At 48.2% G+C, this 104,210-nt stretch overlaps 2 protein-coding genes and 1 long non-coding RNA gene across 10 annotated transcripts; 1 reads left to right on the forward strand and 2 right to left on the reverse strand.

The window, feature by feature from the left end:
* Positions 1–13,489: 13,489 nt before the first annotated feature.
* On the reverse strand, positions 13,490–14,906 carry LOC122460824. The gene is made up of 2 exons (XR_006282349.1): positions 14,643–14,906; positions 13,490–14,105 (listed from the first exon to the last, which is right to left on the reverse strand). It is a non-coding gene; the product is annotated as an uncharacterized LOC122460824 (long non-coding RNA).
* An 8,039-nt stretch (positions 14,907–22,945) lies between these two features.
* DHRS7 (dehydrogenase/reductase 7) lies at positions 22,946–85,242 on the forward strand. Of its 2 annotated transcripts, XM_038404365.1 has the most exons (8): positions 23,089–23,219; positions 40,195–40,231; positions 41,004–41,156; positions 46,796–46,902; positions 48,049–48,288; positions 81,195–81,317; positions 84,117–84,332; positions 85,000–85,242. In XM_038404365.1, the coding sequence occupies exons 2-8, from the start codon at positions 40,204–40,206 to the stop codon at positions 85,036–85,038; spliced, it is 906 nt and encodes a 301-aa protein (XP_038260293.1). In that variant the 5' UTR covers positions 23,089–23,219; positions 40,195–40,203; the 3' UTR covers positions 85,039–85,242. The 2 variants fall into 2 exon arrangements, with proteins under 2 accessions (XP_038260292.1, XP_038260293.1); XM_038404364.1 differs by lacking the exon at positions 40,195–40,231 and having other exon boundaries at positions 22,946–23,219.
* Positions 82,205–103,999, reverse strand: PCNX4 (pecanex 4). Of its 7 annotated transcripts, XM_043517891.1 has the most exons (13): positions 103,527–103,767; positions 102,776–102,895; positions 96,936–97,662; positions 96,038–96,217; positions 95,425–95,942; positions 93,997–94,097; positions 93,727–93,849; positions 93,109–93,472; positions 89,739–89,842; positions 88,067–89,118; positions 87,542–87,728; positions 86,732–86,999; positions 82,205–84,936 (listed from the first exon to the last, which is right to left on the reverse strand). In XM_043517891.1, the coding sequence occupies exons 3-12, from the start codon at positions 97,622–97,624 to the stop codon at positions 86,748–86,750; spliced, it is 3,570 nt and encodes a 1,189-aa protein (XP_043373826.1). In that variant the 5' UTR covers positions 97,625–97,662; positions 102,776–102,895; positions 103,527–103,767; the 3' UTR covers positions 82,205–84,936; positions 86,732–86,747. The 7 variants fall into 7 exon arrangements, with proteins under 7 accessions (XP_043373826.1, XP_038260281.1, XP_038260280.1 ...); XM_038404353.2 differs by lacking the exon at positions 103,527–103,767 and adding an exon at positions 103,862–103,999 and having other exon boundaries at positions 82,205–86,999; XM_038404352.2 differs by having other exon boundaries at positions 82,205–86,999.
* Positions 104,000–104,210: the final 211 nt, after the last annotated feature.

Genomic DNA, 104,210 nt, shown 5'->3' on the forward strand with positions numbered 1-104,210 from the left:
CCAGCAATGCACTATGTTGGAGAGCCCTCTTTCTGCTTCGATGGTTTTCTGAGTTTAAGTGGCACTGAACAATTGCCCATCATGCGTGATCCAACGAAACATTGCCACTTGTACAAAACAGTTTGTCACCTGGCATGTAGAATTCGACTTCCAAATTCTTTCACACTATCTGCTACAGCAATGATTGTAGAGGTTTTTTATTTATTTTGGACACTCATTTTAAAATAATTTCACTTGTTTCACTCTGACAGTAGAGAGAGTGGGAACTGACCTAGCAAAAGAGCTAAGTCACAAGAGCAGGCAGCCACTGCCCCAAAAGAGACCACAATCTGCTATGCCAAGCATGGCCAGGAGGAGGCGCTGATCTGATCCCCTTCACACCTCCTGGCTGTAGGCTGTGAACTTTGGACAATAGTTGGGTGGTAGGAAGTGGCCTAGGGAGGGCAGCCTTTAGGCACCCCTGGTGTCAGACCTTTGATAGCCCTTACAGGGCCATCGAATGCAGCCTAGTGGAGTGGGAGGGCCTGGGCTCCCCTAACAACCCCCTACCCTGCATGTTGAAAGGCCTAAACCCTGACCACTAGGAAACACACACCATGAGAGCAAACCATCACAAGAGCTCCTAATTTAGATTTTTGCCTTTTTTTTTACTCTGTTAGAGTCTCAACAATAAACAGATTTTCCTTTCCCATTAAAAATACAATTAACATTAAAAATGAATTATTCAAAAGTGAAATGCATGGACAGAGTGATTGCATTATGCTTAAGGCTATGATTTTGGCACAGAAATTTTAATGAATGTTATGGCAGAGGTGTGGGGAAAATAGTCGTGGAAATGTCACCAAATAATGCATCTTTCACTACATCAACATACACAAGAGCATAGCAGGGATGCTGAAAGGCGAGGCCCAGAGAGAGGGTTGGAGAGCAAGCCCATCCTGCACTCACCTGCAGCTGTGACTCCTGTCCAGCAGGGCGGGACCTTGCTCCCTGCTCCCAGCATTGTGACCTGGTGCATGGGTAGGGCCCTGCCAAATTCACGGCCATGAAAAAATACATCACAGACCATGAAATCTGGTCTCCCCCAGTGAAATCAGGTCTTTTGTGTGCTTTTACCCTATAGTATACAGATTTCATGGGGGAAGACGAGCATTTCTCAAATTGGGGGTTGCAAGGTTATTTTAGGGGAGGTTGCAGTATTGCCATCCTTACTTCTGTGCTGCCTTCAGAGCCGGGTGGCCAGAGAGTGGCGGCTATTGTCCAGGTGAGAAGGCAGCACCCTGCCAGCATCAGTGCAGAAGTAAGGGTGGCACTATGATACCATGCACCCTTTCTTCTGCGTTGCTGCTGGTGGTGGCTTTGCTGTCAGAGCTGGGCTCCCAGCCAGCAGCCACCGCTCTCCAGCTGCCAAGCTCTGAAGGCAGCACCACTGCCAGCAGCCATGCAGAAGTAAGGGTAGCAGTAATGCAAAACCCCTACAATAACCTTGTGAACACCCCACAATTCCTTTTTGGGTCAGGACCCCTACAGTTACAAGACCGTGACATTTCAGATTTAAATAGCTGAAATCACGAAATTTACAATTTTTAAAATCCTATGACTGTGAAATTAACCAAAATGGACGGTGAATTTGGCAGGGCCCTACACATGGGGTTGCAGTGCCTTTCAGATTTGGCTCATCTGCCCCTCTGTAGATGGAGACAGAGGATCAGACAGGCCAAATCTGAGTGTCACTGTAACCCCAGGCGCCAGGTTGTAACACCAGTCAGTTTGGGGCTGTCAAAGGTGCTTTCACAGCCATTTCTGAGATTTTATGTATGTTATTCAAATTAATGATTGCTGTGACTTCTGTGACAAAATCGTAGCCTTAATGAACCCCAATATCCCTTCTGGATACTGTACAATAGTTCGATAATAAAATAAACATATGGAAACAACAATCTAATAAAAACCACCACGCATTTATTTCTCTTATTTTGATTGGAACAGAAGCCAACTTAGCTCTGTTTATTTATAGTCTTTTTGTGCATTAGTATCATTAGTGAAACTCCAGGAGTAATATGTGTTATCTTGTTAGATTATTCCTAGAGCTTCATTAATTTGTTTTCTGCTGTTAGAGTCAGCAGGGGGAGCTCACCAGACTTCACAGTGAATAGTGGACAAGTGTTGGGACTGCACATATACGATATTGGTAGCTATTTGTCATTTTGTTTTCACAGCCTTGTAATTCATCCTCCTTTTGCCTCCCATTGCTCTTGACAACCACACCTTTGTGTTCTTTGTGTAGTCATCAAAAATGTGCTTACTAGATCACTGCTCTCCAAAGTGCTGTCTGTATCACCCACTGCACTGAGGGCACCAGAACTGTCACTTTACTGATGTTCAGCCTGATTTAGTTTGCCTTCCGGCTTTAATTCTTTTACTATTTTTTTCAGCGTTATGAGTCATCGTTCCTTCAGGAAGTGAAAATTAGTTTCATAAGGGTGAACTAAGGCAAGGCACCATGAGGGGGAAAAGATGGAAAAAATCTTTTAAAATCAATTTTAACCCTCAAATTATTAATATGTATTCCCAATCTCTAACACCATCTTCATTCAGTTTATCTGGGATTTAAATATATGTAAGGGGACTGTTGGCACCTTACCAAAACTTAATGGGGGTTGTTGGTTGGCCAGCTCCCAGTACCAAAATAAAGGGGAAGGGTTGATGGGGAATCAGGACCCTGGGACAGACAGTCCCTCATGGGCAATGGAGAGAGGCCAACGTTCCAGGTCAGCCTGATGGACAGGGTGGGCAGGCTAATGAGGGAGTCAGGAGGCCAAGGCATGGGAGCGGGGTTTCCCATCCTCCATGTGAGCTGGTGCTCCTTGGGCCTGAGTGGGGCTGAGCTAAGGAGAGGCCAACAGGAGCCTGGGCTGAAATGGGGAGCAGAGCCTTGTCAGCCAGAGCCAGAGAGAACCAGAGAAGCAGCCCAGGGAGCAGAACTGTGCTAGGAGAAGAGCTGCAGCAGCCGTGCAGGAGCTGGGGCAGTCCGGAGCCAAGTGTTATGAGCAGCTGGGAAGAGCGAGGGGGACCCTGGGCAGAGGGCCCAGCACAGGGAGATGCCTCTAGACTTGGTGGGGGGATCATAACCATGACAGGGCCGATACTTGGAAGAAGGGTCCTGCCACCTAGAGGAGCCTGAGGGCATGTGTCCACCGGCAGAGAAAGTCCGACCCGCTGCATCCATTCAGCACAGCCAGGTCCTGTGAATGAGGCTGGGGACACATGAGGGGCAGACTGTGAACTTCCCTTACATTCCAGAGACTAGTTACATGTTTTTCTTTAACCTTTTCAATTTTTTTCCTTATTTTTTTTAATTAGTTGCTGTTTAATATATTGTATTTGCTTTGAACTGTATGTAATGATCAGTGGGTCAGGGAAGCATCCAAAGCAGAGAGAGCACTCCGGAGTGGGGACACCTGAGCCCCAGCCCTAAGTGACCACAACAAGGTTGGGGGTCGAGAACCCCAGGAATCCTGGGCCCAGCCTTGTCAGGGTTATGAGGACTCTGAGAGTGGAAGGAGGGTGGTCAGGCAGGCTTCTGGGTAAAGGGAGTGGGAGTGAATGAGTGGGAGTGGGGACTCAGATCTCTTTGCTAGCCCATTTCACCAGGATAGTGTATAAGCCGGTAAAGTTCCCCACAATAGCAGGACCATTCTTCCTCTTACATATAAGTCAAATTTGGGGCCTTTATTCCTTCCTATTTAAGGTATTTCATCTTGCTTTGCTACTCTGTTAAACAACTCTTCCGTGAGCAGCTGGAGCTTCTTAAACTGTAAAGTATGTGGGCCTTGTCTCCATCTAAAGGCAGATCCACATACAGGGTTTAGGAGCCCCTTAAGGAATTTAGCTTTAGCTCAAGTCACGCTTTTTAGCTCTGAAGGTTCTGGCTTCAAACCCCACTGATGACTCAAGCAGGATTTCTGTTTCTGTATCTTGATATAAATGTCACCCTTTATTGTAATGTTACCTTACCTTGTAATGTATACCAATGACTGGTATTTGTTAGTCTCTAAGGTGCCACAAGTACTCCTTTTCTTTTTGCGAATACAGACTAACACGGCTGCTACTCTGAAAAATGACTGGCAGTAATGAAAGAAAAAATATTGGCAAAATTATTCTCCATATTTGATCTAGGTTTTTATTTGGGGTAGAACATATCCAAATCTGTTAACTTTCATCACCTTTGTTTCCTGACATAGCTTAGATCTATCACATTTTTTTTATTTCTCACACAATTCAGCATCTGACTATACTTGCCACAAAAAATTATTTTCAGATTTTAACTTCAAATTTCAGCTACATGTTTAAAATTAGTTATAAAAATATTCTTTTCCCACTATTAGTGCTGCAAACAATAGATTGTGCTTTCTTCACTTCTCGTAAAAAAAATCAAGACAGATTTTGAGTGGCTTTAATATTGTGATCAGTTTGTGTATCTCAATCAGGAAGAGTAAAAAAAAATCCTTCTGCTTGAACAGAAACATTGGGTCTGAATAGTAAGAGAAACATCTTGAATAATTCTACGGTCAAAAGAACTTGTATCTCAAGAAGGTAAAAGATTTGAATGGTGAATTTGCTCATTGAAGAAATCATAGAATCGTAAGACCGGAAGGGTCCTCGAGAGATCATCTACTCCAGTCCCCTGCATTCATGGCAGAACTATATGACCTCTTGATGAAGGAAGGTCCCTTCCAGTCCTATGATTTCCTCAAAGAGCACAAATGTGGATACACGCCAAAGTGCCAGGAGGTTCTATTCCCATGAAATGAATCCTTTGGAAAAGATGAGGGACACATTAGCTGACAGATTCACAGAAGGACTAGGGAGATCAAGAAGGAGGGGGGGACGACCTCTGGCTGCATGCAAAGGACAAGCTAGCCACTAAAAGGGCAGCTGAGGAAGGCCCATCTGTCCAAAGTGAAGGAGAGCAGTGGCTGACTTAGCAGGAGACCCAGACTCATGACCAAAATTATCTATGGCACCTTAGAGACTAACAAATTTATTAGCCATATAGAGTGGAAATCTGTCAACTTCATGAAAAAACTCGTACAGATACAGACAGACATCATCTTCCTCTCCAAATGCAAACAGATGGACATCATACCGAAAGGACTGAAGGTAAAAAATCCACTACAATCTACATACCACACAGACTATGCTGACAGCTTGTATGCTCTAATAAATTTGTTAGTCTCTAAGGTGCCACAAGTACTCCTTTTCTTTTTGCGAATACAGACTAACACGGCTGCTACTCTGAAAATTATCTATGAGATCGGTGGTCTGGACACCTTAGTGATAATAATGAGCAGCCAGAGATAATGTAAATTAACAAACAATATATAGAATAGTAAGACTGAAAGGGACCATCTAGTCCAGTCCCCTGCACTCATGGCAGGACTCAGTATTATCCAGATCAGCGTTTCTCAAATTGGAGTCTGTGAGGGTACTCCAGGAGGGTCTGCCGGCCCACTGATCAACTCCTCCCCCTCCCTCCCTCAATTTCTCCTCCTCCCTCCCAGTGCTTCCTGCATGCCAGGGAACAACTGTTCAGCGGCGTGCAGGAGGCGCTGGGAGGGAAGGGGAGGCGTGGGGAAGGGGCGCGCTAGGGGGAGGGGGCAAAATCATGTCTGGGGCCACCGGCCCCACTGATCAACTCCTCATCCTCCCTCCCAGTGCCTCCTGCACACCCATGGAACAGCTGTTCCCTCGCATGAAGGAGGCACTGGGACGGAGGGGGAGTAGTTGAGGGAGAGATGGGGAAGAGTCGATCAGCAGGGCCGGCGGACCCCCTGGAGTATCCTCGGTTCCCCAGTGTGCAGGAGGCACTGGGAGGGAGGGGAAGGAGCTGGGATGGGGTGCACTCGGGGGGAGGGGGCAGATAGAGGCAGGGAAGAGGAGGGGCAAGGGTGGGGTGAGAAGAGGTGAGGTGGGGTCTTGGGGAGAAGGGGTGGAGTGGGGATATGGCCTGGGGCTGAGTGGGAGGCTTAGGGGTCTGCGAAAAATTTTAAATCAAAATGGGGGTCCTCGGGTTGCTAAAGTTTGAGAACCACTGAGCTACACAATCCCTGACAGGTGTTTGTATAACCTGTTCTTAAAAATCTCCAATGATGGAGATTCCACAACCTCCCTAGGCAATTTATTCCAGTGCTTAGCCACCCTGACTGGAAGTTTTTCCTAATGTCCAACCTAAACCTCCCTTGCTGCAATTTAAGCCCATTGCTTCTTATCCATCCTCAGAGGTTAAGAAGAACAATTCTTCTCCCTCCTCCTTGAAACAACGTTTTATGCACTTGAAAACTGTTATCACGTCCCCTCTCAGTCTTCTCTTTTCCAGACTAAACAACCCCCCTTTTTTTTTTTGCCAATTGGCCTTCATTTGAAAGGCCTCAGTGACCAAAAACCTCAAATTGGTGATTTTTTGGGATACAAATCACTTTCTTGTGGTGAAATTTGGATGATTTTACTTAGAGCTCTGTTCCTCTCCAGTCACTGTCTCTTTGCTGCCACCTGGTGGTCTTTAAAATGAGCAGCCACCAAAACACATGTGCAGGGAACAAATCCACCCCTCTAGCCGGCAGATGCGCACATGCCACTGTGAACAGAGTCTCACTGGCTGCAACAAAGCAGGGCTTCCTATTGGCCCCGGGATGTATTCAGTTGGGTAAGGACGCAGCCAACAGGGAGGTGGGGTATAAACCGGCAGCAGCCTATGGGCAAGTGACTGACAGCTGCTTATAAGGTTGGTGTTGCCAATCTCTCTGATTTCTTTTGAAATGGCAGAATCAGAATTTTTGAATTGAGGTGTCATTCTGTGATTTTTGGACTACTTTTTGCATATTATTGGTGAAAATGCGAGCTTGGTGGTTGGTAGCACTGGAGCAGAGTCAGTCTGGAAAGACCCATCTGAAAGCAAGATGGAGTGAATTATGCCTCATTGTCTGAAGGAGCAGCCTGTTTTGTCTCTCTCTGTTTTGGGTTTCTTCTGTGTTATCCTTCTGAATTCTAAGAAATAAATTAGTATTATATTGCAACCTTTCAGCAGGAGTATTTATGTTTTTATTTAATTTCTCTGCATACATACTGTGGACATTAGAACAGTAATGGGTATTCCAGTACTCCTGGAGAGCTGATGAAAGACCCCTCCAGCTTCATCTCTTGGCTTGCATCTTCCTGAACCATGTTTAATCTGCATGAACTGCAAGCAATTCTGAAATAGGCTAAGACATTTGCACATACCTGTCCTTCAGCCTGCAGAAGATTTGTGCACACCCACTCACATGCTGAAAATCTCATGCATGCCTAAAATTCATAACATCAAGTTCTCTAGTTTATGAAAATAGAAACTAGTATTTAGCTGTCTAGCCAAATTGTAGTCCTACACAGAATTATGCAACATAAATATTAGCTGTCATAATCTGTGGGCAGGGTGTCACTGTGGAGAGCCTTTTCCAGTCCCTCGAGTGAACCCTTTTCAGTGGCAGGCCAGTGCCTCTACTTCTTTGAGGTGAGATCCTGCAACCCAAACACTTTCTGACTGGGTCTCCGGGTTACTCCAGTTTGTCAACTGCATTTTTTCAGGTTTCAGAGTGTTTGGCATTGGCAATTTTCCTGCAGGAGCCTCTGACAACACCGGTTTGCAGTGAGACAGAAACAACTTCTTCAAAACAAAGCATAGTTTATTTTGCTCCAGAGGCACACAGCACTTACAGAAGTGGATTTTAACATAAAGATTCCTACAGAGAAAAAGTGGGTGTGCCAATATCTTTCATTGGACCAAGTTCTGTTGGTAAGAGAGACAAGCTATCAAGCTTATAAGAGCTCTTCCTCAAGTCGGCTCTTCTTCAGCTCTGTGTAGCTCAAAAGCTTTTCTCTCTCATCAACAGAAGTTGGTCTTGTAAGACATTACCTCACCCACCTTGTCTCTCTAATATCCTAGGACCAACAAAAACTGCATACAAAGATTGCTACATGCATATTCCCTTACTGAAGCTTAACACCACTCAAGCAGGTCTGACTTATTTCCTGTTTCTGACTTGAGAGAAAACAGTCTGCACTGCTTTTAATCTCCTCCCTCCATCTCTCTGTGCCTCAGTCAGACTGTCAGCTTTTTTTTTTTTTGAGACCTGAAGAAGAGCCCTGTGTAGCTCAAAAGCTTGTCTCTTTCACCAAGAGAAGTTGGTCCAATAAAAGTTATTACCTCACCAGCCTTCTCACATCCTGGCCAGCCTCTCTAATAACTTCCCTCTCCCTTTCTGCTGCAGGCACTTTTCTAACTGATCAGCATCTTTCAATCCTTTAGTATCCCAGCCTTAGCAAAATGAAACTTATTACCTTTGCTAGTACCAGCAAGTAGAATCTCCACATAATGGCCTCTGACAGGATGCTATTAGTAGCACCCTGACCACTGATATTGATGCAACAGAAAGAAAGCTACAGGCTCAGTCAGCTATGAGCAATTAAATACTTTCTATTGGGGGTTTATGAGCACCTGGGTGGTAATCAGTGGGCTAACAATGTACTTGGGAGGATATAAATGGAAGGAACAGGAAGCTAGGGGAAGCTGAGAGGGGAATAGAGAAGCTGCCTCTTGCTGTAAGCCTGCACAATACCGTAATACTTCATACGGAAAGACTAAATACACACTTGGTGAAAGGGTCACAACCTGCTGTGTGTTTGTGACTGTGAGATCAGGTGAAAGGGACAAGTAGTGAAGTACCCTGGGTAGCAACAGAGGCACCTTGTGACATGCCCCATTGTTTTCTTAGCTGCTTTGAAGATATGTACTGAAGCTACCTTATCTCTGTCATTTACCTTTCCTGCTGGGTTCTTTAAGAACTCCTTTACAAAAAAGAACAGCTTCCTTTGACTTAACTCTATGCATTCAGGCAGACAACAATACTAAATCCAACAAAGAAACTAAATCTCATACAATATTCATATGAAACAATACAGACATGTTCCCAATTCATCAAATGGCACACTACAAGAAGATGAACTGCACAGATGCTTAACTGGCAGGGCTGGCCTTAGCAATTTTTTGTCCAGCCTGCAAAATGTTTCACCAACAGCAACCTACTCTCTACCCCCTCTTCAAACACTATGGATTCCTGTCTTACCCTTCCCTCAACCCCACCTCCAAAATATTCTTACTTGCCCACAGTGATGCACCTCAGGGACTACTCCCAGGCCTGTCTGAAAATAAGGTCACTGTACCCTCTATGTAGACTTCTAGTCCACACACCTTTGCCCAGCCCTGCCTTTTACACCCATGTAAATCCATTCAGAGTCTAAGACACAGAACCCAGTTGTATGTAGCACTGCTGGGGAATTCATGTCCCCTGAACATTTTTTTCTCTACAGAATATGGATTCTGCTGGAGAGGCACTGCACTCCACTTTTGCCCACCAGGGGCTGCTGTGGCACCAGAAGAGAGGGCAGCCAGCTGGCCGACAGGCTTTGTTCCTCACGGTAGGACCATGTGAGGAGGCACAGAATGGACAGAGTGGGGCATATGGGGATGCTGGAGGGGTCAGAGACTGGGGTTCAGAAGAGCTAGTGTGGGAATGGGATAGACTGGGGTGTGGGCTCAGGGGCTAGTGGGGTGACAGCATTGAGTCAGAGGCTGAATCAGAGGGAGGGCGCAGGGCAACATAGGAATAGAGGAGTGGGGGTGCAGGACCACATGGAGATCCGAGGGGCTGCAGGGGGACATGGGCCAGGGGCAGATGTGCCTGACTGAATGGGAGAGGCTAGAGTTCTGCCAGGGTCTGTATGGGGGAGGCTCCCTAACAATCCCTCCACCCCGTGCCAAAACCCCTCCCACCTGTTCCATATGTCTCACACCCACACCCAACAGCCCTCCAGGTTCACTCCCAGGCTTCTTCCCAGAAATTACATCCATTTCTCTCAACTCTCCATTACCCCTGACTCCCCCAAGCCTTTGCACTAATTCTGAGGAAACATGTTTCTGTATTGTACTTTAAATGAATTATTACTCAAAGTTCTATATTAATATGGCTAGTAAGGAATCTGTTTGTCAAAAAAACATTTCCTGAATCTTTTTTTGTCTCCATTGTTGTAGATGTAACTGTTTTCTTCCATTAGGATGCCATCTGATGTACTGAGATACCACTGAGCCCGTCTGTTATGCCAGCCTGGGCACCCTTTTTATCTATCTTGCTGAGGCAGGTTATTAAACCTCCTCCAGCACACACACAGGCAGGGTCACACCCAACTGCAGAACAAAACAGACATTGAGATCAGTTCTGGGAAGGCTCAGCTTCAGGGATTTGCCCCAGCACTCAGGTGTCCGAGTCTTCGAGTGCAGACCCAAAGGTATATTATTAAGTCCATCTCCTCCCTCAACACAGAGGAAGGTATGTATAGCCTCTTACCCCCCCACTCATTATAAATTGTACAAATGGGGTTATATTATAAACAAGAAATAAGTTTATTAACTAATTTTAAGTGAATATAAGAGATAACAGACAGAACAAAGCAGATTACTGAGCAAATAAAACAAAATACGCAAGCTAAGCTCAATATAATTAAGAAACGGGTTACAAAATGTAATTTCTTACCCTAAATGTTATTTTAGGCAGGTTGCAAAGTTTGTGTGGTTCAGAGTTCCAGTTATATTTCTTTTCAGACTGGACCCCTGTCTCAGTCCGGACTCCCCCGTTGCCTTCCCTTCACGTGTCTTTAGTAGCCTTTCTTCTTGGGCAGACAGGCCATGGAGAGGAGTCCTGCTTGCCTTCCTCCCCACTCATAAATAAGATTTACATAAGGCAGGAATCCTTTGTTTCCCAAACTTGACCCCCCTTCCCTTTTAGTGGAAAGTTACAAGTTCCAGATAACGTTTAGTATCAAGTGACAAGACCACCTCACCTAGTAGTGTCACAGTTATGTCCCCAGATGCCTCCCAGGAGGGGGAGAGATTAGTATCTTCATGGTCTTGTTGTTCCTGCCTAATGGCCTATCAAATCTGATGGCCTGTCATCTGGTGGATGTCTTCTAATACACACCCAGTTGTAATTGTTACATAGTCCATATTCCTAACTTTACAGAAATGATACATACATACAAATTGGATAATCACATTCAGTAAATTATAACCTTTCCAATGATATCTTATAAGACCTATCTTGCATAAAGTACCTCTGTTATGTCATATCCATAATATAAGCATATTTCCATAAAGAATATGGTGTGTAATGTCACAATAGACATTTGCTGATAGGCATTTTGAAATAAAATTGCCAAAATAATTGAAACCGAACATAAGAATGGCCATATTGAGTCAGACCAAAGGTCCATCTAGCCTAACATCATGTCTTCTGACAGTGGTCAATGCCACATGCTCCAGAGGGAATGAAGAGAACAGGTAACCATCAAGTGACCCGTCCCCTGTCGTTCATTCCCAGCCTCTGGTAAACAGAGGCTAGGGACACCATCCCTGCCCATCCTGGCTAATAGTCATTGATGGACCTATCCTCCATGAATTTATCGAGTTCCTTCTTCAACCCTGTTATATAGTCTTGGCCTTCACAACATCCTCTGGCAAAGAGTTCCACAGACTGACTGTGTGTTGTGTGAAGAAATACTTCCTTTTGTTTGTTTTAAACCTGCTGCCTATTAATTTAATTTGGTGACCCCTAGTTCTTGTGTTACGAGAAGGAGTAAACAACACTTCCTTCTTTACTTTCTCCATACCAGTCATCTTTTTTCCAAGCTGAAAAGTCCCAGTCTTATTAATCTCTCCTCATATGGCACCCATTCCATACCCCTAATAATTTTTGTTGCCCTTTTCTGTACCTTTTCCAATTCCAATATATATTTTTTGAGATGGGGCAACCACATCTGCATGCAATAGTCAAGATGTGAGTGTACCATGGATTTATATAGAGGCAATATGATATTTTCTGTCTTATCTATTCCTTTCTTAATAATTCCCAACATTCTGTTTGCTTTTTTGACTGCCACTGCACACTGAGTGGATGTTTTCAGAGAACTATCCACAATGATTCCAAGATCTCTTTTTTGAGTTGTAACAGCTAATTTAGACCCCATCATTTGATATGTATAGTTGGGATTATGTTTTCCAATGTGCATTACTTTCCATTTATCAATATTGAATTTCATCTGCCATTTTGTTGCCTAGTCACCAAGTTTTGAGAGATACTTTTGTAGCTCTTTGCAGTCTGCCTGGGACTTAACTATCTTGAGTAGTTTTGTATCATCTGCAAATTTTGCCACCTCACTGTTTACCACTTTTTCCAGATCATTTATGAATATATTGAATAGGACTGGTCCCAGTACAGGCCCCAGATGGACACCACTATTCACCTCTCTCCATTCTGAGAACTGACTGAACTTTATTCCTACTCTTTTGTTTCCTATGTTTTAACCAGCTACTGATCCATGAGAGGACATTACTTTGCTTAAGAGCTTTTGTTGAGGGACCCTGTCAAAGACTTTTGAAAAATCTAAGTACACTATATCCACTGGATCCCCCTTGTCCACATGCTTGTTGATCCCCTCAAAAAATTCTAACAGATTAGTGAGGCATGATTTCCCTTTCCAAAAACCATGTTAATTCTTCCCCAACAAATTTATGTTCATCTATGTGTGTGACAATTTTGTTCTTTACTATAGTTTCAACCAGTTTGACTGGTACCGAAGTCTGGCTTACCAGCCTGTAATTGCCAGGATCACCTCTGGAGATCTTTTTAAAAATTGGCATCACATTAGCTATCCTCCTGTCATTTGGTACAGAAACTGATTAAAATTATAGGTTACAGACTACATTTAAAAAGAAAAGGAGTACTTGTGGCACCTTAGAGACTAACAAATTTATTAGAGCATAAGCTTTCGTGAGCTACAGCTCACTTCATCGGATGCAGTGAGCTGTAGCTCACGAAAGCTTATGCTCTAATAAATTTGTTAGTCTCTAAGGTGCCACAAGTACTCCTTTTCTTTTTGCGAATACAGACTAACACGGCTGCTACTCTGAAAGACTACATTTAGTAGTTCTGCAATTTCACATTTGAGTTCCTTCAGAACTCTTGGGTGAATATCATCTGGTCCTGGTGACTTTTATCACTGTTTAGTTTATCAATTTGTTCCAAAACCTCTAATGACACCTCAATCTGGGACAGTTCCTCAGATTTGTCACCTAAAAAGAATGGCTCAGGTTTGGGAATCTCCCTCACATTCTCAGCGATGAAGACAAATGCAAAGAATTAATTTAGTTTCTCAGCAATAGTCTTATCATCCTTGAGTGCTCCTTTAGCATCTCGATCATCCAGTTGTTACCCAGGGTTCTTTTAACCCAAAGTTCTTGGTAACGTTTACTCTGTGTGAAGTGGTGTCAGGAAATAAATCAGGGGAGACACGGTCATCTGACCGATAGATGGCTGGCATAAACAGGACAACACAAGAGTGCTTTCACTTAAAGCTAAACTTTACTTAATCTCAAGCACTTACACACGTCTGCAGCAGGTTAGTAAAACACCTCCGACCCTCGATAATTACTGAAGCTGAGCGTGGCTTTCAGGTGGCACTGTAACAGGCTTCTACTGGCCAGGTTTCCATCTGCAGGGGGGGACCAAGATGCGTCCAGAGGGAGCGTCCCTGAAGAGCCCCTCCTGAGAAGTCCAATTACCTCAAACTTTTCCCCCTTATTTATACATTAGTAATACAATGACATATCCCTTAAAGAAAACTTGCTAAGCAAGCAGGGTTAAAAGGTCAAACATCTTATGAAAATCAATTAGCCAGAGATTTTTTTTTTCAGAGTGTCCATGCCTTTGGGCCCTGACAAACATTCCCGGGGGCACTATAAACAGACTTCTTGTTTTTCTAAAATACATGCATCAGCAATTTCAACACTCTTAGCAGGAAGGGCGTGGGGTCAAGCTGTCCTGTCTGTGGCACCCAAGACTCCCTCCCCCCCTATCTTGGTTACACTGAGGCCTTTGCATGACCAATTTACGACCTGCTGACTTGGCAACTTTTAGCAATAAGCAAGAATGGTTCAGTATAGCCTGCTAACTTGACTACTGTTAGCAACAAAAAGAAAAGGAGTACTTGTGGCACCTTAGAGACTAACAAATTTCAAAAACAGACTCCAACGAGAGACTGCTGAATTGGAATTTGCAAACTGGATACAATTACCTTAGGCTTGAATAGAGACTGGGAATGGATGAGTCATTACACAAAGTAAAACTATTTCCCCATGTTATTTCTCCTCCCACCCCACCCCCCACTGTTCCTCAAATGTTCTTGTTAACTGCTGGAAATAGCCTACCTTGCTTGTCACCATGAAAGGTTTTCTTTCTTCCCCCCCTTCTCACCCGCTGCTGGTGATGGCTCATCTTAAGTGATCACTCTCCTTACAGTGTGTATGATAAAACCCATTGTTTCATGTTCTCTGTGTGTATATCAATCTCCCCTCTGTATTTTCCACCAAATGCATCCGATGAAGTGAGCTGTAGCTCACGAAAGCTTATGCTCAAATAAATTTCTTAGTGTCTAAGGTGCCACAAGTACTCCTTTTCTTTTTGCGAATACAGACTAACACGCTGTTACTCTGAAACCTGTTAGCAACAAGTGATAGTGGTTTAGGCACTTTACCGGTTTGCCAAAATCTCCCCAAAAACAGTGGCCCCACTGGTTGTTTACCAGACTTACTGCTTCTGATATTCTTAAACAATTTAACTGTTACTTTCTGAGTCTTTAGCTAGCTGTTCTTCAAATTCTTTTTTGGCCTTACTAATTATATTTTTACACTTCAGTTGCCAGAGTTTATGCTCCTTTTTATTTTCCTCACTAGGATTTAACTTCCACTTTTTAAAGGATGCCTTTTTGCCTCTCACTGCTTCTTTTACTTTGTTGTTTAGCCACGGTGGTACTTTTTTGGTTCTCTTACTAGGTTTTTTTAATTTGGGGTATACATTTAAGTTGAGCCTCCATTCTGGTGTCTTTTAAAAGTTTCTATGCAGCTTGCACGGGTTTCACTTTTGGCATGGTAATTTCTGTTTAATTGCCTCATTTCTGTGTAGTCCCCCTTCTGAAATTAAATGCTACAGTGCTGGGTGGCTGTGGTGTTTTTCCCGCCACAGGGGAATTGTATTATGGTGTGATTATATTGTTTTGACAAATAAAATATGCAGAATTTTAAAATGTTGTGTGGATAATTTTTTATATTTTGGCACAGAATTCCCCCAGGAGTAACGTAGCGAACTTGCAGACAGTTCAACTGAACTGCAGGCTACTGAGTGGGAGCCAGTATTTTCTCCTCAAAGCCCATGTGCTACAGATGCTTTCTTTGTTTCATTACTACCCCCAACACCTTGACAAATTCTGGTGCAAGGGTCAGTCTGTTTCTCCCAAACCATCTGCTTTTTTCCCATTTCATCTCTTATGCAAGCTACCATAAAACCACCTTTTCTCTTACTATTTTTTTATTTGTATTCTGATAGTACCTAGGAGGCCTGATCATTGTCCTAGACCTTATATACAGAACAAAGAGAAAGTGCCTAACCTGGTGAGTTTACACTCTAAGGCCATGTCTGCATTATCAAGTTTTGTTGACAAAAATGAATCTGACACTCAAAAGTCAACATAATAAAAATCAGAATCACATGTTCACACTTGCTCCCTCTGTTGGCAGAGTGCATCCATAGTGGGGGCACTATCATTGACAGCATGAGCAATGCACTGTGGGTACCTATCCCACAGTCCAGCTCGACACCTTCTGTTGCTAGGTTTTGTGAGAAAGTGGAGTGGATTGCGGCACATCCTGGGATTGGGCTCAATGTTCCAGCACTCCATGGGTTTCCAGCTTTCTTTTGCAGCATTTTTGCAATGGACCTTCTTTGCTGTGCAACCCGGCATCTTTGTGAGAAGGGATGGATCCCGCATTGCTCTCCTATGCTCTGTTAACTGTCATGAAGATGAATGCTCAAATAAATTTGTTAGTCTCTAAGGTGCCACAAGTACTCCTTTTCTTTTTGCGAATACAGACTAACACGGCTGCTACTCTGAAACCTGTCATGAAGACATCGCAGATGGCAGTGCAGTTAATCGTGAAGTTCCTTACTGAAGAAGACTTGCAGGCACCCAACATTCTGTGTGATATGGATAGGAGCAACTTTAGATTACTTTTGGCATTCACAGAACAGGTGCGTAGGGTAGACCATTGCTTTTGGGCTCGGGAAACAAGCACTGAATGGTGGGATTGTATCGTCATGCAGGTGTGGGATGAAGAGCAGTGGCTACAGAACTTTCGGATGCAGAAAGCCACCTTCCTGGAACTATGTGCAGAGCTCACTGCCCCAGCACTAAGGGCAGCTCTCATTCTGATGTCCTTGCGCCGATTGGTAGAGAAGCGTGTGGCAATCACTGTGTGGAAGCTGGCGACTCCAGATTGCTACCGGTTGATCGCTAATCAATTTGGAGTAGGGAAGTAGACTGTTGGGGCTGCGTTAATCCAAGTGTGCAAGGCAATTAATCACATCCTGCTACGAAGGACCATGAGTCTGGGAAATGTGCATGAAATAGTGGACGGCTTTGCAGAAATGGGTTTCCCTAAATGTGGAGGGGTGATAGATGGCACACACATTCCAATTTTGGCACCAGACCATCTTGCGATAGAGTACATCAATAGGAAGGGGTACTTCTCCATGGTGTTGCAGGTTCTTGTGGGTCACCGTGGGCGTTTCACTGACATCAATGCGGGATGGTCCGGGAGGATGCACGATGCATGCATCTTCAGGAACACTGGTTGTATAGAAAGCTACAACCGGGGACTTTCTTTCCAAACCGGAAGCTTATAGTGGGGATGTTGAAATGCCCATAGTGATCCTGGGATACCCGGCGTACACCTTACAGCCGTGGCTCATGAAACCTTACACGGGAAACCTGGATAGCAATAAGGAGTGGTTCAACAAGAGGCTGAGCAGGTGCTGGATGACAGTGGAATGTGCCTTTGGCAGATTAAAGGTGTGTGTTGGCAATGCCTTTATGGCAGTTTAGACCTTAATGAAGATAATATTCCCATGGTCATAGCCGCATGCTGTATGTTGCATAAGCTCTGTGAAGCTAAGGATGAAAGGTTTGCTCAGGGCTGGGGTGCTGAGGCAGACCAGTTAGCAGCTCAAAATCAACAGCCAGATACCAGGGCTATGAGAGGTGCCCCGAGGGGGGCAATTTGAATCAAAGAGGCTTTGAGGCAACACTTTGAAAATGAGAACCAATAATGTATATGTCTGCGATTGGTGCTTCAATGTTACATTATATGTAGTTTTCCTAGGAAGCAATGGTGACATTTGGGGCCTTATATTCCAGTAAGCAAATGATTAAAATGCCTGTGCATGTATTGGTAGTGCTTGCAATCTCAATTTGTAGAGAACAAATACAGATCAGTTACCATTTGAAAACTTTGCTTTTATTGCACAGGAAATAGCACACACAGACATACAAAGACGGTTGATGGGAAAGGAGGAACCAAGGAAGGACAGACTTTCACATATATGTGTAGATCCATCTATCATTGTGCAAGTTGTATGAGGGAGTGGAGTGAATGGGAAACCGAGAAGTCTCGGTGCGAAAGGAATGTGCGGACAGAGTTGCGGGGGCGGGTCGGGGGGGGGCCATGGGGAAGAGTTCTGAATGTGCTGCAGGGGAGGGTGAGCACGGATCTGCTCAGTCTGCAGCATTATTAAGGACTTTAGCATCTGTGTTTGCTCCTCCATTACTTTAATCATCTGCTCAGTTGCATCCTTAAACTCCTGATTCTCTTTTATGTCTTGCCGTTTGGCTTCCCAGCACTCCTTGCGTTCCCTTTTCTCTGCATTGGAGCACTGCAGTACCTCCCAGAACATGTCTTCTTTGCTGCATCTTGGGCACTTTCTTATCTGGCTGAGATGCTCGGCTGGGGTGCATGGGGTGTTCCTGAAGGCCACATCTGGTGAAGCACAGGGGACAATGCTCAGAAGCAGGATTGTTTAAATTCACACACAGCATTGAAATTTCAGTTAAACAAACATTTTGCAACATTGCAATCACCCTCACTGACCCTAGCCAGGCACACATCTCTGTGAACACCAAAAGCATGGTGAGTGTTGGGGGGGGGGGAAGGCCCGCCTCATGGGGAAAAGAGCATACTCTCTTTGCAAGGGTTGTGGTGCAGCATACTAGGAAAAAATTCTAAAATTCTCCCACACTTTTCCACAGGTGGGGATCATTCTAGCAGATATCTCACTGCTATGGGTAAACAGGGAAATGAGGGTACATCTACTCCATGCTTGTGGCTTCCACCCTGTTCCCTATGCTGTTCACATGTTGCAGCTTTGGTCCCTGCACAAGTGATTGCCGAATGGCACGGGAAAGTTTCCTACAATGGGGGAAGGAACAAAGCTGCTTTGCCACAGAACCTTTTGCAGAGGATTGCAGAGTACCACCAGGAAACTTTCCTGGAGATCTCTCTGGAGGATTCCCATGAGATCTTGGCTTGCATCAACACCCTGTTCTGCCATACCGATTAGCTACACAGCGAAATGTGCAGCTCACAGAAACACAGCCAGCCTTCCACATTTCTATACCCTGAACCCATCTCTGCACTACACAAACCACAGCCACTTACCAGGCATCTCCTCTCTTGCTTCTTGCTCACCTGAGAGCAACTGCTGAGACTGGCTAGACACCTCTGGAGTGGAGAACAGCTCCTGGCTGCCTGCCCCACTGGGTGACCCCACAGGGAGCTGCACATTGTCATCTAATGCCACCTCTTCCTCAATAACTTTGTCCTCCGGATTAGGTCCTCTTTCCACTGCCTCCTGATCCGCTGAAGTATCCACTGGGCTCTTGGCAGTGGAGGTGGGGTCGCCACTGAGGATAGCGTCCAGCTCCTTATAGAACTGGCAGGTTTTAGGTGAAGCATCGGATTGACGGTTTGCTTCCCTCGCCTTATGGTACGCCTATCTCAGCTCCTTTATCTTCTCTCTGCACTGCAGTGTGTCCCGATCATAGCCCTTTTCACACAAGCTTTGAGAAATGTGCCCACAGGTATCCCAATTCCTTTGGCTCAAATGCAGCTGTGACTACACAGCCTCTTCTCCCCATATACTCCCCATATCAGATCCACAGCTCAACAATGGTCCAAGTGGGAGAGCGTTTGGTGTGATAACCTGCCATGGTTACCTGGGAAGATGCGATAAGACCTCTCCACAAAGAGCCAGAAGGAAATGGAATTTCAAAAATCCCCAGGACTTCTAAGGGGGAGGAGTGGATGGTTGTTTATCTGGCTGCAGGACAGTGGAGTTCAAACTGCTGACTAGAGCGGTCAGCATGGGCCTTGTGAGACCCATACTGGAGGCCAATTAAAGCGATGAACTCAAGCAATTTAGAGGAAAAAGATGTACGTCTCTCGTCGGGGTGGTTGTATTTTGTCACCAAAACCGGACATTTTCCCCAACAAAAGTCACATCGCAGTGTATACGCATTCACTGTTTGGTTGACAAAAGGCAATTTTTGTTGACAAAATTTGGTAGTGTAGACAAGGCATAAATATAAGATGAGAGAGAACGGGTGGCTACAACAAAAGTTATGGGGAGGTAAGAATGAGATAATTATGGTATGAAAAGTGTGGTAATCTTCCTTCAACTCCATCCCAAGACCCACTTATATTGTGATGTCCACAAGAAATTAGTCCACTAATAATGATTAGCTCAATGGCCAAGAGAGGATAGTGGCTATTTACACAAAGAGTAAAAAATATTGACGTTATTCCTCTGTTTTCCCATTTTGACCCAAGTGGTTAGCCAATTTTTGGAGCCCAGTGGGTTGTTTTGATTAGGAGCAGAAACTGATGTTGGAATCAGATATTTCTTTGGCCAGGTGCAATCCTATTTATTTACGAAGAGTGTACAAAGTCCTGTTTCCCTGAGCACCACAGGAATCAAACAGGAAATAATTTATTTGCTCACAATTCTAAACTTCTTTCAGCCAGTACTCAGTGCTAAAAGCTCTCTAACCTTTTTCTCAGGGCCATGATCCCAGTGGATGTTCTGATTCCTTGGCTTTCTGCTCCTGGTCTTTCTACTTCTCTGGTGTTTTTCCTGCTTCTTTCTTTCCCACAGACACAGGTACCTCCACCAAACAATATCCAGTGACACCCCCCCTCCCCTATGTGCCTTGCATGTACTTCTGTTTTGGGTGATGATCTGCATCTGTGTTTTGACAGGAGGCTGCTATTGTTTCAGCTTTCTGGTTCCACACTGCAGCTTAATTTTGTCCAACAAAATCGTTACTCCAAATGAAGGGTGGCTGTTACACTCACCAGATCTGGAAACGGAGGCACAGAAAGATTAAAGCTAGAATTTTCAAATAAGATAAGGCATCTAAATCGATATTCAGGCATCCATATAAAAGTGATTTGATTTCTAGAAGTTCTGGAGTCAATTGGATCTGTGGGTGCTCAGCACTCCTGGACTTGGGAGCTTAACATTAGGCATCTGAGTCTGAAAATGTTGACCTATGTGACTTGTTGAGGGTAGGGAATCAGTGTCATTGATGAAATTAGTCCCTTGCTTAGTCCACACTGTCTCTCGTTCTCTTGAGGTGCCCCTCATCATCATATATCACAATGGCTGCTCGGCAGAAAAGCTGGCCCAGGGAGCTTGTGATGGCAGTGCTGTTATCAGTGGTAGTCCAGATGGAACTGCTCCTTACTGCTGCCAACCAAGCTGGGTTCTTCCCCAGCATCAAAGGACCCATGGTTGTGTTTTTCCTGGATCCTAAAGGCCAGCCTTAGGTGTCTGTAATAGGACTGTGAATAACCTGTGATCTTCAGGAAAACATATTGCCAACTTTCCAACCCTAGTGATCAGTGTGCAGTTGCAAGGCTATTTTACTTTTTAAAAGACAAAAAATGGAAGCTGGTATGCTCCTTTACACTTCCAGGTGTAAAACAGGAGCAGGGGCAAGAAGGAGGAGGAAGGCAGCCCCATGCTTTGTGGGCTTACAAAAGCTGTTTCTGTTTATGGAACAAGTAAACAATATAAATCAATTCCCCCTTCTCCCACAATAGAAATGACCCATCCCACTTACCACTATGGCAAGCCTTCAAGGCCGAGGAAAGTTAACACCAGGGACAGGGCTAGTGTGTACTGATCCTAGTTCTAATCCTGTAGCATACGGCTGACCTCTCACCCACTATTTATCAGCTGGCTCAGCCTTGAGCTGGTTGGCAGGCCAACTTGTTGGCCAGAAGCTGAGCCCGCAGCGAGGCTGCAGTGTGAGATAATTCCGAGGCTGGGGTTACTGTGGAAAGGTCTCAGAGGAGAGGTTTCAGAGTAGCAGCTGTGTTAGTCTGTATTCGCAAAAAGAAAAGGAGGACTTGTGGCACTTTAGAGACTAACAAATTTATTAGAGCATAAGCTTTCATGAGCTACAGCTCACTTCATCGGATGCATTTGGTGGATCTCCGCTCTGTTTTTTCCACCAAATGCATCTGATGAAGTGAGCTGTAGCTCACAAAAGTTTATGCTCTAATAAATTTGTTAGTCTCTAAGGTGCCACAAATACTCCTTTTCTTTTCTCAGAGGAGAGTTACTGGGGGGTGGAAGCGCAGATACTGGAATTAGGATAAGGTGAGGGACTAGGTCACAAGCAAGGGAAGGGAGGAGGGGAGAGGAGGAGTCAAGGGGGAGGTGGGGAAGCTTTGGAGTGGGGGAGGGGAGTCAGTGGGGAGCAGGGGTCGGGGGGGCAGAGGGGAGCCCCCACGGGGGAGTCTGTGGGGAGTGGGAGCAGCTCCCATGGGGGGGAGAGGATCAGTGGGGAGCAGGGGTCATGGGGCAGAAGGGAGCTCCCATGAGGGGGGTCAGTGGGGAGCTCCCGCAAGGTGAGTCTGTAGGGAGGGGGGCAGCTCCCGCGGGGTAGGGAGAGGGGGTCAGTGGGGAGATCCCGCGGTGGAAGGAGGGGAGCGGGGGCAGCTCCCGCGGGGCGGGGAGAGGGGATCAGTGGGGAGCTCCTGTGGGGGAAGGAGGGGAGTGGGAGCAGCTCCCGCAGGGCGGGGAGAGGGGGTCACTGGGGAGCTCCCGTGGGGGGGAGTCTGTGGGGGAGGTCAGTGGGGAGCTCCCGCGGGGGAAGGAGGGGAGTGGGAGCAGCTCCCACGGGGCGGGGAGAGGAGGTCACTGGGGAGCTCCCGTGGGGGGAGTCTGTCGGGAGGGGGGGTCAGTGGGGAGCTCCCGTGGGGGCAGGAGGGGAGCGGGGGTCACTGGGGAGCTCCCGTGGGGGGAGTCTGTCGGGAGGGGGGGTCTGTGGGGAGCTCCCGTGGGGGCAGGAGGGGAGCGGGGGCAGCTCCCGCGGGGCGGGGAGAGGGGGCCACTGGGGAGCTCCCGTGGGGGGAGTCTGTCGGGAGGGGGGTCACTGGGGAGCTCCCGTGGGGGGAGTCTGTGGGGGAGGTCAGTGGGGAGCTCCTGCGGGGGAAGGAGGGGAGTGGGGGCAGCTCCCACGGGGCGGGGAGAGGAGGTCACTGAGGAGCTCCCGTGGGGGGAGTCTGTCGGGAGGGGGGGTCACTGGGGAGCTCCCGTGGGGGGAGTCTGTCGGGAGGGGGGGTCACTGGGGAGCTCCCGTGGGGGGAGTCTGTCGGGAGGGGGGGTCAGTGGGGAGCTCCCGCGGGGGGAGTCTGTCGGGAGGGGGGGTCAGTGGGGAGCTCCCGCGGGGGCAGGAGGGGAGCGGGGGCAGCTCCCGCGGCGGTGAGTGGAGGGCACAGCCGGGGGTTCGGGTCTCCGGGACGCTTCGGAGGCGGTGCCCCAGCTCCCAGCTCCCCGCCCCTTGTCGCTGGGGTGGGCTCCCCCCGGCCTACCCCGCCGCGTCCCCGGCTGCCCGCCAGGCCCGCGGCGGCCACTCCCCGGCGGGGGCGGGCTTTGTGCCGCGGCGGGACTGGAGCAGGGGCGGGGGTCGCTCGCCCGGGGTGGGGCTGCCCTGGGCCCTTCATAAATCCCCCGGGCTGCGCGGGCCCCGCCAGTGCGCTCCGGCCATGGAGTGGGCCGTGCTCCTCCTGCTGCTGCTGGCGCTCTGCGCGCTGCTCTCCCTGCTGGGCCGCTGGCTGCTCGGCTTGGACGCCGACCTCACCCTGCTGTGGGCCGAGTGGCGGGGCAAGAGGCCAGGTAACCCCCCGGTAGTGCGGTGCCCGGGGGCGAGCCCTGCCCCATCCAGAGCTGGGCGCAGGAGCCGGGGGGGGGGGGGTAAAGCCTGGTGGGGGTAGCGCCAGCCTGTGCCTCACTGGGGCTTTTGTGCCGCGGGGACGCTCATTTGACTCCGATTTAGCTAAAGGGGTGGATCAATTAAGCTACGATAAACCCCCTTGTGGACCCTAGTATTCACCATCCACGTGGCCGGAGTCCACTAAACGGAGTCGCTGCCACTTTGCTGCTGAAGAGAGTGTTCACACCCGGGTTTATGCAGTTTAACTAATCCACTTTGGCCACACACGTTATAGTTAATGTGGATTGTTTTCCTCCGTGCCCCAGTGTAGACAAGCTCTGGGGTAGACTCAAGCGAGTGTGTGGGGCTGGGGGGGATAGTTGCAGGGCTGTGGTCATGGTGTAGAAGCCAGAGGAGGGGTCCTGGTGTAATGGGGGTGAGGAAAAACCGTGGAGTAAGAGTGGGATAGTCGCAGGAAAGTGTAGGTGGGGGTGGGATATTTAGGAGTCTTTGCCACATCCCTGTGCATACTACCTCTTGAAAGAAACTGTAGGCTGGAAATAACCTGCCTCTGACCAGATAATGCTGATGTTTGTGCCCTGCACAGCTGTGGGAAAAAACGGGGAAGAGATCTTTTGAAAACATTTCTGTATTCCTTATTAGTGCCAACCAACGACTAGGTGCTTCACAAATGTGCAGGGAACGAAAAAAGTCACCCTCGTACCTTTAGAAAAAGGCCAGCTATTTAAACATTTTGACATTAGGGCAGAAAAGATAATCCGCAAGACTTGTCCATCTCCCTAGCATCTGAGTTCTCATCGGTGGACATGTGAAGATCTAATGGAGATGGTTATGGAAACTTCTGTAAGAGGTTTCAATCTAGTTTTTAGTCTGTTTTAAATACATGCCCACCAATATAGTGCTAATAATTCTCTTTCTAGATTTATTCTAGTATGATGTCTAATTTGTTCACATTGTTACTTTTATAGCATCACAAGCTTGCTAGGTATTCTACAGAACAAATAAGACTGCACTATTTAGAAAGAACAGAATGAATAAAGTAACAAATAAAATGAGGGGATGTGGGTGAGATAGGACAAGGATTGCAACAGTTTACAAGCAAGTGTTACTGCTTCCTCTGTCTCCTCCTGCTCCTGAATTTGCAAGCTGCTTAGACCTTCTGTAAGTTTCCTTCTCCGTGTGTCAGGCTAGCTTCCCCTCTTCAAATCTGACTGTCTTACTTTGTCAATTAAATTCAGCCCAGGCGCTAAGTTTCCACTCTCATAAAAACTGTTAATTAAAAAGCCAATAAGGAAATTGTGTGTTTTCAAACTCTCTGTATAATGTCCTTCCAAGAGTTTTCCCTTTTCTTTTCTTTATTGCCTTTCAGCACATCCTGACATCAGAAGGATTTCACAATTTATGCCTTTTGATTTTAAGTTCAGTAGGATAGATAACAAGTCTCTTACACGGTACAGTGCCATGTGCATCAATGTTAAAAAGTTCAGTGTTAAATAACAGTTATAACTATCTGATGGATCTTTCTAACATAGTTTTCTTGACTTTACATTTTGTTTCAGTGCTGTCAGGTTGTTTTATAGCTGTTCATCAGTCCCTCTCCCACTTGATCATTCTTTTTTTCTTTTGGTCCTGTTTTGGTTCCCATATTTTTTAGTAGCTATATGTAACCTGTCTTCAGGTGAAGATGCAGCCAACATATTCTCAGTTCTTTGATTGGACATAAGCCAGCAAAACTGGCCTTGTAGAAAGCAATGTTGATACTTCAGAAATGGATGCCTTGTGGTTTATTATTGCTAAGGCTCACAAGATATTAGGCATTGTATAAACATAAAGGAGGTATGGTCCCTGACTCAAAGAGTTGACAATCTATGGCTTGATACTGCAGGCTGCTTTGTGTGGTCAAACCCTATGCCTATGGGACTTCACATGGACACAGGATCCAGCTGCTCCAAGTGGTTTGTAGGATTCGGGCCAAAGAGTAAGGGTATAAGATGCAAATAGAAAGGTCAAAATGATGATCTGGCCATAGACATACAGGCAGCTTTGTGGAATCTGCTCATGACTTCCGTTTCACTGAGATGACTATTAAAATCCTGTTTTGAGGATAAAGGGAGGCCCTATTTAAGCACTGCCAAGAAATCTATTTGACTTCTTGAGGTCCCTTCCTCCTATTCTACTCAGTGCAGCATTCTGAAAGTTGATTATAACATCTTAATTAGAATGCTGACCAAAAGATTAGCACCTGTAATATAAAAAGGAAGGTGGTCTTATGGTTAAGACCCTGGACTGGAAATTATAAGACCAGGGCATTTCTTCCCAGTTCTGCAACAGACTGAGTGATTACTTTGGGGGTGTTAGTAATAACTGGTTCTTAACTGTGAGCCTTTGAAAATCAGGTTTTGCTCAAGTGCAGTATATTATGCCAGGTTTCAGAGTAACAGCCGTGTTAGTCTGTATTCGCAAAAAGAAAAGGAGTACTTGTGGCACCTTAGAGACTAACAAATTTATTTGAGCATAAGCTTTTGAGCTACAGCATAACTCTTTCACTAAGGTGATAATGGTTTTCAACTTGGGGTCTGCAGACCCCTAGTGGTCCACAGACTATGTCTAAGATTGCCAAAGGGATCTGCACATCCATTTGAACTTTTTTTTTTCATTTGCAGACCCCTAAAAAGGTTGAAAACCACTGGTGTATAGCTAAGGAAGGCTGTGCTTAAGCTGTAGACTGAAACATTAAGGGTATGTTTACGCTGCATTTAAACATGCTGCAATAGTTTAAAAGAAAACAAAAACAGTGGCTCTGAGATTCAATGCCTGGGTCAGCTGACTTTGGCCTGGGCTCTGGAGCTAAAAATAGCAGTGTAGACACTCAGGCAGAAGCCCAGATCCCACATTTGGGGAAGATCTCGGAGCCTGGGCTTCAGCCTAAGCATCTACCTGCAATTTTATAGCCCTGCTGTTTCAGCCCCTTGAGCCCCCAAGTCTGCTGCGGGCTCGCTGTGGTTATGCTGCAGGTCTCTTGTTGCAGTTTAGACATACCTAGTATGTGCAGTTTGGCAGAGGCAAGATCTCCATAGGATTCCTTGGCCTGAGTCCTTTGCTCAACCCTCTTGTGATGCCAGAGGATTAAAGGAGGACGACTCCAGCATGCCTTTTAAGATGTGTGTGGGAGCCGTTCTCTGAAGCATGTTAGGAACTGCATTGCTCCTTAAAAGTTTGCAAGTTGGCCTGCCTCCTGTGGAATTCCCTACTGTGTATAGGACAGGCTGTTCCAAAGATGTTGAGCCAAATAGCTGCAGGTTGTGAAATTTAAACATGCTTTTGCTCAGCAATCAGAGCTTCAAATGCTGTCTCCCTGCATAGGTTTTTATGGTGATGGTTGGCTGATCGTCTCTGGGTGCCTTGCAAGAAGGACCAAGGCAAGGCCAGGTCCAACCAGCTGAGGTTCTTCCGCCTCCCTAAGTGGTCGCTAGGTTGTGTGTGTGCGTGCGCACATAGGCACACACATGCCTCTCTTTACCCACTTCAATCTCTTTAATGGTTGGTTGCAGATATTGGGGGAAGGCTAGGCTAAAGAGATAAGTCTTGCATGCCTTTTAGAAGATGGTGAGGTTTGTGGTCATTCATGCTTCTTCCAGAAGTGTGTTCCATAGTCTTGCGCGAGGTGATGGGAAAGTGTTATCCCTGCTTTAAGAGTATGACCCTTGAGAGTGACTGTTACACTCCTGAGAAGTGTAACAGTCAGAGGATTGAGACATCTCCCTCAGTGAGAGATGGTCATTTGAGGCCCTTCAAGTTACTTACAATGATAATCTCTATTTTCAGAGTAGCAGCTGTGTTAGTCTGTATCCGTAAAAAGGAAAGGAGTACTTGTGGCACCTTAGAGACTAACAAATTTATTAGAGCATAAGTTTTCATGAGGTATGCATCTGATGAAGTGAGCTGTAGCTCACGAATGCTTATGCTCTAATAAATTTGTTAGTCTCTAAGGTGCACAAGTACTCCTAATCTCTATTTTGAAATTATTGCATGGGGAGCCAGTGTACTGAGTGAAACAACTGTAAGCCCTTTGTGCACCTCATTTTGCTCAAGAAGCAGGCTGAGTTTTGGACTTTTTTTTTTTTAAAAGGTTTGTGCACTCATTCCCAAGCATGGGGTGTTGCCATAATCCATTCTAAAAGTCACATAGATGGGGCTCACGCTGGTCTAGCCCTTAGCTGAAAATAGATACTGCAACTTTCTTGCCAGTCACAGAAGGCTTCAGCACAGACTAAAATTCCCAGGGTTCGAGGAAGGCATGTACTGCCACAGCTTCACTGGTTTGGTACCCAAGTTAGCTAGATTTAAAGCTAGCTTGGGTATGTCTACTTGAACTGCAGTTACACTGCACAATTGTAGTATAGACATTATCAGCATCTGAGCTGAGTGAGAGATAGAGAGCTGTGTGTTGTCTTACGTGGCAACAATATGCAGACCATGCTGTCTTCTACCATTGGCTTAATTAGGCAGGAATGATAGCACTGGCTGTAAATAAGGTTTCCCAACACTTCCCATTGTAAGACCCTGTTTTCAGCTGTTTATAACTATCTGGGCTGAAATTTTCCATGCTGGACGTCAGCCTCAGGCTGAATTGTTTTGCAAAACTTGGGACACAACTCTTCAGCCATTTCAGACAACCAAGCTATGGAAAAATACAGTGCTTTGCACATGTTGAAGTCTGGTTCCTTTTGAAGTACCTCCATACTTTGGAGCAGGGACTGGAAATTGGTGTGACAGAAGGATGCGTCTTTTGTGGTCCCCATGCTAAATTTGGGCACAGTTTCTAAGTTTAAAAAAAAGCCCACATTTTGCATATACTCAATAGAGACTTCAGACATTTTAGTGCTAAATTTGAAGACCATTCCATCTTTACTGGGCATGCACCAGCATGGGGCTGAGTAGGACTTGCCCTGCAATTGCAGCTCTGGGGTATTGTCAACCAGGCACCTGAATGGAGAGCAGTAGAAAGCAAAACATTCCTTTTTAGAAGGAAATGTCCCCCCTCTGATCATCTTGACTGGCGAGTCAGAGGCTATGTCTTAAAGAAAAAAAAAATTGATAAGTGTGGGATAACTAATGCATGGTAGCGCTCTTGCTGTAAAAACATAGTGGAGACAAGACACTTTAGTTCTACCATGAGACAAATTATAGATGAGGTCCATCACAGGGGGATAGATTGGCAAGATCAGCACTATACCCATCTACCTTGTAAACCCAAGGGCCTTGTCTTCATCTAGAATTTTGAGCAACAAGGATAATATGTTATCTCAATGTAAAAACAAACAAATCTTGGCTTTACTATCTGAGACACTGAGAAGAGTCTCCCAGCAAATCAAGTCCCCTTCTAGTTAGAGCCCTCAAATGCCTTTGATTATATCTGGTTTATCAGACCAGAACACTCCTCACATAAGTCTTTACTAGTTGTTCTGGTTTATTACCATACTAGATAACCCTCCAGTCTCCAACTGCATAGTGGCTTGTGTGAAAGTCATCACTGTCTCATATGCATTGTCCTTGTTAAACTGGCTTGAGGAGTTTCTTCTTCTTCTTCTAAGGCATATCCACTCTGGTAAATTTTTCACCCCATCTATAGATCTTATCAGCCAGAGAGGCAGTAACTGTGAAACCAATTTCTCTGTCATAGAGGCAGGATGCATTTCCTCCCCCCCCCCCCATTTTTAATTCCTCTTATAGGAATTCCTGATCATTGTGAAATAAAAGCTATTGACAGATCTTTTTCAAACATTAGAATAACAATGAAAAGGAGTACTTGTGGCACCTTAGAGACTAACAAATTTATTTGAGCATAAGCTTTAGTGAGCTACAGCTCAGTGAGCTGTAGCTCACGAAAGCTTACGCTCAAATTTAAGGTGCCACAAGTACTCCTTTTCTTTTTGCAAATACAGACTAACATGGCTGCTACTCTGAAACCTGTAAGAATAACAATGGTGTCTATAGACCATAAATAAGATCAACATTCCATGCTAAAGGCTTTCTGAACTGCTAAACTCTCACATTTTGGACAAACTATTTCCATTCCACTTGCCTATTACGGGTCAAATTGTCAGCTGTTGTTAATGAAGTAAACACTAGTTGAGTATTTGTCTTGATGTTGGAAAAACAAAAGGAAAACTTTAGCATATGCTAGATTGATGCAACATAAAAACCCTGATAGTGTCCAAAAATCTGTCAGTGAATGAAAGCAGAGTGATATAAAGTTGTACATTCTTATCTTTTTAATATACAGTATATGAAGCTATGAATAGGTAGGACCCTACCAGATTCACAGTCCGTTATGGTCAATTTCACAGCCATAGGATTTGAAAATTGGTAAATTTCACGTTTTCAGATGTTTAAATCTGAAACTTCATGGTGTTGTAACTGTGGGTGTCCCACCCAACCCAAAAGGGGATTGTGTGTGTGGGGGAGGAGGGGTTGCAAACCTGTTGTGAGGGTGGCAATTCCAATAAACTCCCCCTTCTGTGATGTCTTCAGAGGTGGACTCCAAAGGCAGTACTTCCTGCAGCCTCGGAAGGTTCATGGTGTGTGTGTGTGTGGGGGGAGATCTGATCTCCCCTGTGCTGCTGGGAGTGCCCCAGCCCAGGTCCCCTAGCTGCTAGTCCTTGCCAGCTGGGGAGGGACAAGACTTGCTCTTCCTCTGCATGGCTGCTCTTGGGTACCTCTCCCAGCTGCAGATAGCTCCACATGCCCCCCACCTCACTTCTTGAGCCCATAGCTCTGCAGCCGCAGGGGAAGGGGTCACTGTACAGGATGCGTCCCCCCCCAGATGCAATTATTAGCTTTTATCAATAAAATAAAGGTCATGTGAACTTGACAGGATTTATTGATTGACACTTTACAGCAGCATATCACACTGAGACCTCAACTCACTGATTGATAGATATGGACATTGGGGAGGTTTTGTAGTGTAGTGATCTCAATTGATTGCCTACCAGAAGACACCTGGATTACTGTAAAATGAGTGCCCAAAGTAAATCAGGGGGTCCTGATGTAATGGTGGTGAGGAAAAGCCATGGAGTAAGAGTGGGATAGTCACAGGAAAGTGTAGGTTGGGGTGGGATATTTAGGAGTCTCTGCAGATTGTGTGAAAGAACTTGGAAGCCAAATTCTACATGCCAATGGTGACAAACTATTTTGTACAAGCTGCAATGTTTCATTTTATCACACGTCGGGCAACAGTTCAGCACCACTTAGACTCAGAAACCCATAAAAGACGGCTGCAGATAGTGCGTTGCTGGTAAACAAAAAGTTTAAAAAACAAACAATTTCTTCTCTTTTTTTAGAAGATGACAGAGTGCTCTGATACCCGTCAAAAAGGCTCAAACGTTTCAACAACCTGAAGCAGGGTTCCTAAAAGCAGTGTGCATTTCTAGCCCTGCAAAAATGCACCTGTTGAAGGTGGATTTAACCTCGCTTACTGTAATTCTTGATTTTGATAAGAATTGTAGGCTGGAGATGACCGCTTACAAAAATACTGCGAAAGAAGTGGACTGTGGTTTGCCTGTGCTGCAGTTTTGGATATCAGTGGAAGGCTGAATCCTGCATCTTGCAAGGCTTGCTCAGCGCTGTCTGACAAATCCAACAAACTCCGTGGATGCAGAGACAGCCGTGTCTACCCATGGAAAGGTGTTTTCAGCACAGAGACAGGGAATGAAGGAAAGACAGTTGCTGGATGCTCCATGCTGACATTCAATTAATGATGACCTTTGAAACACACCCACACACACCCACGCACATGTTTTTGTTAACTTAAGACTGTGGCTCTGAAGTTTGAGGTTACCAATTGAGATCACTACCCTACAAAACCATTTCAGATGCCGTATCTACCAATCAGAAAGTTGAGCCCTGAGTGTGATTTGCTGCGTAAAGTGTCAATCAAAAATTCTGGCAAGTGCCTCATCTAGCTAGCTTTTTTAAATAAGCTAATAATTGCATCTGGAATCAGGGGCAGTTTCCTGTACAATGTTTTCTCTCCAGAGAAGAGAAAGGGGGGGGACAGGAAGTGAGTGGGGAGGAGGGGTGTGGAGAGATGCCTAAGAACAGCCCTGCAGGGAAAGAGCAAGTCCTGTCAGGCCCCAGTTCTGCCTGGACTACCAGCTAGAAGCCCCATGCTGGGGCACTCCCAGCAGCACAGGAAAGATCAGACCCAACTGCACAAGCCTTCTCCAGCTGCAAGAACCTCTGGGGCTGCTGCCCAGTCCCAGAGCATCCTACAGCAGGGGGAGGCACCCAAAGGTGGGTCTCAGCAGCTGTGCAGAGTATGGACAAGTCCTGTCCCTCCTCAGTCCAGCCAGAACTAGGAGCCCCTTGGCTGGGGCACTCCTAGCACCGCGGGGGAGATGGGATTTCACGGGGAAGGGGTTATTTCACAGTCCGTGACACATTTTTCACTGCAGTGAAATTGTTAGGGCCATACAAATACAGGTGGAAGTCAGCTATAACAGGATTTAAAAGAACTGGATAAATTCATGGAGGCTAAGTGCATTAATGGCTATTAGCCAGGATGGGTAAGGAATGGTGTCCCTAGCCTCTGTTTGTCAGAGGGTGGAGATGAATGGCAGGAGAGAGATCACTGATCATTACCTGTTAGTCACTCTCTTTGGGGCACCTGGCATTGGCCACTGTCGGCAGACAGGATACTGGCCTGGATGGACCTTTGGTCTGACCCAGTATGGCTGTTCTTATGTTCAGTTCAAAAGTCTTTCCATGTGTGTTCCATCTATGTGATGGAAGCATGCCTGTCATCGCCATCATAAACATCTGTTAGTTATCTGCTGCCTGTGTTATCCAGGATTTTTAGAACCCAAAGCAGTGGTAATTTAACTGTTTTACTCCAGGCGGTGTCAGGAATAAATCAGTGGAAACACAGTGCTTCTGGCTGATTGAAAAATTGATACAAGTAAGTGTGCTCTTTACTCCTGAGGGCATTCTGTGCCTAAAAATTCTGTGCACAATGTATTAAAATTCTGCAAGTTTTATTTGTCAATAAATAAATGCAGAGGCTCCAGCATGACAGTGGGGAACACAGGCCACTGGCTGCACAAAGGTGGAAGATCACCCTGCAGCCCTCCCAGCCCTGGGACACAGACTCAGTGGTGAGGCTGCACCTGATCCTGACACAGCACAGGGCCTGGGCCTGCCCCAAAACACCATGGAGCCCTGCCTCTCTGCGCCAGGCACACCAGGTTTGGGGCAGGCAGGCTCAACCAGGCAGGATCCAAGTGTGGAGGGGCTCAGTGTGGAGGGATCCAGGTGTGGGCTGAGAGGATTCTGTGTGGGACAATCTGGGTGCAGGCAGCTCAGTGCAGGGCTCTAGGTATGGGGATCTGGATGCACAGAGGCTTGTTGTGTGTGGGGGGGTTCAAAGTGCAGGGGAAATTGGACTGTGCAGGTGCTTCCAGGTGAAGGTGGTTGGGGCTCAGCAGAGGGGTCTTGGTGGTGGGGAAGTGGGGCTTGGTGGGGTGGGGGTCTATGTGCAGCTGGTTGGGGATGTGGATGTGGGGGCTCAGGGTGGTGGTCTGGGTGTAGGGGTGGGGGGTCAGGAGATGGGTTCTGGGTGCAGGGGGGCTCCAGATGCAGTGGTTGAGGTTCAATGGGGTGGGGTTTGGGTATGGAGGGCTAGAGGGGTTCTGGATGTACTGGGTGAGGCTTGGCAGGGGTGTCTGGGTATGGGAGGTCCAGATGTACAGGGTTGGGATGGGTGAGCAGGTCCCTGTACAGTGACCCCTCCCCCCACAGCTGGGGAGGATGTGGTGCTTCCTGCAGCTGGGGGAGGTTTCTGGGTGTGGGTCTGAGTCTGACACAGCCCCAGTCTCTTCTTGCGGGGGAAGAGGAAGTCCCATCCGCTCCTGCCTCCAGTCCAGCTGGGACTAGCAGCTGATCCTGGCTCAGGGTAGGAGCCACAGGCTGGGATGTCTCCAGCCCCGCAGTGACACCTCATCTGGCTGCTCCAGGTACCTGGAGCAATGTACCTGCACAGCTAGGGAGTGGTGCATGACTGCTTTTGCAGCTTCCCTTTGCTTTCCTGTCAGTAATTTTTTTTTTTCTACAGGAAAGCAAAGAAGTCTGCAGGGGACATGAATTCTGTACTTGTGCAGTGGTGCAAAATTCCCCCCAGGAGTAGCTCTTATCTAAAACTACTATTTATTAGATTTAGGCACACACAGACAGAAAAAAATAGGTTTAGAACACCCCAAATTACCTAGAATCTGAGATGTTATCAAATAATTAGCAGCAGGTCAACGATAGCCAGTCACTTTCCCGCCACGGAGTATGGTGTCAAAAAGTCTCTCAGGATAGCTTCAGAGAACTACTCCAAAGAATGCTCTATTATCTAGTCTTTTTATAACTAGCTTTTACAAAATACAGAGCTCATACTGGGTCATCACCACTCCTAACTTCACTAAACTACTTACTCCTAACAATCTTAGGCTGTTTTGTTGGTATGTCTACACTGCACTTGCATCAGTAAAATTTTCATTGGTCAGGGGTATAAAAAACCCCACCTCCCTGACTGACAAAAGCTTTACTGATGAAGAGTGCTGGTGTGGATGGTGCTTTGTCAGTGGGAGACACTCTCTTGCCGACAAAGCTACCATCCCCTTGTTGGGGGTGGTCTTATTTTGTTGGCACAAAGAGCAGCTACACTGTGGTCCTTACAGCAGCTCTGCTGTAAGGGCACAGCTCTGCCACTGTAAGGAGTGCAGTATAGACATAGCCTTAGTCATAAGCTTCTATATCAAAGGTGCCCAAACTCAAGATCTCCAACCACTTACTTTTTTTTGTCTCAATTTGTTGACTCTCTTCTCCGCTCCTCTTTCTGATTAGAAGAAACTGCAAGCCTGCAGCCAACATTTGACCTTGCCTCCAGAAGCCCTGCTTATTCAAATGAACCCTTACCTATGTGGTGTTCTGGTTTAGTAATTCATGGTGGCTGAATGCACACAGTATGATTGTAATTAGCTTGATCAAATTCTGGGGTAACTTTACCCCCAATTTCAGGGCAACACCTGTGTCATGCTACCCTATCAGTTATGTTCTTACTGCAAGAAAATGAAATTGTTTAGATGTATCTGCTAGTTGTAGGATGACCTTTATCGGACACGTGTCTAAAAATACTAAACATCACGATTTTATCAATTAAGCAAACATTTATCAAGTTATGTTTAAAAACAAACAAACACAACCAAAACCAAACCTGGACCAAAGATCAGAGGATACAAGTGATGGAAAAACACAAGATAAGCCTGCCAACTCAAACATGGTTAAAACTGTGCACATAGATTTCCACCTCCTGTCCCAGGACAAAATGTATTGAACTTTGTCCATAACGTGTGTGTGCTATACAACACAAATCTAATGGAGATCATCTATGTAAGGGAGGAATAAGAAGAGGTCTCAGATTTTCTTAATATCTCTTTGAGTGTAGTCTTCAGTTTCACTAAAGCTTACTTAAAAGGATCTCCAATTTCTCAGAATTGGACCATGCTTTAGAGGATATAGCAATATTCTGAGGATGCAATCGAAGCCATGCAGTTAGGGTCAAACAACTTTCTGTGCTATAAATGTGACAAGGAGAGCAAGAGCAGTGTATCCTTTGGGTGCGACTCATCTATAGAAAGAAACTAGGAGAGTTTTCCCCAAACCAGAGGAAAAGATAATTATAACTGAGTAGAACTTCTTATAATGCATCAAAGGTATCCTCTTTGACTTAAGCAGAATGCAAATGTGGGAAAGAAGCATTGATGACTACTGCCTTAGCTAAGGATCTCTCAAAGTAAAATGGAATCACTAAGCCTTGTAAGTCTTCATGGGAATATTATCCCAATGGATTAGAAACTGGTGGCCTTCTAAGTGGAAGCTATGGTCAATTTTTCTTAACACAGCAGTTTAGTGGTGCTTTTATAGCAATAAGTGATTTCTAAACTAAATTTTGATCACATTTGAAATCTATAACTGAAACTTACTTAAAATCACCTTCTGGTGGTCACTGTGCTTCTAAAAAGATGTGACCGTGGGGTGTAGGGACTCTCAGAGGAATCACAAGTCCGTGTCAATTCTGCTTTATTACCAAGTAAACAGACCCTTTTTAAACAGCTCATGCTCTGTGGTGTTTTTGGGAGGAGGGATGTGTACTGTACGAAGGGGCTAACATCTGGGCTTAATGTAAAAAAGTCTCTCAATTCTGCCACCCATTCTCATGCTGAGCAATAGCTTCTCTCACTTAATAGCATGGATTTCAATAGTTGCAGATGAAGGTACTACTCAGTCTGGGTACATCTACATAGCCATTGGAGAGTATGATTTCCATCTTAAATAGATAGATGCATGCATGCTAATTATGCTTGAGCTAGTGCCTAAAAATAGCAGTTTGTCCACAGTTTCTCGGGCTAGCCGCCTAAGCAAAGTCCTGCCTGATCCCCTAGATCTGCACTTGCTCAGTCTCAGCTGCAACAGCATAGGCAACGGGTACAGTGCTATTTTTAGGCACTAGCTCCATCAGAACTAGGGCATGTATACTTCTACCTGAGCTGGGAATCATGCTTCCCAACTGCTATGTAGATATACCCTTCGAGTAGGGTTGCAGAATCTGGCCCAAGTGGTGCTGCTGCTTGTAATAAACACAGATTGCAATCTGAGGGGTATATACAATGTATGTAAGAATGGGGAAAGCAGGCTAATAGCTGTAAAACAGTTAATACAAGGTTCCAGGGTATACATGACATCTGGAGTCAGGCTGTAAGTTTTCATTGGCAGATGAGGGGAGTTTGTCTCAGACTGTAGACCAGGGATCGGCAACCTTTGGTACGCAGCCCATCAGGGAAATCCGCTGATGGGCCGAGATGGTTTGTTTACCTGCAGCGTCCACAGGTTTGGCCAAATGCAGCTCCTACTGGCTGCGGTTTGCCGTTCCTGGCCAATGGAAGCTGTGGGAAGCAGCGTGGGCCAAGGGATGTGCTGGCCAGCGCATCCCCCATTGGCCTGGAATAGCGAACCACGGCCTGTGGGAGCTGCGATCAGCCGAACCTGTGGACACTGCAGGTAAACAAACTGTCCTAGCCCACCAGTGGATTTCCCTGCCTGCCTGCCTCCTCCCCCCCCCAAACCTCTGCCCTATCCAACCACCCCCTTACCATGCCGCTCAGAGCAGCATGTCTGGCAGCTGTGCCACCCGGCCGAAGCCAGACGCACTGCCCTGCATGAGCACATAGCCCCGCTGCCCAGAGCACTGCCTGTGCGCTGTGGCTGTGGGGGAGGTGGAACAGCAGGAGAGGGGATGGGGGCTAGCCTCTCAGGCCAGGAGCTCAGGGGCCGGGTAGGACAGTCCCACAGGCCACATGTGGCCCGCGGGCTGTAGTTTGTCCACCTCCATTCTAGAGAATGAATACGGATTGGGAAATGTGCTCTCCTCAGAGTGGATAAATATGGCCAGTTTAAGGTGACTGTTGTACTTGGTCTAAATATGAAGAACAATTCCATCCGACTAACCTACCCTGGGAAGTGTGAACTCTCTCTTAAACTATGGTGGTTTAGATCTCTAAATTTCTCCATCTCCTCCTCCATCCACTGGTGAAATGAAATTGAGGCCTTGTGTTTATACAGGAGCTATAAAACTCCAGGAAAAAATCCAAACTGCATCAGAGGGGAATCTGAATTTCTTAGCTGGCTGACACGTACTGCTATGTGGCACAACCTCTCATGCATGTTGTTTATCAGAGCACAATAGTTAACCATTAACACCATTCTATTGTAATTCTTTATTTTAAAACACTCATTTAAAAATGAACCATTAAAAGTTCTTCTCAACAAAAACACATACTGGAACAAACCAGTTCTGACTGGTCTCCAACAGTATTCTGTTCCAAGCTCTTCACAGAAGAGCAACACCCAAATTGATCCTAATGTACTTGCCAAGATGCAAAACCATTGTGACACTGAGCCAGTGAGGGATAAGCAGCCAACTGGCTAAGTGATCCAAAATCAACCTTTAAGACATTAGAAAAGTATTGAAATGGTAACCGGGGCCATTCCTTGTAGATGGTTATCAAAGCCATGTTAAATAGATGGGAGTTCTGTATTTGTATTTGTGTTTACCTAGACCTGTTACAAGTATAACAATGTGATCTAATAAACTTTCAGCTGCTAAACTTCTGTTTCTGTCTGTAATGTTTCATTACTATATTCTATTGATTCAGAGATTAAAAGGGAATATTAACAATTAGATGAAACTGGTGGTGCAATAATATCATTGTCTTTATTTCTCTTTGAAGTTTGTAGTAAGCTACTATGAATCTTTCAAAGGTTAATGGCCTTATGCTAATCAATGCAACTGGTTATCAATGTATGCCTAGGAAAGAGATTTATTTCAGAGCAACAATGTAATTACCTATTCATCATCCAAGGAATGCCTGCTGTGGTCACTTTCTGCCAAGAGGTTTGTCAGCTGAGCTTCAGCTATAAAAACTTTAGAGCCTCATCCTTTATCTTGGATCTGCTTAAACTTTTTGTCAGGGGACACTCAAGCCACAAGACTGAGGTCTCCAGGTATGTCCTGGATTATCCCTGCAATTTTTCATGGAAGAATTTGAACAAACCGTGTACATGGACTGCCTATTGGACTATAACCTATTGAACTGATTTTGGAAGGACTCTTACAAATCCGTAGCTCACCATCTCTGCTATGAAACTGACCTAAGAACTTTACTCATGTCTGTGTATATATATATATAATGATTTTTAACCACTGTAGCTTTTTCTTTTAATAAATCTTGGTTTAGTTAATAAGAATTGGCTGTAAGCATGTATTTAGGCGAGATCTGAAATATTAGTTGACCTGGAGGATAAAGTGACGGATTTCTTGGGATTGGTAGAACTTGGTGAATAAGGCTTTAAATAACCCTCATTATATAGGCTTGACTGGGTGGGAGCCAAAGGCTGGATTGCTTAAAGGGAACTGTATTTTACCTCCATAGTGACCAGTTAGGTATTACAGAAGCTGTTTTGTTACTGGCTTGGTGAATCTAATTATTAGAACAAACCACCAGTTTGGGGGATCATCTACCCTGTTCACAATTTGCCCTGATTGAGCATTCTCAGTGTGGCCCCTCCAGAGACCATGATCACTTTGATGTAGTCTGGTTAGGATATACATTACCACAGGTCAATTGGGTTTTGGGTCAGAACCACATACTTGTCAAAAGTTAATTATGATATTGAGAGATTAAAGATTAATTACAAGTGAGCCACGTTCATATGATGATCTTTCAGAAAAATCCTTGAAGAGCTGTCCTCACAAAAGGGGCTGTCTTTTAAGGAAAATGTCTCAGATCAAGACCTGAAAAATCTGTTTAAAAGACCGTGACCAGAAAGCAGGGTCTCCATCTTCATCTGTCCCAGATGCAGTGACTGCAATAGAAGCAGTTAGAACACTAGCAGTGAAAAACAAACAGCAGTTAGAGCATGAAGCAAAACTGGCAATCTTCGATTGCAGGAAAAGCAAAAGATCGCTGAAATGGAAAGAGAAGCTGACAGGAGAGCCGAAAAAGCTTACTACCGACATCTAGCAGAGGCTGAAAATGAAAAAGCTGCTCAAAGGAGGCTGGAACAGGCACATCGAAAGCAGGTAGAAGCTGCCACACTTCAGCTCTAAGTCCTGGAAGAGCAAAAGAATCTGCCACAGCCTGGAAATCGATCTCATCTCAATAGCAAAAAATTTGGAGAGGATTTGTCCTGTTTACAAGGATTCTCTCTATCTTTGAATGTCTGTGTGAAGTTCATCCTATTCCAGATGGGCAGAGGATGCCTGTCCTGGTGATTGACTGGAAAAGCCAGGGAAGTATTCAATGAAATGCATATAGATGAAGCTTTGAATTATGTAAAATACAAAGATGCTGTGCAAAAAGGGTTCAAGATTACCCCAGAATCTTACAGATTGAAATTTAGAGAGCTCCAGATGTCTGAAACATGACACGTAGAATACTGGCACAAAATGCATGGTTATTTGAAAAAGTGGGCCACTGGTCGGGGTCTATGGTGATTTTGAACTTTTTTTTAAAAATTTTAATAGCACAAAAACAATTGCTGAAAATCGTGAGTGAATGCAACCATTTGTGACAGAGCCTCCATCTTGTTCAAAAGCTACAAAAATTGTGCATGAATATTTGGAAGCAAGATCCCAGGAGGAGCATAAGCCACAAGGGAAAAATGTGCAATATGCACCCTACTTTAAAAGGGATAAAGAGTTTAAGGGTAAACTTAACCCCACAACATTACTAAAACCACAAGGGAGCCCAGAGTTTAAAACCTCTTACCTTAAAGCGAAGCCAGTTATCTTTCACCAGTGTGGGATGACTGGTCACATAAAGCCAAATTGTCCAGACATTAAAGAGAATATATGGCCTGTACATCCAAATTCTGTATTGGATATTAATGCTGTTATTATAGATCCAGCTGCTAACTGTATAAGCAGTGACACTGCCATCTTGTATGTGAATGCTGTTACTGTAATGTCAGGAGGTAGTCACAAAGATGTGGAATATGGGGTTAATAATAAGGAATTCATGGAGAGCGTAAAAATTAATGGGTAAGAGCTATTTAGTGTGGCACGATACAGCATCTTGCATTACTGGCTGGCAGAGGTGTAACACTTTTGGCCCTAGCTGAGTTTCCTAAACTCTGTCTTTGGCTAAGATTCACCTGGAGTGATTTTGTGGTAGGCATTAGAGATAATCTTCCGGCCAGTGTTCTGATTGACAATGACATTATAACTAGGTTGCATCCATAACTAGGGACTAGATGATTATGACACTTCCATCTTGCCTGTTGTTGGGTAAAGATATGACAACTTTGTTTCAACAGGCTGATATCATGACCAGGGCACAAGGAAAGCATGAAGGTGATTGAACTGTTTTGGGGATCCTTTGCCCTATTCTTTGCTGTTCGCCCTGATTGAGCATTCTCAGTATGGCCCCTTCAGCAACCATGGTCACAACCATAATATAGGGGTGTGTGTGTGTGTGTGTGTGTGTGTGTGTGTATGTATATATATGTGTATATGTATGTGTATATATATGTGTATATGTATGTATATTAATTAAAAAAAATTTTTTTTAACCTCGGCTGAACAGTGGAAATGAATCAGTCCTAAATAGCTGGGGGATGGGAAATCTGACTAGTAGGAGAGAGGAGACTAATGTTCAACAGCAAAGGGAAGAGGGGACAAAAGTGTGTGTCTATGCTGAGAGGACACATGCAATATCTTTGGTGGTTCAACAAATACTTAATTATGCAAGTTTCTTTTTTGGGATGGGTGGAGGAAGGGTACTGTGTGTGGGTGTGTGTGTGTGTCCTCAAGAGGCTAACAAAATCAGAGTTTGGGGTGTGTTGGGATAAGCTATAGGGGAAAATATGTATAAAATAGTATGATTGTATAACTTAGACTGCACTGTAATGAGCAAAAGGATGAAATTTAAGGTTGCATGTGCCCTTAACTGTGGAACTTCTTGATCTTCTGAGCACTTATCCATGTAACCTTAATAGCTGGTTATACACTGACAAGTGACTTTATAATAATGCTATTGTGAGTCTCCATGTTTCTGTATAAACTGTGCAAATTTGAATCGCTGCCAACAGTGATTCATAAACTGCTTTCTTGGTCATTTCAACAGAAAATGAACTGCCTGACAAGGTCGTCTGGGTGACAGGGGCCTCAAGTGGAATTGGAGAAGAGTTAGCTTACCAGCTAGCAAAGATAGGGGCTCTAGTTGTGCTTTCTGCAAGAAGAGAGAATGAATTGGAAAGGGTGAAACAGAAGTGTCTTGGTAAGTAAAAACGTAACTTCCATATTATTGATCTGGCTTTCTTCATGATAGAAGTGTTGTAAAAAAAAAAAAAAAAACTTAATCCATACGACAGAAATACATTCATAATTAAAGGCAGTTATGAACTTAGTTATTATAACCTAGATGCTTTGCTTTGAGTTTTGTGTATTTTTAGAAACTTCCAGTTGAAGGATGCAATGTTACAGGAGCAGTAAATGAAAAATGTTTAGGTGCTTAAGTTGCAGATGCATGCATAGGCACCTAGTGGGATTGTCAAAAGCACTTCTCTGCAATTTTAGGCAACTTAACAGTCTGGGCTTTTTTTCTCTTGAAAATAAGAGGGCGTTTTCAAAAGGAACACAAGGCACTGTGCCAACAAGGTGGGGTCATAGTGTAAAAGTTATGCAATAATTGAGCCGTCCAAGATATGCAGTTAAACTTGCCTTTGTGGCAGTTTGTACTTTTCAGCACCATCTTGTAGCACAGAGATGGGCAAACTATAGCCCGCGGGCCACATCCAGCCCATGGGACTGTCCTGCCCAGGCCCTGAGCTCCTGGCCTGGGAGCTGTCCCTCTCTCCCCCGGAGCCATGCCGCTGCACGGCACAATGCTCTGGGTGGCGGGGCTGCAGAGCTCGGCCTGACCCAGTGCTCTGTGCTGCACGGCACAGCTACCTGTCTTGGTGCAGCCATGCTGCCAGCCATTGGCGCACTAGGCAGCGCAGTAAGGGAGTAGGGAGCGGGTTGGGCAGGGGAGTTTGGGTGGTGGTTGGGAGCTTGGATGGGGTCGGAGCAGTCAGAGGGTGGGGAATGGGGGCAGGGGTCCCAGGTGGGGACAGTCAGGAAGGAGAGGAGGAGTTTGGGGGTGGTCAAAGGACTGAGAGCAGGTCCCTGGGGGGCCATCAGGGAACAGGAGGGGCTATCAGGGGGTGAGAAGCAGGAGGGGTCAGATAGGGGGCAGGGCAATGCCAGGCTGTTTGGGGAGGCACAGCCTCCCCTAACTGCCCCTCCATACAATTTCAGAAACCTGATGCGGCCCTCAGGCCAAAAAGTTTGCCTTCCCCCTGTTTATAGCACCTAAACTTCTTGGTGGCTGTAAGTAGCTCAGACTCCCTGTTACAGATGGGTGTGAGACTATGCTGCTATAGTCCCTGTTGTGTAGACATGGCCTCACTAAACAACAGAAACATTCAGGGGTCAAGTCTGCCTTCAACATGTTTGAACAGGGTAACTGCAAGGTTGCACAGGTGTCCCTGAGGAAATCGTTTACCCTGCAGAATATTTTACTGGTGTTGATGAATGACATGCCAACAGTGGTGACTTCAACCTCAACAAAATGATGTTACTGCATCCTGGTGCACAAGCAGGGACTCTGCATTTGTGGCAAAGGTTAGGTCTAATGAAAAAACACTTATTGGGGCAGGGACAAGGTCCAACCCAGTATTTGCCCAGCATTGTGGAAACAAGGTTCAGTCTAGCCTGCATATATTGGATTGCTATAAATGTAATCATTAACAAATCCTGCTGCAGCCCTCTACTTGCTCTCTAGTATGCCGATGATGGAAGGAGAAAGAGATTAATGTAGTTATGGCCCAGAAACAAAGATGAAAGAGAACTAGTTACCAGGTGGACTCTAATTAAAAACACACAAAAATAGACACTAAGATGTGGGGGAAGGGAATAATTTTGTTGCCTTTGTTGTGTGAAGACTCTCAAACCACTATTTAGGAAGCAAGCTCAGTGCAACTGTGAGAAAGGTCAGTTGTTCAAAACAATAGAAAAGCTGATGCATTCAGCATGAAGACTTGGAATTGATGGCACTTGGCTTTGCTAACATATTCATCAGTCTGAAAGCATCCTAAAGAGCACTCAGTGTAATAAACAGACATATGATGCAATAGTGAAAATATCTTATGCGATGCATTTAAGCCTCCTCAAATCCTTCTTCATAACAAGAAATTAACAAACGCAGGTGTTCTGCTTTACCATAAAGTACAGTTAACAAAAGAAATGGCAGCTTGACAGTGAGGGACTGGGGATTGGTCCAGAAGGAGAGGTGGTGTTTATAGGGTCCATCCCCTGCCCTCTCCCAAAGAGTGTGGGTTCTCTCTGGCTCAAGCTGATGAAACTGCTCAGAATGGCAGGGCAGGCTTAGAAGTTTTGGGATCTGTGATTGGCATGGAACAAACTCTGGCTAGCTTTACACTAAATTTTTCTGATGCTGAAATAGAAGCAGAAAGTTGTCAGTACACCTTTTAAGCTATATATTCTGAGTGCACTTGCTGTGGAAACTGAGACAAACAAAACCACTTTTGAGGATGGAACCATGTATAAGAGGGAAGGCAGTTTGTTACTGATCGTCTATGCCATTTGCTTAGGACTTGATTTGCCAACTAAAACTCTTACAGAAATAGTTGGGGTTTTTGTGTTTACGTGCTTCCTTTCTCTCCTTTTGAAAGGAAAAGAACCTGTCTTCAGAAAATATACTTTCTGAATGGCCTTCCCAGTAAGGCCCATGTGGTTCATTAGTGATAAGATTGTGATAGGATGTCTTAAACCACTGCATGGCCTTCTGATGCTTTTCTTATTCTTGTGGGAAGTACTTAAGATCACTCACATGTTTCCCAGGCAGAGGGCATTAAAAATAGCCACTGAAGTCACACTAACCTTCCCTGGCACTCTGGTTCTTGTCAATTAATTTTACAAGCTTACTGGGATTTGATCTCAAGTGGCCTTAATGTTTGTTTTTGTGTGTGTGTGTGTGTGTGTGTGTGTGTCTCTCTCTCTCTCTCTCTCTGTGTAAAACTTCGAAGTAACGCTTAATACCTGAGGGCTTGCCCACATGTCAAATTAATGTGTGGCAAGCCCAGGTGTGAATCTACTGTACACTAGCTTGCCTTGTGAATGAGGCCTTATTCCCTATGAAACTCATGAGCACGCTCTAGTGGTTACGCTTGTGAATTTTCCACTGTGCCTTTATTTTTCATGACTATAAAACATTTAAAAAAAAATATTAATCTTCAGCTTAAAAAGACAGAATACTAAGGGTATGTCTACACTACAAAATTAGGTCGATTTTTATAGAAGTTGATTTTTGGAAGCAGTTTTATACAGTCGATTGCATTTGTCCCCAGTAAACGCAGTAAGTCGGCGGAGTGCATCCACAGAACTGTGGCTAGCATCGATTTTTGGAGAGGTGCACTGAGGGTAGCTATCCCACAGTCTCCACCGCCCACTGGAATTCTGGGTTGAGCTCCCAATGCCTGATGGGACAAAAACATATCGTGGGTGGCTTTGGGTACATGTCATCAGTCGCCCCTCCCTCCCTCTGTCTGCCATTGCTTTCACAGAGGATCGTTTTGCAGCTTTTTTCCTGGGTTAACCACGCAGCCGCCATAACACTGCAAGTAGGAGCCCACTCAGCTCACTGTCACCACTGCTGTTGTGGGCAAGTCTACTGGGGGGGCTGCTGTGATCCAAGTAGCCAATGCAGGGGCTGCTGTGATCCAAGTAGCCAATGCAATCTCTGGCATTCTGTTATCAAGGGTAGTGACTCTGGGAAATGTGCGGGCCTTTTTAGATTTTTAGGTGCATCATATTCCTGTCCTTTGTTGCTGGTGAAGAAATCTTGCAGCCATATGTTCCACATATAACAGCTCCAGGGCTCCTGCTCTTTTGCCTTGGTTACATAGCAGCAGCTCCTGCATGCCTTCACATCAGTGGTGAATGGCTCCACCACTTCTGCTGCAACTCTGCTATCCTGATCTCCTGCGAGCAGGAGGCTTCTGCCTCAGGCTGCTCTCCCAGCCAGCATCACTGTGCAGTCGCACTTACCCCTTGCTCCCAAGGCTCATGAAGCCTGGACAGTAGTAAGTAGCAGTTCAGCTATAGGCTGAGCAAGTGCAGAATGTGCCTTTGGACGTTTAAAAGCTCGCTGGCGCTGTTGGTCAGACCTCAGTGCAACCAACATTCCCATGGTTATTGCTGCTTGCTATGTGCTCCATAATATCTGTGAGTAAGGGGGAGACGTTTATGGTAGGGTGAGAGGTTCAGACAAATCACCTGGCATCCGATTTTGAGCAGCCAGACACTGATTAGAAGATCACAGCAAGGCGCGCTGTGCATCAGACTTTGAAAACCAGTTTCATGACTGGCCAGGCTACAGTGTGATAGTTGTGTGTTTGTTTCTCCTTGATGCAAACCCAGCCCCTTTGTTGATTTTTAATTCCTTGTAAGCCAACCACCCTCCCTACTTTGAAATAAAGTAACTGTTGTTTTGAAACCATGTATTCTTTCTTAATTTAAAAAAAAAAAAAATTGAGATAACGGACAAGGTATCCGCAGGTGGTTTTGGGTATGTCATCAGTGACCATTCCCTCCCTCCCTCCGTGAAAGCAACAACAATCATTTCTCGCCCTTTTTCCTGGATTGCCCATGCATATGCCATAGCACTGGAAGTGGGAGTCCGCTCCAATCACTGCTGCAGTTGTGAGCATTGTAAACGCCTCGCATTTGCCCTTGGAGATTTTTGGCATATATATTGGCATTAGAGCTTTTGGAATGGAGTTCTGGTAGCACGGATTTGTCTCCCCATACAGCGATCAGATCCAGTTCCTTCTGTTCGGTCCATGCGGGAGCTCTTTTGCAATTCTGGGACTGCATGGTTACCTGTGCTGATGAGCTCGCCACGCTGGCCAAACAGAAAATGAAATTCAAAGCTCCCGGGGCTTTTCCTGTGTACCTGACTAGTGCATCTGAGTTGAAAGCACTGTCCAGAGCAGTCACAATGGAGCACTCTGGGATAGCTCCCAGAGGCCAATGCCGTTGAATTGCATCCACACTACCCCAAATTCGACCCAGCAATGTCTATTTTTAGCGTTAATCCCCCTCGGAAGGAGTACAAAAAAGATTTTAAGAGCCCGTTAAGTTGACACAACTGGCCCCGTCATGTGGACGGGTTCAGGGTTAAATCGACTTAACGCTGCTAAATTCAACCTAAACTCATAGCGTAGACCAGGGCTTAGTGCCTTTTATTTGTTTAACACCCAAATAATGTACGTACACATACAAATTTTAATTTAATCCTTTTTCTGCCTTTAGGAGCTGTTTCTGTAGTCAAATAGTACTAACCATATCCAAGGTTCTCCAGCTTCTGGCTCAGGTATTGTGTAAGTAGGTTGGCCATTACCGCCCCCTTGCTGTCATGGAAAGGACAATACCCTACCTGCTCTCAGGAATGCACACAGCTGAACAGTTTAACCTACAGGCAAAATGCAAAGGATCCTGATACTCTGTGCTTCTGAAGGTCTTGGTTAAAATCCTAATTTAAAAAGCCATATTGCAGTGGTTATAAGGAATGTGTAAATGCCTTGTAGACTAGAGTGTGTCAGTATGTTCAAGATGCACAAACCCATTTCATTTAATAAGAGTACTTTGTGTTGGTACTGTTGTTATGATAGCATTCCATTAGCTGATTCTGTATTTGAGAAAACAATCTGTTCCCTTCCCACTTAATGGAATTTCCTTTTTGGAAGCTGTGTTGGTGGTGAGGCTGTTGGATTTACTTATTTTAAAATATCAGGAATTAAATGTGCCGTTTTGGCTGGAATGCTCCTTTTTAAATACTTTCTTTTACTTTAGAGATCTCCAGCTTGAGCAGTAAAGATATCCTTGTTTTGCCCCTTGATTTGACTGATAGAACCTCCCATGAAGCTGCAACTAAAACCGTTCTTCAGCATTTTGGCAGAGTGAGTTGAATTTTTGGACTGTCCTTCTCTCTTCCTCCCCCACCCCCCCCAGTTTACAACCACCCCCATCCCTCCACCTTTATTCTTTACTGAATTACTGGAAATGAAAACAAAACCAAAGTTGGCTACCCATTTTGCAAGTTTGTGTGTATGCGCATATGTTTGTGTGGATATCAAGTCCTTGATCCTACAATTGTTTGCTTGTGGGCATGCCATTGACATCAGTGGGGTTCTGCACAGGTGCAACAATGAGCAAATAACTTGAGTAAGGAGCTAAGAATCTAATTTGATTGTTCCTGATCTGTGGTTGTATAACATCATTGCTAGATCCATACTGAAAATGGAATAACCATAACTGTGTGTGTATTGGTCTGAAAGTTGAACACAAGAAAGCAAATTCAGAGAGCTTCATGTCGCAGTGTTAGTAATATCTGTTTGTGTTAGCTACCATGCACAACAGAAATGTACATAACTCAAAAGCTGACTGTTCATATCAAGAATATGGGGGGGGAATGAATAAATAAAATATTTTCCTGTGCGTAGGTGTTCTGCTCCAGATGCATGGCTCTGTGGTTGTCCCTTTAACTTCAAACATAATCTGAAATCCAGGCAGTGTAATAAAGTGGGAAGTTTTAGATAGTGCCCATAGTCCCCTTGTCATTTTATGCTTTTACAATTCTGTTTTTGTAGTTGTCTCTCTTCCCCCATTGCTGTCTCCTCCAGTGGAACTCTGGGCAGACCCAAGAGTCAGGACACATGGACCGTCTTGCAGGACCAGGGCCTTCGATCTTACTAGCTATAAGATTATAGGCTTCTTTTATATTAAAATATCCTGCTATGTGGTTTCCATCTACAAGTGTTCCTCTAATGGACCCGGTCTACTGCTCAGCATAATTAAATTGAGCTATTTTTGTCAGTTTTCTTGCTAACCCAGCACCAAAATTAGCCAAACCTCAACTTAGACTTAATTGTTGTGGGTTTCTGCCACTAGAATGACTAAAACATCTCCGGCAGCAGCTAATAGTGACCCAATGCTACAAAAGCTAGACGATATTAGGGAGAGAAGCTGGGCAAGACTCGTGCTTCCTCAGGGAAAAAAAAAATGTTGGTGGTTAAGACTTGTATGTATTTGTTTCTTTTCTGAAGATTGACGTTTTGGTGAACAATGGTGGACGTTCCCAGCGCTCCCTGTTTGTGGATACGAAGGTGGATGTCTATGCTGCCATAATGGAACTTAATTACCTGGGTACAGTCTCCTTAACTAAACATGTCCTGAATCACATGGTCCAAAGGGAGAAAGGGAAGATTGTAACTATGAGCAGTGTAATGGGCATCATGGGAGCCCCTCTCGCCACAGGATATTGTGCCAGCAAGCATGCCCTCCAGGTAAGCTAAATTTCATCTGGCTCGCTAAACTAGCAGTCTTGGAACATAGTGACTTTGTATCTCCGATTTCCTGGGCACAATTGGTGACCAGGAAAAGTGTCTCCTATCCATCCGTCCTTTCCTCTTTGGATAGCAAACAACTCGCTGGTGGGGACTGCAGGGGCCTCAGGTAGGGCTAACAGATTTACAACTGAAATAAGATCACAATTTTTTCCCTGTCTGTCTTCCCAGGGTTTTTAGGTAAAATATAGTATGGTAGTATTGGGATCCAAAAACCATGAGTTAAGCCCCCAAAATCATAGGCACTGACTCTGTGGGTGCTCTGGGGCTCAAGCTCTCATGGAGGATGGGGGGAGGGGGAGAATAAGGGGTGTTCAGCACCCATGAGCCAGAGCTTGAGTGTGGAATGTGAGGAGTTCCATGCTGCTAACAACTTCTGCTCTTGGGACAGGGAGCTTTTTTGTAAACAGAGGCAGGGTGATTAAGATAATGTAATGACAAGCCTTTTGTTAAGGATCCTAAGATGATCCTGAAAGCAGTGCCAGGCACTCTAGTTAAGGAAATAAAGGGTAGGAATAAATGGCCTATTTTCAGAATGAAGAGAAGTAAATAGTGGTGGTCCCCCAACCAATGCTGTTCAACCCATTCATAAATGATCTCTAAAAGGGTATGACTGAGCAAGGCCAGATGGCTATAGAAAAGTAGTTTTATTGGGATCCGGGAAGTGGGCGGGCAAAGCCCGTCCACTGCTAAAGGATCCCCCCCAGCCTAAAAGGGGATCCACAGAATCTAGATACCCAAAAAATTCCAGGGGACAACTAATAAAATAACAGGGACAGGAGTGCAGTCAAAGGGTCAAAAGAAGGGAACCGGATGGGGACACGGAGCAGAGAACCCCGGACAGCGCCCACTGCTCCTCAAAGGCGTCAAGGGAGTCAGAGGACGCCGCCCAGAGGAACTCTGCCCGGATACGTGAACGGACCGAGGATCGGAAATAGGCCCTACAGTCACAGGAGACTCCATCGGCCAACCTCTTCACTCTGGTTTTGTAGATGGCCATTTTAGCTAGGGCCAGGAGGAGGTTGACCAGGAGATCCCGTGACTTTGTGGGGCCACGGATAGGGAGTGCATAAATGAGAAGGTGAGGGGAGAAGTGCAACCAAAAACGTAATAAGATATTGGTGAGGAGCCGGAATAGGGGCTGCAGCCTGGCACACTCCAGATAGACATGTGCCAGGGTATCCCTCACGCCGCAAAAGGGGCAGGTGTCTGGGATTGTGGTGAACCGCGCCAAGTACACGCCCGTGCTCACGGCTCTGTGAAGGAGCCGCCAACTGACATCCCCAGCGGGCTTTGGGACTAAGATGGAATATAGGCTGGCCCACCGGGGCTCTTCACCCTCCAAAGGTGGCAGGAGGTCCCGCCATTTTGTATCGGGGCGGGACACGAGGGTGCGGGCGTGAAGGGTGTGGAGCACGAGCGTGTAGAGATGTTTTCTTGGCGCGGTTTGAAAACAGACCGGCTGCATCTCGTGCAGCCGGCTTCTAGTGAAGGGGTGAAGGGATCGGTTGGGTCCACGGGGCAGGGGTCCAATTAAAAGGTCCGGCGGGCTTGGGGTAGTGGGTGGGCGGGGCGTGCCCTCGTGCAGGACCCGATCGAGATAAACCCGAGCAGCGGGCGGCAAAGCGGCCTTCACCTCCTGAAGTATGCGTCGGGGAGTACAAGGTCTGGAAAGCCCCATGCGCTGAGCGAAGGTTAGGGGATCCAGCCAGTCTCCCCGGTCATAGTCCAGGAGGTCTCCGACTCTTGTGACCTCTGCCAGGACCAACCTCTGGCGCACCGAGCGGGACTCCGCCACCTGCAAACAGAGCTGGGGGTTGTGTAGCAGGGGCTCCGCGAGGAGATCTGCCCCCTCAGTGGCCGCCACGGACCTGGTCGTTGTAAAGAGTTTCCAGATCCGGAGGAGGTCCTGGTAGAAGACCGGCAGCCCGGACAGGTCTCACGGAAGACCTCTCGGATGGAGATCAAGGAGCTGTCAGTCGTATCGGAGCCCCCGGAAGCGGTGCAGGAAGGTGTGCGCCAGTATGCTCCACGCCGGACTACCTGCACCATAAAGGAGCCTCTGGAGGGGGAAGACATGGACCTGAGTAAGCAGACATTTTAGGCCCTGCCCTCCCTCCTCCACAGGTAGATGGAGAACCCCTGCAGGGACCCAGTGCAGTCCTGACCAAAAGAACTCCAGAATCGATGTCCGGAGGTTGGTCAGGAAAGCCGGGGCCGGGACCAGGGTGTTGAGCTGGTACCAAAGCATGGACATGACTAGTTGATTAAGCACTAACGCTCTCCCTCGAAGAGAGAGGCACCGGAGTAGTCCTGTCCATTTCCGGAGCCGCTCTCTCACCCTGCCCTCTAAATTCTGCCAGTTCTCCGGCGGAGAGGGATGCGTGGCAGAAAGGTAAACGCCCAGATAGAGCAGCGGACCCGTGCTCCACGGGATGGCTTGAAGCGCGGGTGGGAGGGAGCTCGCCTGCCGCCAGTCCCCTACCACCAAGCCAGAGCTCTTGACCCAATTGACCCGCGCAGAGGAGGCTGCTGAATAGATGGCCTGGCAAGCCTCCACCCGCACCAAGTCACCCGGATCCTGGACCCAGGAGGAGCACGTCATCAGCGTACGCCGACAGGACCAGCCGCAGCTCTGGCTCCCTCAGCACCAACCCTGTCAACCTTCTTCGGAGGAGACAGAGGAAGGGCTCAATCGCCAGAGCGTACAGCTGGCCTGTGAGGGGGCACCCCTGCCGTACTCCTTACCCGAAGCTGACCGGTTCGGTCAGGGTCCAGTTGAGCCTTACCAGACACTCTGCGGAAGCATACAGCACCCAGAGAAAGTTCACAAACCTGGGTCCGAAGCCAAACGCCTGCAGAGTGCTCAGGAGATACCCGTGATCCATCCTGTCGAACGCCTTCTCCTGATCTAAGGACAGGAGGGCGAACGACAGACCATCCCTACACCCAAGTTCCAATAGGTCCTGGACCAGATATAGGTTGTTGAAGATGCTGCGGCCTGGGACGGTGTAGGTCTGGTCTGGGTGGACCATGTCCGCCAGCACGGACCCTAGCCTCAGGGAGATGGCTTTTGCCACGATTTTGTAGTCCGTGCTGAGGAGCGAGACGGGACGCCAATTTCGTAGATCGCGAAGGTCCCCCTTCTTCGGCAATAAGGCGAGCACGGCTCGCCTGCACGAAAGAGGGAGGACCCCGCTCTGCAAAGACTCGGCCCAGACGGTGACTAGGTCTGGGCCCAGGACATCCCAGAACACGCGGTAGAACTTCAGGGTCAGCCTGTCCATGCCCGGAGATTTATTGGTAGGCATGCGACGGAGGGCTTCCGAGAACTCGGCCAGAGTGAGAGGCAGCTCTAGCCGGTCTCGGTCGCCCACGCTGACCGTCGGGAGCTCCTCCCACAGCACTCCGCAAGCGTTAGAATCTGTCGGATCCGGGGAGAATAGGCTTGCGTAGAAGGCTCTCGCCCTCTCGCACATCTCTACCGGATCCGTGAGGGGGGTGCTCTCTTCTGCCAGTAGGCAGATAGTATGTTTCTTAGCCCCCCTCTTTTTTTCCAGGGCGTAGAAGAAGCGGGAGCCGCAATCCATCTCCCGAAGGAGACTATGCGGGATCGAACAAAGGCACCCCAGGCCCGCTGGTCCTCGAGGGTCCGGAGCTCCTCCTGCTTCTCGTGGCATGCTCCGCAGAGGGGTGGATCCTCGGGGCTGGCGGCCAGACGCCTCTCCAGCTCTAAGACCTCCCGTTCCAACTGCTCTATCGCTGCATCCCTCCGTCGGCTGGCGCCCCGGGTGTAGTCACGGCAGAAGAGCCGGGCGCTCACCTTCCCTACGTCCCACCACCGCCGTGCCGAGGGAAAGGCACGCCGCTGCCCTCGCCAGGCCAGCCAGAACTCCCAGAAGGACGCCACGAAGCCCGCATCCTCTAGCAAGCTGTTAAAATGCCAATAGGCCGGCCTCGGCCTCTCTGCGCAGAGGGAGGCTGTCACGGTGGCAATGTGATGGTCAGAAAATGGGGCCGGCCAGATGCTGGAGGAGTGGGCTCGTGAAAGATGAAAGCGTGATAAATAAATGCAGTCCAACCGGGAGTGGCGCGACCGATGGGCCTCCACCTGGACAAAGGTGAACGTGGAAGTGTCATCGGGGTGGTGGTCGCGCCAGATGTCCACCAGGGAGTGATGTTCGACTATCTCCTGGAGGACGGCGACGGCGGCCGGGCTCTGCTCGGTCTCCGAGGGGTCCCGTTCCTCAAGGGTGATGATAAAGTCCCCTCCCAGGACCTGGCACTCCTGAGGATCCAAGGCGACGAGGAAGGCGGATGCCTGCTGATAGAATTGCAGCCGCTCCGGGCTCGCTGCTGGGGCATAGATTTTGACGAGGTTGACTACGAGCCCCTCCATGCGGACCCGGAGGTGCAGCAGGCGACCCGGCACAGCCTCGGCGACCCCCAGCACCTCGGGCCGTAGGTCGGGGGAGAACAGGGTCGCCACTCCACCCGTATGAACTGTGAGGTGGCTAAAGTAGACCCTGTCCCCCCAATCCAGCCGCCAGCTGTCTTGGGCGGTCGGATCCGTATGGGTCTCCTGCAGGAAATCCACAGAGTACCTCCCCTCTTGAAGGAAGGAGAGCACCTGGGATCTGCGGAGACCCATCCTACAGCCACGGGTGTGCAATGTTGCGATGGTAAAGGGTGGCATGAGGAGGGCTGGGGGCGATCCTCGCCGGCAGGGATGCTCGTGGCTCCCAGCGGGCCACGCAGCAGTCCGTGACCCACCCCGTAGGTGAGTAAGGAGTCACGGAAGTGGCGGACCCGCTGGTAGGCCGCGGCGCCCTGTCTCCCGGTCCTTTTCCTCTCCCCCATGAGGGCCCTTGCGGCCCGGAGGATTTGATTAAAGTCCCCCCATCTGGAGGGCAAGCTGGACTTTGTTGCGGGAGCCACGGACATCTTCTACGAACTCCCGCAACTCCTCTCGCAGCGCATGGGGGGCTGGGGTTATGGTCTGGTTGCTCCCCGATTGGGCCCTTGGTACAGCCCCCTGGCCCAGCGAGACGGGCAGACAGGGTGCGGACCCCCGACGGGGCTCCTGATGGGTTGAACTGAATGCTGGGGCGATAGGGGGCGGCGGAGGGAGGATAGCAGCCCCTGGTGGGTCGGGACGGGCAAACACAAAGGCTATTCCCTGGGAGTCATCTGTTGGAAAGGGGAGGGAGACAGTCCCAGGGGTGGCAATGATATCTCGGGAGGTGGGCGGGATAAGGGCAGGGTCAGGGGTAGAGGTGAGAGTCTGGGGCAGGAGAGGGCTCTCAGTGACGCCGGGCGCAAGCTCTCTGGTGGATTTGGCAGCCACGGCATCAGGAGGTGGACTTTCTTCTGTAGGGTCCTCTCCCGGAAAGGAGGTTGAATGCTCCTCACCAGCGAGGGATGCCCCTGATGGCTCAGGTTCCAGCCATGTGGCACTGGCCGTCACCTCAGCTGGCTCGGTGGCTCTCAGCGGGGTGCCCTCTGCAGCCGGGTTGATGGAGGAGTCCAGGGGCTCCTCGGAGGTGGGAGCAGAAGCAACGGTTACGGGGAGGGAGTATGGGGAAAGGGGGGCTGGAATGAAGTCGCCCAGATCGAGGCCCACTGGCATAGGATCGTCCTCCCCCTGGGTGACCGGGGTCAGACCCAGGGCCTCGGTCTCCTCAAATATAGAGGGGAAATTGGTTTCCGCTACCCCGGGATTTTCCCCGCCGGCACCTGACGCGATGGTTACTTCGGGGCACACTGGGGTTTCAGATGGTGCCTCGGGGGTCTTGGAGGGGAGGGACTCCCCTGGAGGGGAGATACCACCTTCCAGTGCTGCCACGTCTTCCCCAGCCGGCTCTGGTGGGTGGAACACACCCGTGGGTAGAGCGGAAGGCTCGGCATCGGTGCCCCCCTTCCTGGTCTTCCGGGGGGCCTCCGCGTCACATGGGAGGAGCGGAGCTTGAGCCTTCCGCTTGCCTCGCTTCCCCTGGACTAGGGCCCAGCCCTCCAACGCATCAGCCGGGGGCTGGCTAGCAGGGGTTGTGTCAGGGGGCAGAGGCGATGGCTCAGGGACTCGAGGGGGTAACGGTGGGGCAGCACCAGGGAGGGAAGATTCCCCTTGGGGCGGGCCCTCTCCCATGCCCGGCGGTGTCCCTGCCGCACCCTCCTCCACAGGCTCTGCCAGATTGCAAACAGCGGGGGCGGGGTTCTCCCGCTCGTCTGGGCATAGTGGGGGAGGTGCCCCTTGGGCCTGAGCGGGAGCAATGGTGGATTGTGAAGGAGGAGGGGCGGTTTCAGGTGCCGGGCAGCCAGGGGCGTCGGCGATGACGGGGCCAATGCCCTGCCGGGGCTCGGGGGTCCTGGATGCCCCTCCTTCCCGGGCCAGGGGGCAGTCCCTCCGGACGTGCCCCATCGCCCGGCAGAGGTAGCACCGGGCCTCCCCCGTGGAATAATGCACCCTGTAAGGGGTCCCCTGGTAGGGGACTAGGAAGGACCCCTCGAGTGCCTCTCCGTCGTGCGCCGCCGGCGGCAGTTGAAGCTGCACTTGCCGGCGGAAGGAGAGGACGTGACGGAGGGCGGGGTCTTTGCAGCCCAACGGGAGAGGGCTGATGACAGAGATGGGCTTCCCCAAGGTAGAAAGGGCGGGTAACAGGGCAGCATTGGGGAGAAAGGGAGGGACGGAGGTCAGGACCAGGCGGACGCCCAGGTCCTCTAGCGGCTCTAAGGGGACGAACACGCCCCCCACCGCCAGGCCCTTCTCCACCGCCTCCTGGGCAGCGGCCTCCGATGCTAAGAAGAAGACGACCTTGCCATACATTTTGGAGGCCGCCACAATGGCCGTGGGCCCCATCACCCTCGCCAACACGCGCACATAGGTTTCCACGTGGGGTGAGGCGGGCACCAGGAGGCAACGGACGCCGTGCTTCCTGGTCATGGTGAGAAAGGGGCCCTGGCCGCTATAGATGGTAGCGGAGGCGGTGGGCTGGAGAAATGATGTAGCGGCAGGCGGGGGGGCTGCCACCACCTGGGCGTATGCTCTGGGGGCCTGGGGAGGGACACCTGCAGAGCTGGTGGAGGGAACAGCGGGGAGGGGCGCCCCAGCTGGAGATGGGGCCGGGGCATCGGGGGCAGCCCCTGCCATGGAGGGCCTGGTCTTTTTAGCGGGGCCTTTCCCCTTCTTCTTCCCCTGGCCCTTCCCGCCGGCTGGGGGGACTCCCCCCAAATCTGAGGGGGTGATAGACGTGGCAGCAGTGGAGGTCACCCCGGTGCCCGTCGCTGCTGGTGCCCCAGCGGGGGCGGGGGTGGGGGCGGGGGCAGATAGTTTGGCAGCAGAGGTAGAAGCTTGGGGGGGTGACAGAGGGGCAGGCGGGGGAGGGGGAGCTCGGGCTACAGGAGAGGTCTCACCCGTCTCATCCCCCGCCATCATGAGCAAGGAGGAAAGGGGGACACCAAAAGGAGGAGGGGAGAGGGGAAGGAGGTCGACCACTCCTCCCCGCTAGGCTGCAGGCAGGGGAGGAGGGCACCAAAAGGGGTGGGCTGGACGGGGGGCAATCAGGGGTTAGGGGTCAGTCACCGACACAAGGTGGAAATTCCGGCTCCTCTTGGTGCACTACGGGGGGGGCTTATTCAACAACATTGAGGGTGCAGTGAAGAGGGTTGCAACTAAAAAGGGGAATTGCACAAGCGCATGGGAGGGGGCATGGGCACACGGAGCGAGGGGCTAAGCAGTCTGGGGGTAGAACAGGGAAACCAAGGGGCTAGCTTCAGAGGCTGGGGCGGGGCAAACAAACAAAGGCTGCAGAAGGAAATGGGCGGGGCAGGCAAACAAACTGAAGCTAGTAAGGGGGGCTGGAGCAAAAGAGGAGGCAAAGCAAGTGGCAAATGGGGCAGGTAGTAAAGGGCAAATCTGGGGGGTAGGCAGTCCGGGGTGGCCCATGTGCACTTGCACAAGTCTTTTTTAGCTTGCTGCTGCTTCTGGCCCAAAGGGTGGAAATAGGGCGTGGCAAGCCAAGCAAGCAGCTGAGTCCAGAGGCAGGAGCTGAGACAGATGGTATACAGCCAGTGGGGGTGGTGGAGGGGGCAGCGGTGGTGGTAATAGTGGTGGGGGTTGGGGGGGACACACAGATGGATCGGGGGGCAGCTCCACGCCATACCCCCCGTGTCCCTACAAACACAGTCAAGACCCCCACCACAAGAGCACAGTTTGAAAATTACTCAGTCTTAGGGCCCCCTCCACGGTGGTCTGCAAAGTCTCTAGGTGCTGCCCCACTGGCAGATGATCCTCTTCTTCTCCTCCTCGGGCTGCAGCAGCTCCAGGCAGCGGCCTCTGCAGCAGCAGCAGCTCCAGGAACTCCAGGTGGTCGTCCAGGCAGGCAGAATGGACCCCTCTCAGGTGGTGGTGGTGGTGGTGGTATCCACAACAGCAGTGGCTGGGGTTCCTCACTCCTCCTCTCTGGGGAGTTGGCTAGCAGCCCCCTCCCCCCCCAGGGCTGCAGTTGGAGCAGTAGCAGCACCCAAGAGTGGGGGGTCCAGCAGCCAAGTAGCAGAGAATGGGGGGTGTCTGGCCCAGCCAGGGGAGCAGCTGGAGCAGCAGGGAGAGCTTAGGGCCTAGTAGCAGCAGGAGTAGCAGCTTCCCACCTCCCTCCAAGCTAGAAGGCTATGGGAGAGCAGTCTTATTGGGATCCGGGAAGTGGGCGGGCGAAGCCCGTCCACTGCTAAAGGGTCCCCCCCAGCCTAAAAGGGGGACCCACAGGACCTAGATACCCAAAAAATTCCGGGGGACAACTAATAAAATAACAGGGACAGGAGTGCGGTCAAAGGGTCAAAAGAAGGGAACCGGACGGGGACACCGAGCAGAGAACCCCGGACAGAGCCCACTGCTCCTCAAAGGCGTCAAGGGAGTCAGAGGACGCCGCCCAGAGGAACTCTGCCCGGATACGTGAACGGACCGAGGATCGGAAATAGGCCCCACAGTCACAGGAGACTCCATCGGCCAACCTCCTCACTCTGGTTTTGTAGATGGCCATTTTAGCTAGGGCCAGGAGGAGGTTGACCAGGAGATCCCGGGACTTTGTGGGGCCACGGATAGGGAGTGCATAAATGAGAAGGTGAGGGGAGAAGTGCAACCAAAAACGTAATAAGATATTGGTGAGGAGCCGGAATAGGGGCTGCAGCCTGGCACACTCCAGGTAGACATGTGCCAGGGTATCCCTCACGCCGCAAAAGGGGCAGGTGTCTGGGATTGTGGTGAACCGCGCCAAGTACACGCCCGTGCTCACGGCTCCGTGAAGGAGCCGCCAACTGACATCCCCGGCGGGCTTTGGGACTAAGATGGAATATAGGCTGCCCCACCGGGGCTCTGCACCCTCCAAAGGTGGCAGGAGGTCCCGCCATTTTGTATCGGGGCGGGACACAAGGGTGCGGGCGTGAAGGGTGTGGAGCACGAGCGTGTAGAGATGTTTTCTTGGCGCGGTTTGAAAACAGACCGGCTGCATCTCGTGCAGCCGGCTTCTAGTGAAGGGGTGAAGGGATCGGTTGGGTCCACGGGGGAGGGGTCCAATTAAAAGGTCCGGCGGGCCTGGGGTAGTGGGTGGGCGGGGCGTGCCCTCGTGCAGGACCCGGTCGAGATAAACCCGAGCAGCGGGCGGCAAAGCGGCCTTCACCTCCTGAAGTATGCATCGGGGAGTACAAGGTCTGGAAAGCCCCATGCGCTGAGCGAAGGTTAGGGGATCCAGCCAGTCTCCCCGGTCATAGTCCAGGAGGTCTCCGACTCTTGTGACCTCTGCCAGGACCAACCTCTGGCGCACCGAGCGGGACTCCGCCACCTGCAAACGGAGCTGGGGGTTGTGTAGCAGGGGCTCCGCGAGGAGATCTGCCCCCTCGGTGGCCGCCACGGACCTGCTCGTTGTAAAGAGTTTCCAGGTCCGGAGGAGGTCCTGGTAGAAGACCGGCAGCCCGGAGAGGTCTCGCGGAAGACCTCTCGGATGGAGATAAAGGAGCTGCCGGTCGTATCGGAGCCCTCGGAAGCGGCGCAGGAAGGCGTGCGCCAGTATGCTCCACGCCGGACTACCTGCACCATAAAGGAGCCTCTGCAGGGTCTGGAGGCGGAAGACATGGACCTGAGTAAGCAGACATTTGAGGCCCTGCCCTCCCTCCTCCACAGGTAGATGGAGAACCCCTGCAGGGACCCAGTGCAGTCCTGACCAAAAGAACTCCAGAATCGATGTCCGCAGGTTGGTCAGGAAAGCCGGGGCCGGGACCAGGGTGTTGAGCCGGTACCAAAGCATGGACAGGACTAGTTGATTAAGCACTAACGCTCTCCCTCGAAGGGAGAGGCACCGGAGCAGTCCTGTCCATTTCCGGAGCCGCTCTATCACCCCGCCCTCTAAATTCTGCCAGTTCTCCGGCGGAGAGGGATGCGTGGCAGAAAGGTAAACGCCCAGATAGAGCAGCGGACCCGTGCTCCACCGGATGGCTTGAAGCGCGGGTGGGCGGGGGCTCGCCTGCCGCCAGTCCCCTACCACCAAGCCAGAGCTCTTGACCCAGTTGACCCGCGCAGAGGAGGCTGCTGAATAGATGGCCTGGCAAGCCTCCACTCGCACCAAGTCGCCCGGGTCCTGGACCATGAGGAGCACGTCATCAGCATACGCCGACAGGACCAGCCGCAGCTCCGGCTCCCTCAGTACCAACCCTGTCAACCTCCTTCGGAGGAGACAGAGGAAGGGCTCGATCGCCAGAGCGTAGAGCTGGCCTGAGAGGGGGCACCCCTGCCGTACTCCTCGCCCGAAGTTGACCGGTTCGGTCAGGGTCCAGTTGAGTCTTACCAGACACTCTGCGGAAGCGTACAGCACCCGGAGAAAGTTCACAAATCTGGGTCCGAAGCCAAATGCCTGCAGAGTGCTCATTAGATACCCGTGATCCATCCTGTCGAACGCCTTCTCTTGATCTAAGGACAGGAGGGCGAACGACAGACCATCCCTACACCCAAGTTCCAATAGGTCCCGGACCAGATATAGGTTGTCGAAGATACTGCGGCCCGGGACGGTGTAGGTCTGGTCTGGGTGGACCACGTCCGCCAGCACGGACCCTAGCCTCAGGGAGATGGCTTTTGCCACGATTTTGTAGTCCGTGCTGAGGAGCGAGACGGGACGCCAATTTCGTAAATCGCGGAGGTCCCCCTTCTTCGGCAATAAGGCGAGCACGGCTCGCCTGCACGAAAGAGGGAGGACCCCGCTCTGCAAAGACTCGGCCCAGACGGTGACTAGGTCTGGGCCCAGGACGTCCCAGAACACACGGTAGAACTCCACGGTCAGCCCGTCCATGCCCGGAGATTTATTGGTGGGCATGCGACGGAGGGCTTCCGAGAACTCTGCCAGAGTGAGAGGCAGCTCTAGCCGGTCTCGGTCGCCCACGCTGACCGTCGGGAGCTCCTCCCACAGCACTCTGCAAGCGTTAGGATCGGTCGGCTCCGGGGAGAAAAGGCTTGCGTAGAAGGCTCTCGCCCTCTCGCACATCTCCACCGGATCCGTGAGGGGGGTGCCATCCTCAGTCAGTAGGCAGATGATATGTTTCTTAGCCCCCCTCTTTTTTTCCAGGGCGTAGAAGAAGCGGGAGCCGCAATCCATCTCCCGAAGGAGACGGATGCGGGATCGAACAAAGGCACCCCGGGCCCGATGGTCCTCGAGGCTCCGGAGCTCCTCCCGCTTCTCCCGGCACGCTCCGCAGAGGGGTGGATCCTCGGGGCTGGCGGCCAGACGCCTCTCCAGCTCTAAGACCTCCCGTTCCAACTGCTCTATCGCTGCATCCCTCCGTCGGCTGGTGCCCCGGGTGTAGTCACGGCAGAAGAGCCGGGCGCGCACCTTCCCTACGTCCCACCACCGCCGTGCCGAGGGAAAGGCACGCCGCTGCCCTCGCCAGGCCAGCCAGAACTCCCGGAAGGACGCCACGAAGCCCGCATCCTCCAGCAAGCTGTTGTTAAAATGCCAATAGGCCGGCCCCGGCCTCTCCGCGCAGAGGGAGGCTGTCACGGTGGCTATGTGATGGTCAGAAAATGGGGCCGGCCGGATGCTGGAGGAGTGGGCTCGTGTAAGATGAAAGCGTGATAAATAAATGCGGTCCAACCGGGAGTGGCGCGACCGATGGGCCTCCACCCGGACAAAGGTGAACGTGGAAGCGTCATCCGGGTGGTGGTCGCGCCAGACGTCCACCAGGGAGTGGTGTTCGACTATCTCCTGGAGGACGGCCACGGCGGCCTGGCTCTTCTCGGTTCCCGAGCGGTCTCGTTCCTCAAGGGTGATGTTAAAGTCCCCTCCCAGGACCAGGCACTCCTGAGGATCCAAGGTGCCGAGGAAGGCGGATGCCTGCTGATAGAATTGCAGCCGCTCCGGGCTCGCTGCTGGGGCATAGATGTTGACAAGGTTGACTACGAGCCCCTCCATTTGGACCCGGAGGTGCAGCAAGCGACCCGGCACAGCCTCGGCGACCCCCAGCACTTCGGGCCGTAGGTCGGGGGAGAACAGGGTCGCCACTCCACCCGTATGAACTGTGAGGTGGCTAAAGTAGACCCTGTCCCCCCAATCCAGCCGCCAGCTGTCTTCGGCGGTCGGATCCGTATGGGTCTCCTGCAGGAAAACCACAGAGTACCTCCCCTCTCGAAGGAAGGAGAGCACCTGGGACCTGCGGAGACCCATCTTACAGCCACGGGTGTTCAATGTTGCGATGGTAAAGGGTGCCATGAGGAGGGCTGGGGGGGATCCTCGCCGGCAGGGATGCTCGTGGCTCCCGGCGGGCCGCGTAGCAGTCCGTGACCCACCCCGTAGGTGAGTAAGGAGTCACGGAAGTGGCGGACCCGCTGGTAGGCCGCGGCGCCCTGTCTCCCGGTCCTTTTCCCCTCCCCCATGAGGGCCCTTGCGGCCCGGAGGATTTGATTAAAGTCCCCCCATCGCTGGAGGGCAAGCTGGACTTTGTTGCGGGAGCCACGGACGTCTTCTAGGAACTCCCGCAACTCCTCTCGCAGCGCATGGGGGGCTGGGGTTACGGTCTGGTTGCTTCCCGATGGGGCCCTTGGTACAGTCCCCTGGCCCAGCGGGACGGGCAGACAGGGTGCGGACCCCCGACGGGGCTCTTGATGGGTTGACCTGAATGCTGGGGCGATAGGGGGCGGCGGAGGGAGGATAGCAGCCCCTGGTGGGTCGGGACGGGCAAACACAAAGGCCATTCCCTGGGAGTCATCTGTTGGAAAGGGGAAGGAGACTGTCCCAGGGGTGGCAATAATATCTCGGGAGGTGGGCGGCAGAAGGGCAGGGGCAGGGGTAGAGATGAGATTCTGGGTCGGGAGAGGGCTCTCACCGATGCCGGGCGCAAGCTGTCTGGTGGATTTGGCAGCCACGGCATCAGGAGGTGGACTTTCTTCTGTAGGGTCCTCTCCCGGAAAGGAGGTCGAATGCTCCTCACCAGCGAGGGATGCCCCTGGTGGCTCAGGTTCCAGCCGCGTGGCACTGGCCGTCGCCTCAACTGGCTCGGTGGCTCTCAGCAGGGTGCCTTCTGCAGCCGGGTTGATGGAGGAGTCCAGGGGCTCCTCGGAGGTGGGAGCAGAAGCGACGGTTATGGGGAGGGAGTATGGGGAAAGGGGGGCTGGAAAGAAGTCGCCCAGATCGAGGCCCGCTGGCATAGGATCGTCCTCCCCCTGGGTGACCGGGGTCAGACCCAGGGCCTCGATCTCCTCATATATAGAGGGGAAATTGTTTTCCGCTACCCCAGGATTCTCCCCGCCGGCACCTGACGCGATGGTTACTTTGGGGCACACTGGGGTTTCAGATGGTGCCTCGGGGGTCTTGGAGGGGAGGGACTCCCGTGGAGGGGAGATACCGTCTTCCAGTGCTGCCACGTCTTCCCCAGCCGGCTCTGGTGGGTGGAACACACCCGTGGGTAGAGCGGAAGGCTCGGCATCGGTGCCCCCCTTCCTGGTCTTCCGGGGGGCCTCCGCATCAGATGGGAGGAGCGGAGCTCGAGCCTTCCGCTTGCCCCGCTTCCCCTGGACTAGGGCCCAGCCCTCCATGGCATCATCCGGGGGCTGGCTAGCAGGGGTTGTGTCAGGGGGCAGAGGCCATGGCTCAGGGACTCGAGGGGGTAACGGTGGGGCAGCACAAGGGAGGGAAGATTCCCCTTGGGGTGGGCCCTCTCCCATGCTTGGCGCTGTCCCTGCCGCACCCTCCTCCACAGGCCCCGCCAGATTGCAAACAGCGGGGGCGGGGTTCTCCCGCTCGTCTGGGCATAGTGGGGGAGGTGCCCTTTGGGCCTGAGCGGGAGCAATGGTGGATTGTGAAGGAGGAGGGGCGGTTTCAGGTGCCGGGCAGCCAGGGGCGTCGGCGATGACGGGGCCGGTGCCCTGCCGGGGCTCGGGGGTCCTGGATGGCCCTTCTTCCCGGGCCAGGGGGCAGTCCCTCCGGACGTGCCCCATCGCCCGGCAGAGGTAGCACCGGGCCTCCCCGGTGGAATAATGCACCCTGTAACGGGCCCCCTGGTAGGGGACTAGGAAGGACCCCTCCAGTGCCTCTCCGTCGCGCGCCGCCGGCAGCAGTTGAAGCTGCACTTGCCGGCGGAAGGAGAGGACGTGACGGAGGGCGGGGTCTTTGCAGCCCAACGGGAGAGGGCTGATGACAGAGATGGGCTTTCCCAAGGTAGAAAGGGTGGGTAACAGGGCGGCATTGGGCAGAAAGGGAGGGACGGAGGTCAGGACCAGGCGGATGCCCAGGTCCTCTAGCGGCTCTAAGGGGACGAACACGCCCCCGACCGCCAGGCCCTTCTCCACCGCCTCCTGGGCGGCGGCCTCCGATGCTAAGAAAAAGACGACCTTGCCATACATTTTGGAGGCCGCCACAATGGCCGTGGGCCCCACCACCCTCGCCAACGCCCGCACATAGGTCTCCACGTGGGGTGAGGCGGGCACTAGGAGGCAACGGACGCCGTGCTTCCTGGTCATGGTGGGAAAGGGGCCCCGGCCGCTATAGATGGTAGCGGAGGCAGTGGGCTGGAGAAATGACGTAGCGGCAGGCGAAGGGGCTGCCGCCACCTGGGCGTATGCTCTGGGGGCCGGGGGAGGGACACCTGCAGAGCTGGTGGAGGGAACAGCGGGGAGGGGTGCCCCAGCTGGAGATGGGGCCGGGGCATCGGGGGCAGCCCCTGCCATGGAGGGCCTGGTCTTTTTAGCGGGGCCCTTCCCCTTCTTCTTCCCCTGGCCCTTCCCGCCGGCTGGGGGGACTCCCCCCAAATCTGAGGGGGTGAGAGACGTGGCAGCAGTGGAGGTCACCCCGGTGCCCGTCGCTGCTGGTGCCCCAGCGGGGGCGATGGCAGATGGTTTGGCAGCGGACGTAGAAGCTTGGGGGGGTGACAGAGGGGCAGGCGGGGGAGGGAGAGCTCGGGCTACTGGAGAGGTCTCACCCGTCTCAACCCCCGCCATCATGAGCAAGGAGGAAAGGGGGATACCAAAAGGAGGAGGGGAGAGGGGAAGCAGGTCGACCACTCCTCCCCGCTAGGCTGCAGGCAGGGGAGGAGGGCGCCAAAAGGGGTGAGCTGGACGGGGGGCAATCAGGGGTTAGGGGTCAGTCACCGACACAAGGTGGAAATTCCGGCTCCTCTTGGTGCACTACGCGGGGGGGGGGATTCAACAACATTGAGGGTGCAGTGAAGAGGGTTGCAACTAAAAAGGGGAATTGCACAAGCGCATGGGCGGGGGCATGGGCACACGGAGCGAGGGGCTAAGCGGTCTGGGGGTAGAACAGGGAAACCAAGGGGCTAGCTTCAGAGGCTGGGGCGGGGCAAACAAACAAAGGCTGCAGAAGGAAATGGGCGGGGCAGGCAAACAAACTGAAGCTAGTAACAGGGGCTGGAGCAAAAGAGGAGGCAAAGCAAGTGGCAAATGGGGCAGGTAGTAAAGGGCAAAGCTGGGGGTTAGGCAGTCCGGGGGGGCACATGTGCCCATGTGCACTTGCACAAGTCTTTTTTAGCTGGCTGCTGCTTCTGGCCCAAAGGGTGGAAATAGGGCGTGGCAAGCCAAGCAAGCAGCTGAGTCCAGAGGCAGGAGCTGAGGCAGATGGTATACAGCCAGTGGGGGTGGTGGAGGGGGCAGCGGTGGTAGTAATAGTGGTGGGGGTTGGGGGGGACACACAGATGGATGGGGGGGCAGCTCCACGCCACACCCCCGGTGTCCCTGGAAACACAGTCAAGACCCCCACCACAAGAGCACAGTTTGAAAATTACTCAGTCTTAGGGCCCCTCCACGGTGGTCTGCAAAGTCTCTAGGTGCTGCCCCACTGGCAGATGATCCTCTTCTTCTCCTCCTCGGGCTTCAGCAGCTCCAGGCAGCGGCCTCTGCAGCAGCAGCAGCAGCTCCAGGAACTCCAGGTGGTGGTCCAGGCAGGCAGAAAGGACCCCTCTCAGGTGGTGGTGGTGTCCACAACAGCAGTGGCTGGGGTCCCTCACTCCTCCTCTCTGGGGAGTGGGCTAGTAGCCCCCTCCTCACCCCAGGGCTGCAGTTGGAGCAGTAGCAGCACCCAAGAGTGGGGGGTCTAGCAGCCAAGTAGCAGAGAATGGGGGGTGTCTGGCCCAGCCAGGGGAGCAGCTGGAGCAGCAGGGAGAGCTTAGGGCCTAGTAGCAGCAGGAGTAGCAGCTTCCCACCTCCCTCCAAGCTAGAAGGCTATGGGAGAGCAGTGGGAGGGAGAGAGAGAGAGAGATTCGCTCCAGGCTACACAAATCCCTGGCACCAGGATCAGTGAAATGGAAGCTGCTCCAGGTCAATTAAGACACTGGGGGCCAATTAAGAACTTTCCAGAAGGCAGGGAGAATGCTAGGTTGATTGTGACACCTGAAGCCAATCAGGGGCTGGCTGAAACTAGTTAAAGCCTCCCAGTTAGTCAGGTGGGTATGCATGTCTTATTGGGATCCGGGAAGTGGGCGGGCGAAGCCCGTCCACTGCTAAAGGGTCCCCCCCAGCCTAAAAGGGGGATCCACAGGACCTAGATACCCAAATAATTCCGGGGGACAACTAATAAAAGAACAGGGACAGGAGTGCGGTCAAAGGGTCAAAAGAAGGGAACCGGACGGGGACACCGAGCAGAGAACCCCGGACAGAGCCCACTGCTCCTCAAAGGCGTCAAGGGAGTCAGAGGACGCCGCCCAGAGGAACTCTGCCCGGATACGTGAACGGACCGAGGATCGGAAATAGGCCCCACAGTCACAGGAGACTCCATCGGCCAACCTCCTCACTCTGGTTTTGTAGATGGCCATTTTAGCTAGGGCCAGGAGGAGGTTGACCAGGAGATCCCGGGGCTTTGTGGGGCCACGGATAGGGAGTGCATAAATGAGAAGGTGAGGGGAGAAGTGCAACCAAAAACGTAATAAGATATTGGTGAGGAGCCGGAATAGGGGCTGCAGCCTGGCACACTCCAGGTAGACATGTGCCAGGGTATCCCTCACGCCGCAAAAGGGGCAGGTGTCTGGGATTGTGGTGAACCGCGCCAAGTACACGCCCGTGCTCACGGCTCCGTGAAGGAGTCGCCAACTGACATCCCCGGCGGGCTTTGGGACTAAGATGGAATATAGGCTGGCCCACCGGGGCTCTTCACCCTCCAAAGGTGGCAGGAGGTCCCGCCATTTTGTATCGGGGCGGGACACGAGGGTGCGGGCGTGAAGGGTGTGGAACACGAGCGTGTAGAGATGTTTTCTTGGCGCGGTTTGAAAACAGACCGGCTGCATCTCGTGCAGCCGGCTTCTAGTGAAGGGGTGAAGGGATCGGTTGGGTCCACGGGGGAGGGGTCCAATTAAAAGGTCCGGCGGGCCTGGGGTAGTGGGTGGGCGGGGCGTGCCCTCGTGCAGGACCCGGTCGAGATAAACCCGAGCAGCGGGCGGCAAAGCGGCCTTCACCTCCTGAAGTATGCATCGGGGAGTACAAGGTCTGGAAAGCCCCATGCGCTGAGCGAAGGTTAGGGGATCCAGCCAGTCTCCCCGGTCATAGTCCAGGAGGTCTCCGATTCTTGTGACCTCTGCCAGGACCAACCTCTGGCGCACCGAGCGGGACTCCGCCACCTGCAAACGGAGCTGGGGGTTGTGTAGCAGGGGCTCCGCGAGGAGATCTGCCCCCTCGGTGGCCGCCACGGACCTGCTCGTTGTAAAGAGTTTCCAGGTCCGGAGGAGGTCCTGGTAGAAGACCGGCAGCCCGGAGAGGTCTCGCGGAAGACCTCTCGGATGGAGATAAAGGAGCTGCCGGTCGTATCGGAGCCCTCGGAAGCGGCGCAGGAAGGCGTGCGCCAGTATGCTCCACGCCGGACTACCTGCACCATAAAGGAGCCTCTGCAGGGTCTGGAGGCGGAAGACATGGACCTGAGTAAGCAGACATTTGAGGCCCTGCCCTCCCTCCTCCACAGGTAGATGGAGAACCCCTGCAGGGACCCAGTGCAGTCCTGACCAAAAGAACTCCAGAATCGATGTCCGCAGGTTGGTCAGGAAAGCCGGGGCTGGGACCAGGGTGTTGAGCCGGTACCAAAGCATGGACAGGACTAGTTGATTAAGCACTAACGCTCTCCCTCGAAGGGAGAGACACCGGAGCAGTCCTGTCCATTTCCGGAGCCGCTCTATCACCCCGCCCTCTAAATTCTGCCAGTTCTCCGGCGGAGAGGGATGCGTGGCAGAAAGGTAAACGCCCAGATAGAGCAGCGGACCCGTGCTCCACCGGATGGCTTGAAGCGCGGGTGGGCGGGGGCTCGCCTGCCGCCAGTCCCCTACCACCAAGCCAGAGCTCTTGACCCAGTTGACCCGCGCAGAGGAGGCTGCTGAATAGATGGCCTGGCAAGCCTCCACTCGCACCAAGTCGCCCGGGTCCTGGACCATGAGGAGCACGTCATCAGCGTACGCCGACAGGACCAGCCGCAGCTCCGGCTCCCTCAGCACCAACCCTGTCAACCTCCTTCGGAGGAGACAGAGGAAGGGCTCGATCGCCAGAGCGTAGAGCTGGCCTGAGAGGGGGCACCCCTGCCGTACTCCTCGCCCGAAGTTGACCGGTTCGGTCAGGGTCCAGTTGAGTCTTACCAGACACTCTGCGGAAGCGTACAGCACCCGGAGAAAGTTCACAAATCTGGGTCCGAAGCCAAATGCCTGCAGAGTGCTCAGGAGATACCCGTGATCCATCCTGTCGAACGCCTTCTCTTGATCTAAGGACAGGAGGGCGAACGACAGACCATCCCTACACCCAAGTTCCAATAGGTCCCGGACCAGATAGAGGTTGTCGAAGATACTGCGGCCCGGGACGGTGTAGGTCTGGTCTGGGTGGACCACGTCCGTCAGCACGGACCCTAGCCTCAGGGAGATGGCTTTTGCCACGATTTTGTAGTCCGTGCTGAGGAGCGAGACGGGACGCCAATTTCGTAAATCGCGGAGGTCCCCCTTCTTCGGCAATAAGGCGAGCACGGCTCGCCTGCACGAAAGAGGGAGGACCCCGCTCTGCAAAGACTCGGCCCAGACGGTGACTAGGTCTGGGCCCAGGACATCCCAGAACACGCGGTAGAACTCCACGGTCAGCCCGTCCATGCCCGGAGATTTATTGGTGGGCATGCGACGGAGGGCTTCCGAGAACTCGGCCAGAGTGAGAGGCAGCTCTAGCCGGTCTCGGTCGCCCACGCTGACCGTCGGGAGCTCCTCCCACAGCACTCTGCAAGCGTTAGGATCGGTCGGCTCCGGGGAGAAAAGGCTTGCGTAGAAGGCTCTCGCCCTCTCGCACATCTCCACCGGATCCGTGAGGGGGGTGCCATCCTCAGTCAGTAGGCAGATGATATGTTTCTTAGCCCCCCTCTTTTTTTCCAGGGCGTAGAAGAAGCGGGAGCCGCAATCCATCTCCCGAAGGAGACGGATGCGGGATCGAACAAAGGCACCCCGGGCCCGATGGTCCTCGAGGCTCCGGAGCTCCTCCCGCTTCTCCCGGCACGCTCCGCAGAGGGGTGGATCCTCGGGGCTGGCGGCCAGACGCCTCTCCAGCTCTAAGACCTCCCGTTCCAACTGCTCTATCGCTGCATCCCTCCGTCGGCTGGTGCCCCGGGTGTAGTCACGGCAGAAGAGCCGGGCGCGCACCTTCCCTACGTCCCACCACCGCCGTGCCGAGGGAAAGGCACGCCGCTGCCCTCGCCAGGCCAGCCAGAACTCCCGGAAGGACGCCACGAAGCCCGCATCCTCCAGCAAGCTGTTGTTAAAATGCCAATAGGCCGGCCCCGGCCTCTCCGCGCAGAGGGAGGCTGTCACGGTGGCTATGTGATGGTCCGAAAATGGGGCCGGCCGGATGCTGGAGGAGTGGGCTCGTGTAAGATGAAAGCGTGATAAATAGATGCGGTCCAACCGGGAGTGGCGCGACCGATGGGCCTCCACCCGGACAAAGGTGAACGTGGAAGTGTCATCCGGGTGGTGGTCGCGCCAGACGTCCACCAGGGAGTGGTGTTCGACTATCTCCTGGAGGACGGCGACGGCGGCCGGGCTCTTCTCGGTCCCCGAGCGGTCCCGTTCCTCAAGGGTGATGTTAAAGTCCCCTCCCAGGACCAGGCACTCCTGAGGATCCAAGGTGCCGAGGAAGGCGGATGCCTGCTGATAGAATTGCAGCCGCTCCGGGCTCGCTGCTGGGGCATAGATGTTGACGAGGTTGACTACGAGCCCCTCCATTTGGACCCGGAGGTGCAGCAGGCGACCCGGCACAGCCTCGGCGACCCCCAGCACCTCGGGCCGTAGGTCGGGGGAGAACAGGGTCGCCACTCCACCCGTATGAACTGTGAGGTGGCTAAAGTAGACCCTGTCCCCCCAATCCAGCCGCCAGCTGTCTTCGGCGGTCGGATCCGTATGGGTCTCCTGCAGGAAAACCACAGAGTACCTTCCCTCTCGAAGGAAGGAGAGCACCTGGGACCTGCGGAGACCCATCTTACAGCCACGGGTGTTCAATGTTGCGATGGTAAAGGGTGCCATGAGGAGGGCTGGGGGGGATCCTCGCCGGCAGGGATGCTCGTGGCTCCCGGCGGGCCGCGTAGCAGTCCGTGACCCACCCCGTAGGTGAGTAAGGAGTCACGGAAGTGGCGGACCCGCTGGTAGGCCGCGGCGCCCTGTCTCCCGGTCCTTTTCCCCTCCCCCATGAGGGCCCTTGCGGCCCGGAGGATTTGATTAAAGTCCCCCCATCGCTGGAGGGCAAGCTGGACTTTGTTGCGGGAGCCACGGACGTCTTCTAGGAACTCCCGCAACTCCTCTCGCAGCGCATGGGGGGCTGGGGTTATGGTCTGGTTGCTTCCCGATGGGGCCCTTGGTACAGCCCCCTGGCCCAGCGGGACGGGCAGACAGGGTGCGGACCCCCGACGGGGCTCTTGATGGGTTGACCTGAATGCTGGGGCGATAGGGGGCGGCGGAGGGAGGATAGCAGCCCCTGGTGGGTCGGGACGGGCAAACACAAAGGCCATTCCCTGGGAGTCATCTGTTGGAAAGGGGAAGGAGACTGTCCCAGGGGTGGCAATAATATCTCGGGAGGTGGGCGGCAGAAGGGCAGGGGCAGGGGTAGAGATGAGATTCTGGGTCGGGAGAGGGCTCTCACCGATGCCGGGCGCAAGCTGTCTGGTGGATTTGGCAGCCACGGCATCAGGAGGTGGACTTTCTTCTGTAGGGTCCTCTCCCGGAAAGGAGGTCGAATGCTCCTCACCAGCGAGGGATGCCCCTGGTGGCTCAGGTTCCAGCCGCGTGGCACTGGCCGTCGCCTCAACTGGCTCGGTGGCTCTCAGCAGGGTGCCTTCTGCAGCCGGGTTGATGGAGGAGTCCAGGGGCTCCTCGGAGGTGGGAGCAGAAGCAACGGTTAGGGGGAAGGAGTATGGGGAAAGGGGGGCTGGAAAGAAGTCGCCCAGATCGAGGCCCGCTGGCATAGGATCGTCCTCCCCTTGGGTGACTGGGGTCAGACCCAGGGCCTCGATCTCCTCATATATAGAGGGGAAATTGTTTTCCGCTACCCCGGGATTCTCCCCGCCGGCACCTGACGCGACGGTTACTTCGGGGCACACTGGGGTTTCAGATGGTGCCTCGGGGGTCTTGGAGGGGACGGACTCCCGTGGAGGGGAGATACCCCCTTCCAGTGCTGCCACGTCTTCCCCAGCCGGCTCTAGTGGGTGGAACACACCCGTGGGTAGAGCGGAAGGCTCGGCATCGGTGCCCCCCTTCCTGGTCTTCCGGGGGGCCTCCGCGTCAGATGGGAGGAGCGGAGCTCGAGCCTTCCGCTTGCCCCGCTTCCCCTGGACTAGGGCCCAGCCCTCCATGGCATCATCCGGGGGCTGGCTAGCAGGGGTTGTGTCAGGGGGCAGAGGCGATGGCTCAGGGACTCGAGGGGGTAACGGTGGTGCAGCACAAGGGAGGGAAGATTCCCCTTGGGGCGGGCCCTCTCCCATGCTTGGCGCTGTCCCTGCCGCACCCTCCTCCACAGGCCCCGCCAGATTGCAAGCAGCGGGGGCGGGGTTCTCCCGCTCGTCTGGGCATAGTGGGGGAGGTGCCCCTTGGGCCTGAGCGGGAGCAATGGTGGATTGTAAAGGAGGAGGGGCGGTTTCAGGTGCCGGGCAGCCAGGGGCGTCGGCGATGACGGGGCCGGTGCCCTGCCGGGGCTCGGGGGTTCTGAGTGCCCCTTCTTCCCGGGCCAGGGGGCAGTCCCTCCGGACGTGCCCCATCGCCCTGCAGAGGTAGCACCGGGCCTCCCCCGTGGAATAATGAACCCTGTAATGGGTCCCCTGGTAGGGGACTAGGAAGGACCCCTCCAGTGCCTCTCCGTCGCGCGCCGCCGGCAGCAGTTGAAGCTGCACTTGCCGGCGGAAGGAGAGGACGTGACGGAGGGCGGGGTCTTTGCAGCCCAACGGGAGAGGGCTGATGACAGAGATGGGCTTTCCCAAGGTAGAAAGGGCGGGTAACAGGGCGGCATTGGGGAGAAACGGAGGGACGGAGGTCAGGACCAGGCGGACGCCCAGGTCCTCTAGCGGCTCTAAGGGGACGAACACGCCCCCCACCGCCAGGCCCTTCTCCACCGCCTCCTGGGCGGCGGCCTCCGATGCTAAGAAGAAGACAACCTTGCCATACATTTTGGAGGCCGCCACAATGGCCGTGGGCCCCACCAACCTCGCCAACGCCCGCACATAGGTCTCCACGTGGGGTGAGGCGGGCACCAGGAGGCAACGGACGCCATGTTTCCTAGTCATGGTGGGAAAGGGGCCCCGGCCGCTATAGATGGTAGCGGAGGTGGTGGGCTGGAGAAATGATGTAGCGGCAGGCGGGGGGGCTGCCGCCACCTGGGCGTATGCTCTGGGGGCCGGGGGAGGGACACCTGCAGAGCTGGTGGAGGGAACAGCGGGGAGGGGCGCCCCAGCTGGAGATGGGGCCGGGGCATCGGGGGCAGCCCCTGCCATGGAGGGCCTGGTCTTTTTAGCGGGGCCCTTCCCCTTCTTCTTCCCCTGGCCCTTCCCGCCGGCTGGGAGGACTCCCCCCAAATCTGAGGGGGTGAGAGATGTGGTAGCAGTGGAGGTCACCCCGGTGCCCGTCGCTGCTGGTGCCCCAGCGGGGGCGATGGCAGATGGTTTGGCAGCGGAGGTAGAAGCGTGAGGGGGTGACGGAGGGGTAGGCGGGGGAGGGGGAGCTTGGGCTGCTGAAGGGGTCTCACCCGTCTCATCCCCCGCCATCATGAACAAGGAGGAAAGGGGGACACCAAAAGGAGGAGGGGAGAGGGGAAGCAGGTCGACCACTCCTCCCCGCTAGGCTGCAGGCAGGGGAGGAGGGCGCCAAAAGGGGTGGGCTGGACGGGGGGCAATCAGGGGTTGGGGTCAGTCACCGACACAAGGTGGAAATTCCGGCTCCTCTTGGTGCACTACGCGGGGGGGGGGATTCAACAACATTGAGGGTGCAGTGAAGAGGGTTGCAACTAAAAAGGGGAATTGCACAAGCGCATGGGCGGGGGCATGGGCACACGGAGCGAGGGGCTAAGCGGTCTGGGGGTAGAACAGGGAAACCAAGGGGCTAGCTTCAGAGGCTGGGGCGGGGCAAACAAACAAAGGCTGCAGAAGGAAATGGGCGGGGCAGGCAAACAAACTGAAGCTAGTAACAGGGGCTGGAGCAAAAGAGGAGGCAAAGCAAGTGGCAAATGGGGCAGGTAGTAAAGGGCAAAGCTGGGGGTTAGGCAGTCCGGGGGGGCACATGTGCCCATGTGCACTTGCACAAGTCTTTTTTAGCTGGCTGCTGCTTCTGGCCCAAAGGGTGGAAATAGGGCGTGGCAAGCCAAGCAAGCAGCTGAGTCCAGAGGCAGGAGCTGAGGCAGATGGTATACAGCCAGTGGGGGTGGTGGAGGGGGCAGCGGTGGTAGTAATAGTGGTGGGGGTTGGGGGGGACACACAGATGGATGGGGGGGCAGCTCCACGCCACACCCCCGGTGTCCCTGGAAACACAGTCAAGACCCCCACCACAAGAGCACAGTTTGAAAATTACTCAGTCTTAGGGCCCCTCCACGGTGGTCTGCAAAGTCTCTAGGTGCTGCCCCACTGGCAGATGATCCTCTTCTTCTCCTCCTCGGGCTTCAGCAGCTCCAGGCAGCGGCCTCTGCAGCAGCAGCAGCAGCTCCAGGAACTCCAGGTGGTGGTCCAGGCAGGCAGAAAGGACCCCTCTCAGGTGGTGGTGGTGTCCACAACAGCAGTGGCTGGGGTCCCTCACTCCTCCTCTCTGGGGAGTGGGCTAGTAGCCCCCTCCTCACCCCAGGGCTGCAGTTGGAGCAGTAGCAGCACCCAAGAGTGGGGGGTCTAGCAGCCAAGTAGCAGAGAATGGGGGGTGTCTGGCCCAGCCAGGGGAGCAGCTGGAGCAGCAGGGAGAGCTTAGGGCCTAGTAGCAGCAGGAGTAGCAGCTTCCCACCTCCCTCCAAGCTAGAAGGCTATGGGAGAGCAGTGGGAGGGAGAGAGAGAGAGAGATTCGCTCCAGGCTACACAAATCCCTGGCACCAGGATCAGTGAAATGGAAGCTGCTCCAGGTCAATTAAGACACTGGGGGCCAATTAAGAACTTTCCAGAAGGCAGGGAGAATGCTAGGTTGATTGTGACACCTGAAGCCAATCAGGGGCTGGCTGAAACTAGTTAAAGCCTCCCAGTTAGTCAGGTGGGTATGCATGTCAGGAGCTGTGGGAGGAAGTTGTGCTGTTGGAGAGACTGAGTAGTACACACCATATCGGGCACAAGGAAGGAGGCCCTGAGATAAGGGTGAAGTGGAGCTTGAGGAAGTGAGGGCTGCTGTGGGGGAAGTAGCTCAGCTACCGTAGCTGATACTATTAAGGTCCCTGGGGCTGGAGTCCGGAGTAGAGGGTGGGCCCAGGCTCCCCATCCCCCCACCTTTGCCCCCTGAGTCTTTTAATCACTGAGACTGGGAGACAACAGGGACTGTGCAAGGAAGGATAACTTCTCCTCACCTCCCTCACTGGCTTATGATGAAAATGACTCAGTAGACTGTGACCCTTGTCTCGAGAGAGACAGAAGGTTACATGGAGGGTCACAGTGAGCCTCTGAGGCTAGCAAAATCTGCCAGGAAATGTGGGACCCACGGAGGCAAGGACAGAGCTTTGTCACAAGGGGTAAACAGTGAGGTGGCAAAATTTTGCAGATAGTTAAGTCCAAAGCAGACTGAAGAGTTACAAAGTGATTGCACAAAACTGGGTGACTTGGCAACAAAATGGCAGATGAAATTAAATGTTAAATGCAAAGTAATGCACAGGGCAAAATGTAATTCCCACTATACATATAAAATGAAGGGACCTAAATTAGCTGTTACCCTTCAAGAAAGAGATCTTGGAATCATAAATCTGCAGTACTCTGGAAGCACTGTGCCTCTATCATCCTGAACTGTGGAACATTCATTCTCCAGCTTCAAATGACTCAAAAATTATCTCCAGTCATCAATGGGATAGACACAACTGAATAATGTGGCTGTCTTTAACGGGCATCAAGACCATACCAGGGAACTAGATATCAATAAGATTGCTGACAGTTTCATCCAGAAAGCTACAGTGAGACATAATGTCTTTTTAATGTCTAACGTTGGTGAAGACAGCTTGTAGGTGATTGCAATGATTTTAATATACTGTAATTCATGATGTAATTATGTATGTAGTACATAACTTAATAATTAAAATAGTAAAGATACCAACAATACACATTCAATAACTAGAATATAAAAGTGTTTAAAATAGGCTGAAAATAGCCTCTTCTTTCCCCCCCCCCCCCAAACTGGCAGAGCACTTCCTCCCTCCTTCCCCCAACACACACACCCCTTCAGAAACACTCACTAGCAAAAACAAAAGTCTGCACCTATGCCCAAAACCATAAGTGGTCTAAACATCACAAGAACTTGGGGGGAAGGGTGTGTGTGTGTGGGTGGGGGGGATTAAATTTGCCTCTGGCTTTGGAGGCTTTAGGGTGCCCCCTTTCAAGCTTTTTCTGGCCCTTACGGTTTCAGAGAACTACTTATTTCCCCTTCAGTGAAAGTTGAGTGAGTTTCTAATTGCTTGACTCCAGCGGCTCCAAGGAAGCCAGAAGGAAGGAAGACTCCAAAAGCCCCAAGACTCGATAAAATCATAGGATTTGGCAATGCTGTATGTCAAGGGCACTGTGAAATCAAAAAAAAAAAACCTCACACCCCAGAAACCGTTGATATAGGACATGCTATATTACAGCCCTGTTTCCCTGCAAGGCTTTTTTTTATATTGGTGTGAATGTAAAAGGGTTATGAACAACCTCAATTCCGGAAGTGTTTGTAATTCTGAGGGTCTACTGTACACTCTGTTCACTTTGATATGGGGGTTTCCTTATTTATATTTTGAAATAGAAATAATCCCATATGAGACTTGCAGCCTTACTGGCTGAAATACATATATCCAAAGGAGAAAGCCATGAGTGCCAATGGGAACTCCTTGTGAAGAAGGGAATTGACATTCATGTTTATGGGGTAGAATAACTGAGGGAATTTTGGGCCCAATCCTTTGAATTTTGAGCACTTTCATGACTTTCAAAGAGAATCCGTGGCTCATGGCACCTTGTGAAGTACCTGGTATCTTTCGGCATCCTGCCCTTTATTCTCACCATTTCTTGCAACAAATTGGGAATGTGTATGTTTATCTTCACCAGTGCAGAAGGCTCTGAGCAATAGACCAAGAAACAATGTCTGTAAGGGTTGCATATGAATTTATGGGGTTAGATATGATTTGCCTTCCACACTATTCTAACTGCTGCTAAAGTGTGATTTGTTTTCAGCTTAAACTGCAGTGACTGTTATAGTCAGTGACTTTGTAAAATGGCACCACCTTACTCAACACCTGACTTGAAGGTGCACATAGCAGATATTTGTTTAGTGTATGAAACGCTATAAAGCAAAGGGCTGGCATAATAAGCCCGTCAATAAGCTATGAAAGAATGAGGCCAATTCTGTTGAGGAGGCACAACAGTTTTCCGGTGTTACTGAAAACTCTTACCGCTGAAATCCTAGGTGGAGGTTCGAGCTCTCCAATTAAAAAGTCAGCTTTTGACTTCTACGCCGAGGAGAGCTGATCTGGAAGTCCATTGAGAGAAAAAGCATATAAATATGAACACTCTCCCCCAGGGTCATTTCTGTAGTCATGTTTTTGACTAAAAACTCAATTCTGAATGCTTTTTTGTTGAAACACAATTCACCCATTGTATATCTGTATGTGCACACACAAGGCTCCTAAAATATTAGGATTGGAAGAGACCTCAGGAGGTCATTAGTCCCTAGATGTAGAGCACTTTGCAAGTGGTGTTAAGGTTGGGCTAATTTATTTATTTATTTATTTATTTTTTTAAAAAGCCCAGGACACTGAAAGTTAACCTTAGCTTAATCTAACATTTTAATTAAAGCACTCCAACAGCCTTAATCTATAGCAAAACAAGCCTCAAGTTGCCTTTCCTCTTGCTATTCACATAGCTTCCCACAGGGTTGCAAAGCAGAGGACTTTATCTTACAAGATGTATGTATGTATGTATTTATTTATTTATTTTATTTTTTTACCAAAGGCTTTTAAGAAATTCAGGATAGGTTAGTGAATATTTTCTTGTAAGAGTTGATGTATTGATTCATTGACCACCCTACTACCATTCTCCTTTTGTCACATCAGACATTTTAAGATGTCTGTATTCTTTAAAAGCACAAACCTTCAACTTTAAGATGCTGTATTTGTAAAGACTTGTATGTATAATGCTAGTTAATGTGATGGCAGAGGATCACCCTTACCTTAGGTTTTTGAAGTGGCTTTAATGCCATGATCTGGATCTAGGAAGTTTGTCTACATGTAATTGTCTTGTATTTTTTGATTCCCAATTGGTGGCACATGGAGTCTAAATAAAGAATGCAGAATGATGGACTTCAGTATGCTCTTCATACAAATTCCTAATTTGATAACTTATAGCACATGGTGCCTCAATGGTGCAATGACAGCCTTCAGTATTCACCCTAATTAGGCATTTGTATAATTGGTGGCACATGGAGTTGCACTTAAGAATAATTTGATGTCTTTGCATGCTGCCTAATCAAAAACTTCTAAAATAGGTGCCTTTGCTAGACATAAAGGCTGCTAGTTCTTGCACAATAGCGGTGCAATTAGGAGCAGAAGAACTTTAATGTTTGTGGGTCATTCAGTTGAAAATGCGTATGGATGGATAACACTTTCTGTTCTAACACCATCCTTCCACTCCCCAAATGCACTCCAGTGAGGGTGTCACTAGGGGACAGTGTTGGGGTTGCTGGGTACCTAACTGTGTATTTCCATACTTTCAAATGTTGGGCTTTCTTTGAAGCCTATCCGAATATCTAAGTTTCTTTTTGACAGTGCTTGTCTCTTAATAGCAATAATATTATAAAATCACTAATCTGTACTCTCAGCCACTGCAAACCCCCAGTAAAAACCACAGCAGCGAGTCTCAGAGCCCAGGTCAAGGGATTCAGGATCTGAGATTCTGTGCCAGGGTTTTTTTTATGCGGTGTAGGCATTAGGCACTATGTAGACAAAGACTGTAGTTAAAAATTCTGTTATGAGCCAGAATAGACTCCAGCTCGCTTCCCGAAGCTGTTGGCTCTGCAGAACCAACAGAAAAAAGGGGACAAAGTGTTTGTTTAAAGTAAATGTGACTTTGAATACTTTAAGTGGCAGTTCTGAGTAACAATCTGCCTTTATTTTTTTTTTTTTTTTTACATTGTTGCTCTTCATAGTAGAATAGCATTTCAAACAGCATTAAAGGGGAGAACCTAACTGAAGATATGGAAGAAAAAATACTTGACTGTCTCAAGTAACACAATGTAATACTCTGTGAACTGTATCAAGAAGCTTCTTAACCAGAAGTGAAAGTAAGCTGGTACGCCCCAGTACGACATACCGGCAAGAGCTGGTGCGCCATATGGGGGCAGCCCAGCTTCCCCAGGGGGCAATTTAAAGGGCCTGGGGCTCCCAGCAGTGGCTGGAGCCCTGGGCCCTTTAAATAGCCTCCAGAGCCCCGCTGCTGGAGCCCTGGGGTAGCAGCTGCAGGGCTCTGGCAGCAATTTAAGGGCCTGGGACTCCCCTGCTTCTACTGCCTGGGCCCTTTAAATAGCTACTGGAGCTCCACTACCCCCACTCCAGGGCTTGAGTGGCTATTTAAAGGACCGGGGCGGTAGAAGCAGGGTAGCCGCGGGCCCTTTAAATAGCCCCCGGAGCCCTGGGGTAGTGGGGGGCTCCAGGACCTATTTAAAGGGCCAGGGCTCCAGCTGCCTCTGCCGCCCCGGTCCTTTAAATAGCCGCCAGAGCCCTGGGGAAGTGGCGGGGCTCCAGCAGCTATTTAAAGGGCCAGGGTGGTAGAAGAGGGGAGCACTTACCTTACAGGGTGGGCTGGGGCTGGCTCTGACCCCCTCAACACTGCCCCTTCTGCCCTGGCCCTGCCCCTGCCGGGGGGGCCAGAGCTGGCCCCAGAGTACTGGTAAGTCACTCGACTTACTTTCACCCCTGTTCTTAACTAAAGGGAAAGTGCAGGTGTGATCAATGAGAGAGATGCTGTAAAGTTACTTAAGCTGGTTACTTATCTCTTTTACGTTATGAATTCTAAGCTAGAAGTCTCTCAAAGCAGTAATCTAATAATAAACTTGCAGTATGTTGGGGGATGTTATTTGGCCTGTTTCCTCCCTAAACTGTGGTGTGAAGTCACGGGGCAGGATATGCCATGTGGAAATCTTTGTGGCAAATAGATTCTTGAATGGCAGGATACTTCCACCAGGAGGGTTTATTCCTGATTCTGTTCAATCAATAAATCAGCTCATTTTCAACCATGAACTCCATGCAGAACACGTCTTTGAATCACATGTTCCCCAAAGCACCCACTGTACAAATGTTAATAGCTACAGAGCTTAGGAAAGACAGCACTCTTACCTTAAAGATAAGTGGGATGTGTCTACTCTGTGCTTGGGAGGTGTGATTGCAGCAAGCATAGACCTACCCAAGCTAGTTCTGATCAAAGCTAGATCTAGATCACTGCTACAGCTACCTGAGCTAGCTTTGAAGTCTTGACAGCACAGGCTAGCCTCATCCACTCAGGACCCCGGATAGGTGTTTTGAATGACTGCCACCCATGCTGCCACATTTCACTGCTCTTGCTCAAAGCTAGCTTGAGTAACCAGCTATATCTTACTACACATGCTGCCATCACACCACCTGATTACAATGTAGACCTACCTCTCGTGTTTGTAATTAAATCTCAGCTTCAGTCTTGCATTTGTCTGTAGTGTGTTCAAGTTGGAGCCCAGTCCAGCTCCAAGTGAAGCCAAGGGCAAAATTTTCTATTGAATTCAGTGGTGCAGAATTGGACACTTAGAGCACTTGGTCCAAGATCTTGTTGAACAGTGTTTCCCTCTGTGACATTACACCCCATATTCTTCATAGAAATATCTTAATTATGCCATATTTGTATTATATGTCTTATGCAAGATGGGGCATGTGAGGTGTCCTAGAAAAGGGCCATTTACTGAATGTATTTATCCAATTTGTATGCATGTGTCTTTTCTGTATCTAAAGGTAGTTTGTAATTGTTACCCACGCAGAAATATTGTCTATGTATGTGCTTGGGGAAACTCCCACCAGAATCAGCCTTAATGGGCTATTAGGAAAAGACAATGAGTGTTCAAAGATGTAGACCCTCCCCCCCATCTTCCCAAGAATTCCTTCCTGTGGACCTTGCAATTAAACATTGTCTCATAGTTGCCCTGACACTGCAAGGTCATGTGATAATGTCACCTGGTACAAAATACCACCTTGGGCACTGCTGGTACTTTTCCACTAGAAACAAAGGCTTCCCACCTTATGTAAATTCTATTTAAGGCGGGGAAGCAAGGCAATCTGGACTCTCCCAGGAAAGAAGACTGCGCGGTTAACCCAGGAAAAAAGCTGCGAAACGATCCTTTGTGAAAGCAATGGCAGACAGAGGGAGGGAGGGGGCGACTGACGACATGTACCCAAAACCACCCGCGACTATGTTTCCAGGGAAATAACTGGAACTCTAAGTTCCGGAAACTCTGCAACTCTCCTAAAATAACATTTAGGGTGAGAAATTACACTTTGTAACCTGTTTCTTGAGTGTATTAAGCTTAGTTTATGTGTTTTTATTTTCTTAGTAATCTGCTTTGTTCTGTTTGCTATCCCTTTATAATCACTTAAAATTTACCTTTTGTAGTTAATAAATTTATTTTTTGTTCATAACATAACCCAGTTTGTGCAATTCATAGCTGGGGGGAGGGGTAAAAAGATGTGTATATCTCTTTTCACATTGAGGGAGAGGGTGATTTTTATGAGCTTGTGCTGTGCAGATTTTTCTATACAGTGCAAGACAATATTATTTTGGGTTTACTCCCCAAATGCATGTGCACATGAGTACTGGGTGAATCCTGGAGCTGATTCCTCCCACACAGAGTTGATCTCTGTGTCTGTGTCCATTTGCAGATGGATGTGTCCCTACCTGTGCGTGCTGGAGAAAGCTTGAGGCCCGGGTACAGCTAGGACAGGGTGGGGAAACCCAGGTCGGTGGAATGGGTGGAATACCAGTAGGACCCTAGCACATCAGGTGGCATCCTGGATGGTGGGGTCCAACCTGTCACACCCTCCTCCCTCTGACACAAAATCCTTGTCCTTTACTTAAAACATGACAGAAACTATTCTTTACTCCCTGCATGAGGAGCTGGGAGAAGCAATAGGCATTTGATTGCAGTAGTCTACTCCTTTCTGTGCTTCTGCAGTTCTTATTCCTGCACAGCTCCCTTTGACAAAACACCAGGGGCCTTGAGTCTCTGAGGCGCTGAGCACTATGTGCTGCCATTAACGTCACTTGGTGCTAGAGATGCTCAGTACCTCTAAAATTCAGGCCCCATAATACTTTGTTGGTGGGCATTGTGCAGACCTGAGAGCTGCAAGAGTGGGGGAAGCTTCTGGTACAGAGACCCTTGTGCTTCTGAGAGCTGATGGAAAGAGACGTCAGTGACTGCAGACAATCTCTTATTATCCAAGCCCTTTAGCTGTAGACTGAACTAGGAGTAAATATTCAAAGTGGTCACTAAACATGAAAGATTGAAGACTGGTGGTGGTGATCACATTTAGTACAATACCTGGAACTTCTACAGCAGAGTTAGAGCTTAATGCTCATTAAATAAGTGAAACCTCACAATACCACAGTGAACTATATAAACATTATCCTCATTCTATGAATGGGGAACTGAGGCATGGGGCAATAACAACATAACTTTCTTTCTTCTAGGGTTTCTTTAATTCTCTTCGGCCTGAACTTGGTGAATACCCAGAGATAATCGTTACCACCATCTGTCCAGGACCTGTCCAATCCAAAATTATACACAATGTCTTTACTGAAGACCTCTCAAAGGTAAGGAGCAGATATTTCCCTGCTGAAACTCTGCTACAGTAGAAACTAATTCTGTTAGTGCCCAGTAAAACTATTATATTTTTCATTGTAGAACTGAGCTCCTTCCTGCTGGCAAACACTAAGCTTCCAGCAGTAAAGAGATGAATAACCAACAGTGTAATAAAGGAACATTATATAGGCCCAGATTTTTAAAGGTATTTAGGCATTGTGGTGCTCAGCATTGCAAATGCCTAACTGATTTAGGAGTCTAAAAATCTTTTTCATAAGTGATTTAGGCGCTTAGGAGCCTAAAATCCCACTGGCAATGGGATTTTAGGCTCCTAAATCAGTTAGTCATTGCAACACTTAACAGCACCACACCTAACAGCACCATGTCTAAATACCTTTAAAAATCTGGACCTTCGTCCCTAACTTCATATAGAATCACATCCTTACTCACCTTTGCAAATGGTGAACCTTCCCTTTCCTACGTGCGCAGGTGTGTTAATTCCTTTGTAGGTAGTTGGTTTGGTGTACACTCCCATTCCGGGCAACCTGGTATCTGCCACTATGCAGCCATCCAGTGGTTGCAAACTCCCTGTACAGTCACCTTTTACTCACAGAATCACCCTGTTCTCCTGCATAGAAGCCCTTTTGCAGCTGCGAGGGAAGGGTCTGGATTAGTCCCACAGAACTTTGAAATGCAGAATACATTAGCTGCCATCTAGGCAACTTCTGTCTGCTCAACACAGAAAGTTCCCTATTCTGTTGCCTCTATGATGCAATCATTGGCAAAGCTCCTACTGTCATCAACTTCAAGGCATTCGTTTTTATTTCCTATGGAAAGCCAAGGAAAATCTCTCAAGTTTCAAAACTGTTTGAATCCTCAAAAAAAAAAAAAGTAGTAATTGAAATTGGTAAACATTTTTTTATTGTTGTCTACAAACTACCCAGCAAACATAATACCTAGGGTAATTCCATGCCATGTGGGGAACAGTCCACCTCTCCTGTACATTCGAGCCAAGTTCTGGCAGGTATTTGTGTAACTGTATTTTCACAAAAAATAAAACTGTGTCTAAAGCTATTTATTCTATTAAAACCCCAATGAGATCTCCAGTGTTTTGCTCAACATCTTCATTTGAGTCTTAAAAATAAAAAATTTCTCAGATGCCTGGGGAAAAGAAGTCTGGTCCTGCCTCCCTCCACAACCAATCAATGAGGGAGTGTTTTCCTTAGCAGCCTGCTCCAGGGTCCTTTTCACTCCTGGAATCGGAAAGCAGACTATTACCAACAGCTTCTGCTGCAGCGAAGCCTGGTTCCGTGGACCACCTAACGGTGCAGTGTACTTAATTTCTCAGTTGCAGGATAGTAAACTTAAATATCCACTCTAAAATGCAGCGTGTGCTCTTATTTTATACCAAATTATAAACCATGTTTAAATGTGTCAGATTTTGGACCTAATTGGGGTTTAAAGAATGGTTCAAAGGCTGGTAAAATTTAAATATTTATCATAGTATTAGCATGCAAGATTGCAAAGCATTCTGGTTGGGCTTTTTGACAGGGAAGTGTCCTTGATGTGAACATGGGGCTCAGTGGTGTGGGGTTTCTTTTTGGGAAGGTAGGCCTAGGGCTAAGAGGGTCTCATAAAGGACACTCAAAACAAGTGTGCATATAACACACATCTTTTACCTTCATCACAGCCAGATTCAACACATTTTAAATGAACTAGAACAGCTATAATATCCTGGTCAAGAGCATCTCCTGCGTTCTATTTGCTGAAACTATGCAAGGAAGGGGGCCTGCCAGCAGTGGAAGCCTCCATTGGCACATCAACACAATTCACACTAGCTTCTTTAGAATTCTAGTCCTCAAGCCTGCAGTGGGGTGGGACTGCTGTCCTCTGACTTCAATACCAGTAAATCCAATTTTATTCAGCCCTGTAATATCAAGTTGTCTACCACTTGAACTGACTTCTTCTCAGTGACTGGAGACTTAATTTATGAGCACAATGTCTCAGCTTAAAAGCCACCATAAAGGGAGAGGGCATAAAAAAAAGATTAGTGTGATTTACTTATTCATGACTCTTAAATGAAGCTGTTCCCACTCAGAAATCAATACAAGATTAATATTCTAGAATGAGGGGGCTGGAGCAGACTCCCCCTCTCTGAAGAATCCATGTGGTTCTGCTGTGCAGAAGAGAGGCTGAAATGTCTGAATGTGTAGCAAGTGCATACACTCTGCATGGAGCCCAGTTCAATTGTTCCCTTTTTTGACAGTAGCAGGTATAGGCCCAAGGTTGCTATGCACATCTTTCAGCCCACTGCCATGCATTAGGATGACACAGGGTTAGGTAGCTGTTGAGATGAAGTAGACTGGTAGAGCAGCTGTAGCCTTTGGAGGAAAATTACTTCTCCTTAGCACATACATCTAGCTGGTTGGGTGGGGCTTTGGGCCCAGGGGTATTATATAGGCTTCATTTACCCAAGTCCTATACTGTTCATCTAAAATAAATAGAGACCGGTATTCTGGCCAGCCTACTTTGCCAGAAGCCACAAGAGAATTGATTTTATTATCCTTAGGGATATATATGCAGTGAGCTGTGATCCATTTCAAACCAAAGTATAACTCCCCCTTAAGGATGCAGCATAAATGACAGAAGAAGGTAGAATAGCACTGAGGTAAAAATTTTGTTTTAAATTATGTATATAGTGCCTAAATGCTCTGATGATGGGTACACAGGAAATCCAAAGATGGGGGAATGAAGTAATTTTCTCCATGCAGAAGTTCTGTAGCATTTCATCATTCCTCTTTTCTTCCCAGTCACTAGAAAACACCGGTGATCAGTCCCACAAAATGCCAACTGATCGCTGCGTTCGGCTTACATTGGTCAGCATGGTAAATGATCTGAAAGAAGCCTGGATCAGCGATCACCCATATCTAGCAGTCTGCTACCTTTGGCAATATGCACCCACTTGGGCATGGTGGCTTATGAATAAGATGGGCAAAATAAGAATACAAAACTTCAAGCGTGGAGTGGTAAGCCCTTCCTAAGCAGGTGTTTTTGTATATCCTTTCCTCTCGCTGTAGAGAGACTTTAGCCATCAATGTAGGCTGCATTCTGGGTCTGCTGTTCATCTTCCTCCCTGCTTGGTACCACATTTGGACACTACATGAGAATATACAGCCCCATGGGTAATTGCTGTTCAAGCAGCAGAATAGTGAAGTGTTAGTATGCTTATGACAAAATATTTCACCTCAAATGTATCTAGTCTGCACTGCAGAAATGTAGGTTCAGAGCTGGATACTGAGCAACTACTATAGACCTGGCCTGCACTATTCTCTGTCAGTACTTTAAATTTTGAAGTGACTTGAGCAATATATTTGAAATTCAGACAGGCTGACAATCTCTCACTTTGTTGCAAGTAGAGCTTGTGTCACAAACTTTAAGCTGTGTCTGAGACAAAAGCCTCATTTTAGGTAGAAAAGCCTGTATTAAGCACTCTAAAGCCAAGCAGCAAAAGTTTCATGTGCACACTTAAAGCTGTCTTCCTGCACAACTGTATTGTCAGCATCTGATCACATACTAATACAAGTAGAATGAATTTTTTTTAACTCTGTCTTGTGTGAAGGATTTCCAAATCTAAATGAAATAGAAAATGGAGGAAAACATTGGTTAAAAGGTGTTGTGTTCTCATTATTACAGGATGCTGATGTCTCCTACTCTCAAAAGAAGAAAGCTTGAGGAGAAACCTGCACAAAACACCACTAAACCAAACTAGTAACTGCAGCTGGGGGAGTGTTCTGTCCTCTATTCATCTTTGCAAGTTAAGGCTTTTATTTTTTTTTTAAATTATTCCTTACTTTTTTTGCTATCATGTAATCTGACAACTGCAACTTAATGTGACTGTAAAAACATTTCTTGAATAAAAGCATATCTCTAAACATATCTGCTTTACTTTTGCAGGGCCTTCTATAAAGTCATTCTTTAGGTTTATAAAAACTATGGTAGGAGGACAGGAACCCTATTGTGATCTTTCTGCTGCCATGAATTTACCCAATAAGCTACTTGATCTTGTTTCCACTATTCTCACACCTTACAGACCCCACCCACCAGCCCAGATTCTTCCCTTCCCGGAGCCTAAAAGTCCCTAGCCACTGGTTGCACCCTGGGCTGATGTTCAGGACCAATATCAACCAATGCATAAAGGGGAAGAGTGTTTATTGCATGTAGGGGCTGCTCTAGAAGGGCAGCTCTGGGGCTGGATAACTTGTGCACACATCTGATCAGTTTGGATAGGAGGGGATGCAGCAGACTTGTGACTTTCCCCATAGCCCTGCATTGTTTAGGGGAAGGCACTTCCCCTCTCTACATCAGGGAGAAGTAATTGTCAGCTGAGCCCTCTCTCCTTTTAGTAGAGTAGTCTACTCAGGTTGTCAGGGTGAATAGTTCTAAATGTCTCAGCTGTCTTGGACATCAAGTCAGCAAGGACAGTATCTCCTGCTAGGACATCTCCTTCCTATTAGTACATAGGAAAGTGGAGGAGTCTGACTGCCCTGCTGAAGGGCTTGGGCAGTCAAACAGATTCAAGTGAAATAAATTTACACACCTAGATTGTCCAGCAAAGTAGCAGCTCTCAACCAGGAGGCTAGAGGCCACAGGGCCCTGGGGCTGAAGTCCAGTACCCTATTGCCCTCCACAGGGCTAAAGCTGGGGGCAGAGTTGGGAGGGAGCTGCAGGGGGAGAGACATACGGACTGCAAGGGGGAGCCCTCCTGGCACACAGCCCCTAGTTACCCTTCTCCCTGCATTCTGAACTACCCCCCTGCCTGCATACAGCCCCTATAATGGTGTGTTTACACTGGGGGAGGGGAAAGCCTGGAGTAGCTAGTGTGCCTTTCTATAGAAACACTCCAAGGCTTCCTTTGTGAAAGGGCAGCTGGTAATACACATTAAAAATGATTTGAAATTATACATTATAACAAGTTCTAAAATATCAAAATACATCAATATATAAAATCAGAATAAAAATTTCATATAAATATTCATATGTACACTTTGGTTACCAACTCTACGGTTCACTACACTACAATGAGCTGTAACCTGCCTACGAATGCAAGTCACCTGTCAAGCTATTAAAAAAGAAAAAAATGCACCAACAACAGTTAGTGGCCAGAGCTAAGTGACTGTTCTCTGAAGTGGAGATCAAGACATGTGTGGCAGCCACACAGGAAATGGGGTTTAGGTAGCTCCAGCACTGCAAAAACAGATTCTAAAGTTCTGGCCTCCAGCTAGTACCTTTTCTGTGCAAATTAGGTTTCCTTGGTTTGGCAACTGCCATCCAATGCCACTCAGTGAGATCTTCATATTTCTAGGTGTACAAATGCAGCATTAGTGCTTGGTTTCCTACTTACAGATAGGAAATACAAAAAAAACACCTTACAAATCAACAGCCTACAACAAAGGCACATGGAGAGATGCAGATGAATAAACAGGGTAGCCAAGTGGTGGGTCTGCTGCTTGCACAGTAAGGTTTCTCAGAAGGACTGGGTGAGCTTGTATACTGTAGCGTTCTTCATCATCATTGGTAGCATACAGCAGCTCCCATGAAAGATTTGCCCATTGACCTCGGACAGCTTCGTCATTGAGCTTCCCAACCTGCACTAACAATTCCTGAAGGGTAAGCACTCTCCCAGTGTAAACTCCCTTTGAAAGAAAAAACATTTAATTTTCAGTACACTAATAGAATTCAGACAAATAAAAATGTTTCAGTTACAGAGCATAAAGGGAATAGTTAGCATCATTCTGGGTACTGTCTTTTTAAAACTGCCTCTTCCATAATTTCAACAACAGGTTGAGACTGCAATTTAACAAGTGAGACTTTCAACACTGCAGTGCCTTGAACCAAATAATGTCATATGCACTGGTCCCCTCACAATATTTAGTGTAAGATGAAAGGCGTATAGGCCTCTAGACTATGCTGTTGCATATAATTAACTAGAACTGTTGAATCTTTAATGGCTGAATGTTTGAATATCCCCATGTCATAGTTAACAAATGCTGCTGTGTTTGCAGAACAGCTGTCTAGCAATTTCCAGCAGTACCAATGCCAAATTTTGTCAAGCATTCATTTGTTCTTTGGATGTAAAGTTCTCTGTAAAGTCTTGAAGTAAGACACACATTAAAATAATGAGCAGTGGAAAAAACACATTAATGTTGCTTGCTAGCATTCCCCTCCCCTCCCTTACCATGTTAGGATCATGTCCCAGAGAAAAAAGGTATGGCTTTTCCTGCAAAACTGCTTGTTGCCACTCAATATCTGATACTAAACCAATGTACCAGTCACTTTCATATTCTTCCAGATAGTTAATCAGCTCTTCAAAGTTCTCTACTGGACCCAGGCTTGCTTTGTCAACCATGAGCTTAAACGTATATCTGAAAGATGCATAACAGAATGCCTAGAGTAAGTATACACTACCGAGAGAGGGACAAAGCAGTTATCAAAAGCAATGAAGCTATGATAACCCACTTACAGGTTATTATAGTTGTTTCAATTAGCTCAAACATTGGCATTATTGATTGATCATGGAAAATGCAAAATATTTAATTTCAAAACTAATTTGCTATACTATTTGGCAATGAATATGGTGACTTACTATCACTTAGCTAGCATATATCTCTTCACTACATATAGTTTAAAGCCAACTCTGAAAGCATAAATGCTTTCTTCCGACAGAGTTATGCTATGTTTTATAATGCACATGGCTTTTTACCTGAATGCTTTCAGTGCTAGTTGGAACAGCTCTGGTTTTCCAGTTAACCAATCCAAACCAACACACCAGGGGATGCCACCAGTGTATGCTCTAAATACATGACTAGGAGCAGGAACTGTATTGTCTAGTCCAAACAAACCAAAACAACAAGACAATACACCATGGACGTACAACTCTTTCAAAGCTTTGTCTTTAGTTATGTCTTCAAGTAAACTGGAAGGTTTTTCTTTCAAATGAAAAAAATCCAGTTGACTCAAAACAAAATGGTACCAGTCTTCTGGAAACCTCTGCCTCATCTCATTGAGTTTGGAAGTAGGTATGGGTGCAGTTCTCCACTCTTCAGGTATGCTCAGCAACTCAGAGTAGGAGCAGCTAAATGAAACTAAAGGCAAGTTTACAACTTCCTGCTTCTTTCCTTTGTCTACAGCAGGGAGGCCAAGCACAACGGCTTTGTAGAGTTTATCTTCAGGGGCTGTCTCTTGCAGAGCACCAACTGCGCTCTCCATTTCTACTGACCCTGGAACAGACAAAAGCGTTCTTGGTGCAGCTTCCAATGGCTTGGTTTCTTTTCTTTCTCTTGTTCTGCTGGGCTCAAGATCAAAGAGATCACTATCATCGGTCCAATCCACAATTGTATCTACACTAAAGCTATCTTCATCCTTTATGGGCCTGGGCTTTTCTACTGCACTGTCAAATGCATTTGGTTGGTTTAATGGAAATGACCCCTCTTTGTCCTTGGTTGTTTTGTCCAGCTTCTCGCACATTTTTGATTTTTTATAGCAATACCGGACAAGTATCCATACAAGCACTTTAAGAAAATCATCTTTCAGTTGCTTTAAGTTCTCATGTGAATCAATGATCCCAGACAAGACATTCCTGGCATCAGAATACAGTCTCACAGGTAGAGTGGTACAAGGAGTTAAAATGTTTCCAAAATGATGATTGAGACAGAAAGTCTCTGCATGCTCCTGGTGTTCAAAGGCCATTTCAAAAACTTCATCCACTCTGTGTGCTTCAGCAGTGTGGCAGGAAGTTTCCTGCAATTCTAGCCCCTATAGCACAAATGGAAACAAGTCATCTTTGCTCTGGCTGTACGAGCAATGCTAACGAAAACTATTTTCTTCTTATTAAAAATTATTCCCAGCAATTGAAGAGACACATCCATTTCTAATATTTCTGGCACCACTGAAGCTAAGATTTTTTTTTATAGCACCCATCATAGTATCTAAGATTGACTACAGATGTTAAATACAGACATGATAAATCTGAACTTTCTTAGGAACCTTGCATTTTATTTGCCATGTTACCGTTGCCTCTTACAGATCAACTGTATATGGTTGTTTTTAAAAAAAAAGTCTGTATCACAGGACGAGTGATACAGTACTTCCATACTTGCTAATCTAATAGGCTCCCCCCCCCCCCCCCCCCCCCCCGCAACTTCTTCTATGTCATAACGTGCTTATGTGCTTCAGGTTGTTTCAAATGTATTATTACAGAGTTAATGGTGAAACACAAAAGACCCTATCATTTGCAAAACTAAATTAGTTACACACCCAGAATATGTTAACCTTATGTAACCTAAGTTGTGTTACTTGTGCTATCACAGGAAGTTACACAGAAACAAATGTGTGTTTCCAAAACATGACTAGGCAAGTTTTCAGTAAATATTCACCTTAATATTAACACAGCAGTATGTGAAGCCTCTTTCTAGTACTAATATCCACATCAGTCTGTCCTGAAAACGGCACAAGAAGTGTGATCCAGGTGAAGAGAGACCTAAAAAAGATGCAGAAAAAGTTAACTTTTACTGTTGGATTCTGTTGATTAAGGTTTCTTCTGTACATTGAGGAAACCATTGCAAAGACACTCTTGTATGAAAGTTTGTGGCCTGTGATGTGCTAGGCTGTTGCAAGGACATTTACACAGCAACACTGATCCTGCCAGAACCAGTTTGGGTTGGCCAAGCACAGCACAGATGTTGCTTCAGTGGCTTCCTGATATACATATCCCAGAGTGCCTGCAACCGTTACTAGCTGGAGCTTTGGGGCAACTTGCCAGTATGAGGCATTGCCTCGTGGAATGGGGTTAGAACTATGGCAGTTGCCACGCTTGTGGTTTCCTCTTGCAATATGAAGAAACTACTGTAGACTACACTGGTTGAGCTGGAGTCCTATTCCTAGATATTACTATCAGCTGGAACAACCAGAACTTGTAAAACATTTTGAAATACTTGGTGAATTTGTGTACAGAGAGAGCTTTCCAAGCACTGCTTTTTGCCATACTTTCTTCAGTATAGATTGAGCCTTTGTGCATTAGCGTCCACAACTTTAGTTAGATTATGGACTGCTACTTATATTAAACTACTTTATGTCAGGTCAAGAGTAGAAACCAAAGCAAGTAAGGTGCAAATCTGGATCCAAATACTGTGTCCAGAACAATGACTATTGTACATCCTGAAACACTTAGGTAGTGTAAATAGAAATGATGAGGCAAGCTGGGAAAAGTTAGTGGAAACCAAGTTAATTTTCTTGCCTACACGATTACGTATATACATAAGCTGTATAATACTACTACAATGTATGTCTATAGAATCTTTCAGCAGAGCATCTCAAAGTGCTTTCCAAACGTTAATTTAGCTTCATGACAACCTTGAGATGTTAACCTTTTTACAACAGGAAAATGAAGTAAGTGGCTTGGTCCAACATCACACAGTTGTGTCTGGGGCAGAGCAAGGAACAGAACCGTGGGGCATGAAGACAGAGGGAGTCACAGATAAAATAAGTGAGAAACAGCAAAGGAGTGCAAGGTACTTAAAATACTCCAAAAGGAAGGTGGGAATGGGATGAGAGAGAAATAAAGGAAAGGGGGCAGACTTCTTAAAATGTAGGATCATGTTTCTTCTGTTACTCCCCATATCAGCAAGGGCTGATGATCCTGAAGACAGAGGAAGGCATGCCTTGCAACTTTTTTCATTAATTCACAGTGTTTTTTTGCAGCAGCAATGAGCTCTTGAAGGAGTCACATCCAGCATTCCTCAGCCAAAGGAAAGGTCCTATGATTTCTTGCTTTTGTGAAAAATCCATGTGTATACAAAAGGGAATTCTGAGACTCCCCCAGCAGCACAAGGTTGGCCTGGGGGAAGGAGGAGGAATGCTTCGATGGCATTTTTATTTAAAGATCTCAAAATGTTTTATAAATATCAATTAAACCTCAATCCACCTGTGAGGTATTATCATGCCTTCTTTACAGACACTTAAGCAGATGTTAAGGCCTAAATTTTGCAAGCGTATCCATTTTTGGATGTCCCACATGAAACTCTAATGGACTAATTTTCAGAGGTACTAAGCACCCACAGCTCCAATGGAATTTGCTGTTCCTCAGCACCACTAGGTAGAAAAATCAGGCCCTAGATATCAAAAAAACCTGAGGCAACCAAAATTAATAGACATTTGAAAATTAAAGCATAAATGACTTGCACATGTCAAGTTAATGGTAATGATAGCACTTAAAAGAGTCCTGAAATCAAGCTCACTGCTTTAGTCAGTAGAGTGCCCTCCCTCCCACAAAAACATCACATTGGTTTCCTCTACTCTCTTTCTGTTTAGATGCAAGAGGGTGATGGTAAACTTGCCATCTAACTGATTTTCTTAATTTAGACCTTAGATTACAGTCAGCTGTCACTTCTCCAGCACATCTGTGATATTTCAAAACAGGACAATGCAGGTTTGCTGCCAGCACATTGCATCCTCACTCACGTTCAAATCATCTTTGACTTGTACAGTGAATTTTAGTTTCAGAATGTTGTAAAATACAATCAGTAAAATCAGCCATTAGGTTATAGTTAAAATTAAAAATAACCTTATATTCCACTGTGCTAATGAAGTGCACTTTCTTGCTACCATTTTTGCAAAGTTTTTTTTTAAATTTGGGCTGTCAAAGCTACTAAAAATCCTCTCTGTAGATCAGGTTTTTTATTTTTAAATTAAAATAGTGGCACATAGGATCTTAGAACATTTAAAGATGAAACGATAATGCTCTAAAAGGATCTCTTATTTGGAGATGTCCATTCAAAGATTATCCCTTTAAAAAGCAAGTAATTTTTTCTGTTTTTTAAAAAAAATATTGAATCTGAGGCATGAGTACCACAACACCGGACTTTCATAGTAGCAATAAGAAAGATGTTCTCTTATTTACTGGCAGAGTGAACTGTGAATGGGGCTTCTCCGTTTGCGGGGAAGCTTTCTACAATTACTTCAAGTCTCTTCAGCCCTTGTACCAAATCCATTGCATAGGTCTGCTGACAAAAGTTTCTGCATTTATCTCTTCCTCCACAAAAGAGTGACTGAAGTTAGATTCAATTACCTTTGAATACTAAGATGCCTCCCTTACTAGCCATCAGTGTAAGACAACAAAAGTAAATACTCATAACTTATCAGTGGGGCAACCTGCTCTTGATTATTCTGGTTGTGTGCGCCAAGTGTTTCTCAAAAGAATTTCTTGCAATTTCAGCAATTATGTTTTCTTTGGCGAAGAAAAAAAAATCTTGGTTTTTGTTTTCTTTTAGTATCATTAAATAAATAAATAAATACGTCACAATCTTCCGTAAAATTGTAAGGCCAGAAGGGAGCATTATGATCCTCTAGCCTCATCTCCTACATAACACAGGCCACAGAATTTGACCAAGTGGTTCATGTATTAAACCCATAGATTTTAGTTAAGCCTAGGTAGATCTTTTAGAAAGACATCCTCTCTTGTTCAATATAAGGAATGCCAAGTGCAACATAGTTTTGCCACCGCTGTGTCATTGTATTAAATCACAGCAGTCTCTATTAAGAGAATGCAGCAAGGTCTGAAACCACCCATTTTATACTTAGCTGAATAAGCCCTGGAACACTGCACTGTTTAAATTTTAATCTAGATAGTGAGCGCATTTATTTAACATAGAGGTTGCAAATCACAATGTTCTCCAGTAGAGGCTATACAGATTAAAGCATTTAAGTATATTATCTGCAAATTATTTTATACAGCTAAAGTTTACCTACCTAGACTACCTGATGCTAGTGCAGACTGCAGTGCAGCGGCCAGACTTGGAACCACCTGCTGATAGTACATGGTATCTGAACAAACACATGCTGTTGCACCCACAGGTGCAGGCCAGCTTCGGATAGGTCTAGGAAACCCAATCAAAAATATTGGTAGAGTGAAGAGCGGCAGCATGGGGGAAGAAAGTAGTGCAGAGACAGCTATGAAGGCCAATACAATTGGGAAGAAAACAATGTTGAGTGTTATTAAGGTTGCAGTAGATTTCCGACGTTGCTTTTTCTCTGTCCATGATGTCAAAAGAACAGCTACAGCAAACTGCAGTTTTGAGATCAACTGAAGTAATCGATCCCGAATGACACCAGCCTGTTGAGATACATACAATAATCAAATATTTTTCTAAGGTATCTGGTCACATTCAGCATTGCTAGAGCTCTTTAAGGTTTACATAGTTTTATTTAGTGCACTTAACATTAATTATTAAACCAAGAGAAAATCCATGCCTACAGAGTTTCAATCTCCATATCCATAAGCCCTGAGTCCTAATTTTGGAAGAAGTGGGGAAGAAAAGAATAGGATGCAATAGCTAGCTGCTTAATCAAAATTAAAATTAGTTTTACCAGTAAGAGTCTGATTCCTGTATCAAGGCTTCTGTTCCACCACACATCTGTATTAAATAGCAACATCTGCACTATCGATACAATCACCATCTCCAACAGGGCATTCTCTGTATTTTGCCAAACCTAAAACAGAGACTGATTATTTGTTGTACCAAGCATCTGCCCTTTCTCCCCCTTCTTGACCTGGAGTATTTCTTCCAAGTCACTTCTTATTTCTTTTGGAAAAAGTTTCTTCTACAAGGTAACAAATTAGAAAAAATTTAAAATTACCATTCTAAAGGTTCTGGTGAATCCAATGCAAATAGATACAGAATGAAGACTTTGTAGGGAACTGTCTAATGAAAGAAATGCTATCATAGCAAATGGAGACACTGCAATTAAAAAAAAAAAAAAAAGAAAACATGAGAGAAACATCAATGTTTTTTCTTTTCAAAGTCTACCAAAGTCCATAAATTGGCTCCAGATCCTGCAATGAGCTCATTGCAGAATGGAAATCTTAGTTTGTGAATGGGAATTGCCACTACTAAGCCAGTAACTTTTTTGTGAACCTCCCTCTCCCACTCAAAAAAAAAAAAAAAAAAGTTAAAATTAAGTGGCATTTTCACACAAAGGGCCCATTCCTGCAAGCGCTTACACCCATGCTTAACTTGTGATTAGTCTCTCTGAAGTTAATGGGAATACTCAAATGAGTGAAACATGTGAATAAGCACTGCAAGATTACGTCCCAAAACTAGTAGATCTACACAAACTCAATCTGGGCCAAATTTTGGTTCCATTGAAGAGAGCGGAAAATGTGCTATTGACTTCAATGGAAGTAGGATTAGGCCTTTTATTAGGAAGTTGCAAGGAACAAATATCTTTGATCTTTAAATATTCAGGGTAAATAGGCCAAATCCCCTGAGATGGGATATTAGATGGATGGGATCTGATTTACTATAGAAAATTCTTTCCTGGGTATCTGGCTGGTGAATCTTGCCCATGTGCTCAGGGTTTGGCTGATTGCCATGTTTGGGGTCGGGAGGGAGTTTTCCTCCAGGGCAGATTGGAGAGGCCCTGGAGGTTTTTTTGCCTTCCTCTGTAGCATGGGGCATGGTTGACTGGAGGGAGGCTTCTCTGCTCCTTGAAGTTTTGAACCATGATTTGAGGACTTCAATAGATCAGACATGGGTGAGGTTTTTCATAGGAGTGGTGGGTGACATTCTGTGGCCTGCGCTGTGCAGGAGGTCGGACTAGATGATCAGAGTGGTCCCTTCTGACCTTAGTATCTATGAATCTATGAATCTAAATATTTTGATGGACTTCCAGGGTCAATTCAGTTTTCTTTTAGAACTATTTTATTAAGGTTACAGCAAAGATTTTCAAAAGTGGCCAGTGATTTTTGGGTTCCAAACCTACACTCCTTAAAGGGGGGTAGTTTTCAGAAAGCACTGAGCACCCACACTCTGAAAGTCAGACCTTCAAATTGAGCACCTTAAAATTCATGCACCCTAGATCACTAGTCACTTCTGAAAATCTGAACCCATTAATTGTGCAAACAAGGCTAAAAGTAAAACTTCAATGAAAACTAAGCCATTTAAATCTTCTTAGCACATACATTTTAACTCACATAGAGAAATGTCATTGCCATGTTTTAATCTTCCTTTAATCTTTAATCCTTTAATCTTCATCTTACATATAATACATAGAAGATATTCCTACCTAGTGTTAGTAAAATCCTTCTGATAACACCAACTTTCATAAGCCTTCTTTGCATCTCCATGAATACAGTCATAGTCCTGACATCCTTTGGATAAAAAGGGTTTCGGAAGATTCCAAACAAGTACACTCCCTGAATCTCTCTAAGAATCCACATAACTGTAAGTAATATGATCAGAATGTAACTCACTACAGCCTGGGGACTGGCTTTGGAAAATGCTGAAAAACCAGCAAAGTGATGCAGCAAGCTGGCTTCTATAAGAGCCAATGTCAAGACAGCCAAATAGAAAAAGAATTCCCTCCACCCAAAGTGTATCCTAGGACCACTGGACTTAGAGCACTTAGACTTGTTGGAAGCTAAATGGCTGATTATGGTGTGCTTGAAGGCTAGACCAATCTCACTTAGGTTAAGACTGAGTATGAACCCAAATCCAGTCATGAAGAGGACCACACCAACAGTGCTGGGAATGAAATATGACGCTATAGCTGTTCCAGCAGAAATGAGAAACATTACTAACAACCTGCGAAGGAGAGAAAAAACAAAAAGATTTGATTGAAAAGAAAAAAGGTTATAAACTACAATGTTATATTTGATCATTATGTCAATAAAATTTACCTTGTATTACTTGACATCGGTGAACCTCCTAGGCCAAACTCCAACACTTGTTCCATTCCCCATAGAAAAAGTGCATCAAGTGGGGGCAGAATCCCCAGTGCCCATAAAAATGGCAAAAATAGAAATATGATGTGCAAAATCTGATTTGTCTGTTCTAAAACTGGCATGTTAACAGTAAACCTGGATGAAAAAGGAAATGTATTTGACTCCTATGAAAGGAAGATACTGTATGTATAGATTCACTTCAAGTTTAACACACACAATAAATCCAGAAGTATAAAAGTTATGTATCCCATATTCAAATGTCAGAATAGTCCGACTTTTTTTTAAAAACAAAAAAACCAAAAAAACCAAACACACACAAAAATAAATATACTTAAATTAATGCCTGGACATTATCAGGCTTACAACAACTAGAAGCCCAAATTTCGAATCCATATCTAAATTTTTCTGAAGTTCACAGTGTTTGGATCTATAATTCCAAATCAGGCCTATCTCAAATTTAAAAGTACTATATTTGGTACAAATTATAGTAAGACATTTAAAAGCTGTAAAAATATATTTCTTGATAACTGATCCTTAAAAGGACAGTGAGGCAAACAGCTACTTCCAATAGTACTGAATTTAAGACTGAGGGTGACCATTTTAACTATGCTAACCTTATATCTTCTCAGTCTCCTGCCTAACTTTTCTTGAAAGCTATCAAGTTCTTAATTTTCTATAAAAGCAAAAGAAAAGCATTAAGTTCTATTGTATAATTTTCTAGGCTTCTTCTGGATTTTTCAAATTGACTGACATATCTAATACAAATCTTTCAGGAGAGTTATTTCATAGCATCTACCAACAAACTGCATACATAAGCCAACATTAAAGTTATATAAACATTATAGACGTTTACCTGTGTGCAAGATCCACTGCAATAAAGACAAAAATATAGAAAGGTCTCATCAGAGCAGTAATTTCATAAGTATCCAGTGCCTGAAAAGTAGCAGTCTCTGTAGCTGTGTTTATGATTAAAGAATATTCTCCTATACAAATAGTTACCCATCCAAACACAAAGATCACAACAGTTCCTCCAATGTTACTATACAGCAAGGTTATTCTGTTTGGCAGCAAATACCAAGTTCCCAACCCACACATTACCCCAGCAAGAAATGAATGAAATACAGTGTTGACTATATATTTCTTGCCTGGAATAATAAATTTAACTGTCTCTGAACCCACACAGCTGGAAAATTCATACTCATCTTCATCCCTTAGGGTATTCTGAATTTGCATTCTTTCTACTGTCACTGTTTTCTGTCTTGCATACAGATTTGTCATCTGGAGAATAAGTGCTGTAACAAGCATTAGTCCTCCTGAAAGTGCTGCAGTGTAATAGTCTCTCATAACGTCTAACTGGTAAAAAAGTGTTCCTATTCCTCCCAAAACCCATGGTGTCAGGAAAAGAATGATCTGATTCACATATATGTAAGGAGGCGCACAATAGCCTAATTTAAACCGCGGACCTCCGAAAACAGTCTGTGGAAAGCGCTTCAAGAAGAACTCCTGTTTGTAATCATTCAGGAGAGGTACATCTGGACCCATTCTTATTACTCAGGAATCTTGGATGAGTCCCATCTTTCCTGTAGCACAACAGCAGCAGATAAAGAAAAATAAGGTAGTGTTACTAAAGGCCACATTCAAAACTTCACAAGTAGGCAATAAAGACAATTGTTTTTTCCTGTTTTCATTTGTAAAATCATAGTGGAATTTGCATGCTAATAATTTTAGTAGACATCTTCTATCCTATTTGCAGAATACACTGAACTATAAGTAAACTATTAAAATGGGAAAAAACTTTACAACATATTTTTTAAGATAGAATATACTGACCATTGCAGAACTTATGTGAAGAATTATGGGACTAATTTAGCATGACCTCTACTCTTTGGAGTTAATAAAATGAATTGTTTACTCTCACGACAGAGCACTTGTCTAGAACTGAAATTTACATCTAGCCCCATTCCAACTTGTGATTTAAGCCTCTATCCTCCAAGGACTTCCAAATGGGAGGCCACCCATGTCCAGGAGGAACCCCACTGATCTCAATGAGGACCCGTGTGGGTGCAGGGGTTCCACATAGAGTTCCTTGTAAAATTAGGGTTATCTAGATCAAACATATTACATCTTAACTGTTAAAAAAAAAATTAGTGGCATCAAAGCCCTTTTCAGTTACCCTGATGCTTAGGAGACCTACTCATTGACCAGGACCCAGTTGTGCTCGGCACTTCATAAACGCAGAACAAAAAGATGGCCCTTGCCCGAAGAGCTTACGATCAAAGTATAAGATAGAGACAGATGGGGAAGTACAAGTAAACAATGCGACAACACTGGTCAGCATGATGGGCAGTAGCCTCAGCACACCACTAGCCTAATTGTTGTCAATGTTTTTGTAGGCATGGCAAACAAGAGTTTTAAGGAGTACAATGAGGTAGCTTTGTGGATGTTTATGGGGAGCTCCATGCAACAGCAAGGGACAGCATGGGAGAAAGCACAAGGTGCTTGTTTGAAAATTTAATAAGTAGACAATGAATGCCATTGGCTGACATACCCTCTTTCCCAGCTGCAATGCGAAAGAAAAAAATTGAAGACCTAATTGTAACAGGCAAAACTTGTATGCAGCATATGCTTGTTAATTATATGAATGAGCAAGGCCAGCAAACCATTTACAGGGGTTGTTGCTTCCATTTGGATTTTTTCTGGCCCAATTGTGAATGTAGGTAGACATCCAAAAGGAATTATTACTCAAAGGGTAAGGAAACTTTTAAAAGGAGAGTATCTTTGTACTTTACAAACGTAATGATAGAGCAAAAGACACATTTATCTTACTAAAAGAAAAGGAGTACTTGTGGCACCTTAGAGACTAACAAATTTATTTGAGCATAAGCTTCCGTGAGCTACAGCTCACTTCATCGGATGAATTCAGTGGAAAATACAGTGCGGAGATTTATATACATAGAGAACATGAAACAATGGATGTTACCATACACACTCTAAGGAGAGTGATCAGGTAAGGTGAGCTATTACCAGCAGGAGAGCGGGGGTAGTGCGGCTGATGTGATTAGGCCCTATGATAGTGTCCCCTGAATAAGATATGTGGACACAGTTGGCAACGGGCTTTGTTCACATCAGCTACACTATCAGAGGCTCGTTCACCTGCACAACTACCAATGTGATATATGCCATCATGTGGCAGCAATGCCCCTCTGCCATGTACACTGGTCAAACTGAACAGTCTCTACGTAAAAGAATAAATGGACACAAATCAGACGTCAAGAATTATAATGTTCAAAAACCAGTCAGAGAACACTTCAATCTCTTTGGTCACTTGATTACAGACCTAAAAATGGCAATACTTCAACAAAAAAACTTCAAAAACAGACTCCAGCGAGAGACTGCTGACTTGGAATTTATTTGCAAACTGGATACAATTAACTTAGGCTTGAATAGAGACTGAGTGGATGGGTCATTACACAAAGTAAAACTATTTTCCCATGTTTATCCTCCCCCCACTGTTCCTCAGACGTTCTTGTCAACTGCTGGAAATGGACCACCTTGATTATCACGACAAAAGGTCCCCCCTCCCCCACTCTTCTGCTGGTAATAGCTCACCTTACCTGATCACTCTCCTTAGAGTGTGTATGGTAACACCCATTGTTTCATGTTCTCTGTGTATATAAATCTCCCCACTGTATTTTCCTCTGAATGCATCCGATGAAGTGAGTGTAGCTCACGAAAGCTTATGCTCAAATAAATTTGTTCATCTCTAAGGTGCTACAAGTCCTCCTTTTCTTAATGCGAATACAGACTAACACGGCTGGTACTCTGAAACCATTTATCTTACTGATCACAGAAGCAAGGATCTAGAGGCAACAGACAGCAGTACTCAGTCTGAGGGCCTGGATAGAGAACAGGACTCAGAAAAAAAACTACTGTGTAGCGACTCACTATTTTTGTTTTAAATAAGATACCTGTGAATGTAGCTAGAAGATTTAATGCAGAAAGTGTTTTATACTAGCTGCCTTCTATCTGATAAGTAAACGCACCCCATTTTTAACAGCGCTACAGGTGTAGTAAAAACAAATGTGCTAATGCCACTGACATGTATCCTCTCACTACTGTATTTAATACTTGTAAGTGTTTTAGTGCACAATGTATAGTTTACATTCACCATGGAAACAGTCACATGGTCTTCAAGCATACACTGGGCATCACAGCATTCCACCAGAAATAATGGAAATGAGAGGCACCCAGATGCTCTAAATTAGTGTTACTGGCCAATAATTTGCATTTTCTCTAGAAGATATTAGGCTAAATCAACACATAATACTCAGTAATAAAATGTAGAGCCATGAGGTACTGTTGATCTGCTGCCCTTATAACACAGAGCACTCTCTACATAGTACTGTACATTTCTTTCTTCTGTTGTAACTTTGCATGTTGTTGTGTTACTTGCATTCTCTTGCAACTGAGGTGAAAACAGCAATCATGTCTGAAAGCAACTAAAATGTAATGTGGAAATACCGCCAATCATACAGATATTGGATAGGGCATTCATTACAATCAGTTCTTCACTTTGTAAATGCAATACGGACACACCATAGTAAAAATGTTCTAAAAGTACATTAAAAAAAAAAGTACATTCTAAGCTTGCTCAGAAGTCACTGAAACTTTATAAATAGAAAAGGAGTACTTGTGGCACCTTAGAGACTAATAAATTTATTTGAGCATAAGCTTTCGTGTGTAGCTCACGAAAGCTTATGCTCAAATAAATGTATTAGTCTCTAAGGTGCCACAAGTACTCCTTTTCTTTTTGTGAATACAGATTAACACGGCTGCTACTCTGAAACCTGTCTTTATAAATAGAATGTTTTAAAGTGCTGTGTGTGCCTGGTTAAAGAGAGTTTGATAGGTAAAAAATTGTGGGGGGCACATAAAGGAGAGAAATTCAGTTTTAAAAGGAAACATAAACCAAAGGTAAAGTTTTATTTTTTTTATTTTTTAAATAAAATTTCCCTGGCAGCTGTGATTTTACTGTTTCCCCACAGTGTTATTATTTGTTTCAAGTTTAGTCTGCATTGTTTCTAAGTGTGTGTATATATATATATATATATATATATATATATATATATATATATATATATATATATGCTAAATCATAAACAAAGTATTAACCAATAAAACATATTTAACAATGTTTTATTTGTTAAATAAACATATTTAAACTACAGTTTTGCATAAATAATAGACATACTTGCATAAAATTTAAAATATATGTGTATAAATGAGACAGTTCTCCTATCTGAGTGCAATGCAAAACAACAGAAACATTCATAGAATCATAGAATCATTGTAAGGCACTATAAAAAAAAAAAGCAACAAACATATTTATAAGAGAAATCAGAGACTAAGCCCAACAAATATGGGAAACCATGTAATCTTAAATACCTCTATCTGACCTGATTTGATAAATATGTTGGTGCCAGATTTTCAGACAGGAGCTTACATATGTATAGTTACCTCTGCACGAGTCCCAGCAAAAGTAACTGTTTGCAGGATCTGCCCTTAGTTTGCATTTCTAAAGTAAGTGGATAGTTCTAGATTGACCACATTGCCTGGTTACCCTGCTGGCCTGGGTGACAACAGTCACATTAAACATAAGCTACCTTTCTTCACTTTCAAATCCCTTCATGGCCTAACTCCAACCTACCTATTTTCTCTCTTTCATTACTGAAGCATCAACTCCCACCTCTGATCAGCCCATGATGTCGTTTGTTAAATTGTCATGTTTTCTCCCAAGCTGTCCCTCATCTGAGAGAAGTATCCCACAAAATATCTTCAAATATCTGCAAGCTACCTCATTAGCCTCCTCTGCTGTAATGTCTAAAAAAAAAAAAAAAAAATTGACAATAGGAAGGCCACTGGGGTGCTAACACCACTGCCTATCATACTGATCAATATTGTTTCCTTGTACTCCCCCAATCTGTATCTATCTGTTGTCCCTTGTCTTATACTTTGATTGCAAGATCTTTGAGGGGTTGCAGCTTTTTGTTCTGTTTGTACTAGCACAGTGGGCTCCTAGGTACTACTAGGATACAAACAACAACAATCGGGCATAACCAGGGTAGTTCTACACCTATATTTCTCAGTTGCTTATATCATCCCCATTATCTGAACACCATTAAATCTTTTAAGGTGTTTATCCTCACAATATCCCTCTGAGGTAGACTTGTGTTATCCTTATTTTACAGATGGAGAACAGAGGCACAGAGACTTGACCAAGGTCACATAGGAAGTTATTGGTGGACTCAGGACATGAACCCTAATCTCCCAAGTCTCAAGCTAGTGCCCTATGTATGATGCCATCCTTCCTTTACAGGGCTTAGACCGTTAAGTGCAGCTTTAAATTTCTTTGAGAGGCTGAAATGGTGAGGTGAATGAATGCCTACTTCTAATATTTCACAGCAAAACATAGGGTTATATTTGTATAATTTTCATTTTTTAAATTACGTCATATAAGGCTTGGGGTTATTTAAAAAAGTTATCTTCACAATAAACTGAAATTGTAACCAACTATCTGCTTAGTACAAGCCAGGCCACAATACTCAACACCTCTCATCACAAGAAACTATCAGTCAATAAGATCAACCAACCATAAACAAACAAATAACAAAGAAAAAATAAACACACCCTTACCCCCAAGCAGAGTTTTAAGCCCCAGAGACTTCATGAAGTCCACTAATGACTTAATTACTGCTGTGAAATTTTCACAGAAGGAGCTCCGATACCATGAGGAGGAGGTGACAATATAAAACCCTAAAATCAGAAGTAGATTTTGTGCTTCAATTAGCAACTGATCCTGACAATTTTGGGAGACTGTCAGCTAACACTACAGCTCCGTACCTGCACACACACAAAGGTCTTGTCAGATCAAGAGTCACCTACAAGTTGCACAGCCTTTGTACTAAAAACTAGGAAAGATAAGGTCACGTTTGTTTTAGCTGAAGTGCTAGGCCCCGGGGGGTACAGCAAAGCCTTAGTCCTAGGGCCAGCATTCACACCCCACTCTCAGCTCCCACAGCAGCAGCCCAAATGTCCTGGGCACTGTCTCTTTGTTCGGTGTGTGTACAGCGCCTAGCGCAACAGGTTCCTCCTCCAGGACTGGGTGCCCTACCACGGTCTGCAGCAGCCACCCAGCCCGGGGACACAGCCCCTACAAACCCTGGCACTTTTCGGCCCCAGCGGAGCTTGAGGCCGCCCATCCCAGCTCGGACCTCGGGGGGGGGGGAGGGGGGCTGGCGAGCCGGACTCCCCACGGCGCTCAGAGTCTCCCCCCACAGCTCATTTGAGGGTGCCCGGGCGGGGGCAGCGCTGCAGGCTGCCGCGTGCGGGGCTGAGCCCGGGGGGGCAGCACAGGCCGGCCAGCGCCTCGGGGGAAGCCGCGTACCTGGGGGCAGCGCGGGCTGCCGGCGCCGGGCGGGGCGGCGGCGGCGGCGGCGGCGCCCCAGCAGCGGCTCGCGGGCCCGGTGGTTTCGACGGAGGAACCTAACCGAGGCGGGCACCGCCGGGCGCCAGATCCCGCCCACTCCGCCTCGGCCGCCGCAGCGAAGAGGGGGCGCGGGGATCGGACGCGGCGGCGGCGCTGGCTCCCGGGCGCCCGGCCCGGCGCGCTGACGGAGGGAGCTGCGGCCCCCCCCCGCCGCTCGCAGCCGCCATTTTCCCGCCTGAGGCAGCCCTCTGCCCGCCGAAACGGCCCCGAGCCGGCCGCTGCACGCGCCGCACCTTCGTGGCCGGGGGGTTAGTCCCAGGCCGTGGCCGTAGGGTCCGCACGAGCAGCGGCAGGGCCCGCCCGCGGGCGGTGTTTGTGGGGCCCTCCGCAACCCTGGGTGGGTTTTAGCGCTCGTGCCGTTTTCGTAGGGCCGACCGCTTTGCTGCTCCCTCCGCTCATGTTGGTCACCAGCGGGCACAAGGGGCAGGGCCCTGAGGCTGGCTTCGCCCCATGCTGGCGGCTGCTTCTCCCCACAGACCCCTGTGGGCTGAGAGGGCACAAGGGGCAGGGCCCTGAGGCTGGCTTCGCCCCATGCTGGGGGCTGCTTCTCCCCACAGACCCCTGTGGGCTGAGAGGGCACAA

The sequence above is a fragment of the Dermochelys coriacea genome, chromosome 6 (genome assembly GCF_009764565.3).
Source record: "Dermochelys coriacea isolate rDerCor1 chromosome 6, rDerCor1.pri.v4, whole genome shotgun sequence".
Lineage (NCBI taxonomy): Eukaryota > Metazoa > Chordata > Testudines > Dermochelyidae > Dermochelys > Dermochelys coriacea.

Excerpts from the sequence above, each read along its gene's own strand:
- PCNX4 (XM_038404353.2), bottom strand. The coding sequence starts at position 97,624 with ATGGGTCCAGATGTACCTCTCCTGAATGATTACAAACAGGAGTTCTTC. Across the intron at positions 93,473-93,726 it reads CAGGAATCAGACTCTTACTG|GCTGGTGTCATTCGGGATCG; the intron begins GTAAAACTAATT and ends GTATCTCAACAG. Across the intron at positions 87,729-88,066 it reads CTAGCACTGAAAGCATTCAG|ATATACGTTTAAGCTCATGG; the intron begins GTAAAAAGCCAT and ends TGCATCTTTCAG.
- DHRS7 (XM_038404364.1), top strand. The coding sequence starts at position 23,090 with ATGGAGTGGGCCGTGCTCCTCCTGCTGCTGCTGGCGCTCTGCGCGCTG. Across the intron at positions 41,157-46,795 it reads GGTGAAACAGAAGTGTCTTG|AGATCTCCAGCTTGAGCAGT; the intron begins GTAAGTAAAAAC and ends CTTTTACTTTAG. Across the intron at positions 81,318-84,116 it reads TTACTGAAGACCTCTCAAAG|TCACTAGAAAACACCGGTGA; the intron begins GTAAGGAGCAGA and ends TTTTCTTCCCAG.